The sequence below is a fragment of the Spinacia oleracea genome, chromosome 4 (genome assembly GCF_020520425.1).
Source record: "Spinacia oleracea cultivar Varoflay chromosome 4, BTI_SOV_V1, whole genome shotgun sequence".
Taxonomy (NCBI): domain Eukaryota; kingdom Viridiplantae; phylum Streptophyta; class Magnoliopsida; order Caryophyllales; family Amaranthaceae; genus Spinacia; species Spinacia oleracea.
Window position 1 is genome coordinate 184203650 of NC_079490.1, and position 144179 is coordinate 184347828.

General features: G+C 36.3%; 11 protein-coding genes and 1 long non-coding RNA gene across 20 annotated transcripts; 6 read left to right on the top strand and 6 right to left on the bottom strand.

Annotated features, from left to right (window-relative positions):
- Positions 1-12872: 12872 nt before the first annotated feature.
- Positions 12873-15688, top strand: LOC110779260 (probable glutathione S-transferase). Its single transcript, XM_021983789.2, has 2 exons — positions 12873-13297; positions 15206-15688. The coding sequence occupies exons 1-2, from the start codon at positions 12983-12985 to the stop codon at positions 15545-15547; spliced, it is 657 nt and encodes a 218-aa protein (XP_021839481.2). The 5' UTR covers positions 12873-12982; the 3' UTR covers positions 15548-15688.
- A 7599-nt stretch (positions 15689-23287) lies between these two features.
- Positions 23288-25203, bottom strand: LOC110805594 (serine/threonine-protein kinase WAG1-like). Its single transcript, XM_056843214.1, has one exon. The coding sequence runs from the start codon at positions 25043-25045 to the stop codon at positions 23621-23623; it is 1425 nt and encodes a 474-aa protein (XP_056699192.1). The 5' UTR covers positions 25046-25203; the 3' UTR covers positions 23288-23620.
- Positions 25204-31732: 6529 nt separating this feature from the next.
- Positions 31733-36271, top strand: LOC130459732 (uncharacterized). Of its 5 annotated transcripts, none has more exons than XR_008919320.1 (6): positions 31733-32156; positions 32499-32930; positions 33020-33074; positions 33168-33232; positions 33627-34027; positions 35954-36271. It is a non-coding gene; the product is annotated as an uncharacterized lncRNA (long non-coding RNA). The 5 variants fall into 5 exon arrangements; XR_008919321.1 differs by lacking the exon at positions 32499-32930 and having other exon boundaries at positions 32971-33074; positions 33627-33719; positions 33848-34027; XR_008919318.1 differs by having other exon boundaries at positions 32499-33074.
- A 6059-nt stretch (positions 36272-42330) lies between these two features.
- On the bottom strand, positions 42331-50355 carry LOC130472251 (pentatricopeptide repeat-containing protein At1g18485-like). The gene is made up of 6 exons (XM_056842774.1): positions 50056-50355; positions 45012-45106; positions 44778-44822; positions 43966-44146; positions 43384-43484; positions 42331-42490 (listed from the first exon to the last, which is right to left on the bottom strand). The coding sequence occupies exons 1-6, from the start codon at positions 50353-50355 to the stop codon at positions 42331-42333; spliced, it is 882 nt and encodes a 293-aa protein (XP_056698752.1).
- A 934-nt stretch (positions 50356-51289) lies between these two features.
- LOC110805586 (endoplasmic reticulum oxidoreductin-1) lies at positions 51290-60854 on the top strand. The gene is made up of 10 exons (XM_022011206.2): positions 51290-51738; positions 53781-53912; positions 54873-55128; positions 55591-55701; positions 58913-59031; positions 59469-59573; positions 59650-59852; positions 59928-60051; positions 60373-60560; positions 60646-60854. The coding sequence occupies exons 1-10, from the start codon at positions 51589-51591 to the stop codon at positions 60662-60664; spliced, it is 1407 nt and encodes a 468-aa protein (XP_021866898.1). The 5' UTR covers positions 51290-51588; the 3' UTR covers positions 60665-60854.
- A 762-nt stretch (positions 60855-61616) lies between these two features.
- LOC110805569 (kinesin-like protein KIN-14Q) lies at positions 61617-66380 on the bottom strand. 3 transcript variants are annotated; one of them, XM_022011192.2, is made up of 16 exons: positions 66104-66380; positions 65885-65938; positions 65660-65740; positions 65365-65570; positions 65068-65278; positions 64914-64990; positions 64730-64829; positions 64544-64639; positions 64268-64444; positions 63885-64170; positions 63511-63672; positions 63211-63426; positions 63059-63096; positions 62787-62950; positions 62576-62701; positions 61617-62455 (listed from the first exon to the last, which is right to left on the bottom strand). In XM_022011192.2, exons 1-16 carry the CDS (start codon positions 66183-66185, stop codon positions 61733-61735), a joined length of 2799 nt encoding a protein of 932 aa, XP_021866884.1. In that variant the 5' UTR covers positions 66186-66380; the 3' UTR covers positions 61617-61732. The 3 variants fall into 3 exon arrangements, with proteins under 3 accessions (XP_021866884.1, XP_021866893.1, XP_021866880.1); XM_022011201.2 differs by having other exon boundaries at positions 64544-64642; positions 65675-65740; positions 66104-66379; XM_022011188.2 differs by having other exon boundaries at positions 64544-64642; positions 66104-66379.
- Positions 66381-67428: 1048 nt separating this feature from the next.
- On the bottom strand, positions 67429-78070 carry LOC110805560 (translation initiation factor IF-2, chloroplastic). Its single transcript, XM_022011182.2, has 12 exons — positions 76133-78070; positions 76007-76039; positions 75425-75538; positions 75056-75205; positions 74708-74806; positions 74504-74566; positions 73533-73688; positions 73389-73454; positions 72388-72624; positions 70140-70415; positions 68535-68723; positions 67429-68046 (listed from the first exon to the last, which is right to left on the bottom strand). The coding sequence occupies exons 1-12, from the start codon at positions 77621-77623 to the stop codon at positions 67885-67887; spliced, it is 3036 nt and encodes a 1011-aa protein (XP_021866874.1). The 5' UTR covers positions 77624-78070; the 3' UTR covers positions 67429-67884.
- Positions 78071-78611: 541 nt separating this feature from the next.
- LOC130472252 (secreted RxLR effector protein 161-like) lies at positions 78612-79619 on the bottom strand. The gene is made up of 2 exons (XM_056842775.1): positions 79086-79619; positions 78612-78617 (listed from the first exon to the last, which is right to left on the bottom strand). Exons 1-2 carry the CDS (start codon positions 79617-79619, stop codon positions 78612-78614), a joined length of 540 nt encoding a protein of 179 aa, XP_056698753.1.
- Positions 79620-84163: 4544 nt separating this feature from the next.
- LOC110805554 (uncharacterized) lies at positions 84164-97841 on the top strand. Its single transcript, XM_022011173.2, has 8 exons — positions 84164-84520; positions 86917-87166; positions 89347-89470; positions 92321-92667; positions 92760-94536; positions 95220-95467; positions 95922-96026; positions 97513-97841. The coding sequence occupies exons 1-7, from the start codon at positions 84444-84446 to the stop codon at positions 95997-95999; spliced, it is 2901 nt and encodes a 966-aa protein (XP_021866865.2). The 5' UTR covers positions 84164-84443; the 3' UTR covers positions 96000-96026; positions 97513-97841.
- Positions 97842-113727: 15886 nt separating this feature from the next.
- On the top strand, positions 113728-122292 carry LOC110805544 (eukaryotic peptide chain release factor subunit 1-3). Of its 2 annotated transcripts, XM_056843215.1 has the most exons (6): positions 113728-113986; positions 116210-117695; positions 117783-117980; positions 121108-121188; positions 121758-121876; positions 121998-122292. In XM_056843215.1, the coding sequence occupies exon 2, from the start codon at positions 116235-116237 to the stop codon at positions 117558-117560; it is 1326 nt and encodes a 441-aa protein (XP_056699193.1). In that variant the 5' UTR covers positions 113728-113986; positions 116210-116234; the 3' UTR covers positions 117561-117695; positions 117783-117980; positions 121108-121188; positions 121758-121876; positions 121998-122292. The 2 variants fall into 2 exon arrangements, with proteins under 2 accessions (XP_056699193.1, XP_021866853.1); XM_022011161.2 differs by lacking the exon at positions 121108-121188.
- A 1358-nt stretch (positions 122293-123650) lies between these two features.
- On the top strand, positions 123651-126152 carry LOC110805536 (arabinosyltransferase RRA3). The gene is made up of 2 exons (XM_022011155.2): positions 123651-124155; positions 124688-126152. Exons 1-2 carry the CDS (start codon positions 123952-123954, stop codon positions 125798-125800), a joined length of 1317 nt encoding a protein of 438 aa, XP_021866847.1. The 5' UTR covers positions 123651-123951; the 3' UTR covers positions 125801-126152.
- Positions 126153-127013: 861 nt separating this feature from the next.
- On the bottom strand, positions 127014-135647 carry LOC110805521 (pentatricopeptide repeat-containing protein At4g31850, chloroplastic). Of its 2 annotated transcripts, none has more exons than XM_022011144.2 (4): positions 135416-135647; positions 134016-134098; positions 130727-130824; positions 127014-130606 (listed from the first exon to the last, which is right to left on the bottom strand). In XM_022011144.2, exons 1-4 carry the CDS (start codon positions 135498-135500, stop codon positions 127306-127308), a joined length of 3567 nt encoding a protein of 1188 aa, XP_021866836.1. In that variant the 5' UTR covers positions 135501-135647; the 3' UTR covers positions 127014-127305. The 2 variants fall into 2 exon arrangements, with proteins under 2 accessions (XP_021866836.1, XP_021866839.1); XM_022011147.2 differs by having other exon boundaries at positions 134003-134098; positions 135416-135481.
- Positions 135648-144179: the final 8532 nt, after the last annotated feature.

Below are 144179 nucleotides of genomic sequence, written 5' to 3' on the forward strand. Positions count from 1 at the left end.
GGGTGTATGTCTGCACAAAAGGTCAAGGTATACTTAGTTCTTTCCCTAGCTCTTTCATTTCAATTTTTAGCCCCCAATTGCTATTATGTCTTCCCATTAAGGATGTTATTAGATTTCGATTTTAGATGCCCATGTCATATTCCTGAGTAGGGTGAGCCTTGGTTAAGTGCCAAGTCCTATTGACAATGTACCATTTTTTTATTTTATTTTTTATTTTTTTTTCAAAGGGGATTAGCAAACATTTGAATTACCATGAACGGGTGCCCTGAGTTCGAAGGAACGATGGGGCGATGCCGTAGAACAATCCTCTTTATTGCAAGCTTACTGCCTTTACTACTTGTTGGCGATCATGACTGTGTCTAGTGGTGAAAGAAGGTCTTTAAGCGAACGACTACGTCTAGTGGTGAAAGAAAGTCTTTAAGTGAGTTAGTTCGCTTTAGGGAGGGTCAAGTCGAGTACTTTATAGGTCATGGACGCTTGCGCTAGCCCCCGTTCAATTGAGGCAGAGTGATCTTTTGAGTCTTGGCTAAGTGCCTAGGAGTGTGAGTGCTCCTTCTGGCAAGGGTACGTGCCCTTTATTATTTTTCGATGTGTGCTCATTTTGGCATCTTGACGACTTGGATTCTTCCTTTGATTTAAATTTTTCTTTCGACTTGGATTGCAAGTAATTAAATTTTAATAAGGGACTTCTATTTTTTTATTCTTGTTTTTCTATAGGTTTTAATACTTTTGCAAATTGGTTGGACCGAATCATGGATTGCCTACGTATCCGCCTTAAATAGATTTAATTTGGAATCAGGTCTTGCGTAGTTCTTAGTCTAGAAAATGGTTTCATAGAATGCCGATTTTAAACAAGTATGTTCTGAGGTGGAAACATATTATTTGAAACGGTAGAATAAGTGAAGTTTATTATTATTTAAATCTGCTGCCTTGCCGTAAGCCAAAAATTTGTTTTATATTTTTTGAGTACATGTGTTTTTTTTGGTGGTACGTATTTTGGTACGTATATCTGAATACGTGTTGTACCCCTCCAAGTGTTCGTTATTTTTCCGTGTATGTGCGGATAAAATGACGAGCACTTTTGGACAAAATTTGGCAGGCAGAGAGATTCAGCGCCCAGGCTGGGGCGCTAAAGATTTCGGCGCCCAGCTGTGGGCGCTGAAAATTATTTCTGGGCGGATCTTTTTTTGGTGCGCTAAATGCTTCTTTTCCCCTTTTTAGACGAACTTTAAAGGCGCTTTGCAAAGTATATTTTTTTTATTATTATTATTTTTGTGAAGCGTTAAGTGTAGAATGTACTTTTCAGTTGTCTTCTTTTTTTTATTCGTGACTCAAGACGGCTTGAAAGACGGTTTGAATGAGATAGGATAAGTTGTATAGGTATTAGTCGAGCATGAGGATTACTTCTACCAAGGCCAATGAATAGCATGGGGACGGCTCAAGGGTATATCAACAGGATGTATCCAAACAAGTTATACGGTCGTTGTGCTAATGGTGGTGTAGGAGCAAGTTTTGGGAATAATGGGTATGACGCACGTGTCAATGGCCGTGCGTGGTTTGCGGTTGATAACAAGTTCAAAAACAAGAGTTGAGGTAATGGTTTCTTGGGTTATGGCAATGAGAACATGGATGGGTTAAATGAGCTGAACAAGGACCCTAGAGCGAGGGTGTCTAAGAACATAAGGATTGGAAAGGGTAGACATCGTAGAATTTTATGATTTGGATTGGTTGACTCAATTCTTTTCCTTGGGTAGATTTCGCACTTTGGGAGGTACGGGCTAAGTATTTCATGGCTCTTTTCGCTCTCCCTTTTCTCTTTCTCTTTTTTTCTTTTTGCTTAGGATTTCTCCCCAACATAAATCCTTCAATCAATTTTTTGTTTGGGCTAAAAGGTAGATGGTTGTGGTCTTTGAGTCACGAGGCAAGACTGAGTGAGCCTCGTTTGGTAGGCCTATAGTGGGCCTTTTTAGTAGGCCTAGGGTGGACCTTTAGCTTTAGTGGGCCCAGGGTGGACCTTTTAAATTGTCTTACTTTGCAAGCGTATTTAGTCGTTTCTTAAAATGTGCAAATAGCGTAGATTCAAAATGTTATTTTTACCTTATTGAAATTTAACGAAAGAATTACATCGAAGATAATTTTTGCTTCTTTTCAGATTCTAGTTTCTGGGATTTAATTGGAAGTTGTGATTTAGACTCAAACTTTCATTAATCTTTCTGATTATAACCCGTGTATGGATACAAGGAGGTGGCCTAGACTCAAAATAATGGCGTGGCGTAAGCCTATAATACTTGACCAAGCAACTCTCAGACTTAGGCTAATTGGACCATAACTTTCGTTGGTTGACACTTTAGATTTTAACCCTTGGGTGTTCATTTGTCATGCGCCATTTTGTTTAATTTTGGCAAGGTAGTTAATTGAGGAGATCGAATTTTTATTTTTGCAAGACTAGAATCATTAGTGCGGCTTCTCTCTTAGTGTGTATTGCTTTACCCCAATGGTAGCCCTATTGGTATGCCGATTTGGGTATTTTCATGGTTGGTCATGTTGCATTCATGGAAAATCTTTTAGTCCGTACTTAGGAGTATTTAAAGGAGCGAGTGGCTCGAGAGGACTATGATAGTCGTGACCCAATGTGATTATAAGCCTTGAGGCCATTAATTTTTCTTGCCAATGGTATTGACACCTTAAGTTCACTTTTAGGGGTTGTGCGACTATGGGGGAATGATTTTCAGAATGTGACCGTTTCCATTTTGCAAATACTATAACATATTCTTTTTATTGGTGAGAGAGAGTATTGAGGCGGTAGACTCTTAGCAAGGGATGACAATTACATATGGGTGCTTATTGATTTAAATGTTAGGAGAGGAGACTCAATATGGTTTAACCTTTTAACTTGCAGAACGACACCAAGCATTATGATCGATTCTATGGATAAGACGACTACGACTTAGGATTTAGATTGTACTTTGGCATAGCCTAGTCTAGACTCGGATTTATTTTTTATTCGAACATTATTTTTCTTTGAAAACTTCATTTGAACATTATTTTTTGAATACTTTGCCCATGTGACATTCAAGGTTGTTTAATTAGCATGCTCGGTTTTGGTGCCGAGCATTGTCGTCGTAGGAGGCCTAACAACGACACAAAGAGTTATATTTTTTTTTATAGGTCGCTTTTAGAATCGAGTGCTTTTCATACGCCCTTGTAGCAAAAAAAAATTCACGAAAAGTTTTTTTTTGCTACGTATTTTCTTCATGCGTGGGCACCAAGGCCGCTGTGCCTGACCAAAAGCCCAGGCAGCAACTTCAGCGCCCAGCAGTGGGCGTTAGAAATATTGGCGCCCAGCCAGGGGCGCTGAAAATGCGTCCCTGACTGGTGCTCGATTTCTGTTTGCATATATTTTTTGTTTATGCGACTTCGATTTTGCGTGCTTGCCTAATAACGTCCTTTACGCGTCGTGCAGCGTTTGTGGGATTCGTTACAGGCCATCCCGAGCGTCGCTTATTTTCGTGGCGATCGTTCGGGCTTGCGGAACACGTATTTCGGCATAACTCTTTGGCGAATTCGTTCATGAATGTTTGGGCAATTTTTAAGGTCGTTGGTTTTCTAGGATAGTTTGTCATACACAATCACATATTTCGCTACACATAACTACATTACAAACATGGATTTGAAAATTAAACATGCCACGTAGTTTATGATAGGCTTCTATGGGTAGTTTATTTGCGCCTGGCTTGGTACCGCTTCTATCGTAGATCCAACACATGCCCCGGTCGAGGTAGTGTCTTCAACAGACGAATTTCGTTCAAGAGGCCAACCCGCAAGTGCAAGCCAAGGGGGCATGCAGGCGAGAGGGACCTAATGGACGAGCGATTGGGTTCGGGATAGGTGTACTACCTGCACAAGTACCGAGTGGGAAACATGCGCGGCGTATGCACCCCCCTATTGGCGAAAAAAGGTATCCTTAGTCCCAACTCCCGAGGGAGCCGAGATTCGTTATGCGATTCTGCCCGTTCACATTAATATGCTGATTTTCAGGTCGTCCCAACTTGATGGGGAAATAAACGTGGGGTAGGATCGTTTCGCCCTTCGGCTATTTTGATTACCTACAAGCACGAGTATTTCCTTCACTATCCCCAGTGGAGTCGCCACTGTGAGGGGGTCGAAAAAGCGCGAGGCTAATGCGTGACCTTGTCCCTCGTGGGTGTGACGATTCCTTTTGTTCAATCAAGTGTAATTGGATTTCCTGTGAGTATACACCCAATTGACTAGTAATATAGGAGTCGCCATTCAGTTTTTAACGACAATGAGAAAAACTGACAAAACCTGGTTATCGTGACATAAAGGGAGTGCAATTATGTTTGACCACAACGGCCGTAGGTTCCCTTGTGATCCCTGGTGTGGGGATCTCTGAATATACACCCGCAAGGTAGAGATTGAGGGTTCGGGGGACTGTAACTACCGAGAGGAGTAATTCGCTCGTCGATAACTCCAGAGGCAGGATATCCTTACTAGCTCAGCATAAATAATTGAAGGGACATGCGTTAACTATTAAACTAATCTGAGTTGATTTTAGCAATATGCAACATATAATACTAATTCGATCGTGATTATCTGATTTAAATAACATTAAGGGACCTAGCATGATAATCCGATTTCCCAAAAATATTATATTTGTTAGGCGTGATAGAACAATCATATTAGGTTAGTTTAACAGTTCATAAAAAGGGCGAGGAAAGCAGTTAAATCATCGAAAAGGGACACATTACGACGCACCCTTGAGAGGTGCGTCACGGTTCTCAGAAAACTAGCCACTTTGACTTTGTTATTTCTCCTTTTTATTTAACGAATCTCGATTATGGGACAGGATACGTTCTGTTCGATTTATGGATCAATTTCGACAGAACGCGTGAACAGCTTCGCAGCGAGGGGCTTAGGCTAAGGGGTTTAGAGTCAATACTCAGAATATATTATGTGTTGTTGTGTGTTGTTTCACGTCGAAACTAGGGACCTATTTATAGGGAAGAGTTAGTGGAAAGATAGAATTGCAGAGTTCTAATCATAAAGAATTAGGAAAAAACACGTCCCAGGTAATTTCGGCGCCCAGCTCTGGGCGTCAAATATTTAGGCGCCCAGGGCTGGGCGTTGAAAATAGTGATCCCTGTAATTTCAGCGCCCAGGGCTGGGCGTCAAAGATTTCGGCGCCCAGCTCTAGGCGTTGAAAGTGATGTCTGGGCCGAATTCTTTGTCAGATTCGGATTCCTGAAATCCGTAGAGTTTGAGATTAATTCGAGTCTTTTAGCGCGTATCAATTTTGTGACGGAATGCGTCTTGGCCCGTTACGAACTCTAGGTTCGTTAGGATTTTAATTAATACGTGACTCCTATTTCCGAATCCTATTAGGAATAGGATTCTCGCGGTTTTCTATCTCACTTAGGATTTATGTTGGAGTGCAACACCTAATTCTGACAGGTTTCTATCTTTTATGATTTGCCACTTTTAGAAGCTACCTCTTACGGTAGTTACTATTTTTAGCAGGTTTCCATAAATAGCAGGTTTCGGGTGAAATGAAATGGGGAATCGAGATTCGTTTATTTTATAGGAGATGCGTTGTCAAGTGGAGTTTTTATGCTTTCATCATCGAACCTTTCCCTTGCGGGAATGGGGACAAAAGTAGGTGTCTACATTTTCATAATTAATTAATAATTTAATTAGATACCTATGATTAAAAACCACCATAAAAATTGTAAATTTGTGTTAAATTTTAAATTTTTATGACCTAGATTTGAATCCATGATCGATCGGAAATTAATTGATTAATAAATTTTCGACTTTTCGCCCTAAAATTATGAAATTAATATGTTTTATTAATGTGTCATTAATTTTGAATTAAAAATTTTAAATTTGTATGCGACTCGCTCATAAAACTTGCACGCACAAAGCAATGGACGCTACGTGCTACCCTTAAGGGGTGTTGTATAGTGCGGGCATGCGACGACGAGCAAGAGAGCTCGTCGCCCATGCGGTACGAATGCAGCGAGCAAGGGCATTGTGCACGAGCACAAGGCAGCAGCCCTGCCTTGTGTTGTGGGCTGTGTGCGATGGGCGAATGGGCAAGGGCGAAAGCAAGGCACGAGCAGTCGCGTGTGAGCAGCAAGCGAGCTGCGCCACAACGCGCACTGCCTCGCGCAAGCGTGGCACGAGCGCTACACCCAGCATCGATCGCTCGCGCGCAGCGAACGATTGCTCGCATGCTACTGCCTCGTGCGATGAGCGCAAGCTCGCATGCGACAAGGGCAGGCGCGCAGCGAGCCAGAGGCCAAGCGTGCCTCGGATGCCTTGCGATGGAATGCAGCAGCAGATGCGACGCAGCGCATGGGCTACACGCACATGGCCAGTGATGGCTGCGTGCGTGTGGCCTATGGCTGTGCGTTGTGTGGTGATGTTGCGTCACGATCAGATCGTTCTTAAAATTTTAATTTGAAATTTCCAGTTTACGTAATTTTAATTAATTTTAAAATTAATAATTTAAATTATTTTCTTGGATTTTAATTTTGAATATTGTAATTATAATAAATTTTATTTATTCTAATTATTTTACTAAAATTAAAATCATGAATTAATTTAAATACAACTGAAAATAAATTAAATTTGTGGATTCAATTATAAATTTATATGAGCTTTAAATTTTAATTAAATTTGTATGTTTCCGGTTAGACTAAAAATACATTTTTATGTTTAAAATTAGTAAAGCATATGAATTTATTGGTTTAAGTGGGAGCCCTTTTAGTCATAAACTCTTGATTAGGTCTACAAATCCTTAAGGTTAAAACAACTTGATTAGAATTAATAAGGACTGAATAATTGGTAGATTATTGATGCCCTTGATTAATTGCTGCAAATATTTATGTGATGCATAACGTGTTTTACTAACCAGCTATGTGGGCCATTCATGATAATGAATGGGTGAATGGTATATATTGTATATGTACTGTTTTGCAGGTTATGAAGTGACTAGTATGGCCCAAATAGGATAGAAAATATGGTTTGCGCAACATTAATTTGAATGTAATTGGTCTAATGCACCAAATTAGTTTTTCAATTTAAATATGGTCTGCGTACCATCAAATAGTTGTAATTAGTTTAATTATAGCTTATCCTATTTGAAGAAAATGGCGCCTCCCACGGTGAAATTCAAGACGAAGTTTCCATTTTCGAGACGGACTTTGAAGTTGAAGCTTCAAGATGAAGTCGGGCCATACTAGATCACATTTATCTTATGCATGTTTTAAGTTATTTATTGCTTTTAAATATGTCTTAAATATGCATGAGATCAAAGCTTGATTATGTTGCATGATTAAGGATTTTAGTTCACTTAAAATCTAACCAACATAGTAAGAGCCTGAAGTTCCAAACTTAAAAATTGAGTTAAAAGGTGCCATGCCAAAATATACACTTGCTTGGATATCCTTTACATCAATCTAGTAATAGTTTTCGCTCAGCGAGGTGTTGCTTATTGGTCCTAAAGGGGAAAGGTACACAAATACTTGTGAGTACATGTTAGTTTTGGTGAAACTCAACGATATAAGTAAGGAGTCCTTTTATGTCGTGGAAAAATCGATAGGTTTACCTAATAAGTTCTTAGACGTACCTATCAACCAAGAGTAGTTTCTAGACTATTAGCAAAAGGTTTTTGCTTACCTAAGATGTTTTAGGATTAAGTCGACAAACTGTGCTTAATTCTTCAATGATTTTAGGACCTTGGAATCATTTTTATTCACACCTGCCGGAACACATAACTTGAATAAAATGCTTAATGAACATTGAATTATGCATGTATGCTAGAATTTAAGTTTATTAAGAGAAACTGTGAATGGTTATTTATTTGTTTATTCTTTTCAATTGTAGTTTTAACTATGGCAAACAACAATTCATTCAACATTCGGTCAATTCTCGAAAAGGAGAAGTTGAACGGGAAAAACTTCCTTGACTGGCAAAGAAACTTGCAAATAGTTCTTATGCAGGAAGAAAAGGAGTATGTCCTAGATGAGGCGATGCCCGAAGCCGCAGGCGACGGGGTCACTCAGGCAGCCCTCAATCGTTGGATTGATGCCAACAAGGATGTGAAATGTCTAATGCTCGCCACCATGAGTGCAGATCTGCAGAAAACGTTCATCAACTCAGATGCTTTCACAATCATCAGTGAGTTGAAGAACATGTTCCAAGATCTGGCTCGGGTCGAAAGATTCGAGACTCATAGGCAAATTCTTGAGACCAAGCTTAAGAAAGGCGAGCCCGTAAGTCCACATGTTCTCAAAATGATTGGACTCATTGAGAATATGAGTCGGCTGGATCAGCAATTTTCTCAGGAAATGGCTATAGACACCATCCTCCATTCTCTTCATAGCGGGTATGATCAGTTCAAACTGAACTACATTATGAATAGTCTGGAAAAAACGCTCACTGAGCTTCACGGTATGCTGAAGACCGCTGAAAAGACGCTCAAAAGTGATAAGCAGGATGTGCTTATGGTGCGTGGGGGCAAGTTCAAGAAATCTGGAAAGAAGAGGAATGCTAAGAAAGGTGGCAACAAGGCCAGCCAGACTAAGCAACCAGCTGGCGCCAAATCTGAAAAGAGGAAGGTCAGTCAACCCACTTCTGAATCCGAATGCTTCTACTGCAAGAAGAAGGGGCATTGGAAGAGAGATTGCTTGAAGCTAAAGGAAGATCAGAAGAACGGAACAGTCGTTCCATCTTCAGGTATTTTCGTTATAGACTGTATACTTGCTAATTCAACTTCTTGGGTATTAGATACAGGTTGTGGCTCACACTTATGTTCCAATCCACAGGGACTAAGAAGAAGTAGAAAGTTAAGCAAGGGTGAAGTCGACCTACGAGTGGGAAATGGAGCACAGATTGCTGCATTAGCTGTAGGAACTTATTATTTGTCGTTGCCCTCTGGGCTAGTTTTGGAACTGGAAGAGTGTTTCCATGTTCCAAGTCTTACTAAAAACATCATTTTAGTTTCTTGCTTAGATGCTAAGGGATTTTCCTTTTTAATAAAAGACAATAGTTGTTCGTTTTATTTTAAAGAGATGTTTTATGGATCTGCTAGATTGGTCAATGGACTTTATTTATTAGATCACGACAAACAAGTTTATAACATAAATACCAAAAAGGCCAAAAAGGATGATTCAGATCTCACCTATCTGTGGCATTGTCGATTAGGCCATATTAACTTGAAACGCTTAGAAAGACTTCAAAAGGAAGGAATTCTAGAACCATTTGACTTAGAGGATTATGGTAAATGCGAATCATGTTTACTTGGCAAAATGACAAAGCAACCTTTCTCTAAAGTTGGAGAAAGAGCAAATGAACTATTGGGTTTAATCCATACAGATGTATGTGGACCAATGAGTACAAATGCTAGAGGTGGTTTCAGCTACTTTATCACTTTCACTGATGACTTCAGTAGATATGGTTATGTCTACCTAATGAAGCATAAGTCTGAATCCTTTGACAAATTCAAGGAATTTCAGAGTGAAGTAGAGAATCAATTAGGCAAGAAGATTAAGGCACTGCGGTCTGATAGAGGCGGTGAATATCTGAGCTATGAATTTGATGACCATCTGAAAGAATGTGGAATTCTATCAGAATTGACTCCTCCTGGAACACCACAATGGAACGGTGTGTCGGAACGGAGGAACAAAACCTTGCTAGACATGGTCAGGTCAATGATGGGTCAGGCCGAACTTCCATTAAAATTTTGGGGACATGCACTAAATACAGCCGCACTCACTATAAATAGAGCTCCGTCTAAAGCTGTCGAAAAGACTCCATATGAGTTATGGTTTGGAAAGCCTCCAAATGTGTCTTTTCTTAAGATTTGGGGATGTGAAGTATACGTCAAGCGATTAATTTCAGACAAACTTCATCCAAAATCTGACAAATGTATCCTTGTGGGCTATCCAAAGGAAACAAAGGGGTATTACTTCTACAATACATCTGAGAACAAGGTGTTTGTTACTCGAGATGGTGTCTTTTTGGAGAAAGATCACATTTTCAAAATGACAAGTGGGAGAAAAGTAGACCTCGAAGAAATTCGAGTCGAACAACAAACTCTAGAGAATGCTCAAGATGACATTCAGGATGAAACTCAGAGATCTTTAGAAGTATCTGGTGAGAATCATGGTCAATCTAGAAATGTTACCCCGCGTAGATCGCAAAGATATAGATCTCAACCGGAAAGGTACTTAGGTATTTTGACGAACGAGAGCTATGACGTTCTATTACTTGAAAGTGATGAACCTGCGACTTACAAACAAGCTATGACGAGCCCTAGCTCCAAGCAATGGCAAGAAGCCATGCAATCTGAATTAGACTCCATGTCTGAAAACCAAGTATGGGATTTGGTCGATTTGCCAGATGGCTACCAAGCCATTGGGAGCAAATGGGTTTTCAAACTGAAAAAGGACAAGGATGGGAAACTTGAAGTTTTTAAAGCTAGATTGGTTGCAAAAGGTTACAGGCAAGTCCACGGTGTGGATTACGATGAAACCTTTTCACCAGTTGCAATGCTAAAGTCTATTCGGATAATGTTAGCAATCGCTGCATATTACGATTACGAAATATGGGAGATGGATGTCAAAACTGCTTTCTTAAACGGCGTTTTAATTGAAACTGTGTTTATGACACAGCCTGAAGGTTTGAGGATCCAAAGAATGCTAAAAATGTATGCAAGCTAAAGAAATCAATCTATGGATTGAAGCAGGCATCAAGGAGCTGGAATATACGTTTTGATGAAGCAGTCAGTGACTTTGGTTTCATCAAGAACGCAGACGAATCTTGTGTATACAAGAAGGTCAGTGGGAGAAAAATTGCTTTCCTAGTATTGTATGTCGACAACATATTACTTATCGGAAATGACATTCCTATGTTGAACTCTGTCAAGATTTGGCTTGGGAAATGTTTTTCGATGAAGGATCTAGGAGAAGCACAGTACATATTGGGCATCAAGATTTACAGAGATAGATCTAAAAAGATGATTGGACTTAGTCAAAGCACTTATATCAATAAAGTGCTTGATAGGTTCAAGATGGCAGACTCCAAGCGAGGCTACCTACCCATGTCTCATGGAATAACTCTAAGCAAGACTCAGTGCCCAAAAACACTTGATGAGCGTAGACGAATGAATGGGATTCCATATGCATCATTGATTGGTTCAATAATGTATGCTATGATATGTACACGCCCGGATGTTGCGTACGCACTCTGTGCTACGAGCAGATACCAGTCAGACCCAGGAGAGGCGCATTAGACTACTGCCAAGAATATTCTGAAGTACCTGAAAAGGCACAAAGATGACTTCCTGGTCTATGGTGGAGATGATGAATTAATTGTTAAAGGCTATACGGACGCAAGTTTCCAAACCGACAAAGATGATTTCAGATCACAGTCTGGGTTTGTCTTCTGCCTCAACGGAGGTGCAGTAAGCTGGAAAAGTGCTAAGCAAAGCACCATTGCGGATTCTACAACTGAAGCGGAGTACATTGCTGCACAGAAGAATACCGTAACCAACTATTAAGACACCGATCTAAAGTCGATGATGGTTAATAAGCGTAAAACAACAAAAATAAAAACAAGGACCTAAATTAAGTACTCCAACAATGAAGTACTCCGTATAATTTTTATAAAAAGTTACTTTTAAGATCATTAATATTAATTTTATAAAGGGTAAAAAAATATAGGGGTGTTACAGATAGGGGTGTTCATCGGTCCAAATCCGGAGCGGGCCGAACCGACCCGGATCGGACCGAAGACCGAATTTTAAGAATTCAAGACCCGAAGAACGGATCGATTATGCTTGGACCGAACCCGGACGGGGCCGAAAAAATCAGTCAAAACCCGGACCGGTTCGGACCGGTTGTTGACCTATTTCTATATATTTTTTATTTTTTCTAAAAATTATGTTAAAAAAATAAATAAATAAAAAATATGAAAAGCCAATTATTTAAAGCCTTTTTTGGAAACTAAAATAAAATATATCACAATATAGTAATATTTACAACATATTAAAGGAGATAATTACATTTTTAAATAGATTATATTCTATTTTATTAAGAAAAAATCGGTCCGGTCCAAAATCGGGTTTTTGACCGGACCGGACCGGACCAGACCGAAGACCGGAAATTGATATTTCTCAACCCAAAGACCGGACCGGTTGCCTTCGGTCCGATCCGGTCCAGTCTGGGTCGGTCTGGTCCGGTCTATTTTTCGGTCCGGACTAATTGTTGTACACCCCTAGTTACAGATTAGCTCGAGGAGGTAAAAACATTACTCCCTCCGTCCCGGAATACTTGACCTGTTTTCCTTATCGGGCCGTCCCTTAATACTTTACCTGTTTCTAAAAATGGAAATATTCTAACAATATTATATTATTTCTCACTCCACCCCTATTAACCTACCTACCCCTACTCCATACAAAAAATAATTAAAAATTCAACCCCTACTCTCCCCCAACCCCACCTCTTAACCCACCTCCCACTAACTACATTAAAATAATACCCCACTATCAATTACTACCTATTAAATTAAATAAGTCAATTCAAATCCCTTAAACTTTGTGCCGGTCAAACCGGGTCGAGTATTGCGGGACGGAGGGAGTAAATGAGGACACATTTGTCATTTCTACATCACGAAGAGGAGGGGCACTGCCGCACTAACACCTAAACCTCTGAAACTTATTGAAATGAATTTTGCTTTCTTAAAATCTAACAAAATGTTGACATCACCCCTGACGTCAGCTTAAAACACATCTACCAATCAATTAGCATGCATAATCTCGATATTTCCACACATTTCTGATTTCTCCACATTCATATCAGCCACTCTATAAATACCCTCCTCCCCCACCATAACTCAAAGTATAACTCCACCCTTTTAATAAACCCTTTTCTTCGTTACTTACAAAGAAGCTTAAAAAATGGCAAATGAATTAGTGTTGTTGGATTTCTGGCCAAGCCCATTTGGGATGAGAGTGAGGATAGCATTGGCTGAGAAGGAGGTAGAATATGAGTACAGAGATGAAGATTTGAAGAACAAGAGTGAATTTCTTCTTAAGATGAACCCGGTTCATAAGAAAATCCCGGTTCTCGTCCACAATAACAAACCGATTAACGAGTCTTTAATTATTGTGCAGTACATTGATGAGGTTTGGAGTGACAAGAAGCCTCTTTTGCCGTCTGATCCTCATCAGAGGGCTGTGGCTCGTTTCTGGGCTGATTTTGTTGACAAAAAGGTATTTTTATTTTCCTTTTTTCTTATTCATTTCATACACTTAATTTATTTATTTCCCTTTTATTTCTGTTATATTTATATAATTACGTTTTATCTATTTCTGTTTTAAAAGTTGACATTTATACAATAAATTTGAATCTAACAAATACAATCGTGTTATGAATATTACGTGGATGCCCATTATACCCCTAGTATATTTCCAGAATATTCTAGATCTTAAGGTTTATTGTTACTCAAGCAAACCCTATTTTATTGTATGTATATATACCCTATTGTTTATGGAATAAAACACAGTTATCCTCTCCCAGTTTCTCCTCTCCTCCTTTTTATTTCACAACAAATCGCTAATTCTTTTTTTTTTGCTCATTTGCTCTCCAATTGAGCAAAAGAAATAGCCTTGGTCGTACGGAGTACCCAACATCATGCATAAATCTAAACAAGTTTAGTAATGACTTTAAATAAGGGCTACCTAAGTTAAATTCACAACAAAAATTAGTTACAACAAGTTGAATAAATTATTAAATTGCTCATACAAAGTGTACAATTTGCGGGGTTGGTGATAGTTTACAAGTCTTTCTCGTGTGAAGATATTTTTGTGATGAGTGTAGAGCTCATACATGATACATATACATCGTGTGCTCTACACTATATCAAGTTGTTGAAATTTTGTCGCATTATTTTCAGTGGTCCTAGACTCCTAGTCTCATACTTCCTCTGTTTTTATTTACATGATACGATGTGGTTTTAGACACTATTCACACAAACACCTTTGACTAAAAAACAAAGTCGTGTGGGGTCTTATTAGATTCGTATCAGTAAATATTATTTAAATATCAACTTTTTATAATTTTTTCAGATATATACAATTAGATATATTAATGTTTAAAAGAGTGCATTGGCAAACGTGCCTAAATAATTGTGTCATTTAAAAAAGAACGGAGGGAGTAGATTGCAATTTCCAAGTAAACATCTTTTTACTCTACCCTAAAATTTTGCATTATTCTTTTTACTTCGTCCTATCAAGTACGGAGTTTATTTTAGTTGCGACAACATTTAGTTGTCGCAATCATACGTATAGGGTTTTAAATGGTATATACAGGCGCCACGTAGATCATACGTCATCAAAATATTTTTACTATGCAATATTTTTACTATAAAAATATGTAAATACGTAGTCGATACAAAAAAAAAGAAAACAAATACGATTATATTTACAATAAATTAGAATATTATGATTTCCTACCTATTATGTAACATGTATAATATGTTAGATAAGTTAAATACTTCCTCCGTCTTTTATTACTCGCAACGTTTGTTAGTTTCACGCATGCCGATGCACAACTTTGATCATTTATATCTTAAATTCTCTTTATGCAAAAATTATAAAAAGTTGATATTTTGAAAATACACATTGAGACGAATCTAACAAGATCCCACATGTCTATGTTTTATCTTATATAAAAAACACTACGAATAGTCAAAGTAGATTATATGAATAGTGGCAAAAGTCCAAACGTTGCGAGTATTAAAAGACGGAGGAAGTATTTTAGTAACCAACATAAGTTGGTGGAGAACTCGCCTTGTGACTTGGAGCTTACAAGTTCAAGCCCTATCAACTGCGAAATGTTTGGGAGTGGCTCAAGCGATGACCTGCGGAGCTGGGCTGGTTCACCTGTGCTAGGTTAGGTGCTGGTTCAGTTAGGGTCTCTTCTTCTTACCAATTAAAAAAAAAGTTAAATATTTTAGTTTTTAATTAAGTTCATGATTCATGACATATAAGCATGTCATGTCATGTCAATCATTATGACACGACTTAAATGTTGTATAGACGGAGTGTGGATGTCGTTTTGAATTGCTAGAATTAATCTGGTAAGTAATATAACCCTGATTTGACGCTATACTTGTACAGATATATGACAGTGGAAGAAAAGTTTGGACTAGCAAAGACGCAGAACAAGAAGCAGCGAAGAAAGAATTCATAGAAAACTTGAAGGTGTTGGAGGCTGAGCTGGGTGATAAAGCTTACTTTGGAGGAGATACATTTGGATATGTTGATGTTGCTTTCATTCCATTTTACAGTTGGTTTTATGCGTACGAGAAGTTGGGAAACTTCAGCATTGAGGAGTCTTGCCCAAAGATCATTGAATGGGCAAAGAGATGTTTGCAGAGAGAGACTGTTGCCAAAGCACTCCCTGATCAGAACAAAGTTTACGACTTTATTCTCATGCTTAAGAAGGCGTATGGCATTTAAATGTAGAAACCCATCAACGTACTCTTGCTAAATGTTGTTGGATCTAGTTGTGTTAGGCTGTTAGCCTGGGATCAGATCATGTATGTTCTTTTAATAAATCCAACATTGTCTATGTTTTTTATCAAGGAATTTGTTTGTCAATTTGATAAAAATCTCACAAGTTTATTAACGTGGATCGATTATTGGCCAACTCAGGATCACATGGAACCGGGATGGAAGCTCTAACCAACTGAGCTATCCATCACTCTCTGCTCTGTTTTGCTATATGCTTGTGTGATTTACTGATTTGGCTTTGGATATCTGTTATTCACTTACTCCCCTGTCTTTCAATATCTGTTGTTTTCGTTTCTCGAGTTCCAACTTTTTCAATTTAACTTTAATTTTTAAATGGATATTCCCTCCGTTCCTTAATACTCGACCTGTTTTAACCGGACACGCTTGTCAATGTACAACTTTGACCACCAATTGTTTCAACTACATATGATAAAAACTTATAAAAATATTAATATTTTGAAAATATATTAAGATGAAATCAACAATATATTGTATACAAACATTTGTTTTCATATACTAGAAATAAAATAGAGTCAAAGTAAATTATGTGAAGGGACGAAGGGAGTAACAACTATTCCCTCCGTATTCTGTGCAGCCATATTATCAACAAAACGGTTTTGAATGAAAAATCAATGGTTCATATATTATCTTTCCGAAATTCCCCCTATTTTTTCTCATTAATATCAACCTCCTGACTCTCCCTTCTCATTAATATGAGCCATTAATTTTAAAATGTATGATTTAGATACAACTCTACCTTATAGAGTTTTATTAAAACTCTAGAGGATCCGAGCTCACAAAACTCACTATTGTTGATCCTAAAAGCAAACAAATACATATGAAGTATCATCTTATCTTCAGGGTGATCAAGGTGACTTAGGGGATGTGCTTAATATAGGGAATGTCTTTTCTAAAGTCTCGCTCATGTTCGAGTAATTTAAGAGAAACTACCAAATGAATCAACATTTAAGAAAAGCGTACAATGAAACACTTCACTATAACATGAAATAGAGAGCAAATTATTTCATTAATTAAGAGATATAATTCAAGTCCATAAAACATAAATCACGATGGTAGTACCTTCACAGGTCTACGCTTGAAACAACTGGCGCCAACCGGTAATGCTTCAATACAGGAAGATGTTGATTGTCGATTGACCTATACTTCGCTACTTCCACGCTATTAAGCCTAGCTAGGGGAAAGCTAAGTACTAAGGACTAAGGAGAAATAAAGCTAAGACTAATTTGTAATCTTTCTGTTTGAATTATAACACTAGCCTTTGATTCCTGAGATATGGGCCTTCCTTATTTGGGCTTTGGTTGCTGGATCTTTTCATATATTGTGTTGGGCCCTTGTCCCTTATTTATGGACTTATTGAAAGGCTCTTTGTATCTTGCTTATAAAAGAAGGATTGAAAATGTGTATGACAAGTTTGATAAGAAAACTCTTATGTACTCATCCAAAACTATCAAGTGGAGGAGTAAATCATTAAACAACAATAAATTACTTGATTCATCAAACATTATTGAAATAGTTATAATGTTGACTTTTAGGGATGAGTATTGAGTAACTTAGTAATTGCAGGGAGCTTTTAGTCCCCTCTTAAGAAGAGAGAAAATATAATAGGTAACTCTTAATAGTTAATAAATAAGACCTAACTCTTAACTCCCTCTTATTTAGAGGTTGATTAAGACATCCTCTACATAAGAGGTAACTCTTAAAAATAAGAGGGGGGTTTGAGGTGTAGATTTACGCATACTTTTAGACTATTTTTCTATATTAAAAAAAAAACATGTAAAAAAGTATTTAAGAGTTAGTGTATAAGAATTAGCTTATTTCTTGGGTTTGTTGATAGAGAACTCTTAATAAGAGATGGTGATAAGGGCCCTATCCTTTTGGACTTTATTGCAGTTCTATTCAGTTCAGATCCATTCAGTTCAATTTAGTTCAGAAGAACAGAGCCAAGGTGAGAAATTAAGAGTGGGCTTATTATTGATGCTCTTAACAATTCTCAGATGAATTGAATGAAGGAAGTGTGAAAATATCAGTAATGTGTTGTTGTCATGTGACATGTTGTAATAATTTTCAACTTGATCGAGTTATCATCTGCGATTCTAGCACTGCATATTTATGGACTGTCAGGCATTAGGTCTGAATCTGATCTTCCATCCAAGAGTATTCCAAAGTTTGTTATCCTAATGGCCGGCTTTGTAATACGTGTCTGGTCTGATTTCGTCGATTTCCTTTTAACTATTATTGATTAGCCCTCATGATATATTTTTTTTACGCATAGCACACCCGGTTCACCGGAGCTTAGCTACGACTACATCCGGATCCGACCCGTGTCGCACACCTTGTTTATGGTGGGTGAGTCTCCCAACAAGAGTTTCTGCATACGGCGAGGCTCGAACTCGAGACCTCCCTTAAACGGCATCAAACTGCTTACCACTTGAGCCAACTCTATGTTGGTTAGCCCCCATGATATTAGCTCATTTGGCTGACATGCATCGACCCCATTAATATCATATCTCACAAGCAAAATCATACTTACTTCCATTTGAACCAAGGCATTAATGTTGTTCAAATTTACAGCACAAGTACAATGTACCCACCCTCAAAATGAGTAACCAATTTTTGTAGATGCAATGGGTTGGTTGGTAGGGAGCTGAGGTCAATAAATTTGTAGTTTATTATTATGTTGGCTAAGGTGGTAACCATTTCTATTGATTGGAATCTAAGTTACAGAGAAATGCACCCTTTTAATTTACATCATCTTATGTTATGGAGCCACATTCCTTGAACGACATAGACATGCCTTCACATTCAGATCATCTGTTGCAGATAAAATATCTCATCTTCTTACATACGAAATCAATTATATACATGCTGGGTGGCAAATATTTCGTATGGTAGCTTCCTTTGTGCGAAATGAGACCTTTTTAAGTTATTGTGATTAGACCTGGTTATTGGACAGGGTAGTCCAATGGATATAGGGTTAGGGTCAAGTTAATAGGGCTTTTATTGGTCAGGGCTCTTATTGGACAGGGCCTTTATTGGACAGGGTCATTATAGGGTCAAACTTATACTACAATTATTTTAAAAATTAAAATAGTAATGATACAAAAAATTACGTGTATAGCTTCGTATTCACTTGTACTTGCACATGGCTCTTTTGTTTTTCATTTTTCATTGCTCGTTTATTGACCCGCCCACTAATGACCCGCTATTGACCCGCAACCCGCTTTTGACCCGTCCATTATCGACCCGTTAAAAATGACCCTTTTAATACCCGACCCTCTTTTGACCCGCCCCGACCCTGACCCGACCCGCCCGATAACCAGGTCTAATTGTGATTCAGCCATATATATGGAGTAGTATTTGTTGAACGCTCTTAGTGCATGTTTAGCATGAATCTAGAGGAAAAGAAATGGATTGGAAACATGCACTTAACAAGGAGAAATGGTAACGTCGTTAACTATTATTATTATTTGTTGTTTGATATATCTAAGCAAAGCAATCCCTTGTACTACGTATCAAATTAGGGATTGATGATGGTAACATGCACCTTGTTATCACAAGGTTAGGGAGGTAACAAAAGTGGTGGTAAATTGGTAATGGTTACCCTTACTCCAAGGAAAAAAATGTTATTTCGCTACATGTCGCTCCTATATAACGATGACGTGACATATCATCATCTTTGAAATGACAACTCATAAAATTTTCTTGATCATGAAAAAATGTTAGTTATAATTCTTGAACGTCCGACCTCTCATTTGTTAATCACACATTTTAACCACTATGCTACAACTCATTTTGTTGTTTATTATACGTTTAAAATTATATTAAATCAATATAATTAGAAAGTGATTTAAATCCTTTCTTAATAGTCTTGCACACTAATTAGTCATTTTTTACGAGTTACTAATCCTTATATGACAGTAAAATTTATAAAAGTATACTCAAAGCAAGATACATTGTAATCTAACAAATTAAATTAGACTCAAAATAAGTTACTCCGTATATAATAATCTAATTAATTCATTTTTATAATATACGGGGTATCGCCCGAGACACTAACTAGTTATTATACCAAACATGCTCTTAGTTCCTTAATCCATATACATATAACCCCATACTAAATAATAACAATCTAGCTAGTCTTCTTATCATTCGTTGAATTTGTGATTGACATCTTAGCAAAATATGGTCGCTATTTACCTCAATGCCTCATTAACATGAGTTGTGCACTTGTAGGTACTAATTGCCCATTTCATTTGAGAGTGACCGATTGTTGTAACGTTTTCTAGACCGACCAACCGGCTTTAGCATTGGATGATTGTTCTTCAATTCCATGGTGGTAGTGTGGTACGTACTTTTCCCGGTAATTGACATACTCTCCCGTCTCAAAATTATATTCTTGTTTTTTAATTTGGGCGTTCTAAAATTATAGTGTTGTTTCTAATTTTAGCTATTAAGATCCCCACTTTTATGTACTATACTACGTACTTCGTATTAATTAAAAATGCATTGAAAATCTCACACATGTACTATATTATCTTTTCTGTGTACTTTATTCTACTTTTCCATCAAACTCAATCATCATTTGTACTTTATTCTACTTTTTCATGTACTATATTCCATTTTTCTTAAAACCCGTACTTTTTGTCATACTTAACTATGAATATGGGACGGAGTGAGTAGTAATTACATTGTTGTCGTTGAAAACTAGTGGTTGCAATTAATGTATCCTTTAGTACTTCACTTTGTCCCCTTAAAACAAAAGTACTTCAATTTGTTGTCACACGACTAGCCAAAGTATTTTTCTTCATTACTAATGGGCTGAATTAAAATAGCTCTTAATATCTATTTAATTTCCATGAATTAGAAGATGGTCATCCCGTTGTCGTCCCGTTATCGATTTTGGGTCAATTGAAAACAACCTCTCTGTAATGACATGGGTAAGGTTGCGTACGTCCGACCCCCCTTACCCTGCTTCTTGCGGGAGCCTCTTTGAGACAGTGCGGTAATGATAATGATGACTAGTCAAATAACGTGATTCACAAAACGACCACTTAATTAAACTTAATCGGATTTTTTAAACTTGATGTAGCATCATATCTTTCTCTAAATGGCACTTAAATTTTCTGAAATCATCAATTATATCAAGTCTCAACTTGAGAAAAAAACTCCAACTGCAAAACTTCTTCGCATAATTGAAGTTGGTAATTATAATAAAAAGTCAACTAAATTATTCATCATTGAAAGAATCCAGATTATTGTTCTTTGTTCATCATTGCCCATTTTGTAGCAAATTATCATGATATATTTGAATAATTAATGTGGCACAATATTAGAACATATATTGCCAAATAAAAAGATGATGGTGATCGATGAACAAATGCTGTTAGATTTAGAAGAGCTGGTTCTAAATGCCAATCGTGGTTGTCCAACTTGACTTCCGATGACAGGCGAACCCAACTCTTAGTCTTAAACAACAATTGTTCAATCCAACTTTAAAATACCAACTTGAACTCTTGAAGATATCATTATGTTTACCATGTTGTGTAGGTGTACGTTAGTGGTGGATCTAGAAATACTCCTTCCGTCCCAAAAATATTGTCATATATTCTAAATCACGTCCATAATTATAGTCATGTTTCCTTATTTGAACATAAAATATTTATCATATTACCCTCATTTTAGACCACAAAAGAAAAATAAAATGCATTAAAAACCTCATCATATACTATATTCTCATTTCTCATGTACTTTATTCATTTTTATATGTACTATATTTTACTTTTTCATACAAAATTAGTCATCAATGTACTACTCTTAAAATCCGTGTTGTTTTTTCAAATAGAACTAGTATAATTTTGGGACGGATGAAATAATAATTAGTGGTGCCAAAATCAAATTAATGTTCAAATAGTCATTTATATACGATATTATGAAAAAAATACATAATACTAAAAAAAGAAAATTTCCTTAATTTTCAAATTCAAGTGGGGTCAATTAACTCTACAGTTAACCTACCTATGTATATTCATCATGCTAGATGTGATAGACATTGGCCGGCCCATTGGTGCCTTGGTGACTCTATCCTGTGATGAACATTTACTATTCCGGAAATGAACATTTATTTATTTATTTGGAATGAACATTTACTATTTTGAAAATGAACATTTATTTATTTATTTGGAAATAAACTACAAAAATGAACATTTACTATTTCGGAAATGAACATTTATTTATTTATTTGGAATGAACATTTACTATTTTGGAAATGAACATCTATTTATTTATTTGGAAATAAACAATATAGGCGCTTGTAAAAACATAAAAAGACCAATGAAGTGAACAATTTCATTATGAACATTAACCATATATTTATTGTGAACAAACAAATAAACAAGAAAAAACAAATAATTCAACAAAAAAGAACAAACAATATAAAAAAGAACATAAAATTTCAGAAAAAAGAACAACCAATACAACAATTATGAACACTTTTATGATGAATTTTAAAGCCAACATGAAAGAACAAACAATACAACAAGAAAGAACAAATAATGGTACGTACAAAAATGAACATTTACTATTTCGGAAATGAACATTTATTTATTTATTTGGAATGAACATTTACTATTTTGGAAATGAACATTTATTTATTTATTTGGAAATAAACTACAAAAATGAACATTTACTATTTCTGAAATGAACATTTACTATTTCGGAAATGAACATTTATTTGGAATGAACATTTACTATTTTGGAAATGAACATTTATTTGGAAATAAACAATATAGGCGCTTGTAAAAACATAAAAGACCAATGAAGTGAACAATTTCATTATGAACATTAACCATATATTTATTGTGAACAAACAAATAAACAAAAAAGAACAAATAATTCAACAAAAAAGAACAAACAATATAAAAAAGAACATAAAATTCCAGAAAAAAGAACAAACAATACAACAATTATGAACAATTTTATGATGAATTTTAAAGCCAACCTGAAAGAACAAACAATACAACAATAACTTTGATGAATGAATTTAAAAAACAACAAGAAAGAACAAACAGTACAACAAGAAAGAACAAGCAATACAAAAAGAAAGAATAAAAAGATTAATGAAGAGTTTAATTATGAACATTAACCATATGATTATTATAAACAAACAAATAAACAAGAAAGAACAAACAATATAAAAAAGAACATAAAATTCCAGAAGAAAGAACAAAAATTACAACAATTATGAAAATTTGATGATGAATTTAAAGAACAAGAAGAAAGAACAAACAGTACAACAAGAAAGAACAAACAGTACAATAAGAATGAACAAACGGTACAATAAAAAAGAACAAACTGTCGACAAGAATGAACAAACAATATGAGCGCGTCGTTTTAGGGGGTACAGCCAGAGCTGGCTGTACCCGGGTACAGCAGTTAACGATTGTAATACTTGAAAGAATTACATCTGATTGATACTCGTACAAGGTTATCCACAGATCATATTTATAATTATGTAAAACAAAAGATAACAACTTGCATATTGACCCATTAATCATTATAGAGTACTTTAGATCCAAAATTTTCTAACATATTTAATTTCTAAATGATGCTCAAATTACAAATCGATCTACTTGATCATTTGATAATCATCAAGTAAAAGAATAGATATATGAAATTAGTGTTTTTTTTTTTTTCTCCAAATACTCTTCAAAATTTCTGTATTGTTCTCATGTACAAGAACATATACGAAAGTATAATATTTTTTACCTATCTTTTTTTTTCAATAGGTAAGAAGAAGGGACCCTAACTGAACCAGCACCTAGCACAGGTTAACCAGCCCAGCTCCGCAATGTTTTTTACCTATCAAAACCCACAAATTTGATCAAACGTATCACTTGTGTTTCTTTATACAAATCTCTTCTCCTAAAATCTAACAAAACAAGAAAAAAAAGAGTGTGGAAAAATACAAAATAAGACTACTAATGATGCATGTTACTAGTACTAATTAATATTATTAACAATACCACAATTGATACTACTATTATTATGTGAAACTTTAGACCCTTTATTTTTCCTCAACAATTGATTCAAACTCCGCCACCACCACTTCCTCCTCTTGTGGACCCCGGTGATGTAACTCTTACTCTTCCTAACGAGCCCACCACGCACTTCCGGCGGCCGGTAACTCCGGATCAACGCCCACTTAACACCGTAAAAAAACGGATGCTTCTTAATCTCCGCCGCTCCTCTAATGGCCCCCATCCTTTTACGTGGGTCCTTGACCAACAACTTCTCAATAAGATCCTTTGCAGCCACCATATCCTTATCATCCTCAACCTCTCTCTCCTCCACATACCCAAATTTCATGTCCCTAGACGACGCTATATTTCTTAGCGTCGCCTCCTTGTTAACCCCCTTGAACGGCGTCGTCCCATATAGTAACTCATACAGCAACACCCCAAACCCCCACCAATCAACGCCGTTACCGTGACCGTTACCGCTAACTAATTCTGGAGCTAGATACTCGTGGGTTCCAACGCAGGACTTGGAGAATGCTCCGGTAGGCTCCGCCACAAACTCATCCCTCCCCGTCGTCTTATCTGATCTTCTCCTCCTCCTTGATTTAACTCTACCCGTCTGATTAGAGTCATGATCACACCTCTCAATCTTCGCCGTCACGTCAGATTTAAAGCAAAGATCAAAATCAGACAACATGATATGCCCATCTTCTTTAAGAAGAATATTCTCCGGTTTAAGATCCCGATAAACTACCCCTAACGAGTGGAGATATTCCAACGCCACCAAAACCTCAGCGGCGTAAAATTTCACCGCGGAGGCCGGTAGCCGGTAATTCGGCTGTTTACGAAGAAGAGAATGAAGGTCCCCACCAGAACAGTAATCAATCAAAAGACACGTGTAATGCGAGACCTCAACATGAGCGTAGAGTGTAGGGAGAAAAGGGTGGTCTAGCAAGGAGAGGATCTCCGCCTCAGTTTGTACATGGGAGAGTTTTTTAGGAGAGAGAGAATCTTTATCAACAACTTTAAGGGCAAAATGGGAATTAGGGCTAGAATGGTGGTAATCTCTAATACGGCAAAGGAAAACACGGCCGAGATTCCCCGTACCGAGGATGCGGAGGAGTTTAAGGTGGCGGAGGTGAAGACGACCGTCAGGGGAGAGATTAGTGGCGGCATGGATAGCAGACCAGTGTGGATCCTCCCGCCTGTGAGGGCGGATGATGTTCTGGTGGTGGTGGTGTGTTGGGCCCGCGGTGGTGGAGATTCGCTCGTTAAAGCTGAGAGTTAAGCTGCTTCGAGCAAGGCTGCTGCGCGCGCTAGAAGAGCCGAAGGTTCTGTCAGTAGTGGTGGACGTGAAACTCAAATCAAGATCGGTGTCTTGAGAATAATAAAATGTATCGTCGTCCATTTTTATTATTATTTTTGATATTTTCTTTGGGTTTTGGGTTTGAGGTTGTTTGTGTGAAAATGATGGTAATGCAATGGAAGGGGGATGTGTTTGGGTTGGTTTATATAGGAAAGAGAATTAGAAAAAGGGTTAGAGAGAGTAAATGAGTATTAAATGAGAGTTGACTAAAAAGTGATGGAGAGAAAAAGATTGGGGATCCTAAGGTAAAAAGATAAAATTAAGTAAAATTAAATGGAGGGGTTTGACTAATAAATGAAGTAGAAGTGAGGAAGAAGAGAGTAAATTACTAATTTAAGTGGGTGGTTCAGGGAATTGAAGGCTCCTGCTGACAATGAGGGCTTCTTAGGCGACAATGCAGCGTCACTGTTGGGTGTTTTGTCAAGTTGAAATACCCTCTAGGTTTAAGTTTATTTACTAAATATTCTCTTTATTTCAGTAATTCAACAAATAATCTTGATGTTTTATTTTCTCGCATGACTTACCTCTGCCGTTAAGTGGCAGTTAGAAACTTTATTTCACTAGATGCCCCTGTAAACTTTATTTCCCCAGATACCCGTGTGGTTTCATATGTTTTCCAGATATTTCATGAAATACCCCCGAGTTTTGCCTTAATTCACCAAATGCCCATCAAGTTTCAATAATTCACCAAATACCCCTCACAAATGACTTAATACCCGAAATACCTCTTCATGACATCATCATCCTTATAATCAACCAATTACGATCTAATTACCCGCCTAATCCCTAATTAACCCCTAATTCCTAATTACCCACCCAATTCCCCCATTAACCCACCCATTTCTTTTTCTTTTCTCTCTCCCTTCCCTTCTTCCATTAACCCACCTTCCTTCTTCCCTGACCTTTCTCTCTCCCCCGTCTTTCTTCCATTAAATGGTTATGATACAACTACGAAAGAGTATGCACAGAAATGGAGGCGGCGGCTGCTCTCACTGTTCCCACTATTGCCGGTTTCTCTTCGTCATCATCCACATCCTCATTTTCCGGCAACAGTGGGCTCTTCCTCCACCGTTGTTTCCACCTACCGAAGAACAATATCAAAGTCAAGTCACCGGCGACATACTCTATTCGTGCCACCCCTTTCTCTTCCTCACCACCATCACACACAACCACCGACATCGAGGAATAAGGGAAGGGTTAACATCGACAACGTGCGTGGGTAAGTCTGGGCCGGGCAAGCGCCGGCGGTGCGTGGCCGGCTAACCCGGATCTACATTAGGTGGGCGAGTCGACGCCCTCTCTCCTCCTTCCTTCCTTCTCCCTCTGCTCGCCGCCCTCCTTCTCTTTCTGTCACTCTCCCCTTCCCCTGAGTATTATGGCCTGAAAATTGAAGTTTGGGTCCGATGATAGTGCTGGCAACTAAGGTTTTACTTTGATTTGAAACTTCAATTTGATTTCTGCAATGGCGACTAAGGCCTGATTTTAAGGGCTGTTGAAACTTCAATTTGATTTTTCCTTTGAATTGAAGAACTTGCGATGTATCGGACTAGTAGAATGAATTTCTGGGAATGTTTTAGGGGTTTTGATTTCTGTAATGGCGAGGGTTTGGCGGTGGTTGCGGAGGAAAGGGAAAGAATTTGAAGGAAAATTCAGGGAAGAAAGAAGGGGGAGAGAGGAAAGAAAAGGAAAAAGGAAAATATGGGTTAATGGGAAATAGGCATGGGTGGGTTAATGGGTTAATTGAGTTGATTAAGAGTTGATGATGTCATGGGAAATACCCCCTATGTTTTCTGATCATTTCACCAGACACCCCTGCTCACTAACGGCTATTTTTTAAAAAAAAACTAGTCGTTGTACTATCTCAATATAAAGGAGGAGGGGCAGCAGCACCTTATATGTTCGATTTTGTTTTGTGGTTATATGTTCTGTTGCATGCAACTAAAACTTAAATCTCTGGGGTATTTCGTGAAAAATCCGTATTAAAAAAAAATTGGAGTGAAATTCAAAAGAAAGAATAGAATTCAATAGGTAAATTTGCGTAAAAAGACTTTTATAGTTCAATATTTGCGAGAAAGCACTTTATAAATTTTTTGAGTGAAGTCATATCTTAAACTAAAATTTCTTTGCGAGAGACAACCTGTTCCTACTTTCCGACTTGGACTTCAATTTTCCGGCCTTTAACCTCTCATTATTAAAGTAAATGCAAATAAAATGAGAACTGAGTAGTTATGAAAAGAACATGGACCGGGAATAGAGGGTGGGGAGATGCAGATAGAACGGTTAGTCGGCGGGAAAGTCACGTGGTGACGTGTTGGTGGTGAAGTTATATGCATGGGGCGGAGTAAAACGAGTTATGGCCGATGTTTGATGCCTTTCTTTATATGGAGTACGGAGTATATTTCCAAAATGACTCATCATTTATCAATTATCCTTTCATACAAGACGCGTATTTTAAGCTTAAAGTCACGACTCAAGGTTTACCTACTTTTTAACCATCCATTTACTTTTGATTATGGATGACAACGGGTTTAGGAACTTACCATAATCCTGTTAGATCTTACTTTAAATTATTAGGATATGGGTCTTAATTTTAGACTTTATAATTAAGGTAAGGCTAGGTTGTGGATATATGATTTATTGGGTAGCGTAGGATAATGGATTAATTTTTCAGATTCGGACTCTATCCATAGACCCTTAAAACTCATATCCTACACAGACCCGTTCCATACCCTAAACCCTACTCATACCATACTAGACCCATAGGTTCGGATAAGAGTCTTGTAATTTTAGACCTTATATGGTAAGGGTAGGGTATGGGTATAGGTTTAGGGTCTGAGTATTGTTAAACCTTATCCACACCTTATAGGGTAAGGGTAGGGTCTGATTTGACTAAAATATTACCAACAAAATATTTAGCAAAGTTATTACTGTGTGGTATCCATTATTGCCATAATTTATAAAGTAATATTTTTCCATATATAAATTGTTTATAAAAAAAGGGTTTTGGATCCTCTAGAGTTCTAAAATAACTCTACGAGGTAGAGTTTTAGCATATCAACCATTGAATGAAAAATCAATGGTTTATATATTATCTTTTCAAAATTTCCCTTATTTTTTCTCATCTATATGATCCATTGATTTTAAAATGTATGGTTTAGATATAATTCTACCTTGTAGAGTTTTATTAAAACTCTAGAGGATCCGGACTCTTATAAAAGAGGGTAGAGAATAAATAACATAAAACTGATACACTTTTTGGAAATTGAATTTTGGCGGGAAATTTTTGCACGAGGAAGTGACACGCCCCATTCCTGATGTATGTTTTAGTATAAAGTAATAGATATGTTAACTTATAATTGTTCAGGTATTATTAATTATGTGCTTGATAATTCAGAACAAAATGATGCTAATGATGATCCGAATCGTATGTTGTTGTGGGCCAAGGTACTTGACTTGTTCTTTTAGTCTATCTATTTGTTTTTTGTTTTTTTTATAATATTCAGCTAAAAGAACAAAATAAAAACACGTGCATTGTTCTCATTATGCACTCTTTAAGAATTTTTCATTTCTCTTTCTTTGTTATTCTTTCATTATAATTCCTATTTTTTCATTTTCCATATAGATATAATATTTGTACTTATGAATCATAACCATTAGTCATTTTAGAATTTTAGAAATACATTTTAGAGAGAGAAATAAGAGATGATTTATATCCAGCTCTCAACAAATGAGAGATCTTTTGAGAGAGAAAGAGTGAGATAGTGAGTGAAAGCTTCGTCTCTCTCTCAATTTCCTTCAGAATTATTTATTCTTAGTTGAAAATGAGTGAATGTAGTTTTCGTAAAAAATATGATCAACATCAAGAGAATCGCAAGAGTGCATGATATTTTTCGAGGATTTTTCAGATTGAGATCAGTTTTTGAAGATTTTAATATACTCATGTTGCTGATGAGTTTTGATCGAGTGTTTCGGGTACACTTTTTTGTGCTTTCATATAATGTTCTTTTCAAATTGTTATGTGCTTTTTTCATAACTTGATTTTTTTTGTCTCACTCTACATAATTTATTCATAAAATGTTTTTTTAAATCTATAGATAGTTCTTATTTATACAGGTAATAATAATAATAATAATAACTTATTAAAACTTAAATAATAATAATAATAATAATAACAATATTTTTAATAAATCTATGTGTAACTGAATTATTAACATAATTAAGGTTTAAAAAGAATAAATACGGAGTATACGTTTTAAAAGAACATAATTAAAGTTTTTTTTTATTATTAAATTAGAACACACTTTCAAATTAAAAGAATAAATTATTCTAAAAAAACAAACACAACGTTTAAAATGAACATAGATCTCATTTTAACTCTTAATACAATTATCGTATATATTTCTTTTTAAAAAATAACAAATTACTATTTTAAACCATTAATGAATTTATTTAAAAAATAGACCGACTTAAATTGAGATACTATTTGCGTATGTTACGGAGTACTATCTTAATTTAAGTTCATTAAATTTTTGTTTAACTTATCTTTATTTTTTTTTGAGGTATATTTATCTGTAATTGACTTATTACTCAAATTTGAAACAATTACTTAATTGAAATATTTCAGCTCCAAGAATTGATTTCCGCAGATTAACTCATTTAATCGAGGAAAATGCTACATGTACACCTAGTGTACAAGATTTTCATGTACACCACCATTAATTTGTTGGCCATCATCAAACCCACTAAAAAATGAGAATGAAAGACAATAAATATGACATTTAAACCAATAGAAAAGCATGGTGTATAAGATGTCTTGTACACTAGGTGTACATGTAGTAGGATCCTTCAATCAAATTCCTTATGTTCATCGGTGTGAGTGTTAGAATCCAACCTTCATTACTTGTATTTTGCTTTTCTATTTCTTTCTAGGACCTCTCTAATAATTTTCTAAGCTTTAATTAGATAGAATTATTATATTTCTGTCAATCAAACGTTCATTAGAAGTTTAAAGCTAATTCAAAATAAACCCGAGGGATATGGACCAATACCCCTCGTCAGACGTTGTCTTTGCTTAATCACTTGCGTTGTTGGTAACCTTTATAGACATTATGTTGTCGCATGTTTTTAAACTTTTCAAGACTCAATAAATTAGGCTTTCCAAAAAAGATACATTCTTGTCATCGGTTCCGCTTATGCCTGTTGTGCGCACGCAAGCGTCTCGATCGACCCTCGACTCTCGCTCTTGTCGCCAATAGGCAAGATTACACATTGTAAACCAAAGCACCCGCTCGATCCCTTCGAGCATTGAGAGATACACTTTCGCATAAGGCTAACGTCATTATCGGACAATAGACAAGAGCGCGTCGTACGATCCGATTTCAAAACTCTCGGATTACGACAGTGAGGGTATATGACTTGCATTGGCAGTCGTCCAAAATGGGACCCAGTGAAAATATCAAACTAAAATGTCTGTCACGTGGTGAACAATGAGCCTACATTGTCGCTTCGAAACATTAATGGAGTTGCTGATTTAACAGTTTTCAAGCCATTTCTCCATAATGAGAAAAGTGTACTTAAAAAGAATACTTCTGGATCGCCAGATCAAGTAACTAAGTTTTCCCTGTTACCAAATAATTAACCAATAACAATCCCTTAAACTATGCACTTAATAATGCTAAACACCACCTTCTCAATTATTTAATTAATTATTTCATTAAGCATCAATATCTCAGCCTTGGATCATATGCCCCCTTTTCCCACTATTTTGAATGATTAGTTCGTTAATTGGATTTGAAGAGAAAATGTGGGAGCAGAATCCTATTATTCGAGTATAAAAGATACTCTCTTCAGAGACGTGCATGGCATTGTTAAATGGAAAGTAATTTACCAATGAAGTCTTGCCTTATTAGTAAAAACTAAGATATATATTTTGATGTGTAGGATACTAGGAGATATATAATATCGAGGATTTCTAAACCTATACAGAAGTGAGTATCAATACAGAAAATTGAGTACCAATACTAGTATTTTAGTATTAATATCTCCACTTCCATATCTACTCTATAATTTATAACATCCTATATTCCCATAGAGAAGATCTCATTATTGGACTTTTTTTTATTAAAGTGGGGGAAAAACATGGATATTTTCAAATTGAAAGAAGTGCATATCTTTGTTACATTGGAAAATTTAAACTATTATTAAAATCGTAGGGAAAGATGTGCATCTGGCTAAGTATCACTTTCTACCTTTATGCTATAACTCATTTTGTTGTTTTAAGTGAATATATTTAGAGATGTGATCTCAATCATTCGCTAATAATCTCGCATCACATTTTACGGGTTACTAATCCTTACATAATAAACTTTATTAAAGCACAAAACAAGTTATTATTATAAACTAATAAATTTTCATGGATATTGTAGACGCACATCGTCTCTCTATTTTCCGATTGATTGAATCAAATTCATCTATTGTTTTGTACTCCCATATATGTAGTAGTAACAAGTATGGCCTAGGTCTAACACAATAACTTTGTAACACTACTACAAAAATCTCCAAAGAGACCCAAGAAAACAGATCCATTAGTGTGTATAACGGGTCTCTTTAGTTAATAAGACCTCATATTATAAATAAGAGGTCTCTTATGTAATCATGGGCCCACTTACTAAACAATAGAAGATATAAAAGAGACCCGTTAGCGCAAAAAAAGGTCTCTCGTTCACCAAGTGAAAAAGAAGAGACCTGTTATCTGCTATATGAGGTCTGCTCAAACCATAACCCCTATTTCTTTCTCCCTTCCATGTACCAGCGCAAAAAAAAAAACGAATCCTTTAATTTCAGATCTAATTGTATTCCCAGCGCTCATTCATCTCAAACTTCTCACTCCTTTATTCTCAATCAAAACCCCTAATTTATATTATTGCAGATCACCATTTTCAGAAGCTCATCGAAATTCAATAAAAGAACCCTAATTTTTGAAATATGAATCTCAATTTCTCACTTTAATTGATGCAAAAGTTTCCAATTTTTCCATTTAAAAGTGTATCAGCCTTGGAGGTTTCATATGGGGAGTCAATTCGCGGAGCTCAAACAATAGCTAACAGAGCAAGAGATGAATCGCAAGCTAAAAGAAAAGTTCAATAAATTTTCGGTAACGACTCTGTAAAGCTAATTTTCTATCTCTACATTATTATTATTTTTTGTTAATTTGGTGTTTTACTTGTAATTGAATTTTTGAGTATTTGCAAAGATTTTTTTTGTGAGAATACCTTGCGAAGCTTTTGCCTTTAGAAAATTTCTTCCATAATATTAGTATGTTTTCCCCTTTTAGCTTTAAGCTTTTTAAAAGTTTGAATACTCCTCTTTCTCTCCCTCTATGTCCTTCAAAAATATAAGCTAACCCTGGATTTATTAGTGAAATGTTATCACTATTGTATATGTTCTGTAGAACGTGCTAAGATTATCTGAATATATATATGTTTTTTTTTTGTAGCCTCTTGAGTTTCCTGACATATGAAGTTGCAAGGAAACATTTGTCACTGGCCTGTCTTCATTTACTAGCTAGACTGGTTGCCTGCAGAAATTGACTCAATTTTAGGTTTCTTCAAGAGATGTTTTTACTTTTTGTTTCAAAAAATAATATGTACTTCATCATTTGCTCTGTTCCTTATCCTGGTTGCAGGCCAGTTTTGGCCTTGCTTGTAGTTTGCAGAGGCTATCTAAATTGCAATAAGAAAGACTTATCGTTTGCATAGTTATATGTTTTGGTCTTCTTGACCATGAGAGATGAGTTTGAGTAAGGATAAGGAGTACTCGAGGATTTTGCCAAAGTTGATGAACTTGTGTCAATATCAGATGAACATTCGGGGATGTAGTGTGTGGTAGTTTAGCAAATTCTTTATGGCGGAAACACATACATTTTAATGTATTAGCCTCTAAACTCATACTGTTAATTTCAACTTCAGATTGTTCCTGCTGCTAGCCATCGACTTTGCTTGATCTTTTATGATGCAGGTCCTAAGAAAAACTCTCTAAATTTATATCTTCAGATAGTTTTCCATAGCAATAGGTTGGTTCTTCTATTCTCTCCTTGACATTGATTTTAATCAAATAATAACTCTTATATAATTTGTTAATTTGATTGTCTTTTCATGATGATTAGAGTGCTTGGTTCTTGAGCTCGGAAGATGGATATTGGGTTTTTCTATGGCCATTGCAGACTACATAGTAAGCATAAACTTTTGCATGTCATCTCAACTTTGAACATACTTTAAACATGGTAAACTTAGTAACATAATGATCACTACAGGCACTACAAACTCCTATTAGTGTGAGTGCGTGACAGTGCTAATTCCTAGTCAAAATATCCTATATGGCTTGACCTAAATGGAATATATGTTTATAAATCATGTATACCTCTGCTTGGTTTGTCTATCAAGCTGAAATAGCTGAATTGATCAGTTTCAGTAATAATAACACTCACAAGTAGACATTCTCATAGAGTGGCCATAACTTAGAGCCTTAGAGCCCTAGGAATTTGTTTTTTCATGACTTTTTATCAGTATTTTTTTAACCATTGTTTGGAAATTACATTATTCTAGAGTACCTCGCAACTGTGTAGGTTAATGTCACCATTATTAATGGCGTACTTGAATGCTAAAATGCTGTTAGAGAAGGAGCTGCCCTTAACATCAGAAATTGTGTGGTGTGAATGGTAGGACACTTTGATTTGATAGAATAATAAATATTACAAAGGATAATCCCTTTTGTACTACACTAACTAAATGTATTAATGCTTGTCGTGCTACATGTACAATGTGGATTGCTGAGGAGCTTTTACAGCGATAACAAAGGGAATTTTGGTGTCCTGCTCTGCTAGAAATACTGGACCCGACTCTAGCAGCTTGTCAAATGTTGCTCCATGGATAACCACTGTGGGTGTTGGTGAAATCGATCGTGATTCCCCAACCTATGTTATCCTAGGAGATGGCAGGAATTTTACCGGTGCATAACTTTCCAGTGGTAAGCCTGTTTCCAGCAAGTTATTATCCCTTACTAATGAGAATGTGTTTGGATAAACTGTAGCTGAGAATTTTATGATTTGTGATCATCCATTGCTACTCTATAATATGTTTGATGTGTTTTTGAATGCTGGTAGAAATGTTGTCTATTGCCTTGTGGCCTCTTTTGGGATCAATTGCCTGCAAGCCATCAATTTTTTTGTTTCATGTTTGATTTTGCATGCTATAATAAGTTTCTTTCATGAGTACTTTATTTGTTCAGTAATTCTTACGAGGTGTTGCATTTCTGCACATTTCTGAAATTATACTTTTCTATTCTTGTTCATTTGCTATGGTCTGAATTGATTATGATTTTCCCTCTTGATGATACTGCGTCAGTGCTCTAATAATGCATGGTTCACTCGGGTCTATAATAACCAATCTTTAATCCATTGTTGACCGCTGATGTTCGGGGCATTTCTTGCTTGCCGAATTTCAGTTGGTTGGTGTTGTTGGATGTACTGGTAACAAACTGTCAGATTTTTTCTGTAATATCCCTGTTTTCTTCGTTGCATTGTTGGGTTTAGGCGTATTGTTTGTGATATACTGTGGTGTACATGGGTTCTAAATACTAAGTCACTACTCCTGGTGGTGATTGCTAAATGATGTCTTCTATAGTGTTGGTTTTGTATTATCTCCTGCTGTTTTTTTTGGAGTTTTCTTGGTGCCTTAATACTCAGTAATTCAGAAGGAGTGTAGTCTAGGAATGAGATATTAGTTGATTGCGCGACTCCTTGATTAGCTAGCCAATCCGCCGTGCGTTTTCCTTCCCTGTAAACATGAGTGAATTTGATAGTCCAGTGTGTATCATTGATTAAAGCAAGGCACCTGTTAATTAGATGCGTGAACTCCCCTCTGTCAACCATATTTGATTGCAGCGTTTGAACGCAAGATAAGTTATCAACTTGGACTAGTAGCTTAGTGATACCCAACCTACTTGCTAATTCCAAACGTCATATTAGAGCCTTTCATTCTGCCTTAATAGCATTACAGTGGACAAGGTTCACACTTAGTGCAGAAACAAAGTTCCCCCCCTGCATCTCGAATAATCGCCCCTCCACCTGTCGGGCCTGGAGAGCCTTTGGCCGCACCGTTAGTGCTGAGAATATGCCACCCTGCTGTTGGGTGGGTCCAACGAACATGAATCTCTTCCTTTGTTTTGTGGTGGTTGCCCTCCCTTTCCTGACTTTCTATGCTGGCAACTTCCTGGCGAATATATTTTGCATATTTCCGTGATGTTGGTCGCTCCAATTCTGTTTCTTTGATTGTTTGTTGTCCTGAAATTGACATCCTATAATTAATATTATTGGATTAGCTATAAATTAAGTCAAAGCAAAGTGATCTCATAGTCAAGCTTTGAAAATTAGATAATAGTTCAACTGCATTTTAACATTGGAAAGAATTTGATATCATGTTTTTTTTCTTCTTCTGCTAAATACCGGTAATATTATCGTAGTAGTTGAGGAGTTGAACTATGTACAACCTATTCCACCTAAATCCATCTGACTAACCATTGATTCTGTACATGTTTGATCCCATGAGATCAAAACATGGGTTGTCGCTTGTTTCCTCTTAGAATGCTGCTCGTCTCATTGTAACAAACCATAATGAATGCTCCAATCTCTGCTGGGATTTCATTCGCTCTTACTTTCTATACTGGCTACTTGCTGTTTTGTTTTTGGAGTTTTCAACCTGCCTTAATGCTGATGCCCTTTAGTTTAGGCAACCAAATAAATTACCCTTAATATATTGCTGGTTGTATTCGAAGTTTCATTCAGATGTTTATGTCTTTCTCATCATTCATGTTATCGTTAATCGGTAAATGAGTCGATTTTTTTAAATTATTCTTTGTTTAACTACTAATTAATAATTATGCTACTTATTACAGTTTTCTGAAGAAAGTTATTCATCGGAAAATGTGGATGAGGTTAGACACATGTGGGTCGAGTATTTTCTCAAGCAAAAAGCGGACCAAGAAAACAAAGTTGATGGTATGGAAATAACTCCATGAGTTTTGGTTTCAATTGTTGGTAAATTGGTGTGAATGATTATATTTTGGAATTGATTTTTGTTTTACGGTTTTGGGAATCGCGATGTAAAGTTTGACGCTTATGCAAATCACAGTTTATGTAAAGCTTGCGTTTTGAGCATTACTTGTTGGAAATATTTTTTTTGGTAATATATGGATTATGGAGTTGTTCTCGAATTATTACAAATTATTTATTGTAGCAGGTGTGGTTTTGTGCGTTTGATGCCGGCTGGCCGGTATTTATAGAGGTGTAAACGAAGGTGTAATGTGTATATTAATGCGGTGCATGCTGGCCGGTATTTTAGAGGTGTAAACGCAGGTTCAATATGCATATTAATTAGTTCTGAATATATCGCTGATCGACCAGTGCTATTATCGTTTTTTTTTTGTTTTTTTTTTAAAAAAAAAAGGTTGCAAAGAGATCCGTCAGGTGCAATAAAGGCTCTCTAGTTATAATAATAAAAAATTCAAAGAGACCCCATGTCTAAGATATTAGGTCTTAGTTTGTAAAAAAAATAATAATAAAAATAACAAAGAGACCCCCTATCTATATATGAGGTCTTAACTGCTTTAATAAACAAAAATAAAAATATTCAAAGAGACCTCCTATCCTACTTATGGGGTCTAAACAATTTAAAAAACAGATCTCCCATCTCTAAAAAGGGGTCTTTTTCCCTTCTAAATGATTTTCACCAGCTTTTACATAAGAGACCCTCTTTCTTACGTGGGGGGTCTCTAGATTTTAACAAATAGACCCCCTCTCGATGAGGGGGTCTCTTTATCAAAGAGACCTGTGAGATAGAGACCCCTTGAGAGGAGATCTCTTAAGCCATTTTGGAAGGGTCTCTTTGCCCTTTTTTGTAGTAGTGTAAGTTAGTTCTTTCTACGTAATATTATGTATGTATTACCTCCATTCCTGAATGTTTTTTACATTTTGGAATACGTGTAAAGTATGAAAATTTTAACCGTAAATTCTCACTATTACATACATCAAAATGTTATCATGTAAGATCTTGTTAGATCGACTCAGTATGTATTTTCGGAATATCATTTTTTTTAAAATATTTTTTTCACATACGAAATTAGATATATTATTGGTTAAATATTACATTGGAGTCCGTGCAAATAGTAAGGGCGAAGAACTTTAAGAAACGGAGAAATTATGAATTAAACCCTATGGAAAAGTGGCCACGGGCTACATATTAGATGCACACTCTCACATTTTTTCCTTACATTTGAAGAGAAAATGTGAGAGATATCACTTACAGACATAAAAATACTCTTTGGTACACCATGCATCCGGATACAACTAATAATTTTAGGTGGCTAAGGATGTGTTGTACAATGTTTGTTGAAGGAGTTCCGACATCAGTGGATCTATGAGGAAGTACAAGCGCATATCAGATATGTATGGGCAAATACATATCAGAACAAAAGACAAAATAGGAAAAATGACAAAAAAGAAATTAAATGGTACTTTTTAAAACAAAAATGATACTTTTTTTTTTTTACAGAATGATACTTTTTTTTTTTTACAGAATGATACTTCTTTTTTTGTCTTTTAGCTATTTGTCTTTTAGTTGATATGTGTGTTTCCACACATATCTGATATGCGAAAAAACAACCTCGTGGATCTATACCCCAAAGACTTGAAGTTGCGTTCTTATAGATCATCAAGATATATAAATGTTAAATGAAGTGACGAAACTACCATTGATAATTCCAGTTAAGTTTCGACACTTCAATACATGACAAATTTAGCAAATAATTAATTAAAACTGCATTGTAATACAATAAGTTATTGTAACCCTAACTCAATATATCATGCTTCGTACAAAACTTAACCATATTACAGCTCTATAGTTATTTGACAAAAAAAAAAAAAAAAAAAAAAAAAAAAAAAAAAAAAACCGAGGCAGGGCCATGTGATGACAAGCTGCTTATGTTTAAAGTCTTATTAATTTAAGTGGGCATAGATTATTATTCGATTACAAGAAATAATTTCAAACTCCTAAACATTACATTATTCTATAATTAATAAAAGGAACATCGGGGTCAGTCATATAAGTAGGTCCTGAAATCACATGACCATTAGAATTGTTCTGTTTTGCCTGACTAATCAGTTAACATCATATATACATGATATACATTAAGGTTCTATGATTACCATTTTCCTATTTTTAACATGTTATGTGTTGCTTAGGTCAACAACAATCATGACCCAATAATACCAAGTCAAGCCCTTGCTAATATCCCACTTTAAGTCCTTTTTTTGGACACGAAAGGCTCACTTCTATCCTCAATCTCACCATAATTTTATTCATGTTATTCAAATTTTCAACACACCTAGTAGCTATTAATTCCTTCGTTTATACATAAATTCAGGTAAAAGATTGTCTTAAAGTTTATTAATAGTCATACCACATACCATGTCTTCTAACTCTTATCAAACTCTTATCAAACTAAAATACTACTCCGTATGAATTACTGCGTATAAGATATGGTATGAACGTGAATTAATTAAGTATTAGATGGTCTAAAGGAGACTAGTTGCTTCGTATACTATGGAAAATACCAATGTTTAGAAGTAAAGAATAATAAGAGTGTTGTTAATTAGAAGTAAAGAGGATCAAAAGAATGATGCTAGAACATTAGACCATCCTCAATAGAGAGCATAAGAATGGGCTGAAAAGGAATAAGGGTGTGTTCTCTTCAACTTATAGAACCTGAACTTATCTGAACTTATCTGCACTTATAGGACCATATTTAACTTATAAGACCTTATAGGACCATATTTAACTTATAAGAACTTATTGGACCTTAAAGCAGCAACGCAAAGAGGAAAGTGAGCTATAGGACCTTATAAGACCTTATAGACCGTATAGGACTTTATAGGACCTTATAAGACCTTATAGGAACTTTTAACACCTTATAAGACCTTATTTACAGGTTATTAGATTATTACTAAATTTTAACCATTAAAATAATGATAATAGTTGATTGTAAATATTAATAAAATATAAATTAATAAAGCAATTATTATTTAGTTCTTATATTAATAATTATGTTTTTTATGTTATTTAATAATATAAATTATTAATCTGTAATAATTATCCAAAATTTATAAAATCCAAGTACGAATTCGACCAATTTGTAAAAAAAATATTTGTAACTAACTATTTAATATAACATCCTTACACTCTGTAATGTAAATTTATCAGGGGAAAAAAGAACACTTTGATACTCCGTACGATAATTTCACTCGATGCTTTGATGTAAAGAAGTAATATTATGATTATTTGCGTCTCAAAAAAAAACGTCCATTGATTTGTGAAGTACACATAATTTTAAAAGTGTTTATTAAGTTTTTCCCTTATAATTATATTGATAGTAATTAATAATAACATATGAAAACATATTTACGTACCATTGATAATTCTTATCGTCAATTAGTAACCACAAATTATTTTAATATAATAATATAAATATGATTTATTGAATATAACAACACAAATAATCATGCACGGTTTATTTAAGATCTTACTGGAACTTATACGACCTTATTGGAACTTATAAGTACTCATAAGACCTTATAGGACTTTATTGGAATTTATATTACCTTATTGGAACTTATAGGACCTTGTATATACAACTTATAGAAACTTATACTTCCTCCGATTTTTAATTCTCGCAACGTTTTTGATTTCTACACTATTCACATATTATACTTTGATCATTGTTGGTGATTTATACGTAAGGTAAAATATAATCATGTGGGATCTTGTTAGATTCGTCTTAATATGTATTTTCAAAATATTAACTTTTTATAATTTTTGCTTAAAGAGAATTAAATTTATTAATGATCAAAGTTGTGCATTGGCATGCGTGAACGTGACAACCGTTGCGAGTAAAAATGAACGGAGGAAGTATGAACTTATAGGACTTCAAAATAAGGTCCTATAAGTTAAAGAGAACAAGACCTAAGACTGTCATTTTTATAACTTATCTTAGAAGGTTTTTCTTTTTCCCACAAAGGAAAATAGTTTCAAGTGAATATCTCAAAAATAAAACATTTAGATATTATGACTCACTATCTATCTATCTATCTATCTATACTATATATTAAGGGGTTGTTTGGTTGACAATTAAAAATGAGGGAAGTGGAAATTCATGGGAATTTATAGATGGTGTAGTTGTTTGGTTGACATAAAACAGTAAAAATGGAGGAAGTTGGAATTCCTACAAAACATGGGAAGTTAATTACCTAGCTCACCCTTGGTCAATCAAAATTCAGGGGAAATTCTAATTCTCATGTTGTCAACCAAACACATTAAGGAAATTCCCATGAATTTAACAAGGGAAGTAATTTCCCTTGAATTATAACTTCCTATAGGAATTAAATTCCCCAAAAGGTCTTACGCGCACAAGATGTACAATAAACTTATTGTACACCAAGATAACTTTTATGCAGTTTTTTGTAGCTTTAACATATTTTTCTATAAATTTTATATTATAAAATTAAAAAGTTGATAAATTTTATATTATAAAATTAAAAAGTTAATAATTTTTATTCAAATGAAAAAATTTATCATTAAAAAATAGATAACTTTTACATATATAAATGTAACTTTTGAGCATTTTGAGTCAACTTTTACTCCGGTGTACCATATTTATTGTACACCCATTATAAATAAGAATTTGTGTAAATTCCCATGTCAACCAAACAAGCCCTAAAAGGCGTTTTCAAAGAAGTTTATGTGACATGTGGCGCGCTCTGCTTGTGATTATTTCATTTCACGTAATCTTAATATATTTAAAAATGTAGCATGTATAAGACTCGAACCCGCGACCTCATGTTTAAACACTGAAGTGTTTACCATCGAGCTATAACACATTGCATGGTAAATTAGTGTATTATTTAATTAGATAGTGGAGTTGATAAATTACTGAAAATGACAAGTGTATTTCTTAAATAAATACGGCCGAAAAAGGCAAGTGTATCCCTTAAATAAATACGAAGTGAGTAATAAGAATACTTATGAATCATATTGAGCCTCAATTTAATTGAGCCTCAATTTAATTAGTTAATTAAATTAAGGGTCGTGATAATGATGGTCCAATAACTTCTTCATAAGACGCACTCCAAATATTTAGAAAATGAGAGTTGTCGAGTTAATGGTTCGTTAGGAAGCAATAAACAAACAAGTTGCTTTAATCGACGGATGTGACTTCAGATTCTTGGAGTGACATAATATTGGCACAATCTAAGTTTTAAGGCCATGATGATATGGTCTATATAGAGTTGATTGGTTACATGGAAAAAGACATGGGGAGATAAAAGGTGGCATTCTCATTTGTTTTTTTAGAGAAGTCTGGGTCATCGGACATGGGATCGACGTTACGTAACGAGGTTGTTTTTTCGGATATCAGATATGTGTGGCAACACACATATCAGCTAAAAGACAAATAGCTAAAAGACAAAAAAGGAAGTGCCATTTGTGTTAAAAAAGTATCATTCTGTAAAAAAAAGTACCATTCAGTTAAAAAAAAGTATCATTTTTGTTTAAAAAAGTACCATTTAATTTCTTTTTTGTCATTTTTCTTATTTTGTCTTTTGCTATGATATGCATTTGCCCACACATATCTGATATCCGAAAATACTTCTTCGTTACGTAACTCCTCTAAAAATGTCATATTTTGCAACCCGTCACGCGTCAGATAAAGGACATGGAAAAAAAAAATCAAAAATCCTTTTACCATAAAAGAACTTTGATTTATAAGGTATGGACTATGGAGTATGCCATAAATGTGTCTCTTGTAATTTTCAATATTTCAGTGAATTAACTTGATCTTGATTTTATTGTTGTAGTGAAAGATACGAGCCATGAGAAAGGATAGCATTCGAAACTTGAATGTCGTAAACAGGATTGCAGGAAGAAGCTAGTCTGGGGAAAGAATAGTGGAATTGAAGCTAGAATATTCGTATAGGTGTATTACTTGTAGTATTGTATACTAGTCTTATATGCACGCGATGCGTGCGAGATAATATTAGAACTTTAAATTCTTTTATTACAACTAATGATCAAAAATAATATGCCACAAAATTTGTTCACAAAGTTCATCTAAAGAAAAATTATACATAATCCCTATTTAAATAGCAACTCACAAAAGAAAATTATACATCATCCCTATTTAAATAGCAACCGACAAAAGTGATATCATTAGGTTTCTGTTTGCTAATTGCATATAAATATATCGAGAGCCTCACTCGTGTACCCAATTTGAGCATAAGAAGATATCATTGCAGTCCGAGCAATAAGACCCTTTGGATAAAGGTGGTCAAATAGTAGCCGAGATGGGTCCGCTTCACCAAACTTTGCATACATTTGCAAAGAGCTGTCCCAACAGAAACAGATACTGCGTTAACATCCACATTTCCACAACATACAACAGTAATACTTATAGTTCAATTTGCTTTCCCTAAAAAAAAACATTTCAGTTTGCTAAACTGTTACCTGTGCAAGAATAAGCCCCGAGTCTCGAACAGGTTAGGACTGAGGTCACAGGAAATGCATCATACGTACATGATTTACCACTTTGAGGCGAGTGACCACAATCATTTGATAATAATTGTGTCCTTTCTCACTTACTAATAAGCGTGCTGAGTCTTGAACTGTTATTCGGATTTTAAGTTGAGAAGCTCACTAATGGTATCAGTTAGCAGTCATAACAGACCTGCTGCAAGGCGGACATTGAAAGAAACATGTCCTGCAGTTTATCACAAATTCACATTAGCTTATTCTTCATCTATGGGAATGAAATCAGGAGGGAGATTAGACAACTAATGTAAAATCTGATTTAAAAGATCCAGACGATCCCCAAGACATCAGAACATCAAACACATTCACGTAGAATTCACGAAGGGAAATTGATGGGTCGACCTAAGAATCCTAATCACATTCTCATCACTAACCAAAACTTGCCTCTGAGTTTGAATTATAAGATTCAAGCAAATGCATAAGAATGCAGGACACGCCGATATAACGCTAGATATATCAAACCCAGAAAGTCTTATGCCCTAAAGAAGCTCAATTTGGGTTTTAGGGTTTTATCGACATTCGACAATAGAAGTTTGCATTCAATTTGGATGACCCTTCTAATATGGGATTCATCAAGTCCAATTAAGCTTCTGACTTCATTATCACATTAAAATAGAGAAAACAAAAACCGAGAAATTAAAATTGAAGCACAAAAGTATGAATTTACAGGGCGGAGTAAAAGAAGAATACCACTTCACCAAGCAGAAAAGCTCTTTATCTGAACGGTCGAATAAAACACCTGAAACATCAAAATTGAGAGAAAGAGTCTTCTCTGAGTTTACACATTGATTCTGCATCATTCAAGCACGGAAAAAGCTTATATATCTTGAAATGAAGAACGAAATTCACATAAGAACAAAATAGCGCCGAGCCATCTAATGAGTGATGCACATTTAAGAGTGTATCTCAGGGGTATTTTTAGGCAGTTTGGAGAAGACAGGGGTGTACTTCTCATCCAACAGTACAAATTTCCTTAATTTGGCAGGATTCTGAAACCTTGCAATATTTGTTGTCACAATAAAACGGAACTGGATTTGGACTTAGCACGGACTTTGTTGTAATCAAAAGCTTTGGGCTACCAATCAAGGAAAGAAACAACAACCAACAAAGAAGGGTGCACAGACCGCACCTAACAAAAACAAAACAATGTAGGAAAAACAAAACAACCTAGCAACAGTAATGCTAAGACAGCAGTAGATCACAACAGCTGCTGCTGGGAAAAACAGAAGAAAAACAACACTTATTTCTATAGAAGAAAAATGGAACACTTACAACGCGGAGTTCCTCATTCAGAATAGAGACAGGATTGGAACCGGGTTGACTCAGAAAATACTCAACATCAAGTTTCCGATAGTTCCAGGCAGTGTAGAATTCTGGATTATAATTCTGGAGTTCCAGGCAGTGTAGTTTCTCAAGCAGCTTTGCGCTGATTTCTACAGCTTCTTTGTCGTAACTGAAACCCAGATTTAAAAAAGATATATACATTAGATATCATAATTGCGTGTGTCAAAGAGAGGGAGACACACACAGAGAAAGAAAAGTACTTTAGATTGTAATGATAGTTGATAAACTGGGATTGAAGAGTGCGTAACTGAGCATAATAAACCCCCCACAAAACAAACAGAATAATAGTTTACAAAGTCAAATGGAGCTATCTGCTTCATCAGAAGCTCAGACCAATCAAATTAGCACATCAAAAATGATAAATAAAAAACACTGAACCATTTAATTCAACAAAATCACCTCAAAAAATATATAATATCCCAAACTAATTAAGTTTCCTTAACCTCAAATCAACACAAATAAAGGATCAAACTATCCTTCGTTCACAGAATTCACAATTTAGCAAACTTATATGAGCAACTTAGTAATATATAACATGTGTTTAAATATTAGGATAACATGCTATCAAGTTGCTCAATTTTGAATTATTTCTCAAATTGCTCAATTATAACTACAGTGAAAATTCAGCAATTTATTTCACCATGTTATATACTACCATCATTTCATCCTAAATAATTCCATCCTAATTTAACGCACAATTTTAAACCAAAATGCAAGATGGGGCAAGTGGATTGACATACAATTTGATTTCGTCAATTGCTCTCCTTCTACGTGCTTGTCTTATACTGGACAATGAAACCAAATTGCTCAATTTAATTCAGAAAATGTAGCCGAAAAATTAACGAAATTGGAGCAATTACAGCTATTGAAATTGTTAATATTGAAATTAACGAACGGTTACCTGAATAGAAGGAGAGACAAAAATTAGATCTCGAAGAAGAGAGGGAGCAAGACGAAGCAACAATCAAAATGACGACTTTTGCAGAATATCGACTGCATCATCAAACCCATAAAATGGGGTAAATGGAGATCTTTCCCCTTCCCATTTTCTATTTATCAATTTTTCAACCTATATGAATGGAAAATCAACAAACAACAATCAACAAACAACAACAATTAATTGAAAGATCTAATTAAGAAAGTTATTCAAAGTGAAAAAAGATCTCGGCTGCTCACCATTTCCGGCAGAGATTGATTGGAGACGATGGAAGGCCGACGGTGGGAAGCTATTGATGATGGGGCGATTGGGCGAGGAACGACGACGAGGAAGTGAAACCTAGGAACTCTAACCCTAGAATTCTAGAAACGAAAGCGAGAGGAGAGACAAAAGTGAGAGAGGAGAGACAAAAGTGAGGGGCTCAGCAAGCAAGCACCCGAAAATAACGAAAGGGGGTATGTTGGTCATTTCGCTTGGGGACACGAAAAGTTAATTTACTATAAAGCCCTCAGGAGCTGGCTTATATAATAGAGATTTATCTTAAATTACTCGTTGATATAGATGGAACACATTTATTGAGTAGTAGAAAACAATAATAAAAATGAATTATTTAGTACCATTAATATTGGATACTATTAATGGTAATCATTCTACAAAACTCTAGAGATTTGTGTTTACGTGTTGTGATTTGCCGTGCCAATTATTTTATGAGGTATATAATGCTATACATTGTAATTTTAATTACGGAGTACTAATTAAGAATTTGTAAAGAAAATCAAGGTTGATTTCTATAGCAATGGTACTAAATTCTCCTTAAGTTGTCTTTTATACTGTATTATCAATTTACCGTAGATATTACAATGTTACTTTTCTTGTCAAATCACACCTAAATTTATTCTTATTTCCACCATTTATCATCGATTAATAAATCTATCGCGTGTGAACCTTTACAATAGCTTTTGAATTCTTGAAGAGGCAATATTATTTTGTATTTATTTAGCATAAGTAAACATGCATGAATGTAACAAAGAAATAGTTTTATGTATAGTAGAAACTAAGAGTTGAGTAGCAGACATCCTCCTCCTTGTTGGCAACATACTCAAATGCAATGTATCTAACCATCTTCTAATCATTATATCCGTTAGTTATACAATCAATTTCTATACTTTTATTTCGGAACTCATTATTATATTTATTTTTAAATTAACACAAGACTATTATTTTCAATCAAGTCCTTGGGTCACGTCGTCACATGCTATAGCTTTTGTTAAATTGCTATTGTTCTTTGGAATTGTCTAATCTAATCATTAAACTCAGATCCTAATTACTAAATTATTTATAATTCAGTCATTTTATGAAGAATTTGTATCATTATTCAAGTTTTTAATTAACGATATAAACACCTTTAGAAGCGATTAGTTATTCAAAAATATCTTATACTACCTCCATTTCAAAAAATCTTTACACTTACTATGCACGGACTCCGGTGCAATGTTTGACCGTTAATAAATTCAGTTCTGCATGGCAAAAATTTATAAAAAGTTAGATATTTATAAAATACATTTGAGACAAATCTAACAAGATATCTCATGATAATATTTGATAAATATACTAGTGAAAATTTATGGTCAAAGTTTAATTGTTGAACATATTTTTCAAAACGTAAAGAACTTAATAAACGGAGGTAGTACGAAGTATGTAAGAGGGAATCTACCAATTAGTAAATTGCCAGACCACATGTCAGGTCTCTCCTTCTACCTAATTGGATCTATTGAATATGATACGTCTAACAGTTAAATAAAATTTGGACTATTTGATAGGAGACTAGCCGAAGATCATTGATGTTTTCTATCAATGTTTCCAATTGAGAGATAATTTACAGTATACTCTCTATGTTCCTGAATACTTGCAACATGTTGACCCGCACACTTTTCAAATCGCTAGTTTGACCGTAATTATATGCAATTACATATTACCAAAACTTAAAAAATGATATTTGAAAAATATACATTAATAAGCCTAATCCAACAACATATTACACAATAACATTTGCTTTTAATTTTGGTCAAATTAATGTATAAATAGTACAACAGTCAAAATGTTATAAGTATTATGTGGAAGGAGTATGAAATGGGATAATTTATGTTATCAACATGATAAGAAACAAAGGGAGTAATACAACGATAATTTTGAAATTAGCGGGGTTGGTTAAGGGATCATTTATTTAGTTATTAGAATTTGTATATTGTCAAGTAATATAAACTTATACCAATTGCTTGTTCAGTGGTGATTGAGACTGAATTTGGTAGGGAGAACTCGTGTTCGATCCCCCACAACAACAATTGGGAGGGGACTGGAACCTAACCACCCAAAACTCATCCCGAATCCGGATTAACTCTAAGGGTGAACCGGATGCTAACACAAAAAAATATAGTAATATAGACTTATTATAGTCCTAATTACCATCAAGTCATCAACTAATAATATGTCCTCTTTGTAAAAGAAACAAAAAAACATTAAGAATATTTCTTGTTGACGTTACATGTAACTGAATTAGTAGCACAAATTATTGCAAAATTAACAATGTAGGTAGAGTTATGTTAGACTAGTGTTTTAATTTATTAAACCAACTAAAAATACAGTTGGCGATGGTTTAAGTTTGTCGGGTGCAAACTACCAATAACTCAATTAGGGTTTACAACAAATTAATGATTATTAGGAGAGGAGGCCAATAGGCCCAATATGCCATAATAAGACAATCTTCTATATATATCAAAAAAAGAGGAAATCAATGTGGTGATGACAAATGTCAGTTATTGATTCGCCTCTCTTTTAATATAAATAATTAAAATTGTTCTTTTTTAACTATTCTATTAAATTATTTCAAAAAAAAAAAAAACTATTCTATTAAATAAAAATCTATTATGGACTACATAATATTAGATTTTCTAAATGAAAGGAAACTATACATATAAAGATTAATTAAATATACTATTGACTTTACTCACATATAACATGGATATCTTTACATTTTACCGAGTATATAATTATTTTTCTAATATATTGTATTCAATATGTACATTATTGGATCTTCAATTTATATCTGATATCTATATGTTATACTAAAAGAGAAAAAACCAATTTGGTGATGACAAATTAATGTCACACATTGATTCACATCTCTTTCAATACAAATAATTAATTTTTTTTTCTTCTAACTATCTCTATTAAATAAAAATCTTTTATGGACTACATAATATTAGATTTTCTAAATGAAAGAAAACTATGCATATACAAATTAACTAAATATACTATTAGTATTATTTATAAATAACATTAACATAGATATCCTTATACTTTACAGGTCGAATACTACCTCTGTTCCATAATGTTCCTCGTGTTTACTATTCATATGGTCAAATTTTAAAAAATTGACCGTGATTAATATTATAATTAAGATTAAAAATATTAACTCGTGAGATATCATTGGATTCGTTTCAATATAAATTTTCTAAATATTATTTTTTTAATTTTTTTTACTAAGGCTAAATTAAAACTATTAGTAGTCAAATTAATGCATTGGAGACCGTGCATAATGGAAAAGTGAAGAACATTATGGAATGGAGGGAGTATATAACTATTTTTCTGTTGTATTTATTCTATATATAGTTTTACTTGTACATTTGTAGGTATTATGGATTTAGATATTGATGAATTTTTATCGGACTCATATGAGGAGGATTTTTCAACAATGTATAAGAATCTATATTAACTTCCAAAGTAATGGATTTCTTAAAAAGAAACCCCGTCCACAAAGGATTTTAAAGTGCCGTGACCAGCTGTCATCATTTGTCATTAGTAGTTGCTCGTCGGGTTAGTCATAGTTTTCTACGTCAGCTTTAATAAGACAACCTGCCAAGAAGTCTGAGACCGCAGAGCCCTTGATGGATTTTTGAGGATACTTCAAGTCAAATTCGGCTAGCATAACCAAACATCTAGACAGTCGACCATTGAGAGCTGGTTTCTCAAATAGGAATTTGAGAGGATCTGCTTTACATATCACATGCACTCTATGGGAGAGCATGACAAATGTCACTCTATATAATATACTAAAAGAGAGAAAATCAATGTGGCCATGACAAATTTCACTCATTGATATGCCTCTCTCTTTTAATATAAATAATTAAAATTATTCTTTATTAACTATCTCTATTAAATAATAGTCTATTATGGACTACATAATATTGGATTTTCTAAATGAAAGAAAACTATACATATACAGACTAACTAAATATACTATTGACTTTACTTACATATAACATGGATATCTTTACATTTTACAAAGTATATGATAATTTTTCTAACATATTTTAGTCAATCTATATGTACGTACATTATTGGATTTTCAATCTATATCCAATATCTATATATTATACTAAAATAGAAAAAATCAATTTGGTGATGACAAATTAATGTCACTCATTGATTCACATCTCTTTTAATATAAATAATTAAAATAATTTTTTTTCTAATTATCTCTATTAAATAAAAATCTTATCTAACCTACATAATATTAGATTTTCTAAATGAAAAGAAACTATGCATATACGGATTAACTAACTATACTATTGATTTTATTTTTATATAACATCAACCCGGATATCTTTATATTTTACAGATTATATACTCCCTCCGTATTTATTTAAGGGATACACTTGACCGGACACGGGTATTAAGAAGAAGACTTGAATGAAATAAAGTAATAAAACAAGTGGGGGTTGGGGTATATATTTTAATAAGTAAAACAAGTGGGGATCATGTCATTTTAGAGGGGTACGTGGGGGTGTAGTTCTGAAATTATTTGTTTAATAGGGTGGTGGGACATAGGATATATTAGATAGATTATTTAATTAATTAGATGGTGGGATTGATAAGTTACTTAAAATGACAAGTGTATCTCTTAAAATGATAAGTTCCTTCTACTCATTTAATTTTCACCGATAATTCCATGGATTTTCTTGATGTGTAAAATTTGTTGAAATCATCAAGTTCCACACGACACGGTCCTTTTCAGGCATTACCTTGAACATCAAACTCGCATTCTTTAAGCTACCTAGTTTGGAGTACATAGTCAACAATGCAGTTCTTACAACTAAATTTGGAATAAGGCCGCTAATAACAATTATACCATGAACCAACACCCCTAATGTCAAGGATTTCACTTTTGTGCTAGCTCTCAAAAGATTTATCAAAGAGACCAAATTTTGCCAAATATTCTCCTCCATCATTTTCTTAAACATCCCAAAACAATTCCTAGGGTTCCTATTATGTAAACTCTCAATTATCAGAGAATTCCAGTTATCCAATTCTCTGTTAGGCATTGTATATATCAAACAGTTTACGTGCATTTTCAAACTCACTAAATTCACAATAAAACACAGCTAAACCCTCTTTCACTTGCTCAACCCAAGTTTCAACAAACGCCCATGTACCTTCCTACCACAACGAACATCGATTACACACTTACAAGACCTCAGAACAGAATTGTATGAAAATTTATCTGGGTACATCAAATTTGACACCATCTTTCCATATAGCAAAAGGGTTTGTGTAAATTCACCAGATTTTGCAAGAATTTGAAGAACCCTGTTGTAAATTTCCGAATTTGGGTTGGAAATTGAATTGAAAACGTGCAAAGAGGGGCTATGGAGGCAAAGATTATCATAGGATTTAACACTTGCGATATGGTTTACGCAAATCCCGGAGAATTTCTCACTTTATCACTCTTTGCTTTAGGGATTCAAGGTCACTCTAATGGTGTAAGAGAACAGAGAAATGTTGAGGAAGGAAGTTGGGAAATTAGATTTTGATTTTTTTTTTATGGGGCCAGAATGGGAAAGTAAGGGCAAAAAGGTAAAAACTGACTAACAAAGAGTTAACGTCCGTTAGACAAAAAGACATTTTCAGATATTATTACATACATCAGAAATATTTATTGTATACTGAAAAATTTATATTTGGTGCACTAAACCAAACCCTCACGAATATTTCATGAAAAATCCGTTAATACAATTTTGACATGAGAGTAGTTGCAGTCGACAAATATGACAAAGGTAAAGTCAAAACTTTTTCTTTTGTGTATTACTTGTAGAAAGAAGAAAAAACCTTCCTCTTGTGTGTAATACGTATATCAGCCAAATCTCGGGTTCTGATTGGTCGAAGCACGTCACCTTCTTAATTTTGACCGGACCCACAAAAATATTAGTCTCCAAAAGTTAATGCAATAACCAAAACCAAACCTTCTTCTCTCACTCGACACCACTCGTCAACTTTCCAACGCAACATACACGTCACTCTCTCCGAAAGCCACGTCATATAAAATCTAACGCGTCACCCCAACGCGCTACTTCTCTTCGTTTATTATGGCGTCCTTCTTCGAAATATCATTAGTTCATCGCACACAAAAATTAAATCCAATTGCGCATTAAATCCATGTGCGCGATTACATTACTACGTGCATAATTTGTGAGTATAAAGTTTGAATTTTCTGAATTGTAAGGGATTTTATTTCTGGGTTTTGATTGAAAGTTTTGAAGCAAGATTTTGGGGTTTTAATGGATGAGAAGAAGAAGAGTGAGAGTGGCATTAGATGGAGATGGGTGGCAATGGTAGCTGTAATTGCTTTATTACTTGCGATTAATACGAAAGCTAGTTGGAATTATTTTCTTTGGAATGATAATCAGAATCCCAATCGATGTAAACAAGTATGTACTCTCTCTCTCTCTTCTTTGAATTTCTTGTAATTTTTTAAAATAAATTTCGCTTTGAATGCATGTTTTGATGCTGGGTTTTGATTAAAATGAAATGGGGTTTGTTTATTTGGGGTTTTCTTATGTTAATTTGATGAATATGTTGTTATGAGAAGAAATGGGGAATGATAAATGCTATAATATGGGTAATTCGAGATGTAAGAGTGGCGGAATGATCAATTTTACATGATTACTGTTGAGTTGAGGGTGATTTTGCTGGAATTATGTAATTGTTCATACCTGAACTAAGATGATTGTAACTTCTAAATACACTGTCAAAGCCGCCTGTATTATTGGTTCTTGAGAAATTTTATGAATTAAGAGTAGCTTATCTCTCTCTTACGTTGGTGATGGAAACCCTATTATGACTAATGGTGTTTAGCTGCTTAAGGATAGCCGGATAGGTAGGTCAGGGGTTGAATTTTTGAACCCGGAGGAGAGATGGTATTGAGAGGAAACGGAAGTTAATGAAGCAAAACACATATTCGGTGATGGAGTTCAATTACCATTGTAAATTTGTTGTGAACATGAATTTTCCGTACAAAATTACATACAAAATCATCACCAATCTTAAATTTTGTGACTGCTTTCCAAACAGGTTGTTGGGTTTTTCGAAAGGTTATACTTTGTTCAGTCAGTACTTCGAGAATAGCAGGAATGAATGAAAATGCATTGTTGGAATATAAGGAGTAGTTGAAGGAAACAATTCATTCATTTTGTTGCCATTTCTTTGTGTTTAAGTTCTCTTTCTGTTTGCAAATAGAATGAAACATTTAGGGAGTACAATTCTTTCTCTGAAGTATGGATGTATCTGAAAGTTATGGCATTTGAAATTATGCTCCACACACTGTGTTTGGTGAACAAATGCTGATCGAAAATGGCGAATATGAACTATGGAAAGGGTGCTTTGTCAAATAACGTGATTGTGAAATTGTGAGTGTTAGGGAAGGAGGGTTTACTGTGATCCGTAGCTTGTAAGAAGCTGGTGTGTTCCTGTGCTGCTCAAAAGAGACTGGCATCAGACTGGCAGAGAGAGATGAAGGTGGATGAGGAACGAGTAGGCATACTATATAAATTTTTCTGCGACAAATTATTAGGATATAAAATTAGCTCCGCTTCTAGCGGTATATGAACCTTTATTTAGGCTTCATAAAGATAAATTGCTACTTGTCCTTGATAACTATTAAGCAGTGCTGTAGAGGTTAAGCAGTTGTGCTGCCCAGTAAGAGAGGGGAATTTAAGGAGAGCGTTCTGCTTAATGGATGAATGAAAATGTGTATCTCATGCACTGTATGCTAGTATAAGATTGGGTACGGGTTCTCAATTCGCTACCTATTTTGCTAAATTAGACCAAATTATACCATTCTCATCTTATAATTCGCCTTTTTGGTTCGCGGTTCATGGGGGTGATTAGAGAATTAGGTAGCGCTGATGCACAAGTTATACTGTAACCTTTCTCTTCGCATCACTCTTTCATATTTCGGGTTACAGTTTGCTTCCACTAATTCCCTCCATACTATGATTTGTTCCTTCCCATTACAATTTCTCTTTGGTACGCCGTTACCCCTGATATTTTATTTATGGCCTTTTGATGATCACTATGGTCCTTTTTCAGTCATTCATGTTAACCAAAAACTTTGAGCCGAGTATTTCGCATGTTTGCTTGAAGAGGGATGAACCTTCTTCTGGTAAATGTTTTACATAGTCCACACAGGTCTTATAGAATAGTCACTGTAGTAGGATTCGTAGTGGGTTGCTTCTTCTGTTTTTGATAAATCTTAGAAAATTAGAGAGAGACACGGAAACTATATAAGTAATAAGTTAAGGAATCCCCTTTGCTGAAGAAGTGAAGATTGTTCAAAGCTTGAAGAAAATCCTTGTAGTTTGTCACTGCTCTATTTAATACTCCATATGTGATTTTCGATTATGATTTGGGGAATAATAATAATTTAATATCACAAAAATAATGGTTTTAACATGTGACAGTCTCCTTCCAGGAGTCGTGTAAATATACAGGAATGGTGGAGGATTGTTGTTGTGATTATGAAACAGTAAACGTCCTAAATGAAGAAGTTTTGAATCCTTTGCTGCAAGAGCTTGTTACAACACCATTTTTCAGATATTTCAAGGTATGATTCAGTTTTGTGGTTTAATACGAGCTAGGGATACTGGTACTCTAATACTTCGTATAACATTACTTTCCCCGTTTTCCTTTATTGTTTCTCGCTAGTTGCAATATTATAGTAGCAAATACAGTTCTGAACGTTGTATGAAAATTTAATTATCAAGTAATTGTGCATGGTAAGGAGTAGACTTCCTTCCTGCTGTTCCATTACGATAATTATTAGTCATTGCAACTATTGCTAGAATGTAATGTCCATGTTTTCTGAACTATGACCAGCAAGGCAGCAACCAAGCAGAAATTCAAAATTTATTTGCACAAGGGTTAATGGATGTTGTTAGAACTTACCTTCTAACTAAAATAGATTTTTTACTCTTTTTTTCCAGTTTCTTTTTAAAACATAGAGCGCTTTGGATAATCCAATATCTCTTTTTCATTTGAGACCTTCACAAGAAGTGGAGAATATTCTTTGAAATTTGTAAACACAATTTTCTATATCTTCTGGTTGAGATTTTAATAGGTCAAAACAGGACGGTGTTTTCAAGTAGGATCAGAAGAAAGGTCTTTAGAAGTATGATGGATGTAATCCTTTGTTAATAGATGTATTGCTTATGCTCCGACTGTTTATTCACCTCAAGTACCTGTGTTGGATACTCGACCTCTGACACGGGTATATATGATGCTTAAACATTTCATGTTAAACCAAAATCATGCAGAAGTAAAATGGTTTAGTCTGATTCTTGGACACGTACTCGTGTTCTACACTTCTGGCCTCGTCCGAGTAACATGGCTCATAGTTAATCTTCACCCAGCCAAATCTGAAGTCCTTGAAGGATGAAACGGGAACCTCACTTAGTCACTTCATAGCTAGTATGCAACCTCTAGATTTTAGAAGTTATTCTTGGTATTTTCCTTAGTGGCTGGTAATTAACGAATTTGCTAATTTTAAACAATTTTACTGTGATAGGCTAAACTGTGGTGCGACTGTCCGTTCTGGCCTGACGATGGGATGTGCCGATTACGTGATTGCAGCGTCTGTGAATGTCCAGAAAACGAGTTTCCAGAAACTTTTAGAAAGCCATCTAATGTCCTCAGGAAAGAAGATTTGATGTGCCAAGAGGGGAAACCCGAAGCTGCAGTTGACAGAACATTAGACAAAAAGGTGTTCAGAGGCTGGGCAGAGGTTGATAATCCCTGGACAAGTGATGATGAGACCGATAACAGTAAGCTCCTTCTCTTTCTTGATTGCATTAAGGTGTTGAAATTCCACATTGCTGATTACCTTTCTCACTGCATGTGCCAAGCCTCTAGAAGCACTGTGAGACTGAGTCCATGATTTAATTTTGTTTAGTTGTTTACTGTTCATGTGATTGTGTTGAATACATTTCCCGATCATCAATGGCGGAGCTAAGTATATTATTTGCTGGTTGCTAATATCATTAAGTTGGTTCATTTCCCACATTTATTAAATCATTAAGGCATGGCTTTTATTGGAAAAAGTGAATTTTATCCAAGTAAGTGGGTTCAACATTAATGTTGCTTGGCCCCTGCTGATAATAATCATTGCTTTACGTGTTGTCATGTTCTAAGTATAAGATATTTCAGCTGAAGTTTATTTTCCGTACGGAAGCTACTGTGATCTCCTTTTTTCTGCTGTTTAAGCTACCAATATTCTTTGGTTTCAGGTGAGATGACCTATGTAAACCTTCTTCTCAATCCAGAACGTTATACGGGATATACAGGTCCTTCAGCCAGGAGGATATGGGATGCGATATATTCAGAAAATTGCCCAAGATGTAAGTGACGACATTATTTGCATTTATAAGTTTCAAGCATTATATGTGTATAAAGTGACTTTATTCCTAATTGGAAATTGGAAGTGCTCGATTTTATTAAAATAGGCCACTTTTACTTTGAAATATACCGATGCGAGTTAGTAATAATGGCAACATTCCTATTTCGTGCACTTTCTTCGTTATGGTGGATACTTAGATACCATTAAGCTTGTTCATCATTTGGTCTTCAGCTTTTTCACTTAGCAAGGTCATTTGAGTCTTATCATTTCATGAAAGCACCAGAAGTGATTCTATTTGGCATTTAGTCATAAACTCATAATTTGCATTTGGTGTCACTGGATTTTATTGAGTTCCAGACATTTTTCGAGTTTTAATAACTATGTAAATATCAACTAAAATTGTATTTTTTTTTTCTTGTTTATTGATTGATGTTGTCAGGCTATGCTTATTTGATCTATTGTGAGATAAAGCTGTAGTATAGTAGAAGCAGTAACACTCCTACAACAGGCTAGAAAATTTTCAGTTTTGGTAGAGCTTCACTTGAAACATCAAGTAACTGGATCTTTGTATTTTGCCGAGATCTTGGAGTAGGATAGTAGGATCCACAAGTAGCTAATTGTGGCAGTTCTTCAATTACTCAATTTTGCCTCTTTCCCCCTGCCATGTTCAAAACAGAAACTGCAGGGATACATTTAGTAACATCTCAGTAGTCAATACTCAATATCCCTCTGATGCCAAGATAGAAGATAACATAGCAGTGGCAATGAAGTAAGGTGGTGTCAAGAAGGGAATCAAAATCGACATTTAAAAAAAGAAACGAATTCTATTTTATTTTTGATTTGAGTTAGCTATATCCTTCGTATCTTTGTTATTTCGACTCCTCATTTTGACCCCAAGTATCAATGTTGGACGTTGAATACTGTGATATGGGTATAAAATCTACTTCCCGCCCCCCGTCCCTCTTTTTTTTTTGCTGGAAGTTATCTTGAACCACATTTTGGTGGAGAAGAAAGATAAATAGAAATGAAGATATAAATAAGAACTAGGAAACGTGTGTACCTGAAAGGCTGAAATGTGCATATATGAATTTGTAACATCAAAGGAAGATGAAAAAGTCATTCAAAAGTAGGAAATGTTTCCTGAATGTTGTCCTCGTACTCTTGTCAGATACTCAGAGTTGTCTTTGTGTGTATGTAACATAGTTTCTTACTGAATTTCATCATGTGGAGTCAACAGTCAAGCATGTGAACTGATTACATTTGTTGTTCTTTTTTTTTTTTTTTTGGTGCACATGAGGATGTACTTCGAATTTTTTTCCCACGTTCATTGTTCACTATAAAAAAAGAACATTGATGAATTATGTAAAGGAGGAAAAGGAGAAAGCGATCCTGAAATACTATTAATGTACAGTGCATAGACCCCTTTTTCTTTATTTCTTCCGGTACACATAGGGTTGAAGCTTGTGTATTGGTAATTCAGGAAGTTTGGGTTACAAGACTTACAACGTGATTACTGGTTTATTTATGCTGTTGTAAGTGCTTTAAGTTCTGAATTTCCAAAACATGTGAGAAATGGATGTGGACCGTAGCTCCCTGCTAAATTGCATATCAAAGATTTCTGTCTAGTTGATTGGACGTGTAGTTCCTAAGATTTGGTGGAAAGCCAATTGACATGATAGTCATTGCTCAACAAGGTGTAATATGCTGGCTAAACATATCTGCCCGATCTTGTTTTGAGTGTTAATTGGTGAAGTTTATATGCTAGAAACAAAAGTTTAAAAATACATGTAAACTGTTTTTACCTAGTTGTAGTAGTCGGAAATAGACTCATTGGAATTTCAAACTGCAGCTCTAGTTGCTTGTTAGAAAGTGGGATTTTTGTCTTGTTTAAAACTACGTATTTATTAAATAGTTTCACTGATTGTAGTCGTTTAGTGGTGCCCTGCCCTTTTCCACTATTTCTAGTGTGTAGGATATTTGCTTATACCAATCCAAAATTTATGCATTTCACCTTTTATATCTCTCTGTTGATTCGCAATTGATGAACATAGAGATCAGTTTGTCTATATCTTTTATTTATGTACAGTGTATTGTGATGCAAATAACTTGTTTCTCTGGCATGTTTGAAATTGCCTGTAGGCAGCCCTTTCTTTTATGAATATAAACTCTAAAGTAATGTTGCCTAAAAAATTCTTGTAAAAGAGGAGCATATTCTTTAATTCTTAATGTGTGCAAAACATTTCTGGTTTGTGCATGTCATCTACTGTTATAAAGACAGGCTAGTCTTTAGCTTGGTTTGAGGTTATAGGAAGATATGAAAAAGACTCCAGATCTTATTGCCATTGTTAATATACGAAGTAGTTAATTAGTTTTGGTGTTGAAGATATTCATATTTATCATAGGTTCTTAGGTGTATACATGGCAGTAGAAACATCCATGATGAAATGTAATCCTCTATATTTCTGGCTTGGCATGTCACAAATAATTCATGCTTTAGATGCTGCATTCCAATTCATCTGGAAGTGTGTCCTTTTCGTTTATTATTTTTTGTTTCCGTGGTAATAAGCTTGGACACGTATGGTTCTTTCAACCTGAATTCCATGATCGAGCTTTTTATCATATTGCAGTTGGCCTATTTGTTTCCTTTTTAGGTCAAGAATTCACGGGTCTATTTTTTAACATCCTTTTTGCAACTGTGGGGTAAGGCTGAAAAATCTTTTTGTATAGTACAGTGAGGCTGCAAAAATCTGACATTCCCAACAATGCCTTAGTCGAGCCTCATCGAAGGGATGTCATGCTGCTTGGCTGAGTAGATTATTCTTTAAAGATAAAGTTTTCTCCATATTTGTTTAGTTTGCACGTATAACAGTGCACCATAGTTAAGAGAGGATGTTTTGCACTTCAAAATTCTAATCATTATCATTTATGTTATGTGAATCTTGTTAAGTTGCACCTTTCTAGTGGATGAAGTTTGAATACTGTCGAACACTAGGTATTTTGGTATAGGAAGAAGACAAATGTTTGGTATTTAAGACACTGAAATTGGTACTTACCAGTTACTACCATGATGGTCGTAGTTTAATGATTCACTCGTGCAAGCTGTCCCTATAAGTTTTATGCTTCTTTACAAGTTACCTTTCTGCAACTTTTTTTGTTGTGTGTTAAATATAAGCTTTAGTTGATAGTTCATTGATTACTCCTTTCGTGTGCAGATGCATCTGGAGAGATGTGCCAAGAGAAAAAGGTTCTCTACAAATTGATATCTGGTCTGCATGCCTCTATTTCAGTTCATATTGCTGCAGATTATCTCCTTGATGAAGCCACAAACACGGTATCATAATTTCTGCCAACCTGAAATTTAGTTTTATATTATTAATTGTTGTTATAGGATTAGAGAAACCAACCAGCCCTGGTTCTCAAAACATTATTCAACCATTTTAACCCATTGAATCCAGTAGCAAGTTTTGACCTCGGCCTAGTTGCGCACTTTTCAGTATCTGCTCCCTCCTTTCCATGTTAACTTAGCCAATTTTTCTTATTTCTTGGTATGAATCACTTAAAGATGCCAATACGATATTATTATCTGTCCATTACACAGTACTAATGATATATTACCAGCCAGTTAAAATTTCAATACAATAACTAAGAAGTCGTTGACCTCAGAAAACTCTTACTACGTATCTCCTATAGAATTTGGCCGACAGTTGCGTCATTTATCAAGTATAATCCGTAGTAGTTTGGTAACCTGACATCTTTTTTTTTCCACAGTGGGGTCAGAATTTTGATGTGATGCATGATCGGGTCTTGAGACATCCAGAACGTGTTAGAAATTTGTATTTTACTTTCCTTTTTGTGCTCAGGGCTGTAACAAAGGTATGTCTTATCTTGTAGAAATTTATTAAAGGGAAGATGAGCATCGTAAAAGCTTGACCGTTATAAATGTTAATAGGCATCAGACTATTTGGAACAAGCTGAATATGACACTGGTAATCATGAAGATGACTTGAAGACTCAGTCGTTGCTGAAACAACTGCTTTACAATCAGAAGCTTCGGGCTGCATGTCCACTTCCGTTCGATGAAGCTAAGCTGTGGCAAGGGCAAAGTGGTCCTGAATTGAAGCAGCAGATTCAAAAGCAGTTTAGAAATATAAGGTACGTCCCGTTACTACTTGTTCATGTCTATTTCTAAGTAACAAAATTTGACCACCAACACGAAACGTTTTGCAGTGCGCTAATGGATTGCGTAGGGTGTGAAAAGTGTAGATTGTGGGGTAAACTACAAGTTCTTGGTCTTGGCACAGCATTGAAGACCCTACTTTCAGTTGAGGGTGACAATCACTTGAATCAACCTGTGAGTCACAGTCACAACTCACAACAATGTCTATTCGATTCATTTTTCTGTTATTTGGATATAGATTTGAGATGAGAAGGGGGAGGGTAATAGAAGATCAACTTCAACTTCCTTACGTTTTTAATAAACCAAATCCTTACAAAATTAGAAAGATTTGGAGGGGATAACACAAAGCCTATTTCTCCCTCCTTTCATCTTCATTACACTTCCCTCTCTCTTTGATAAATTTACTCCCACCATTTCTGTCCAAACATACCGTAAAAATTGGTTTGACACTTACTGTATAATATTGTTTACGCTTGTGCTCCTCTTATATTGCAGTTGCAGTTGCAGTTGCAAAGGAATGAAGTAATTGCACTGTTAAACCTGCTTAACCGACTCTCGGAATCAGTGAAACTGGTTCATGAAATGGCACCTTCTGTTGACAAGATAGTCGGCCAAGTTTCAGGACCTCCCTCACAAAAAGTCGGCACATTACAGAGAATATGGCAATCAGTGAACGATCTTAGGTAACAGGAATTGACCATAGTATTATCCCATGTATTTTCAGTGGAAGTCGATAATACTAACACCAGATAAATGGTTTGTTTTCAGGTCAAGGAAATCGTCATGATATATCATTTTCAGACGGCAAATTTTGGTACCATATATGGCACTATGCGGAGTTTATAGATGTCTAGTTAGTAGTTATACAAACACATATATATCATATATGTACTGTAGACTGTAGTGAGCTTCTAAATTTTTGTACATTCAGATCAAATATTTAGTGAACGTGTACATTTTTGGACTTCTTAGCTTAATCTTTCTCATTGATTAACAGCAGTTTATAACGTAGAGTCTATTTATATATATTGCCAGGTTCTCATTACTAACTAACTAACTAACTATGTGGAGATACAAAGTCCACCCAGATCAACCAGGATTGTGATATCAAGCTTTGTTTTTTTTTGCTATCCTACTTGGGTATTTACTATTATTAGTGTTTATGCCTCACCTTTTATATAAACCATTACTCCATCCGTTCCGGAATACTTGACTTGTTTTCTTTATCGGTCGTCCTTTAATACTTGACCTGTTTTCCTTATCGGCCGTCCTTTAATACTTGACATGTTTCTAAAAATGGAAATATTTTAACAATAATATATTATTTCTCACTCCACCCCTGTTAACCCACCTACCCCCTACTCCATACAAAAAATAATTAAAAATTCAATCCCTACTCTCCCTCAACCCCCACCCCTTTACACATTTCCCACTAACTACATTAAAATAATACCCCACTATCAACTACTACCTATTAAATTAAATAAGTCAATTCAAGTCCCTTAAACTTTGTGCCGGTCAAACCGGGTCGAGTATTCCGGGACGGATGGAGTATAATTTATTTTATACCCGTTTACACTAACAACTTTGTTGTTGATAATAAGTGACTATGACTTGCAATTTCTTTTAGTAACCTTCTAACTTCCGTCACAGATGATATATTGTTTCTTTTGGCTCTTGTATTTTTTAAAGTCCCTCGATATGATTAGAAAACATTTTAAGTTTTTGAGTGAAGCAGATGAGATGAAAAGCTTGGAGTGAACTCAAATGAATACCATGTTTTTATATACACAAAATCAACTTAAGATGACAAGCATCATCAACAAACAAATTTAATGAATAAAGATTAAAGCATTCAGAAGTTCCATCCCCTCTCCTTGTCCTTTTGAGTCTGCTTCTTAGCTTCCCTTGTAACCACTCTTCTAGCATTCCCCAATAACACCCTTTGCCCCATTCTACCTCGACTTCCAATCGATACTCTAACCTTGTCAACTCCTACATTCACTCCTCCTTTCTTAAGTTGTTGCTGAAAGGGGGATTTTGTCTTTTTCTGAACACTTCGCCTCACTACACTATTTAACTTCTTCTTTGAAGATATAGGACTGCATATAGCTGCCTCTAATGAATTCTCTACCTCATCCCTCTCGTCTTCTAAAGGTGGAAATGGCAACATTGGAACATGGTGGACCGTCATTGGTAGTGGAATCAGAGAGTTTCGCCTTGGATTTGATGCTATAGGAATCCTCTGTGTTGTCGGGCAAAGGGAAGCTCTGCCCGTTCTCTTTGGCAGTTGAACAAGTAACTCAGCTGTTTCAGGATAATTTTCTTTCTCCGATGATAAAAGAAAAGATGATGGGCAAATCTGGTTGTTGTGATCAGAAATTATACGTGGTAAATCGCTTGTAAGGTCATTCAGAGTTCCCAGTGTTTTAGCTGCCAATGGATGCCTTGTTGGTGCACTATTTTGGTCTTCTAATTGTTGCCGCATTTGTTGTTGCTGCTGCTCAGCTATTTTTGTGTCTACATGTTGCCGTGCCAACTTTCTCTCTACCAAAAGTTGTGCCTCAAGTTCCTTCACCTGGAATATAGTTTCAAATTGTCAGATAAACATAAACTTATTTACTCCTACATCAGGTTAATAATATATACTTCCTGCCACTTTCTATTTACATTTAGTTACACGAACCAAAACATATACCTTCTCTTGCAGGTTCTTGTTTTTCTGGTCCTTGTCTTTTACCTTCGACTCCAAATTGTGAACAGTTTCCTCCATCTTCTTAATTTGCAGATCCTTCAACTTTGCCTCTTGTTTGGTCTTCTCAACCTACAACCAATGTAAACTTTGTTAAATTACAAGTTGAAGATAAAAGTTGTCCAGAAAGCTGATGAGTGGAATTGTTATTTATTACCAATTGCTTGTATCTCATAAACTCGGTGTTATCCAATTGCTTCTTTGCTGGACCTAGCTCTACTCCCTTTACCCTGCTAGCAAAGTTAAGAGAGCAAATAGTCTCACTTAAATCATTTTCATTGGGACTGATTTGTAAAAACATAAGTGCCTTAGAGTCTCCTCCTGCAGATAATAAAAATGAAGCAAAATGTGAATCAAACTCCATTGCAGGTCAGGGGATTCATGTTTTCTCCAAAGCTCAGAAATAAGTTCAAAAGAATCTCAAATTACCTAGAGAATCCTGAAGTAGGTGGGTCAGCTTAGAGTTCCTGCAGATCGATATGGATGTTAAAGCAGGAACACATTGAAATTAACATTAACATTAACATGAAGTATATTCCATCTGAAAGGACCGAATTCACATAAATGATGACAATTATCACCTAAATGGTATGTATGCACTTTTGTTTGCCAGAGCAGATATGACATCCCCAAGAGCTGAAAGAGATCTATTAATATTTTGTGCTTCCTTCAGTCGTTCTCCTTGGGCTTCAGTCTTAGCTATCCGTTCACTACCCGCTAGATCAACCAACCACAACTTGCTTCTAGTAAATTCCCCATTCAGCAAATTCTCCCCCTTTACCATCACACAGTGAATGCTGCAATAAATGTAATAAGTATGATATAACCTAGTTGTTTTATAATGTCAAAACCTAGAAACAAGTGTGAACTCGAAAGCGAACCAATGAGACCGGCTACTGTGCTCATTTGCATTAGTAGAGCCAACTGCCCTCGCATTACTTCCAGTTTGTAGAACATCCCAAGCCTCACTAATGTTGCTTACATGTGCTTCAATCAATCCAGGAACATGAAGCACTCCTTCGCTGGCCTGCCTTATCTCAAGCCTAAAAGAACAATACATATACACTCTGAGCATCACATTGGACCTTTATCATAAACAAGATAATCAAAAAGTAACAAGCTCATCAACAGTTTTATAATCAGTAATCCCAATGGTGATTCTGGCCAACAAAAAAGTCTTAGCTAGTGTTTGATGAACCTTAAATCCTGCATCAACGTTCTTTTGTCTTATATCTAATGAAACTTCAAAACCTACCTCTTTGAAGCTACAGTAGGCTGAGTTCCAGAGGCTAACAGGTCTCTTATTTGCTCATTATAAACTTCCAAGACACTGACACATATTTCATACCGAAATATCTTCTGTCTCTCGCTCATAATATGAAACAACTCAGAAAGAGTCCTGTAATTGACACCACGATCATCCTTCGTGCCCTCCATTGTAAATGTCTTCCCAGTTCCAGTCTGCCCGTAAGCAAAAATACAAACATTGTATCCATCTAAAACTGAGGTTGCAAATGGTGCAGTATCCTCAAATACATCAGCTGGTAGAGGAAAACAATAGTGAATGGAAGAGGATTAGATTCAGTAAAAATCCACAATTGATAAGAAAAAAAAGGTGATAATTAAAGATCAAACTACCTTGGTCAGCTTGCGGACCAAATACAGCATCAAACTTGAATGTCTTTCGTGGAAAACCATTTGACCTGATGGTGAGTTCTCCATCTCTAGCAGATTCAAAATCAATGGCTGCCTTGTCTCCCGTGGCTATTTCCTCCAGGTTCAAAGGTCTGCAGCGACAGAAAACACGTATATTACCTGAAAGTAAAACACAAACTAGGGTTAAGTTTTCTGCAACTTAATGTTAAATAATGGAGCTTCTGAATATAACTCCAGATTTTCAGCACAATGTTAGACCTTTCAACTCCAGAACTTTGTTATAAAGTTCTTTTCTTTTCTTTTCGCCCTCACTGACTTTCATCTTCAGCTCATCATGATATGAAACCTGTTCAGCTACTATCAATAAAGAAGGCAAAAGTAGAGCACAAAACCATTAGTAAATGAAATTTTAAAAGTAAGTCTATAGAGTATTAGTATTGTTACATGAAGCTTGCATTATAGATCTTAAACCATCCATATCTCCAAGGCAATCCTTATACTTCAAGGCCTCCTCTGATAGTTTGATTTGATCCAATTTCAAAATCTGAAATTCAAGCAAATATAAACTAAGATTTCAGTAGACAATACTAGCATGTTGGTCAAGAATATCAGTGTCTTGTATCAGTACCTTTAATTGTCTCTTTAAGCCACTCAAGGAGGAGAGCCATTTGCTCTTTTCTTTTACTTGTCCCTCAACCGCAAACGCTGCAGTACAATGAAAGTTGTTTAATGTGCAAACAAGTGAATTCAGGAGATAGACAGCATACTGAACAATCCACTACCTAATGAACCAACATGCATTGACTTGCGCATGAGCTCGCTTTGGAGTTCATGTAGGGAATTTAAGGCTTTTTGGCACTCATTACTCTTGAATTCATTCTCTTTTTTAAGCTCTTCTATAACTATCCTTGCTTCAAGTAGTTGCTTCTTTTGATCATCATGGTCTCCTTGCAAATTCTTGAAACCTCCCGTCACCTCAGACCCGTATATATCCTGTGTACAATCATTATGTCAAACCACACACCAAGTTTTTGCAGCATATTTAACTAGTAAAGCCATTCTATGAGTGAAATGATTACATCAGCTGAGTGCCAAAACGACGAAAAGTTTGAAGAGTCAGGACTACCACGGGAAGCATCTGCTTCAAGTCCATTTATGCCTTCCTCTAGAGATAGCACAATGGAGGCAGCCCTCTCCGCAGCAGAACTCTGTTTCGGAATATCAGGTGAACTACCACATACAACCAAATCAGGCGCAATTAGAGAAAACCCCAACATTGACCGACCTGCAATCACTACCAAAAGTTAGAATCCCGATGCAAGTCTCGTTATTTCAGGTACATTGTAAAACAGACAACGAAAACTCCTTCAGTACCATTGCTAGTATCACCTGTGCTTGGACCGGTGAAGAGCTGTGGACTAACAATTTCCAAGCTTTGATGCAATCCAGAGGTTCCTAGGACATCAAAATTCACATCTAATTTATAATCACCATTTCAGTCAAGCCGAAATCTCAGCCAGGCAAATCAACAAATACATGGGGGTCATGACATTAATCAAACATTTACTTTAAATCCTGAGAAGCTAGTTTAGTTGTTACCTTCTGAATTTCTCATCTCTATTGATTGAGAATCTGAATTAGTTGATGAAATGTCTGCAAAATTGAAAAACCCAGATGAAGATTTCAGCAGAATTAGGGTTTAACTGGGAGAATACGCAATTCTAAATACCTTTTAATTTGAGAAAACCTAGATTGAGAACATTCAGCAAACAAATAATAGGGTTTAATTGGGAGAAACAATTAAAGGGAGTTTCATACCATGAGATAAAATTAGGGTTTGTTGTTGTCGAGAAACGTCAGTGAGAAGGAGTGGATCATGCCATTGACTGTGGTCCTCCATTGTTGTTCAAGTAATGGAAGTTGAAATTGGGAAATTGAGAAGAATGTGGATCCAAAAAGACGAAAAGATAGAAATGATTTGAAGTTTAAATTTGATTGAGGGGGAAAGAAGAAGGGAAATTTTTGGCAATGATTATTCCGTTAAAGATGAATTTTGGATTTCGGTTGTTTTGGTGATACAAGACCGTTGATGATGTTTAAAATTCAAACTCGTATAACCGGGCTGCAACTGGAGTATTGTAAAGTACGGAGTATTCCATAAACAACAACCCACGGGCCGCGACCCACACCCTTATTCCTAAACCGTAATTTTTTTTTTTTTTGGTGTTAGCACCCGGTTCACCCGTAAGGCTAATTCGGATTCGGGGCGAGTTTTGGGTGGATAGGTTCCAATCCCCTCCCAATTGTTGTTGCGGAGGATCGAACACGAGTTCTCCCTACCAAGTTCAGCCCCCATCACCACTGAACCAACAGACAATTGGTACCGTAAATATTTAATCCCGTTAATTGATCCGCGGTAATACGATATACGGATTACGGAGTAAGTAAAATTACATGGAGGACAAGGATAAAGGGTGGTCCAATATCATCGTCAATTTGGACTCCATACAGAAAGGTTAACAGATTGACTAATGCGCACTGCTAAAAAATGTTACTGTGTATAAGAATTTTTGTGTTTAATTTATTATAGTTAACTATATGCACAATAAAGATCACTGTGAGTGTAAAAAAGTGCTAGAGAAAACTACTGATTTTGGGTCCACACTAATATTAATGTGGATCAAGTCCACACATGAATAATAATCCTTTATATTATTTGGTTCCGACAAAAACTAGAAAAATAAGATTTGTTTTAAAATATAATCTAGAAAACCTAAATTCATGTGCTTTCCACTACAATTGATGTATCACACTTTTGAGGTTGCATATTTTGGCAATTAACTCATTAAATTAGGTTAATTTCATATTTCATGCAAAATTAATTAACATTTGTATTAGGTACCCTGAAAACAGGCTCATTCTCAACATGTTTTATGTTGATAATTTTCTTCCTTGGTAGCTTTACATTATAAAGTAGGTAGTAGGAAGTTAATTGAAGCAGATCGAGCTTAAAGTATGAATTCCCCAGAAATATAGTTCCTAGTAGCAGCAAGCTCTGACACAGAACAATGGTGGTATAATTGGATTGGTTTCAGACGAAGCAGATCGACAGTAATGGGGGGAAGAACGTAAAATATACAAAATGGAGGAAATGTTTGACCTTCTTCCCTTTCAGACTTGGAAGATGTTTGACTTTACAAGGTGGTCAACTATAGCAGCTGTTACAAAATGCCGTCAGCAAAAGAATATAGAGGTATTTTGACTGTCTACTACATTAGGGAGAATTGAAGCCATACTTTTTTTTTTTTAACAGGTAAGAAGAAGGGACCCTAACTGAACCAGCACCTAGCACAGGTTAACCAGCCCAGCTCCGCAGGTCATCACTTGAGCCACATATGATCGTGACACTTACTATGTACAGCATTATCTCATACAAAAGAACCAACTACAGATCGTTGCACATCCACGGAGAACCTGATGCTCCAAACAAATTGATCATATATAGCCAGTATAAACCATTTCTGAAATTATTATCGTGCTTCAATTCGTGTCTGGCCTTGATGTTGTACATGAACACTGTCTTCATTTATTTTATTTTATTATCGAGCAACACTGCTTCCTTCCAGTGCAGCTGCTACCTGAGCTGAAGCCTCCTCAAGGGTTCGTTTCTTTTGCACTGTATTATAAGCCTCGAGTCTATCACCAACCTCAAATTCATCATAGTCCTCCAATCCTATTCCACACTCAAGTCCATTGTTTACCTGAAAACAACATCACCCAAGTAGATTCAATCAAAATAACAACCTTTCCACTTTGAATTGCAAGGGAAAACTTGTTCTCTAAACTAAAATTTGGAACAAAGCAACTAGTATTCTACAGACACGACACTACGCTTTTACAACGTGAGATTCAACATCAACATCAACATTACTACCAATGCCTCTAACATGGATCCCCGGTTGTATGGTAGAAGGGGGTGGGGGAGAATATGAGCAACTTTGTCCCTGCAACACACAAAGAGGCTGTTTCGAATTGAGTCTTGATCCATTGCACACCCATGTGTGCTACTTTACAACAATAACCAAGATATGCAAATGGTTCATTCTAATCCTGAGCTAGAGAAACGCACTGTTCAAGTTGACCTGATTTTTTGTTTAATGCCAAGAGGAGAGAAAAATGACAAACCCCCACTCTAAATACCAACATCATGATCCTTAAAAATGAAAAGAAAACGAATTCTGGTATTTACCTCTTCTACATTTTCCTTCACTCGACGCAAAGAATCAAGGGGTCCAGCATGGACAGTTTTCCCCTTCCGTACAACTCGAATCCCACAGCCTTTTGTAATTTTTCCCTCAGTAACCATGCATCCAGCAACACGACCACTGCCGCTGCTAAACGTGGCCCGCACTTCTGCTGCACCGATCGTTATTTGTTCCTACATTCATAAATTCCATTAGTATTAAGTGTTGAATATTGAATAAGAGGGGAAAAGTATTCTGAAGACATTAACATTCTTCAAGAGCAAACAATAGAGGCTTGTCAAAAGGCACATTTATTATATTCCTAGACTTGAGCACAAAAGTTCATCTATATTATACTTCAGTTCGCATAACAAAAGTTTATCAATATGCATGCTAACTCTTTTTTTTTTCTTTGACGAGCATGTACATGCTAACTTGAAACATGGTAACCATTCAATGTAAGCAATGCAGCTCTGGACAGTTATCCTTGACAACACTTCATTCTCCTTATAGCACTTTCCAGTGACTTTTTGGGAGGACCAAACCCTCAAATAACAGAATTTTGTCATCCATGAAGATTTAAAAGAAAAATAAAAGAGGTCCGAATTTAGGCTCTATTATGTTCACCTTTTCCCACTTATTTCAGGTCAAAAAAGTTCAGATAAGATAAGTTCAGGAAAAACAAGGGTTGAACAAGTACAATTTACAACTAAAATAAGTTTTGGTTGGTTCTAATAAGTTCAGTTAGGTTCAGAAAACTAAGTGAAAATCAGGTGAATAGAACGCACCCTTAGTATTGTTGTAACACCATAAACAACAATAAAGCTGATATGAGGAAGATGCAATGTAGACGGGGAATTGCAGAGATCAAATTAAAAGGTGACCTGATATTTTGTCCAATGCAATAGAACTTCATAACCATAAGTATTTTCCGTAAACGTCATATACCCATACTTCATGTTCAAGATAATGTCTGAGTATGATATTTTGACCACAACCTGTGTCTAACACTCATAGATTTACAATAAGTATTTAAAGTTTCTAATATTATTATTTATATGTCACATCAAACAATATTTAATTAGTTTAGCATCATAAGAACTGAATAAAGTTTAGCACGTAAAGATTAAATCATATTTAAATTTTAATAATTTTTTAAAAAAATTATATATATGGGTCGGATCTAGACCGGATCTGAATCTTTAATTCTTGGACCCAGACCCAGACCCGCCCCATTGAACAAAGACCCAGATCCGCCCCAGATCCACAGGGTCTAATTTTTTTGGACCCAGACCCTTATAATTTGATCGGGTCCAACCGGATCTGGGTCGGGTCTTGGACCCATTGCCATCCCTACTCATATCCAATTAAGGATAGCTTAGGTGTGCCCATATAACAGTTGAAACCCATAATTATATCGATAAACCAGACACCAATAATATCTAGTTATCTATGACTATCATGAAGAGCTTAGTGTGTTCAATACTATAATATCACAACATTTCCTGGCATCACGAGGGCAACCAATAAAATTTATCACAAGCATAGAAGCTCCTACCCCATGAAAATACGAAGTGCATGTATCCAAAACTAGCAGAGTGTAGAATTACCTCAACAGGTTCTAACAATCCTTCCATCGCAAGCCGCATGTCATCAATTAGATCATAAATGACTTTATATAGCCGAATTTCAACACCTTTGTTGTCTGCATATTTTTCAACAGAACCTGGTGCCTTGATATTGAACCCCAGTATTATAGCTTTACTAGCTACTGCAAGATCAACATCACTAGTATTAATATCCCCTGTCGCTTGTAAGAGGAACTTCAAAGTGACATTATCTTGAGGAAGAACATCCAGAGCCTGTCTTAGTGCTTCAATTGATCCCTGGAATTGACAGTGCGCAAACAGACAATGAATCAGATAAGCCTACCTCGGTCAGTTAAAAGACAAGAAATCAAACAGCAGAGCTTCAATTAGAAAACAAAGGGCCAAAAAAGGAACACCAGCCCCTGGTTCTGAAGTACAACATTAACAGCTCCGCATCCTAAAGTGCATAAAGTCATTCATCATTATCATTATCATTACCCCATTGCCTCTCAGAGGCTCCCGCAAGAAGCGGGGTAGGGGGGGTCGGACGTAAGCAACCTTACCCCTGCCATTGCAGAGAGGTTGTTTCCAATTGACCCAAAAGCGATAAAGGGACGACAATGGGACGACCATCTTCTACTTCATGGAAAGGAAGCGAAGAGGTTTTAAGAGCCATTTTGATTTAGTCCTTTACATCCCATAGCCAAAAGAACAAATGATTCTTTGGCTCCATCAGAAATGGACCGAAAAGTGCATAAAGTCAACCAATATAATTTTGAATTCTCCATCCAAATCATCGCTTTTACTACAACAAGACAGATATTTTATAAAACCCCTTGGTGCCATTCTCAAAATAATTCCAGACAACACGGAAAAGGGTAGATTCAACATATTTCTCCTTCACAATGTTAGAATAATGACATTAGAGACTTATACTCTTCCAATCGCTCAAATCTCTGATCTAGATTTATTTGTAAACTAAAAGCTTTTCCTAAAGGTGAAAGAATGCGTTGGCAGCTGCATGCGATATAACTGGAACTCCAGCATGGAACTTTTCTCTTTAGACTAGTGAAACTGCCAAAGTGCAAGGAAATCAGTGAAACAAAAAATGATAATAACCTCCTACGTTTTGACTTAGCTAGCTACTAATGGAGGATGTTCCTTGTCATCAATTAATCTAAGCCCCAACTAGTTTCTACCTACACTAGACGCGACAAGAAGGGTAATTTGGGAAGCTCCAGATAATTCTGATAAGGGAAGCACGACGAAGGAGGTCAGTGCAAAAGGGGGAGAGATTTTAACAAAAAGGAGCAGAGGAGTAGAGAGAATATTCATTCAGGCAATGTTGTTTGTATATTTTCCTTTTGGGAGGTGGCACCAGGCCACTGGAATTCATTGGTTGATGTAATGAAATCCCAATTAAATATCTGTCACATTCCTGTCTTTCTCTCTTTGAATCCTTTTCTTCTTAATTGTTATGCAAATATCCAATTCAGTACGCTCATCTGGTTAATAGAGGATGGTCCCTAAAAATGGATTTGGACCAAATACTTTTAGTTCTTTAGAAGAAAATTTAATATGGTCAAACAGCTTGAGTCCTCTCGGATGTTTATTCTACCTAAGAAGACGGTCATTGAAACTCGAGGAGCTCTAGGCACACCTACATCACTTCTTTATTTTTCAAAAATCAAAATTAATTACAAAAATTTTAAAAACCACATATAATGTTTGTTTTTTTCACATCATGGGGCATTATGTTTCACAATAATGAAAATGTAGTTATGTAGTTATACTTAGGGAATTGAAGCTGGTTTAATAGGGTGTCCATTGCACAAACAAATAACAGAATGGACAGGGATGATAATAGGGGAGAAGGGTTTGAGAGAAATGCATGTAAAGACGAATACAACAACAACAACAAAGCCTTAGTCCCAAAAAAATGCATGTAAAGAAGAATGCTTAAAAAAAAGGTAGAATGCTTAAATAAAGTTAAAATACTCTATTGTAGCAAGAAGTTTCAAAAAAAAAAATATCCAAGGCAGGTCTCAATACTAACCTGGTAATTTAGCCAATTAGCCCGCATTGTTTTAATATGCGAATCAAGTTAAAATTATCTTTATATGAATGAGATTCTCATTATGAAAATGCCATTTCTATACGATTTACAATATTTTCAGATTCTCAAACCTGCAACCAGCCATGCCACTAAAAAGCATAAAATAAATATCATTAACATCTTGTACCCCCAAGCAAATCAGTGACCCCTTACCTGAACATCAACCTTCAAAATTATATTTAGCTGGTGCATGTCCAAACCAGCCATCTTCCCGGATGAAACTGCTGAAGCCAAAGACGAGAGGGTAACCTTCCCATCTCCAGCCTTAGCAGCTATCCGCTCATTTCTTATAGACTCTTCACGAGTTTCTGCCCTTTCACGAGCTTCGTCAAGGGAACTCACTACCTCAAACTCATCACCAGCTAAAGGAACATTATTTAATCCAATAACCTGTAAGCATACACTCATGGAGGTAAGAAAACACTGCTGGACAAGTAGTCCATCCAAAAAATGACAAATGCATATTAGAAAAAGCACGGTTCAAAAAGATGTTTAAGTTTCTCATTTCCTGTACTTAAACCCTGTTCGAAAAGGTGGTGATGTATGATACCAATGGTAATAACTTTATTACAAAATTTCTATGCTAAGCTCCTTCCAAACCCTCGTGGTAAGGAAACTCTGTGCCCACTCGGTTTCCTTCATAATTATATTTTCATTACCACATTATAGGTCATAAAATCTCATGTTGATTCGTAATGAAAATTCATGAAGAAAGATAGATACTTGGGGGTAGACAAGCATTGACGTAAACTTTGACATGGAACTTGCCTTTCAAAATTACATATAAACGCATTACTATTACCGTAATTTATTATCGCTTGCAAGAGGAACATTAATCTTTCACTCAGCATATATGTAAGTTACATCTCTTACAAATCAATGCTTATGTTCATCTAATACGATAAGAGATTCATGCACTAAGAATTTATAATGGGAGGAATACTCAGAAGTCAAACAGTTACAACCACAAGCCATTTAAAAGCACACACTTCAGAAAAGCTTTCTATTATATTCTGAGGTGCATGGATATATTTGCCTATGATGCTCAATTTCACTTGCCTTTGATGTTACCAGGACTGTGCAACATCTACATCTAACCACAATACAAGGAAAACCAAACCGTGCAAAAAAAAATAGCTAGGAAGAAATCAAACCTGCACAGGGCTAGAAGGACCAGCTTCATCAACACGACTCCCTGCATGATCAAATAAGGCGCGCACCTTCATGCAGAAGACCAAGTCAGTAGAAAATAGAACAGTAATTCTCCAAGATCATAAGAGCATAGCTATTGTACCAACCTTCCCAAATGCTTCTCCGCAAACTAATGTGTCCCCTTTTCTGAGGGTACCTTTCTGCACAATAAAAGTGGCAATGGGTCCTTTTGATTTATCAAGACCAGCCTCAATTACAGTGCCCTTTGCACTTCTATGAGGATTTGCCTTTAATTCTTGCAACTACAACAGAACAAAGAGAGAAAAAAGGAACTGAGTAAGACAGAGAGATAAATTTATAAATTGATAAGAGGATAGATAAGGGTGTAAGGATCGGTACAAACATAACAACATATTAACAAGCCAAGAAGTCTTACAAACTAAAAAGTCAGCACAAGGATATTCCTTTACTTAAGAAGATATTCTGGGTAACTTATGGAGACAAACTTCATCTAGGGTGAAGGCCAGTAATATAGTTATGCACTATGTAAGAAGACAGGACCGGAGACCCCCATCGGTCTTAGAGTTACATACACAGGACATGTATACAGGATAAGGATGCGGCCCTTAGGAAATTACCTAAAGAGACATCTTACATCTTCATTTATTCCACGAAACAATATCATGTGCAATATGGACTAAAAAAACCTTCAGTATCAGGAAAAAAAATATTACTGATAAAATTTTATGAAAAGAAGAGTATAAATAACTCTAACTTGCCCAGAATAAGAAATAGGAATTGGTTTATGACATTGTTGTCTAGAACAACGTATAACGAAGAGTTCCTCAACCTAATTCCAATGCAAAGTTACAAAGAACTTATGAAGAAATCAGAGCTTCTACTGATTTAAAATGTATATATATTAGCAGTGAAGGAATAATTTGCCCGAACTGAAATCCATTTTCTGCAAAATTTGATCTTCTGAGGAAGCAGAGAAAAGAATAAGCCAGAAACAAACGAAGTCTTTTAGATGTATGTGGCAATTCATTGATAGAACTCATTGACATTGCACCCCAAAATGGCATTTAAAATAACAACCATAGCTCTTTATTTTTACCTCTGCAACAAGCATGGCTGTCTCTAGTAATTCATCCACATTTTCGCCTTTGAGTGCGCTGATCTGTAATATGGAGATTCATGAATGATTATCCACTTATCAATACCCCTCCACCAAAACAAAAACAAAGATTGGAAAATGAAATAAAGAAGAAAATAAAACTGGTTGTGTAGGAAAGCTTTTTTTCATATTTAAAATATTTACCTTGACCATTGGGGTATCACCACCCCAATCCTCTGCCATCAGACCAATTGATGAAAGCTCTTGCATGACACGATCTGGGTTAGCCCCATCTTTATCGATCTGTAACAACGGATGAAATAAATTAAGACACGTAATACAAAATTTAAAATGAACATTAAAATGCAAGCCCAAGAACTCAACTAAATCAATCCAACCAATACCAATTCCAATCTACATGGATTCATAACCATCAAGATAGAGTCCGATATCCATGCTCAGATGGTCCAACAGAAATTTAGGCTACGCTATAATTGATAGCTATAAAACGACCTTCTCTAGCAGAGTAAGACACGTGTGTGATGAAGTTACCTTATTAATTGCAACCACAATAGGTACACCAGCTGCTTTTGCATGTGCTATGGCTTCGTTTGTTTGAGGACGGATCCCATCATCAGCAGCTACAACGATAATAGCAATATCCGTCACTCTTGCTCCACGAGCCCTCATTGCCCCAAAAGCCTACAGAAGACACACATAAAACAAATCAATGAACACGGAAGATACAAGTCATACAACCAAATTATTGAAAAAATCAATTATTCATAGACACATGTGCCACGAGATGAAATTCTCATAAAATTGTATTTGTGAAAAGAGCAGGTTCAGGGCATATAGAAAAATATCATGTATTACCAAAATGACACAAGAATTAAAATAAGAATTGAGTCTTCAGTTAACCTCGTGACCAGGAGTGTCAAGAAAGACACAAGGAAGCAACTTGCCATCCGCTGGTACTTCCACTTTATAAGCTCCAATGCCTTGTGTAATCCCTCCTGCTTCAGAAGCAGCAACCTGCAGAATAAAGTAAAGTCCAAATCATATCTCAGCAGTTCTGCAACTTGAAACCAATAAATTGATAGAGTCCAGCATGGAAGTTTTCTCTAAGTTATTTTAAATCCACTAAACCCAGCCTTCATTACAAACTTGCATTGAAAACCCAGTTATGCAATACAAAACTCATAATCAGGTGAAGTACTGACATATTAATAAATAATTGTTGTACAAGAGTGATTTAACCAAATTTGCATACTATAGAACACTTAATGCATAGTTCTACTTGAATAATTATTATAGGACATATCATAACAACAAACAGAATCATACTTTTCCACAGTCAAGTGTATGCAGCTGATAAGGGTAGGATAGAAGTGAAATACTAATCTACTAGGACCAAATTCTCTTTTTTGAGGCATTATGAACACAGCTACAGAGAATGAAAATTGGCACACAACCATCAAGTCATTTAAGTTAAATGTTTACCTTGCTTTTCCGTATATAATCCAGAAGGGTTGTCTGCCAACATAAACCAGCTATGTTAGAAGGTTGCTTGCAAGTAACGAGCAACCTTAATTACAAATAATTCACAAAATAATGCCATTTACTCACCTTTCCATGATCTACATGGCCCATGATAGTAAGCACAGGAGGCCTATCTTCAAGCTTGTCGAGGTCATCATCATCAAAAACTTCCCTATTCCGAGCTATGTCTCCCAATTCATCAGAAACCCCATCCAAAACTTCCACATCATAATGTTCGCAGATCATCTTTACCATTGCTCTGTCGATAGTTTGCACTCCATCAGGCTTAATCCCCTTAGAATATAGGTAACCAAGAATTTCACCTTCACTTGTAGCCAAGTTGTAAGCCAATTCTTCAGTGGACATGCCCTTTTCTCCAACCTCTAAAATTTCCACTTTGACAGGAGCAGCGTCTCTTGCTGCTTGACGTCTGGCAGCCTTGCGGCTCGCCTTACTCCATTTTCTCCCTTTTCGACCTGCAGCGCCAGCGATGGATACACCAAGTTCCGAAGTTTGTTCATGCATATCATCATCTTTAACCATACGCCTCTTTGCTCCACCAGCAGTAACACCCTTCCTCTTGTAATCGTCTTTAAACTTTCCAGAAGGCATTTTTGCAGGTTTAGGTGGGGATATTACTGCTTGAGCAACCGTTGAATCAGTTGCTGCTTTCTTTGAGGCAAATTTGTCAACCAGAATAGGTCCTTTCGCTTTCACAGCCTGGTCTTTCCCATCAACTGCGGAGGACATTCCCACGTCCTTGAGTACCGGCTTCTTCGGCACTGACGGAGGAGCCACAGAAGGCCTGGCCTGCAATTTGATGTCAGGCCTCTGCAGTGGCATTGGAGGTCTCGAAGTCTCAGGGGATTGATAATTTAACTTTTCTTCTGGCTTAGTCCTATTTTCCACTCTCTGAACCTTTTCATTCTTAGGAGGGTCTTGTACTACTTTTTGCACTGCGGAAACCGGACTTCCCTTCCGCCAAACACTCTTCCCTGTGTTAGGCTTCCCTTTGGCTGAATTATTTACAGGTTTACCATTTGTCGAATTACTTACACTGGGAGATGGTCTACTTACAGGTTTCCTCTCGTTTTTACTCTCTACTTGTGAGCTTCCGGTTTCTAGCCTCTCGGCTTTCTCTAATACCTCATCTAGTGATTCAATAACCTTCTTCCTGTCCTCCACATTACCTAATTTCCCATTACTAGAGCCTGCATCAGATTTTGATGCCTCCCAGGGCCCCAAACTTTCTCCTAAATTACGATTCCCATTCGACCCCGGCCTATTTAATACTGGCTTAGGAGAAGCTTTCAAGACGAGATCCTCGTCCTTACTCCCTTTATATGTATTCTCAAGAGAAACAGCATTTCCTTGGTCAGAAATGTAATCAGTGGTGATAGAAAGCCTACACAACGATACGTACCGCCATCTCCTCCCCCCTCCGAAATGCTGAAAATTACAATTACAAACCCTCCTTGGAACTGAAACTTTCTTAACTAATGAAAAGGACACCTCCAAGTTCCCTGAACAACTTGCTCCAGAACTTCCCAAACTCACTAGGGAAGCCATTGTCGCCATAATTAAACTCAACTCTTAAAGATTAAGGGTTGTAATCATCAGCATATGAATTCAAACCCAAGCGTAAAATATCCAAAATAGCCCAATTATGCTAAACCCCAACTAAAAACTACTCAACGAAGTGGCATTCTAAGGAACAATAGTCCCAAACTAGCATAAATTACTCAGTGATTAAACAACTAAATATGCAAAATTGCAGGATAAAATGAAAAACCCGGAAAAGAAAGTGCTGAATTGAATGGATAATCAAGTTATTGAATTGAGATATTGCGAGAATTTATATAAAAATCGTACCTTTGGATATTATGGCTAGAGTTTTGAAGGCAGGAAAATATTTGAGGTCAGAAAAATAAGAAGAAGAAATAAGCGGATGGTAAGAAAGAAAGGTGAGGGAATTTAGAGGTTTGGCTAAGTAGAGGTCTACAAGCTTGTGTGGCTGCTTCTCTGCCTGTCGAATTCGTTTTTTGTGATAAGGCTTTTTATTTTCATCTTCCATTTCTTTTGTTTTTTCTCTCAACCCAAATTATTTTCCCATATCCGGAATTATAGAGATTTTATTTTATACTCCCTCCGTATTTATTAAAGAGATACACTTGGTTGGGCACGGGTATTAAGAAGAACAAATTGAATGAAATAAAATAATTAAGCAAGTGGGGTTGTGTAGATATTTTAATAAGTAAATAAGTGGGGACCATGTCATTTTTGGGATGGAACGTGAGGTGGGTTTCAAAAATTATTTGTTTAATAGGATGGTGGGTCATATGGTAAATTAGACGTATTATTTAATTAGATAGTGGGGTTGATAAGTTACTAAATATGGCAAGTGTGTATCTCTTAAATAAATACGGCCGAAAAAGGCAGTGTATCTCTTAAATAAATACGGAGGGAGTATATCATTCCATATGGAATTTAGTTTATAAACTATATTAGATCCCGTGCACGCACGGATTTCGATCATTTTTTCACAAAATATTTAACTGAATATCTCTCAAACCTGCATAGTTATAATATTTTTAACACTAGTCTTATATACACGCGATGCGTGCGCGAGTATATGAAAACTAAAAAGTGTGTTGTTACATCTAATCACCTAAAATAATAGGCAAGATGACAGATAATACTCAATGTCGTAATTTGTCATTAATTCTCAAGCGTATATATATATTACATTAGGAAGGCTAACTAGGTAATTCCGTATATCTAGGATATTACAATATTCACATAATAAACTCCGTATACACCGTATATATCGTAACATCCCCCCTCAAGGTGGAGCATGAAGATCTCGAATGCCCATCTTGTTTAGAAAGAACTCAAACTGCGCCTTCCCCAACGCTTTGGTGAAAATATCCGCCAATTGAACCTTCGTCGACACATACGACGGGCAAATAATTCCCTCCTTGATTGCATCACGAATAAAATGACAATCCAACTCAATGTGTTTCGTTCGCTCATGAAATACCAGATTATGTGCAATATGCAATGCAGACTGGCTATCACAAAGGATGTGCATACCTTGTTTATGAGAGACTCCCAAATCCGAAAGTAATTGCTTCAACCACTTTAATTCACATGTCAATGCGGCCATGGAACGATATTCTGCTTCCGCCGACGAACGCGAGACGGTATGTTGTTTCTTGGTTTTCCAAGACACCGGAGACAAACCAAGCAACACAAACCAACCTGTCAAGGTGCGACAAGTCAACGGACAACTTGCCCAATCCGAATCACACCACCCTTCCAACTGTAAAACACTATCTGAGCGAAGTAGAATACCTTGTCCGGGGCACTTTTTCAAGTAACGCACCACTCGCAACGCCGCTTCCCAATGTTCCACTTTCGGTGGCTGCATGAACTGGGAGAGAATATGAACAGAATATGCCAAATCTGGTCTCGTGACTACCAGATAGATCAGATGCCCAATCAAACATCTATACTTCTCACCATCTGCAAAGTCTGGCCCATCTGCCACTGCCAGTTTATGATTTTGCTCCATCGGAAACTCAGCGGGCTTTGCACCCAACAGACCATGCAGTCTCAGAAATTATATCCAAAGCATATTTTCTCTAACAAACGTAGAACCCCATACTACTACGGGCCACCTCAAGCCCCAACAAATATTTCAGAGCACCCAGATCCTTCATCTTAAAGCATTCACTCAAATAAGCCTTAAAACTTTCCAGCGCAAATGTGCTATTGCTTGCAATAATCATGTCATCTACATAAATAAGCACACTTAACTGCAACGTACATTTGGAAAGTGTAAACAAAGAATAGTCTGAGTATGACTGTTGAAAACCATAGTGCTTCAAAGCCGTAAACAATTTCTCGAACCAACAACGAGGCGCCTGTTTCAATCCATACAGTGATTTCCTCATTCTACAAACTTTGTCCGAATTATGTTTCTGAAAGCCTGGCGGTATTTTCATATAAATTTCTTCCTCCAAGTCTCCATGAAGAAAAGCATTATGTACATCCATCTGATGTACCTCCCACTTCTTAACAGCTGCGACAGCAAGGAAAGTACGAACTGTAGCCATTTTTGCTACGGGCGCAAAAGTTTCATTATAATCCAGACCTTCCTCCTGATGATTGCCTAGACAGACTAAGCGTGCCTTTAAACGCAATACATTCCCATCTTCGTCTCTCTTCTCAGTATACACCCATTTACTTCTGAGTGTTTTCTTCCCTTCCGGCAAACTTTCCAGTGTCCAAGTACCCTGATCCTCTAAAGCAGCAATTTCAGCTGCCATTGCATCTCGCCACCCCTCATGTTGCATTGCCTGTTTAAATGTTTTAGGTGCTTTTCCTTCCTGCAATGCTGCAATAAAATTTCTGTGTTTCGACGAAAAACGTTCATAATTAACAAAATAGGTGATAGGATAAGGTGTACCTGAAGACGGTGACATTGGTGGATTTTCGGATGAACTATATTTTTTCCGGATTCTGTGTGTCGTGTAGTCACGCAACTTCGAAGACGGAAACTTCTCTCGCTTCCCCCTACCCAACTCCGTATCTTCTCTACTCGACTCCACACCATCACTCCTCGCACCCGCATCACATAACAAGGACTGCTGCTCCCTTACTCCCTCATTCAAATCCACTCGCTGCCCACACTGCACGTCCTGCAGGCTCGCATGGCACAACTCATCTTGCTGCCCATCTTGCAGCGCATCATGCTGTGCACCACGCAGCGCCTCGGCCTGCGCATCATGCAGCGCCTCAGCCTGCGCATCCTGCAGCGCCTCAGCTTCTCGCCCCATTGCCTCGCCTCGTGCCTCAGGCGCCTCACACATAGGCAGCAGCTGCCCACCCTGCAGAACGGCTTCTGCTTCACTCACAGGAAGCCGACCATCAGTAGGCCTTCCACCTGCTGTCCCAACTCCCTCATCCTCACGCAGCAAGTCCCATTGCTCAAACCCATTTGCACCCTCAATTGAAATACGATCAACACCAACATTACCATTTGGAGCATCTACAAACGGAAAGACATCTTCATGAAACTGATTATTTCTTTCCGTTTGAAGAATTTCTCCCCTCTAAATATTTAGGGATATCAAAAACTGAATTATGCTGCTCATTCTTCATTGCTCAATAGCTGGTTATTTTGTCTTGTTTGTTTTCATGTGTTTAGTGCTCTAATTAAAGTAGACCAACGAAATTCGTTTTTGGTAAATGTCGTATGTCAACGGCTGTAGTATCTGAACAAGAAGTTTTTGTCATAATTAAGTTTTGAATTTGATAGATTTAATTTTTTGATAACTTGTTTATGTCTTTGAATAAGCGATTTTGGGTTTATTCAATGTTTTTCAAGGACCTGCTCACCAATTAAAGTACGATTTGTCATTTGAATCAAACTTTTTTATGATCTTTAGCGATTTTTCATGTTTTAATTTTAACTGATAAAAAATTATTTTCATACAGTGTCGCCAAGACGCCAAGCCACACACAATAACCAATGGCAAAGAAGTTGTGAATTTTGCATCATTTAAATTATTTGGGATTGATTAGGCATGAATAATGATTTGTGAGAAAATCATATGTTTGTTATTCATATTCTTCTTGCCAGTTGTATTCTTACCAGTTGCAAAATTCCCTAGAGCCTAGGCGCGCCTTTCGTACTCATGACACACAATTTTTTAATTTTTTGTGGTACTTATTTTTTAAAAGAAAAAATCAAAATCGTAATACTTGTTGTCACAAGGGGTAAAATAATAATTACAATAAAATCAAAAGCCTTTTTAGGATAAAACCAAACAAAAGGTGGAATAAGGAAAGTTCAAGTAACTTTTAGTTAGTCGCTATTCATTTAGATTCTCAAAATAAGTGCGACACACCTTACATAAAACAGTATAGAAAATGAGTAGTTTGCATGACATGTCATTGAAAGAGACAAGGAAATGATGGAAAATTTAGGATTTTCTCTCTCCTCTATTCAATATAGTAAATTTTAACTATTAGGGAACCATTAAAGTCACGTGGTTTTGGCCTTTTAAAAAAAAAATTACTTGTCAATAATCGGAGCCTTAAACCATAAGGCTCATAAGGCGCTGCATCTTGAGCATGGGAAAAAGGAGCAAAGGCGCGCGCCTTTTGGAGGGTGCTTGAGCCTATCATGGCTAAGCGCCAGACCTTGTGCTTTAAGTCTAGGCGCGCTTTTTAAAACTAAGGTTGTATTATCAATTATGACTTGCTTTGGTTCTTATGTCAAAGTTAATTTCTATGGATATATTGGGAGTATGGAGATAAAGATGGTTGTGGGTCGGGCTTCGGGCCGAGACCAGGGGCCGTGAGCCTGAATGGGCCCAACCCACTACACACCGTGTCGTGTTGGGCCAGTCAGAAAGTTTCAAAACAGGGCCCAGACTCGGCCCAGGCCCACAAGTCATAGTGCCTAAGCCTAGTTGTACTAAATTAAGCATGCTTTGTCGTGCCAGGCCGAGTCATGCCGTGCCTTGCCGTGTTTTTCCAAAAAATGCGGCCCAAGCCCGACCCATTCTCGTGCTCGTGTCAGACCATGCTTTTTTCGTGCAGGGCCTCGGGCCGGCCTGTCCCACAACCATCTTTAGATGGAGAGGGCGGCACACGATGATGTGTTTATAAACACATCACAGGGGTGGTAATTTTGCAGGGGTATGGTACCATTGTTCTTATTTATATACCATTGTTCTTTTTTGGATTTTTTGGTATTTACTACCTTAAAAATACACCACTTTTGTATTTACTACCTTATGAAATTTTTATTTTAAATTACTACCTTAAAGTTCAAAGTTTTTTGTATTTACTACTACTTTACAGTTTTCTCATTTTAAAATTGAGATATCTCTTTCGTTTCTTAATAATTTTGAGTGATTCAAAACCCATTCTTCTCATGTATGTGTAATGATTCCATAAGGATTTTTCTTTTAACATTTTATAAAAGGAAAACTAATTAAATATTATTTGTAAATTTTAAAATATTTAATGAATTATCAAACGAATTGTTTTGAAATGTCGTTCACAATGAAATCCCTATAGAAAAAGGAAAATAATGAACTTTGAATCACTTTAAACGATTAAAAAACAGAAGAGATATCTTATTTTTAAAATGAGAAAACTGCAAAATGGTAGTAAATAATTCTTTTTTTGGAAGTTTAAGGTAGTAAGTTAAAATAAAAATTTCATAAGGTAATAAATACAAAAGTGGTGTATTTTTAAGGTAGTAAATACAAAAATTTACTTCTTTTTTTATACCATTGTTCTTACAAAATTTCCATGTTACGTATTTGGCAATACATAACAGTTATGGGAATTTACTTCCTCGATCTATTGGTGAGAGATAATTATTCCTCATAGTGGAATTCACTCATGTGAAGTACGAGTTGGATTTTGTATGTTATTTTCACGCTGGAAACAAATAATAGGGGCATTGAGTTGGGGGGAAGCATAAAAATTAAGTTAAGAGTAGGTTAATAATTAACCCCATAAACCATCATTAAAGTCGTTGTAATTAGTAAATTAGAAACACATGGCCATTTTTAAACCTATAATTAGAGGTCAACACCTAGCATTTCCCAAAAAAACAAACTTTAAGATAAACATTACTCCATCCGTTTCTTTTTGTTTGTTACGTATTTATTTTAGGGTGTTTCACAATGTTTGTTACGTTGGAAAATCTTTCCTTTTATAAACTTATTATACTATCATTTTTTGTGCCATCTTTTAATTTTAATTGGTCTAATTTTTTCAAAATTTCTTTACAATTTCTCAAGTATGTTAAGTTATCAATCTTTGTGATTTTCCATTATTGGTTCATTTTGATAAATAAAACAATCTTATTGGTTGTTGTAATGATTAGTGGATTGAGGTTTTACTTGAGTTACCTTTTTAATAAAAAAGAAAAAGATGCTTTATTATACGCTAATAAACGTGCAAAAGTCAAACATAACAAACAAAAAAAACGGAAGAGATTACCTGACCTATTTCATTTTATACCCGAACCTATTACAACATGTTTCGACTTCTCATATATCGAGTACGAACTAGAAAGGGGACCACGGGGAGCCCATCGGATCCGATTCCGAAATGTAGTCTCACCCTCTCTCTCACTCACTGGCTCACTGCCTGCAGACCTCCACCTTCATTGTCAATCCTCATATCTCTAAATTCCGATATTCAGAAACCTTTCTCTCTAAGGAGATCTAAAACCTTCCTTACCTCCCATAAACTCTCACGATCTCAAACCTTAAAAGCTCCCTTCTTTCCTCCCTTCAATTCGCAAGATCTGAACCCTCACCGCGAAACAACCGGTGACACGGTGCCGTGCAACTGCCACTAAGCGATGAGAGGCCGGCGGCCGGCGAGGAGTGGACTTGACGCTAGCCACGCTGCAGCAGCTATCAGTGGGCCATCGGCTAAGTCAGTTTCTCTCTCTATCTATCTATCTATCTATCTTTTTTTTGTTTGTTTGTTTTAATTTATACCCTCTTTCAATTAGGCAATTAATATGTAATTTGTTACTCGTTTTGGATAAGAAAAACTCAATTTTTATCAATTGATGAGAAGAATATTTGAAAATAGGGTCAGCTGAAAGAGAAATGATTACGGGAGCTTTTCAATTAGGTTGTATTCACCGTTTAGTACGAACTCACCACTGCAAACTGATACGGAGTAGTAACATTAATTACTAATAATTGAAATGTTTTAATAGGGAATAACAGTTAAGTGGCCGATTGTGTTGTGGCAGAGGGTTTTGTGTACATGTTCACAATAAATGTTTAATTAGTCGATTCGGGGGGAGGTAAAATGTTTTTGCTTTTGATCATGTTAGTTAATACTTAATTAGTAATTCCTATGAATCGAAGTTGTCTTTGATTTAAGAGTTGAGATTCCCCCCCTAAGTGGAGATAGGGCTGATGTTTGATTTGAGATGAGAGTGAGTTAGAAACTTAGAATTGTGTTTGCAAAATTAGATGTCCTTAATGAGTGATGGACGTCATCTTCGTTAAGAGAAACCCTTAGTTACATTACTCCCCACCTTTTCTTTTTTTTTTTCCCATCTCCCTGGCGAGCTCCATGGTTTCCATTTCACTATCTCTTAGACGAATTCTGATTTTTTGTTTTATTCATCCACATTAACACAAATCATCAAGGAATCATACATCATCCTCTTCTTAAGGTAAGAACTCTCCCCTAAACCAAAATTTTAAAATCCAGATTTGAGATTTCACATTCTTCTTTAAAAGTTCCTTTCTTAAATACCCACTTTGTTTTTGTCTAAGATTCCGTTTGGTTTGGTGTAAAACATTTTCATTATAAAATTGATTTTACATGAAAAACATTTTTCAAGAGAAAATACAATTTCAAACTATTTTTCCTTTGTTTGGTACCTTGAAAGAAAATGAGAGAAGATGGTGAACATTGAGGGGAAGAAAGGAGAAGAAGGTACGGAGGAAAGAAGGAAAAGTGGCTTCCCTCCCTTTCAAATGAAAAATGGTTTTCCACCTTTGAGGGAGTTATGGAAAATTATTATCCATCTCTTTTCCAACCAAACAACGTAAAATGATTGAAAAGCGGAAAATCCTTTTCCAGGAAAACGTTTTATATCCTACCAAACGGAGCCTAAATGAAAAATCATTCCAATTCCTTGAAGAAGCAATCTCCTTTACTAGGAAAACGAACTTAAATTGGTTGATTGTTTGGTTGAAATGTCCTCCACTTACCAGATTGGAGCTTCCAACATTTTCCAAATTGTTATTGTTCTTTTGTTATTCTTTTTGTTGAATAATAGATATTGAAAATATTAGGGGAGAAGAAGAGAAGGATAATGGGAAAGAGAGAGATCAATTGGGTGGTTTAGGAGCTCATTAGCGGATTTGGGATGTTTATTTAGCACAAAATTGAGTCGGTTGGTCATTAAGTGCATATGGTACATTTTGCAATCTTTAGGGGTACTGAAAACCTGGAGTGAGTCTTGCATCTTTAAAATTCAAGTGTCCCTCATGATAAAACCGCAATAGCAATATAAACCAAAGAGAACTATAGAAGGGACCATTCATGTGGGCGCTTTTGCATTTAGGAGGAGAGAGATAGACAATAATGGAATTATTGAATATAATTGGGTTTACAAAGTGGGATGGAAGATGATAAATTATGAATATAAAGTTGATATAAGTTGAATAAAGTAAAAGCACATCTTAGAAAACATATAAAAACGAAAAGTGAGTAGAACTTAGGAAAAATGAGATAGTATGTATTAGGTTGTGTATAATATTGTAATAATTATTTGAATGCTATGAATTAGATTTTGATTTAAAATTCATTAGTTGCTAATTATTGGTTTGTGCTATCACAGTGAAGTTTCAGGTCCTTGATGATGGCACACAACCCAATTGTTGTCCCCCGCCTTCCCCATCATGGGAAACAGCCATAAACTTCCTTTCTTCATAATTCATAGACGACCAATATGTAATATTGCAGTATCCAATGCAAAACATAGAGGAAAGAGTGATTCTTATCACGTAGCAGAGTTGGTTACTGAAATTGGAAATTTGGAATGTCTGATGTCTTTCCATTCTGAAAAAATTTAATCTATTCAAGTATTGCATCTGATAGCCTGATAAAGATGGACGAAAAAGTTACTATAGATTGAATTGGTTGATGGTCTGAAGCACAAATTCTTCCTTTTAGCAGACCTGTAGCTTTGAACTTATCTTCATTTGTGTCAGAATTTTATTGTGATGTAGGCCTTGTAGTTTGTTAGAGCCTTAGAGGTGAAGTTATCTTATGTGTCCTGAATGCTTTATTTTTTTCAGTTCCGCAGCAGCATCATCACCAGCTGTTCCTCCAAATTTCAGCGGAGCAGATTGGTCAGGTCATGGCCCAGGTTCTAAGACAGGTTCCCTATCAGGGGTTGGTACGCAACCACCTCTGCCTTCCTTGAGCACGAACGCTGGTGGCTCTGCACTTGGATCGTCACAGCCTTCATGCAGACCTTGGGAAAGAGGAGATCTACTCAGGCGCCTCGCAACATTTGACCCAGGGAATTGGTTTGGGAAACCAAAGGTTCGGAACTTGTGTTACTAAGAATTTTCTTTTGATGGTAGTTATCTTTCTCTTATCATGCAGTGTTATGTGATGTTTAATGTGTCATACTTTCTATCTGGACTATGATTGACCTATTTGACCATAGCCTTTAGGCCTACGTTCCTTGACAAGTTGATGCCAAACAGCTTGGGGGATTTGATATTGTGGGACTGATTCTCGTTCAATATGGCTTTTAGTGTGGCTTTGGGTTCTCTAATACTCCCTTCATCCCACATTAGTTTGATCAATTATCATAAACATAGTTTGAGACCTTTAGGTCAATTGTTGTTTGGTTATCAATTCTTATTGAATAAAAGGTACATTTTATGGAAGATAGTGGGGTATTTTTTATTCAAAGTAGTTGTTATGGGAGATAGTGGTGGGCCAAAGCAGTGTTACCTAATTCTCTAATCACCCACGAACCGCGAACCGAAAAGGCGAATTATAACATGAAAACGGTAAATTTTGGTGTAACCTAGCAACGTAGGTAGCGAATTGCGATCCCGTACCCAGTCTCAGACTAGCGAATCAGGTAACAGTGGGCCAAAGTATAGAGAAAAGAAGTAATGTAGAAAAGGAAGGACCTTGCCAAAACAAGCACGAATTGTATTCTTTGGTGGTAAAAAAGGTACAAATATGAAATTGGAATTGATACTAATTTTTTTTGTTGTTTCTACAAGAGGGTAAGGAAATTATAAAATTGATTAGTTATGCTAACTTAATAGTCCATAATAATACCAAAACAATGATAACGCTAGTCTCAACAGTAAGAAGAATGGTATGAGTAATAGTAGTAGTAGTGGCAGTGGTGGCATACCAAAGTAATAGCTCTAAAATTATACTCCATACTTCTCATCTACCCACTCTCTATTTTGGAAGCGACATCACTAAATTTAGCAATGGTTCTCTCTATGGAGAGAGAGAGAGAGAGGTACGGTACGGTTGGAGATATTGGGTACTTTTAGATATTAAGGTGAGGACTGAGGAATAAGAAAAAGTAGATGTAAGGAAAATTGTAACATTGGAACTCCTAATAATCATTATCATCCTTAAAATTTTTGAAATTCAATTTACAAAAGGAAAATAACAAAATAATTAACTACTCCAATAATTTCTTCAGATCTAGAGCCAATAAACCTTTCCCACCATAGTGAAATGGGCCACAACGTTTTGAGATGCAAACAAAAAAGGATGATGCGTCAGCGAAAGTCAGATCCTATTGTTGATTTGTTGGCCTGTTGTATTGTGCTTGTTGAGTGCTATGGTTTATTTAAAGTTTGTGGAGTAGGATGGAGAAATCGTTGATGGAAAATTAAGAGAAGGAAGGTTACAAATTTTGGACTCAAAAGATTTTAATATGAGAATTGGGTTTGGGCAGAGGAAGAGGACTACCTAAGTAGTGTTTAGGAGAGCAAAGTAGGAGAGTAGTGTTTAGGAGTTGAAGGGGAAAGCAACGTGAGAAGCGGCAGGATAGTAAAATAAGGTTTTCTTTTATATCATAAACATTTACATAGCGGAAAGGGAATAGTCCAATAACATAGTTTGCGGGTCGGATTCGAGTCAAACGGGTCAGGCGCTGTGATCTGACTCCTATTCGGACTCTGAGTTTTTTTTATTGAACTCGGACTCGGGTTTTCTTCTACAGGACTTAGATCAGAATTTCTTTTTCTCGTATCGAATCAGATTCAGATAGAATTTCCATCTCTAGTGATGAGCGGGCTTTGTCGGAATGCTATTGCATCAAATATGCTCTCAAGGTAATCCTATGACAATCTAAGTTTGCTTTCTGTTCAGGAGATTGGAATGGTTGAGACAGGAGAGCTTATTGATTACTTTAATCCTAACCCTTGCTTTTGAAGTGCTTGGAAAAGGTTTTATGCTAAAGAGGAGAGAGGTTTAGGTGTTGGGTGCATATTTGTATTCTCTGCGGGTACTTTGTTATACTGTTCTGATAAAAACTTTCATGTTGGAATTCCTTGCTGTAGAGACTTCCTGTTTCTATAAGAATGCTTTAGATTCTTATTATTAATAGATGTTTTTTCTGTAGAGAAAGATGCAGATAGACTGTTGTCTTTCTGAACTGACTGTGTTTCTGTGCTTGTTTTTATTGTAATTCTTTGATATTTTGTAAATTGTAAGTCTTTCACTTGTAACTGCAGGCTGCTAGCTCATTAGCTTGTGCCCGTAGAGGGTGGGTAAATATTGGTATTGATAAGATAGAGTGTGAGACATGCGGTGCAAGTATTAAATATTTTACGACTGCTGGCAGGATGTCTTCTGAAGGTGATTTCTTGTTTTTAGCTCTGATTTTGCTTTTCCGTTCATATAGGAAGTGCTTTTTACTATGTTACATATTCAGTATTTGAGGAAGAGATAAAAAATTGGAATTTATGTTTAACAATATATTTGAATATTTAGAGGCAGTTTGAAAAGACGTGTGAGTAGTCTGAGAACCAAATTGCAATTTTTCAGTATGTTCCTTATGCTTGCTTTTGATGAATTAAAATCCGTAAAACTATGGAGGACCGCTGGAATCTGAATGATGATGGTTTATAAACCTGTTTACTGTTCCAGAACTTTTAATGTTTTCTTATTTGTATACCAAATTCTGTGTAGTTTTACTTATAAGAAAATTTCCCTCATGATTTCTTGTTGTTTTTACTTCACTGATGGAATAACATGTGTCTTTTGATGTTGCCTTGAACTTTGTGCTATACCTACTACTTCGTATTTAATAGGGAAACAAGTGGTATTCTGTTTAATATTTGGTTATCACTATGCTATATGTGTAGATGGATTCGTCTTAGTTCATTAAAATAATAACCTACTTTTTTTGTTTCACGCCAGCTATTTTTCATCTTTTCCTTACATTGAGGCATAGGTAACATGACCGAGGCCTCTAGAAGGCCTTTATTAGTATGTAGAACTTAATTGACCTTAGAAGGTGATGATATAACACGCATTTTTGGACACCTAAAATCCAGCAGAAGGTTTTTCCTGTTTTGAGATTTGGGCTAATTGTTTATTCCTACAGTCTTTCCACTTTCGAATCTCGCTCTTTGTTTTGAAATCTAAGATCTAGAAGTAAAGCCTTTTTCTTTGTTGGCTTTTTGTTTTGGGAAGGTTCAATAAGTTTGATGTGTGTGCATTGTGCAAGAGGTACCAATGTGGTTCAACATTACAAACTTGAGTTACCCAAGTTATGATACTAAGTACCTAAACCAGTGGGGCCCAAATAGTAATATTTTGCCAAACCTCAAGCACCCAAAATAAAATTTCCCTTTTATTTTTCCTCCAAGTTTCTGCAAGTACATATTAACTGTTGTGCTTTATCTACCAAACACCTACCCTATTGCTATTGGTAGGTTAATCTGAGAAGTTAAATTTCGGACGAGGCACCGCGCTCTGAAAAGAATGACCCTGGTAAATCAAGATCTTTCCCTTACTATATATGAAATGTTTTGAAATGACATTGGAGATGCATAATTTACCTTAGGACTTGAAATGAATTAATTAGACAGAAATATAATGGATAGACCCTGAGACGCCTGTATTGGTTTCCAATGGACCAATCTTGTCTATTGCTAATAACTTGGAATTGCAAGAGTGAAATTCATACACTTTCTACTAGAGCCTAATTAAAATATTGAAGGATGAACTACAAAATGCAAACGTTGAGGGGGGGGGGGGGGGGGGGGGGGGATGTGATAAGGTTTTAAGGAAATAGTTACTCAGGGACCTTAAGAGAATAAGTGATTATCAGTTTATCACTTTGGAAGAACTTTGTTCTTTTGGATATGATTTATCTAGAAGTCCATTTCCTGGTGATAATGCATTAGTTACCTGGAGCCTAGTCAATTTAGAGCTACACTTGACCGTGGAGTAGACCTGTTAAAAATCCACCTGACCCGTAAACCCAATTCGAATTCCGACCCGTTTTTTGGGTTTTGAGCACAAATTTCCAACCGGGATCCTACATAAACCCGAACCCGTACAACCCATATAATTGCGGGTCTTAGTGGGTCATTAGGGTTGACCCCATGGGTGAAGGAAAAAAAGTGTAGTTATAAAATGAAGAAACCCTATATTTCATGACAGTTCCTTGACAAAAATTAATGATTTAATATTAAGGTTATGGCCTAAAGGACGACACTGACGTTGAGTAATCCTATTATAATAGTAATCCTATTATAATTGTCACCTTGCTTAAGTATGCTTTGTTAATTAAATTCAGTGACTCAATATTAGTTAAATTAATAATTAATGGTGTTAAGTAAACGGCTAATTTCACTTGCCATGTCCATGAAAATTAGCCAACTCAACTATATGAATCTATGATCTCTATATTTTTGGGGATATAGAAAATATTAGAAAGCATTTTTATCAAGCGAGACTGTTTTGTTATATTATTGAACATTGAAAAATGATACTTCATTGTATCTTTTTGTTGATTTAAGTCATACATAAGTTACTAATATGATTGATATATCAATATAAATATTAAAATATGAAATACTAGTTAGATAAACAAAAAATACTCATTTATTATGAAAAATAGAAAAACAAAAAATTTGATGAAAAGGCGTAAGCGACCCATATTTGAACCCTAACTCAACCTGAAACCCGAACACGTTCAACCCGTATTTATCCGACCCAAAATACACCCGACCCGTTTTAACCCGAACCCGTGTTTACATGACTCGAACCTGACCCACCTGACCCGCTTGACAGGTACTTTGGAGTCATTCATACGATCATTGTTATCAAGAAAACCTATTGTTCTTTTTGGTAGGAACCGTAGGATATATTGCTATGGAGTAATTCAATGATATTCAGATTCTGTAGGAATATAATGGTGTAGTTTATTCCACTAGATTTGATTCCTATTCTTGGTACCTTAGGGAATGACCCATTGTTGTGCTTTTTGTGTCTTTGTAGTTTGTATATTAATAATACGTATGTGTTACTACTTGCCACTTGCTAGATATCTGTTCTTTTTCGGTTTCATATCTCTTATTGTACCTCATTAGTCATTACTCTTTATTATCTGGATTTTTGTTTGAGAGACGCACAACTGTGTTTTGGGTTGTCAAATTTCATAATAATATGCTTTGTTCTATATTTGCAATGAAGCTGATGGTGCAGCTGAAGAGTTTTCCAAACAGCTTGATTCAGGGCACAAGGGAACATGTCCTTGGAGAGGAAATAGCTGTCCAGAGAGCCTGGTGCAGTTTCCTCCAACTCCTCCATCAGCGTTGATTGGAGGATACAAAGATCGCTGTGATGGACTTTTACAATTTGCTGCACTACCAGTGGTGGCTGCATCTGCAATTGAGCAGATGCGCATTTCTCGTGGGCCACAAATCGATCGGTTTCTTGCGAACTCCATCAACTTCTTAACTGGGGAGCCAAGCATGAAGTCCGAGAATTTCTCAGGAATGGAATCCTCTAGAGAAGAGACATTCTCTTTGTATTCTCGTGTATGATATCTGCGAAACAGTTTTGTTTGTTAGACGGTATATTATCAACTACTTGTTTCCTTACAGTTTTTTCTTGGCTTATTATCTTGTAGGCACAAAAGCTGATAGCTTTGTGTGGATGGGAACCTAGATGGCTTCCAGATATCCAAGATTGTGAAGATCATTCTGCTCAATCTGCTAGAAATGGGTATTCTGGTGGACCTTCTACGAAATATGTTCATCCTAATGATGCTGGTCCGAGCAAGAAGGCTTTCTCAAGTACAACTAAAAGGGATTCTTGCAAGAATGAACTAATGTGTCCTGAATCTAAGTGTGAATCTAGGTCACCGTTGCTAGACTGCAGCTTATGTGGTGCTACTGTGAGAATTTGGGACTTCATAACTGTTTCTCGCCCTGTTTGTGTAATGCCCAATGGCATTGAGATTCCAGAAACAAGTAAAAAAATGGTTTTAACTCGTGGTGTGAGTGCAGCCAGTGGAATCAGTGGATGGGTGGGTACTGATTGCATGGAGAAAGAGCAGGCTGAATACCATGATGAAGCTGCTACTATAGATGAGGGAAAGCTCACGTCAAATGTAGCTGTGGATTTAAATTTGACTATGGCTGGTGGCTTGTCATCAGGACATGTTCATTTGCCCGATGTCTCTCAGCAATATCGTGATGCTGACTTAGGGAAAGATCTAATGATTGGACAACCTGCTAACAGTGAGGTTGGTGATCGTGCTGCTTCCTATGAATCAAGAGGGCCAAGTACCCGTAAACGGAGCTTGGATGAGGGTGGAAGCACAGTAGACAGACCCGTTTTAAGGATGCAACAGGCTGACAGTGTTGAGGGATCTGTTATTGATCGTGATGTTGATGAGGTTGATGACGGTAAGCAGTATTTAGCTGGGCCGTCAAAGCGTGTTCGTGAGTCTGATGTTATTGAAAGGTGTGGGTCTTCATTTCGAAGAGATTCATCTGGTGCAGGCCCTAGCAACTCACAAGGCATTGATATTGAAGTAGATGAAAGAAGAAATGATATTTCACATGGAAATGATCAAGTTCATCGCTTTCCTGCCACTAGAGATTCAACACATGCATCATCTGTTATCGCAATGGATACTATTTGTCACAGTGGAGATGATGATTCCATGGAAAGTGTTGAAAATTATCCTGGAGATGTTGATGATATTAATTTTACTTCAGAAGCAATGCCTAAGAATGCTGATGTAATTGATACTTCGGACCTGAATTTTAGTAATCAGGCACAACAAAGTGCCTGTTTTCAACCAGCGGCTGCCCGAAATGGTGGAGAAATGGGTTTAAGTAGCACAAATGATGACGACGAAGTCCTGAACACAGATACAGTAACTGCACCGGCTAGAGATGGCCCTAGTATAGGTATCAGTGGTGGAAGTGTTGGAATGGGTGCGAGTCATGAAGCTGAGATTCATGGGACTGATGTTTTTGCTAATAGATCTGACAGCGGTGTTGGTGATGTGGAGCCTATAGCTGAGGTTGTTGAAAATCAGGGACAAACAGGTGAGTTTGCCCCAGAACATGGATCCAGAGAGGCGTTGATTGAAGAGATCGATAAAGAGGATCCTCATGGAGATAGTCAAGATGTGTTCTGCTCAGTCGGGAGGGCAGATAGTGGGTCAAAAGTTGTTGGTTCAAGGAAAGAAGAATCTGTAGAAAGTGATGAGAAGAACAGTGAGATGCAAGCTTTAGCCCAAGAAGCTAGTGTTCATCCTTCCCTATCTTGCAACGCTATTGTGTATTCAGGCATTGAGGCATCCAAGGAAGAAGTATCTCAAGGACGCAAGCAGTCACCTGCTGACGAGGGTGCATGTCCGGAATCAGATTATATGATGACCAATGTGACAGGTAAGCTGATGTGTTGTTTGAATTTCTGTTCTTCATGCTTTTGCTTCTGGAACTATTATTTGGAATTGAACTATTATTTAGAATGGAACTATTTAATATCTGTCAAACATGTGGTGTTATTGCTTTCTGTAAACCTAATTTGTTAATTCAGCAGACTCATATCTTTTTTGGTGTAGATAGAGCCACAAAGGGAAAATGATGTAGACGGGATTCGATCCTAGGTCATGGATACCGCCCCCATGACTTTAACTAACTTTAGTTGGAATCCACAAGCAGACTCATATATGCATGCTAGTTGAATCAATGGTTCATTGCTTCCTTTACACTTCAGGACCTAATTCAGATTTGAGTTTCTCAAAGGTGTCTCTACACAAGATTTTGATATTGTACTGGTAGTAAATCACAGATCGTGTGTATGTCAGTTACCTATTCGTGTTAATGTGCCCGTGTTGTAGTTGCCCGATTTCCCCATTCTACCCTCATTTTCAGATTTTCTTCACGTCGACCATTTAAATAGATGATCTTGGTTCTGAAATGTATCCTGGAGATGAAAGAAAAGACATTGATGATAGAGAGAAAAGGGTTTTTGGAGTTGTAATGACAGTTATCTGGTCAATTAAGTTACTTCGGGAGTTTTAGGCCTTCAACTAACAAAGCCCTTTTAATCTGGTCATTGCATGCAGGGCCTCCAAATGGGGGAAGCAACTTCGAAGGTGTTGAATTTGATCCAATTAAGCATCACAATAGTTTCTGTCCTTGGGTGAACGGCAATGTTGCAGCAGCTGGCTGCAGCACTGGTGCCAGTTCCTCAGCAGGTGCTGTAGCTCTTTGTGGCTGGCAGCTCACCCTTGATGCTCTGGACATTTTTCAATCCCTTGGGCATATTCCAGTTCAGGCCGTGGAATCTGAGTCGGCAGCGTCATTGTATAAGGTATGTCTCCTGCAGTTTACCATTGCTAATTATCTGACTCATAGTACTGAATAATGATGTTGCTAGGGAGACTACATGCTAAGATCTATTTTATAATTTTCTTGTCCATCCGGTTGATGCTTCTCTACTTCATTCTCTATAAATATGTCCTCAATCTGCTGCTTCGTTTATGTTATGGTATTTGGGGTCGCTATAATCAATAATATGCTCAAGTCCTTGATTCTGCTCAAAATGTTCTCTGTTTGGTGTTTGAGATACGTTAGTAGATCTTTCTCTCTTTTATATCAAAAGGAAGCCTTACTAGTTGTGTGCCCTCATGCTTGTCGGATTCTGCTGCATACTAAATTGTTATATTGCTGCTGTTGTTACGCACTTGGAACTTGGAAGTCCTATCAAATGTGTTGCTTTTCTATTTATAACTTTATGGTGACATGAGCTGAATTACTTTCTCTAGGATGATCACCTAACTTCAAGCCATAAACTTTTAACACACCATTCCTTCAGCAAAAGCCGTGGGCAAAGTGGAACTTGAATCGTAAGCACAGCATGACTATGACAGGTAAGCTCACTGTGATACAGAATAGTAGAACACTGGTATATTGTGATATTGCAAACTCTATTCCATGATTTAGTATTCAGGGTTCTTGTACTAGTGATTCTCCTGTAAATCTCCTTCAGTCCATCCTCCTCCTCTCCCAAGTTCCATCAAAGTGAAAAAAGCCCACAGCTACTTAAGTAGCAATAGACTCAAGAGCTTGCACATAGTTCACATGCCATTGATGGATAAGATACGATCAAAGAGGGCTATTATAGCTCTCTTATATCACATTTGGACTTGACACTATCAAACTTGATGCTGACCAAGATTGTTCATACGGGGGAATGTTTCACGCACTCAAAGCCCAGCTCATGTTTTGCAGCTTACCTCCTGTCTTGGTTAGCAGTGAACTAAAGTACCCAGTTTCGTAACACAAAAAAAAAACAGGGCCAGATTTTCATTGTGGATTATGAAATCAAAAGGTGCTATTTTCCAATGTTTATAATTTTGTTCGACCACATTAAGACAGATTTTTGGGACTGGGAGGTGTAATCACAATTTCTGGTGTTGCTTGCATTAAGAGTTTAAGGAAATATAATATTATATATTTTTCATATGGGGTCTCTAGCAGCGAACTTCTCCCCTGCGGTGATGTCTACTTTATGTTGTAGATACTAGATAGACATAAGAACCCCAGGGTAAGCTTCTGTTGCGTACAGTAAATATCTAGTTTAAATTTTGTGGTTTCTTGAGTAATTTAGATGTCAATGGCATGGGTTAAACTAAGTGGGAAGGTGTAGATGGAAATTACTAGCATATTCTTTAAAGATAAGAAGTCATAAAGGGATACCTAAATATGCTTTTACAGCCATTTTTTTGGCTCAAGGACCACACTTTTTTACTCCAGGTTGGTTATTGTGCTATCGATTGACCACAGTTTTTGCTCCATGTCAGTTTGTGAACTGGTAGAAGAAGAGTACTTTTATTAGAGTTTTTTGTGATCACAAACTCAGGAAACTCCAATTACCCCGCTTCAATTGAAAACAACCTCTCTGCAATTGCAGGGGTAAGGTTGCGTAAGTCCGACCCCCCTTTACCCCGCTTCTTGCGGGAGCCTCTTTGAGGCAATGGGTAATGATAATGATAATGATGAAACTCAGGAAACTCCATAGGTCACTTCATGGGATCAGAACCTCGGATGGTGTGTCTAGCTTTTTCTTGGACTCGCATCAGATATTGATTTTGATGAATGGCATTAGAATATTAGATATTTTAGGCTCGCATCAAATCCCCTGGAGCGTCCCTTTTTTATGAATGGCGTTAGATATTGATGAATTGGATTCCCTTTCTGTGTAATTCTTCATCATTTTATTAATTTAATCTCTTTCTAGTCAAAAGAATATTTTTGGCTAAATAAAACATCTCAATAAAACTATCCCATGTTTGGTTTTTTTTTTTGGGGGTCTGATTATTGACGGAGTTCTTATTTCTTTTTGTGGTAATACAGTGCTGCGATGGCGTAGTTTGCCGCCCTATGTTTTATCCTGGATGCTACTGCTGTGAGTATGTGATAGGGAAGAAGAATCTTACCAGTAGCACAAACTTTATGTAATTTTCCCGTTATTATTTCCATATTGGTGAGTTTTCTGGTTATCGTTTCTTTACAGGGATTGGCAATAAAAAATAGACACTCCTCAAGTATACAGGAGGTTTTCAGTCTACCCTTGTTTGATTGATCGAAATTTTATGTAGTTCTAATATGTACGAGTAGTAATTTATTCTTGGTCGGATTTATAGCATAATTAATAATGATATTACATCAGGAATCTCCCCGCACTTCCAATTGCCATTGCTCTGTGGCTAGCTTCCTGTTATTCGTTGCTGCACTATGTTCTGCTGTCTTACTAGGTCATTTGATCATCTGGCTTTTTGAGATGGCTGAAATGGGTTTTTAGTTTTAACGTTTGCCAATCCACATTTTATATTATCATTTTTATCTCTAGTTACTTGTTATTAAATATTATAAATTTTTAAATTCCAAGTATTCATTGAGACGAATCAAACAAGATCTTGTATGAATATGTTTTTTTCTTATATATATTGGAAAGAATTTAAAGATTTTCTTTGATGGTGCATGGTGTTAAAATTCTGATTTGAAACATCGTTGTGGAATGGAGGAAGTAAGCCATACAATAATGTGGTGTGTAATGCACTTGTAAAAAATGCATAGCACGAACCACCAATTTACCATTGATTACCTGTTTTTATTAATGATTTTTTTTATTAATATGCGAGAGGAGAGAGAACATTCTTTAAATTTGCAATCAACCATGAGAGAGGAGAGACAAAATCGATTCAGTTTCTCTAATTGTGAAACCCTAATACATGGGTTGTTACAATGGTAGAAGCAAATTCGAGCTCCAACAGTTGTAACAGCCTAATAATTTCTTGCTTTTCTAAAACTATTTTCTTGAATAAATAAAACGAATTATCAAGGCATTACAAGCACCCAGGAAAGAGAATCAATTTGGAAAAAAATCAAAGTTCTAAGATAAAATTGAGGAGATGAATATCTTAGCCACGAGTTTGATTACCATCTGAAAGATGCGGTATTCTTTCTGAAATGACTGCTCTGGGGACACCTCAATGGAATGTAGTGTCGGAACGGAGAAACGTGACCTTACTAGATATGGTCAGGTCAATGATGTGTCAAGCCGAACCTCCTTTACAATTTTGGGGCATGCATTGCAAACATCAGCACTCACACTAAATCGTGCTCCGTCGAAAGTTGTTGAAAAGACTCCATATGAATTATGGACTGGGAAACTGTCAAAGTTGTCTTTTCTCAAGATTTGAGGTTGCGAAGCATATGTCAAGTGATTAATTTCGGGCAAGCTAGAACCAAAATATGACAAATGTTTCTTTGTTGGGTATCCAAAAGAAACTAAGGGGTATTACTTCTACAACAAGTCAGAGAACAAAGTATTCGTTGCTCGTGACGGTGTCTTTTTGGAGAGAAATCACATTTCCAAATTGACAAGTGGGAGAATAATAGACCTCGAAGAGATTCGAGACGAACAATGAATCGAGAACTCTTTAGAAGCAGTTCAAGAGGAAGAACCTCCAAGGCCTTTGGAAGAGCCAGTGGGAGTAGTTCCTCAAGATGTTGTTGCCCCTCGTAGATCACATAGAACTAAGGTTCAGCCGGACGGATGGAATGGTGTCCTCTTGACTGAAAACTTAGAAGTTCTCATATTGTATAGTGATGAACCTATGTCCTACAAGAAAGATATGACGAGCCCAAACTCCGCAAAAATGGTTAGAGGCCATGAAATCTGAAATAGACTCCATGTCTGAAAATCAAGTCTGGGATTTGGTCGATTTGCAGGATGGGTTTACACCTATCGGAAGCAAATGGGTCTTCAAATTGAAGAAAGCCAAATATGGAATTGTGTATGTATACAAAGCTAGATTGGTAGTAAAAAGTTACGGACAAGTACACGACGTTGACTAGGATGAAACCTTTTCTCCAGTTTCAATGCTTACGTATGTTCGGATAACCCTTGCAATTGATGCATTTCATGACTATGAAATATGGAAAATGGATGTCAAAACTGCCTTCTTGAATAGTATTCTTGAAGAGACTGTGTTCATGACATAACCGGAGGTTTTTGTTGATCCAAAGAATGCAGGAAAGGTATGCAAACTTAAGAAATCCTTTTATGGATTGAAGCAAGCATCCAGGAGTTGGAACATACGATTTGATGAAACGTTCAGTGCATTTGGTTTCATCAAGAATCTAGACGAGTCTTGTGTATACAAGAAAGTAAGTGGGAGTAAAATTGCATTCCTAGTCTTGTATGTTGATGACATACTACTTATTAGAAATGACATTCATATGCTGGAGTCTGTAAAGACTTGGCTTAGAAAGTGTTTCTCAATGAAGGACTTAGGAGAGGAACAATACATCTTGGACATCAAGATCTATAGGGATAGATCTAAGAGGATGATTGGACTAAGCCAAAATACTTACATTGATAAAGTGATAGCTCGGTTCAATATGATGGAAGCCAAGAGAGGTCATCTACCCATGTCACATAGCATATATCTAAGCAAGACATAGTGTCCCAAAACATCGGATGAGCGTAGAAAGATGAGTATGATTCCATATGCTTTGGTTATTGGATCTATCGTGTATGCTATGATTTGTACTAGGCCGGATGTTTCGTTCGCACTCAGTGCAACGAGCAGGTACCAGTCAGACCCAGGAGAGGCGCATTGGATTGCTGCCAAGAATATACTTAAGTATCTGAAAAGGACAAAGGATCAATTCCTGGTCTATGGTGGAACTGATGAGTTGATTTTAAGGGCTATACGGACGCAATCTTTCAACCCGACATAGATGATCTCAGATCACAGTATGGTTTTGTGTTCTGCCTCAATGGCGGAGCAGTAAGCTGGAAAAGTGTTAAGCAAAGCACTATTGCGGATTCTACAACTGAAGCCGAGTACTTTTCTGCCTCAGAAGCAGCAAAGGAAGCTGTTTGGATTCGGAAATTCCATCACACTATTGTACGGTGCTCTACCATTTGAGCTAATAACCTTGAAATTAGACACTTGCATAGGTAACACTGCGATATCTTAAACAAATTCACGATGTAATGCCTGCAACATATAGAGTACTAACCTGAATTGAAGGACTACATGTTGTTTATTACAAGAGGAGTGATCTAAAGGAATAGCAGACACCCTTATTTTCTCTTCCAAATAGGTAAGAACACTGACAATGCACATAAAGTGGCTCTGTAGAAAATGAGATGTAATACATCAAGCAGTAGATCTAAACCTAGTAGCCAATGGCTCAAGTATGTACACATATACTTGAGCCATTGGCTCCTAGGTTATTGATTTATTGATATCAATATCCAATTAATACAGTCAAAATCCACAAAATTATATATACAATAATGTCACATTACCACTGACTTTATTAAGGAGGGAATTATGTATAAATTACACCCCTTGTAATATTATGATGTGGATATCATACCCTATAACGATAATCAATATCTATCCACAAGACCGGAACAACTCACACAAATGTTGTGGTAACTCATCAAAGTGCAAACCAGAACTCAAATATTAAACATATTCGTGTAATATATAAATCAATCCGACAATTATGAGATCCAAGACTTGATTGTTTTTATCATGGATTGTAATGTTTCCGAGTCACAAGATGCATCAAAGTTAACAAACAACATTCCAAAACTCAAAGATTAAACATATTCCACTTTTATATTCATTGTTTCATTTGAGTGGGTTGCCCTCTAAGATCTAATGTCGGATACATTTTCCCACTCCTTTACTGAAACACCATTCTGTTCTTGGACTTGAAGAAGGTAATAAGAAATTTTGGTTTATCCTTGGTGAAAATACAGCTGTAATATATAATAGCAACCTAAAGTGGTATTACTGGTACACTGGTAGAAGTTATTACTGTTAGGTTATGATACATATGACAATTCATAAATCATGCGGAAAAACCATAAAGCCAGGAAAACATATTATTTACACATAATCATTTAGCATAGTTTAGATGCATACTCTTTGTTGCGTGCCTTCCCTAGCTGCGCCCGAACCGAACAAGAACAAGTCTTTAGGACTCCAAGTGTCGTCCCTCCGTAGATAGTCCACAGCACGTCCGGATCCGCCTTAAGATTGACCAACTAGAATCGCCCTTAAGGTACTATTATTTTCGGCACTTTTAGGCAATTGTGTGACTGAATTTTTCTCTCAAAAACTCACTTTGAATACTTGAAAACTCGTGTATAAATTTATGACCCTAGGCATATATTTATAGAACCTTGGAAAGGATTTCGAATCCTGTTAGAATACTAATTAATTAATTAATTAGAATCCTATTAGAACTCTAAATAATTAATTTAATCTTTTAAGATTAGGATTTAATCTATGCACGAATTCCAATAGCTTTAGGATTCGTATAGCACGTACACACGCATCGCAAGAGCATCGCACGCCCATGCGCAAGCCTTGCGGCCCACGCTGTGCGCACGGCGCACAGGCCCACTGCCCGCAGCCCATTTGTGCGCGCGCGCCAGCCTTGGCTGGGACTGGCCTTGCGCTGGGCCTGGTCGAGGCATTGGCGTGTTGTTGGATGCGCTTGGCTTGCTGGGCGATGGCCCGGCTTCGTGCTGGGCCTTCGTCTGGCAGGCCTCGTCCGATGCTAATTCGTACGATACGCTTCCGATTAAATTCTCGATTCCGGAATTCATTTCCGATACGAACAATATTTAATATTTCCGATTCCGGAATTAATTTCCGTTTCGAACAAATATTTAATATTTCCGTTTCCGGAACTATTTTCCGATTCCGATAATATTTCCGATTCTGACAATATTTCCGTTTCCGGCAATATTTCCGATTCCGGCAATATTTCCATTTCCGATAATATTTTCCGATACGTACCATGTTTCCGTTTCCGGCAACATCTACGACTTGGATAATATTTATATTTCCGATACGATCCATATTTCCGTTTCCGGCAATATCATCGTTTCCGGAGTATTCATTTCTTGCCTATGACGATCTCAGCTCCCACTGAAACCAAGATCCGTCGATTCCGAATATCCATAGATGGAGTATTTAATGCCATTAAATACTTGATCCGTTTACGTACTATTTGTGTGACCCTACGGGTTCAGTCAAGAGTAAGCTGTGGATTAATATCATTAATTCCACTTGAACTGAAGCGGCCTCTAGCTAGGCATTCAGCTCACTTGATCTCACTGAATTATTAACTTGTTAATTAATACTGAACCGCATTTATTAGACTTAACATTGAATGCATACTTGGACCAAGGGCATTATTTCCTTCAGTCTCCCACTTGTCCTTAGGGACAAGTGTGCATTTCCTAATTCCTTTGTCGCTCGATGCTTGCTCTTGAACATAAGGTAAGAGTTGTCATCCTTATTATGTCCAGAGGTGTTCCTCGGTTTCAGAGTTCAACTGATCAAATAAACAGATAATCATAGCCTATGATTCATCCGAGCACGGCCATGCATTTCACAGTTTCTAGCTCTCCGAGTGGCCTTGTACAACTTTTAAGCATCTCATCCCGATTTATGGGAGGACAATCCCAATCTTGCGATCTTGAGATTAGACTTCGTTTGATAGGTGATTACCTGAGCGTTGCCTTTATAGCCTCATTTTACGGTGCGACGGTTGGTCAACGTCAAAGCAACCAGTTCTCAAACAAGTAATCTCAAATCACTCAGGTATTGAGGATTTAGTGTCTAATAATTTTAATGAAATTTACTTATGACAGATTTTCATCTCTTACAGTAAAGTTTCATAGGTCTTGTCCGATACTAGTCTTCCCAAAGTAAGTATCTATGCAAATGATTATGACATTGCCATGTCCACATAGTTCAAGAAACAGAACTACTAGTCATCTTGCATTCTAGTCGTCTAACGTTTTCTATGCGTCCAATTTTATAGAAAACTCTGACTAGGGACCATTTTCAACCTTTGACATTCAAGTTCACTTGATAGACATTTCTTAGTCACGGGACTGGTCCTGACAGTCTATCTTGAATATATCGTCAAATTGAAGGGACTCATCATTTAATACTAAACCAAGATTAAATGGAATATGAAAATTCATTTCATATATGATAAATGTTCAACCCCAATGTTTTACCACCATGGGCCTCAAACCCATCTTCTAAAACAGTTCATGGAATTCAAAGCTATGATTGATTTCCAGTGCTACAATGTGAGTGTTGTTTCTCACTTGTTGCATAGGTTTAGTTATCATGCTTTGCCAATCTTAATATCCTTTTCATCGAATGTTCTTCGAGATAGATGATAAGATCTTTTGAGTATGTTTATTTTGTGATCTAGTCTTTTCTTGCTTCAAGAGTGGTTCTACGCATTTTTTCAATGAAGAACCATCAAGCCAACAGACATGTGATCTACCCAAGTTCAGTGAAGAACTCTTTAACATAAACAACCCTGTTTTATTGCTTCTTAGGCAATAAGTACTTTTACTTCAACTTTATAGGTTGCTAGTGATGCTTTGTTTGGAATTACTTATCCAAGCAGTTCACAGATATGTGGAATACTTTCCAGCTGTATCTTAGAACATAGAAATTAATATTTTAATATCCCACGCAACAACTCATGGTCTCCAATCCATGTTGCCATTTCAAAACACGATGCTCTATAGCTCGTCCTTATCAATGGTTAACTCCAAAGGGTCTTGCTTGATCCTTTGCCAGTGTTTATGCGTGTAGCATCAATATTTAGCATATCTTTATTTCCTTGAATCAAGAACTATTCCTATGTACCTTTTCAAGTACCATAAGTATTCTTGATCTCAATCTAGTTGATCTTCACTTAGATCAATAGAGATTGGTATATGTTCGTCATGCCTAAAGTCATACGATATGTTTTTGGCGATCCTCATATTATATCATACATGATAAATTCTTTTGCAGAATAATTCCCAATTGAATTCTATTCATGTAACTTTAGCTTATCTAGTTTCAGTAGATACTAAATTCAGCTAAATTCTTTGACATATAATATAGGTTAAGAATCTCATTTAGACTCTTTGATGTTTAACCTAGTAAATGCTTAAACATAGTGCAAACATCCTTTACTTAGATTTATTCACATGGGTCGAATATCTCCAATGGAGACTTTCGTGTTTGATTTAGTAAATGCCATTACTTAATCCAAAACAATATCATAAGATCTTTGTAAATAGATCTTAATACCCAGTATGTACTAAGTTTCGCCATGGTCCATCATTGATGAATAATCTCAAATCTAAGTCATTAGCATTTGAATGTTATTTTACAATAGAGAGATATGTGTGTGATACACATAGGACCAATTAAGTTTTTATGTACTCCCACTAAACTTCTTATATATCTATAAGAATCATGTATATTTTATGAAACTAAAATACTTATTAGCTTCATTAAAATATAATTCCAATTCCCAATTGCTTGCTTAAATCTGTACTTAGATTTTATAAGCTAGTTTTCTCTTTCAAGCATTTATTTGAATCCACAAATCCTATGACATACCATGTACATAGTTTATTCCAACATTTGATTGAGGAATACGTTTTGTCATCCAATTGCTATATGTACCAATATGCAATCATTGCTTGAATTATAGACTTGAGCATTACGATTATGCATGAGGTTTCAACACAATTCACACCATGAATTTGCTTGTAACCTTTAGCAACTAATCTCGCTTTGTGTGTGAACACAATTTCATGTTTGATGGTTTTATCCTTAAAACAAACTTGCAACCAATAGGTGTGAACCTATTCTTGCAAATCAACAAATTTTCAATTTTGTCATCAAAACATTGAGTATGTTTTATGGCCTCTAACCATTTAAAACATTTGAGTCTATATATGGCCTCTAACCATTTTAGGGAATCTGGGTTTCGTCATAGCTTTCTTACAGGTCACAAACTCATTAATAGTTTGACTGCAAGTTGTAGGTTTCTTTACTATCTAATAGAAGAATTGCATAGCTTCAGTGACCCTGAACTCCATGTTTCTTCACTATCTAATAGAAGAATTTCATAGTTTCAGTGACTTGAACTCTATGCCTACTTGGGTATAGAACATCAAACAATAGAATATCAATAGCCACTTGAAAGTCTTTTGAATATTCTGTTCTCCTTGAAGCACTTTGTAAAGTCTTCTAAGAGATGTCTATTCTTTAAAGCCACTTCTAAAGTCCTTAAAGAATACGTGTTCGGATTTTCTAAAGAACTTCGAAAAGCCTCCGGAATGTCCGTCTATGTTTGTTGTTCGCCTCGAAAACTTTCGAGGTCTATTTTCTCCCACTTGTCATTTTGGAAACGAATCTCCAAAAGGACATTATTTCGAGCAAACAAACATTATGTTCTCAAAAATTCGTGGTAGAAACAATACCCTTGTGTCTCATTTGAATAAATCACAATGAAACATATATCTATACTTGGGCCTTAGTTTGTCGAATGACAAACACTAAGCTCCCACTGAGTTTTGCAACTCTCTAGATATATTTTATGAAAAGTTATTCTGAAATTACTTTTCAATAGCTTTGACGAATTTGGTTTAGTTTGGTGGTAGTTGAGCATTTTGTTTTAGAAATTATAGGAAAAATCTTTATGATTCATCATTGATCGAATCAAGTACTAATTGACTTCGATCATTCCAACTAAGATATGCCATATCTTATGGACCTAGATTGTGAAATTACAACACACAATCATTGATGATCATATTTGGTCTTAAGTAATCATCAACATGATCTAACCTAGATCTTTATGATTTCTTGCCAAGTGGATTTTATACTTCTGAATCTTTGAACTAGTCAAACAGATTCAAACTTATATCACTTTGAGTAAATAAACCTATATTCACTCAAATCCATGTGAAATAATAAAGTCATAAAATCTTTCTTTAGCTTTGAACTCTATTGTCTAGGCGTTCTAACAATAGTTCATATCTTTTGTTACTTTCAACAAGTAAGACTAGTCGTCTTAAATTGATCTAGAAATCAATGAACTTTCAAAAGTCCATCAAAATAGAGCTTTTGAATGTTAACTTGTTGATATGGTCTAAGCAACAATGCCAAAGATTAGTGGAACTCAAATCAAGGGGTTGATTTGAACCTAGTAAAGTTTTTATTGTTAAAGAGTTGTTTGTTTTAATCAAGCATATTGACTCAACCCGTAATTGACCATTTCACTCAAATAAACAAACAAACATTGTTTTTGTTTTTCTTGAATGTGAGTCTTTCTGTGTTTGAAAAACAGAAATTTATGTATGCTGATTATGGAACAAAATAGCCATTAAGTTCCAGCCTTTGAAAGGACTTAAAACAAACTAGATGACCCTACAACTAATGTAGCATTGCCATGCTTCATTTCCCACTTGTAGGCCATTAGTGTATCCTAGCTTCCATTGTTTGAGTTATTACCGAAGTAAGAACCTCAAGCGGTATATGATACCAAGGAAGTTTGACTGCTAGGTCACTTCTCTTTAAACATTTACTTTTAGGTAGAAACGGAATTGTAAATTCCTTTCATTTGTTCCTCGTTTTCCTATTTCTTGTACCCTTTCTTATAGTCTTAAGAATTGAATTCTTTAGTGTTGACTTTTATACTTTGTTAGACATGTCCAATGTCACCCCAACAAGGTTCTTACCATTTAATTTATGTTGAATATTAAGTTTCAACTAGATGATCTTACCAGAAGCTTCTAAAGTTCTCTAAGCATCGATCTATTCGAATGTCTAGGGACTAGACTCATTCGAGAATTAAATGGACAAAGATATTAGGTTGTTAACCATTGGTAAAGCTGAGCGTATTAAACTCAATGCTTTATGATCTCAAAACTACAGTGTATTTTGAATTCACAAGCACCAATTGGTTTGCCATTCGACTTTGATGTTCGAAAACAACCATAAAAGTCGCTATAAAAAACGTACATTTTAAATTGCTCACTTTCTCTTATTTCCGTGAATCGTTCTTGGATTCACTACCAATCGAGGAAATTTACTGTTACCTTTCTAAAAGGATTTACTGCAGTGCAAGATATTTAATTATAAACAATAATTAAAACATACATTGAAGCATGCAAAGTCTAAACATTTATCATGAGTAATAACTTGAAAATTAAAGCAATCATGCAATTTCAACAAGTTATTAGCATTTTATTCGAATTTATTGTTCCGGCAGGTGTGAATAAAATGATTCCAAGATCCTAAAATCATTGAAGAACTAAGCACAGTTTGTCGACTTAATCCTAAAACATCTTAGGTAAGCAAAAGCCTTTTGCTAATAGTCTAGAAACTACTCTTGGTTGATAGGTACGTCTAAGAACTTATTAGGTAAACCTATCGATTTTTCCACGACGTAAAAGGACTCCTTACTTATATCGTTGAGTTTCACCAAAACTAACATGTACTCACAATTATTTGTGTACCTTGCCCCTTTAGGACCAATAAGTAACACCTCGCTGAGCGAAAACTATTACTAGATTGATGTAAAGGATATCCAAGCAAGTGCATATTTTGGCATGGCACCTTTTAACTCAATTTTTAAGTTTGGAACTTAAGGCTCTTACTATGTTGGTTAGATTTTAAGTGAACTAAAATCCTTAATCATGCAACATAATCAAGCTTTTGATCTCATGCATTTTAAGACATATTTAAAGGCAATAAATAACTTAAAACATGCATAAGATAAATGTGATCTAGTATGGCCCGACTTCATCTTGAAGCTTTAACTTCAAAGTCCGTCTTGAAAATCTCCGTGGGAGGCACCATTTTCTTCAAATAGGATAAGCTATAATTAAAACTAATTACAACTATTTGATGGTACGCAGACCATATTTGAATTGAAAAACAACTTTGGTACTTTAGACCAATTACATTCAAATTAATGGTACGCAGACCATATTTTCTATCCTATTTGGGCCATACTAGTCACTTCATAACCTGCAAAACAGTACATATACAATATATACCATTCACCCATTCATTATCATGAATGACCCACATAGCTGGTTAGTAAAACACATTATGCATCACGTAAACATTTGCAGCAATTAATCAAGGGCACCAATAATCTACCAATTATTCAGTCCTTATTAATTCTAATCAAGTTGTTTTAACCTTAAGGATTTGTAGACCTAATCAAGAGTTTATGACTAAAAGGGCTCCCACTTAAACCAATAAATTCATATGCTTTACTAATTTTAAACATAAAAATGTATTTCTAGTCTAACCGGAAACATACAAATTTAATTAAAATTTAAAGCTCATATAAATTTATAATTGAATCCAAAAAGTTTAATTTAATTTCAGTCGTATTTAAATTAATTCATGATTTTAATTTTAGTAAAATAATTAGAATAAATAAAATTTATTATAATTACAATATTCAAATTAAAATCCAAGAAAATAATTTAAATTATTAATTTTAAAATTAATTAAAATTACGTAAACTGAAAATTTCAAATTAAAATTTCAAAACGATCTAATCGCAACGCAAACACCTTACGCAACGTACGCCCATGGGCCACACGCACACAGCCATCGCTGGCCATGTGCGCGCAGCCCATGCGCTGCGTCGCATCGCTGCTGCTGCTTTCCTTCGCAAGGCCTCATGCGAGCTGGTGCTCGCTGCGCGCGCGCCAGCGCTCGATGCACGCGAGCCATCGCTCGCTGCACTCGCTCGCCAGCGCTCGCTGTGCGCGCTCGCCAGCGCTCGCTGCGCGCGCTTGCCAGCGCTCGATGCTGCGAGCCATCGCTCGCTATGCGAGGCATCGACGCTGGGCGGAGCACTCGTGGCACGCGAGCTTGCGCTCGCTGCGCGCGAGGCTCCGCACGCTTGCGCGAGGCAGTGCGCGTTGTGGCGCAGCTCGCTTGCTGCCCACACGCGACTGCTGTGCCTTGCATTCGCCCTCGCCCATTCGTCCATTGCTCATAGCCCACGACACAAGGCAGGGCTGCTGCCTTGTGCTCGTGCACCATGGCCTTGCTCATTGCATTCGTGCCGCATGGGCGACGAGCTCCCTTGCTCGTCGTCACATGCCCGCACTATACAACACCCCTTAAGGGTAACACGTAGCGTCCATTGCTTTGTGCGTGCAAGTTATATGAACGAATCGCATAAAATTTAAAAAATTTATATTTAAAATTAATAACAAATTAATAAATAATATTAATTTCATAATTTTAGGGCGAAAAAATCGAAAATTTATTATTCAATTGATTTCCGATTAACATGGATTCAAGTCTAGGTCATAAAAATTTAAAATTTATCATAAATTTACAATTTTTATGGTGGTTTTTAATCATAGGTATCTAATTAAATTATAATTAATTATGAAAATCAAATTAATTCTAAATTATTCTAATTTCAACAAATTAATCATAATTACAAATTAGATTGCATAATTAACAAGGCTAGGCATTCAAACTTGTTAAACATATACAGTAGGTCAATCAAAAATTCAAGATTTATCAACAAGAATCGCAAATATTTAATTTAACATCTTAAATTTACGAAATTTTGCATTCGAAAAACTAAAACCTCCGAAAAGTCATAGTTAGGCTTCGAATTTGAGAATTCTGGGTTCGGCAGAAAAATACTGTTTTTGTCAAAATTTTAGAATGCCTTTTACATGCGGAATTGACACAAAAATCACTCGATTTGGATGAGTAACGAAGAAACTGCCGAAAAACTGCGTACGTATAATTAAATAAACGCAATTTGCAATTAATTAACAATTACGAAAATTAATCACCCCTTTTAATTCTTGCAAATTTGTAATATTTAACCATTTTCATGCAATTTAGATTATGAAAATAATAAGAGGCTCGTGATACCACTGTTAGGTTATGATACATATGACAATTCATAAATCATGCGGAAAAACCATAAAGCCAGGAAAACATATTATTTACACATAATCATTTAGCATAGTTTAGATGCATACTCTTTGTTGCGTGCCTTCCCTAGCTGCGCCCGAACCGAACAAGAACAAGTCTTTAGGACTCCAAGTGTCGTCCCTCCGTAGATAGTCCACAGCACGTCCGGATCCGCCTTAAGATTGACCAACTAGAATCGCCCTTAAGGTACTATTATTTTCGGCACTTTTAGGCAATTGTGTGACTGAATTTTTCTCTCAAAAACTCACTTTGAATACTTGAAAACTCGTGTATAAATTTATGACCCTAGGCATATATTTATAGAACCTTGGAAAGGATTTCGAATCCTGTTAGAATACTAATTAATTAATTAGAATCCTATTAGAACTCTAAATAATTAATTTAATCTTTTAGGATTAGGATTTAATCTATGCACGAATTCCAATAGCTTTAGGATTCGTATAGCACGTACACACGCATCGCACGAGCATCGCACGCCCATGCGCAAGCCTTGCGGCCCACGCTGTGCGCACGGCGCACAGGCCCACTGCCCGCAGCCCATTTGTGCGCGCGCGCCAGCCTTGGCTGGGACTGGCCTTGCGCTGGGCCTGGTCGAGGCATTGGCGTGTTGTTGGATGCGCTTGGCTTGCTGGGCGATGGCCCGGCTTCGTGCTGGGCCTTCGTCTGGCAGGCCTCGTCCGATGCTAATTCGTACGATACGCTTCCGATTAAATTCTCGATTCCGGAATTCATTTCCGATACGAACAATATTTAATATTTCTGATTCCGGAATTAATTTCCGTTTCGAACAAATATTTAATATTTCCGTTTCCGGAACTATTTTCCGATTCCGATAATATTTCCGATTCTGACAATATTTCCGTTTCCGGCAATATTTCCGATTCCGGCAATATTTCCATTTCCGATAATATTTTCCGATACGTACCATGTTTCCGTTTCCGGCAACATCTACGACTTGGATAATATTTATATTTCCGATACGATCCATATTTCCGTTTCCGGCAATATCATCGTTTCCGGAGTATTCATTTCTTGCATGTGACGATCTCAGCTCCCACTGAAACCAAGATCCGTCGATTCCGAATATCCATAGATGGAGTATTTAATGCCATTAAATACTTGATCCGTTTACGTACTATTTGTGTGACCCTACGGGTTCAGTCAAGAGTAAGTTGTGGATTAATATCATTAATTCCACTTGAACTGAAGCGGCCTCTAGCTAGGCATTCAGCTCACTTGATCTCACTGAGTTATTAACTTGTTAATTAATACTGAACCGCATTTATTAGACTTAACATTGAATGCATACTTGGACCAAGGGCATTATTTCCTTCAATTACCGATTTGTTAATAAATCAACTGGTATTATACTATTCTCAAATCCGAGAATGGCTAGTGTAAGGAAACCATTTAGGCACCAAAATGTGTATTGAATGAGAAATGTTACAGAATGATGCTAGGATTAAATCAAATTGTATGAAGAATAATTAACCGTACGGGTTCCCTTCAAGCCTTTTTCTGTGTGAAAAATATTGTGCATGCCTAGTTTTTTTTGCTGGAGTTGCTTCTGGAAGAGAACCGTATAACCCTATGGATTGCAATATAGGTAAATATAATTTCTCAAAATTAGACTTGGACAAGAGGAACCTATGAATGAATCAGAATCTGCAAGATAACCTACACACCAAATCTTTGATCCCTGCTTGCTTAATTTAAATTAACTTGAACCAAATTGTAGTATTAGTATCAAAATCGCACCAAAACTCAAATTAAAAACCCTAAAAAACAACAATTAAGAATAAATATCGACAGAAATTACAAAATTAACTTACAAAAACCTAGAAGTTAACAAATCACAACAACATTGTCGACGTCCATTAGAAAACCCTAGGAAATAAATAAAACGCAATAAAATCGCATAAATATTGAAGTTACCTCCAGTAGATTTATGAAGAGTCTTAATTCGCTTTTTCTTCGATCGCACCATGTCTACCGAAGTGAAGCTTTAAAAAAACAAAACAAAAGAACTGGGAGGGAGAAAAGAGGGCAATATAGGAGAGAGAAATGAAGGAGATAGAAAGGGCTTTGAACAAATGAGGAAATTTTTCTCTATGAAGGAAAGAAGGAATGGAAAAAAAAGAAAAAAAAAGTCACTCATACATGTGAGCCCGAAATCCGAATTTTGTTGGACGGATTAAACTTCCTAACTTGTGCCTTCACACAATAATTATTGTTGATCGACCTTATTGAAAAGTTTGTGTTGGCATTTTTGAATGCACAGTGAAACTAGAATTTCTGGATAATAGTTTAACAGAAACGAAAAATTAAATTTGATTTGTTGAAATCGTTAAAATAACTCATGCATTTATTAAGGAAAATCCATTCTACATAAATCGCATGTATTTTGCTTGTACAATCGTTTCATTCCGGCGAAAATCATGTATTTTCTGATGATATTTGACCAATAAATAAAACATTGGGGTTAATTAAACATTACAAAATACTTATGGGATTAATTTGCTACATTTAAAAATTAAAGGACTAATTTGCACATCTAATATATCTATATAAAGGAGGCATATTTGCTGAAATATTAGAGCGCCACCTAGGATTACTATTGGTTTCGGCCAATGAAAAATAAGATTTCTAATTTATTTTTGAATTAAAAAAATCAAGTGCCACGTAGATAATTAAGTAGGTGTCACGTAGATATTTTAATTAATTAATTACTAATATATACAACTCCATCCAAAATCAAACACTCTAATAATTAAAAAATAAATCTAACTAAATTCATCCAAAATTAAACACTAATCTAAAATAAAATAAAATTCAATCTAAAATCAAACACTAATCCAATATTAGAGCGTCACCTAGGAAATCTAATGCTTTCGGCCAATGAAAAATAATATTTATCTAATATATAAATATAGCAGTTGGTATATATATGAGTTTTATTTTAACTTAACAATTTAATAAAATTCGTGCATCGCACTGGCTAAAATCTATTTTTTTTTTGTTAGCACCCGATTCACCCTTAGGGCTAATTCGGATCCGGGGCGAGTGGGTGGATAAGTTCCATCCCCCTCCCAATTGTTGGTGCGGGGATCAAACACGAGTTCTCCCTACAAAGTTCAGCCTCAATCACCACTCAACCAACATACAATTAATACGGGCTAAAATCTAGTTAAACATAAATAATGGGGCTAATTTGCCACATTCGCCACCATCCAGTCGATACGCGTAGACAAGACGCTTGTCCTCGCCGCATTGAACACCTCTACGGCTCTACCACCGTTGTACATCTCTTACCAAGTCCTCTATAAATACAAAGCCTACCTCCTTCCTCACGAATCATATTTTCCAACTGCGTCACCGCATTTTTAGAGAGAGCCAAAGCCAAATTACGAGCTTGTTCAGTACTTAGGGTTTTTTCGATCGATTCCATTGATCGATCTTCCACGCAATTAATCTTTCAGGTATTTCTCACCATTATTTCGATTTCATATATATTGTTTTTCTTGACGAATTCATCGAAAAAGTTCTGAATTATATTTGATCCATTTTTTTTTAATATTCGGTGTTTAAATTCTGTTTGCGCAACTGTTATGGATGTTTATGATCGGCTATTTTGTAGTCTTATCCCATCGAAGAATTGCCAACATGTTTAGGTTTATTTGATGTGATTTTTTCTTTTAGTTGTGTCCATTAATTGGATTTGGAGATGCTTGTGTTGATTTTATGTATATGGAGTTAGATGATTTTTAGGATATTTCGTTGATTGATAAGTTATTTGTTTCGCCATTATTTTGTGTTTTCGCCATGATCCTAAATTAGAAGAAGGATGATCTGATCGTTCAACTGCGAGTATGGGTGCCAAGAATTTTGTTCTTTATCTGTTTCTGGGGCTAATCATGATATATGAACATATGTAGGGATGAACTTGTAATGTAATTTTTTAATTTTTTTAATCTATCCACATCAAAATTTTGTCCAGAGCCTTTAACTAAATCTTTCCCTAGTCCCCTGACTTCATAACAGAACAATCAAGTTTAAAAATTGGGTTCTCGTTGAAGAAAATAATGATCAGTGAGTTGAGAAAATCAGAGTCGGATCAATGGTTCCATTGTGTTGTTTGTAGCCTATGTATTTTTCTAGTTTTTGGCTATTGTATCTGTTTTCGGCGTGTTATTTTACCAATATCTTTGTGGGAACGCTCTGTGTGTTGGGCTAGGGCGTCCTTGTGAAATGAGTTTGACATTGAAGTTCTTTTGGCTTCCTTCCTGGTGCACATACTTGATGCTATATAAGAGTAGGAATTTTTCTTTCTGAATATGTGAATGTGACACGAGATAATCAACAACAACAAGCCCTATTCCCAATAGGATGGGTTCGGCTGCATGCACCAAAGATATTATTTCCATTGGTCTTCCAACAAGGATATTCGTCCTTTATTTACTTTTATGAACTATCAAGTGCTATATGCTCCTCCTGTAAACCCAATTCTTCATATCCTTCATAACTCCTCCATCCAAGTCTTGATTGGCCTCTCTAGGCTTCTTCTAAATTTTTTATATTCCCGTCTCTCCACTTGCCTCACTGGTGCAAGATGATGCATCTTCTGTCTCACATGCCCAAACTATCCTAATCGGTTCTCCCTTCTCTTATTCCAAAATCCCAATATCTGCAACTCTAACATTCATTTGAATATTGTTATTCTGAATTCTATCCTTTAATGTTTTTCCATATATAAGTCTTAATAATACGATTCTTCCTAAAAGTCTCAAATCTCAATGAATGATAGGATCAGGAACCGCTTATATCATTACTAAAATCCCACAAGGGAAGTATTTTAACAGTTTCAGTTAAGATGTGCTGATTTCAGTTTTGATTGAGTAGTGTGTGTCAGTGTGTTTGAGAGAGAGCCAAAAATCACTGAGAAATGTGACTGACGAGTAGACATAAGTGATGATAGTTGGTGTTATACTAGCTGCAGATGAATGTTGTGACCTCTTTGACAATCCTGTCTTCACAGTTTTCAGCTTTTGTTGGTTGTAGATTGATCACTAGAAGTTGTGTTTCTTTATAAAGGTTCATTTATCAACGGTGTTTTTTGTATGTGTTTTTAAATTATTGTTCTATTGGTCTGATGACTCTAATTATCTTGTGATTAACTTAATTATGTCTATGCCCTTCTTAAAGTGACCTGTGCCTGTTCAGCTGATAGTCTGATACCCAAACCTTTCCAAATCTTTGGTATGTTAGAATTTCGCTAGATACTTCCTCTTTCACAAACAAATTTCTAAATAGTTGTCTATTATGCTGCTAAAGTTGCAATTGATTAGGAAATTTTAGAGGTCAAAGACTGCTAGTCATATTAATATGATGATATGAGTGATGGTTTTTGTTCTGTTTTTTTTAAAAAAATGAATGTGTTCTGCTAAAAAAAATGAATTGACATCGGTGTCATCGTTTCACCTTTATTACCCAGCCTCAATGGAAGTGAAGGAGTACTAATCCAACTGCCTTTGTGATGAATTTTTCCTTATCTGTTTTGCTTATATATTTTTCTTTTTCTGGTGCACTTGTTGCATTACTTGTTTTTATATCTTGTCCAGAGACGATTTTGCTTTTCTTTCCATATCTATTTTGCTTATTCTGGTGCACTTATTTCATTACTTGTTTTTATATCTTGTCCACAGACAACTCTGCTTGAATTTTCACAAAATGACAATGACATTCGGTGATGGTCAAGAAACTGACAAGAATATCGCAATATGGAAGATCAAGAAGCTGATCAAGGCATTGGAAGCTGCAAGAGGAAATGGTACCAGCATGATATCATTGATCATTCCTCCTCGTGATCAAATATCACGAGTTACAAAAATGCTTGGTGATGAATTTGGAACTGCGTCCAATATCAAAAGTAGGGTTAATCGCCAATCTGTACTTGGTGCAATCACATCTGCTCAGCAAAGACTGAAGCTTTACAACAGGGTGCCTGGCAATGGACTTGTTCTTTACACAGGTACAATTATGACTGAAGATGGAAAGGAAAAGAAAGTTACTATTGACTTTGAACCTTTCAAGCCCATTAATGCATCTCTGTACCTTTGTGACAACAAGTTCCATACTGAAGCTCTCAATGAACTGCTTGAATCCGATGACAAATTTGGGTTTATTGTGATGGATGGGAATGGGACTCTTTTTGGGACTCTTAGTGGCAACACTAGAGAAGTACTTCACAAATTCAGTGTTGACTTGCCGAAGAAACACGGACGAGGTGGGCAGTCAGCTCTGCGGTTTGCACGTCTTCGGATGGAGAAGCGGCATAACTATGTGAGGAAGACGGCAGAGCTTGCTACACAATTTTTCATTAATCCACAAACCAGCCAGCCTAATGTTTCTGGGCTTATACTTGCTGGCTCTGCAGATTTCAAGACCGAGCTGAGTCAATCAGACATGTTTGATCCTCGCCTTCAGGCAAAGATACTGAATGTTGTGGATGTTTCTTATGGTGGGGAAAGTGGTTTCAATCAGGCAATCGAGCTGTCTGCTGAGATCCTGGCCAATGTGAAGTTCATCCAAGAGAAGAAGTTGATCGGGAAGTACTTTGAGGAAATTAGTCAGGACACAGGGAAGTATGTTTTTGGAGTGGATGACACACTGAAGGCTTTGGAGATGGGTGCGGTGGAGACACTGATTGTTTGGGAGAATTTGGATATTACAAGGTTTGAGCTGAAAAACAGTTCTACTGGTGAAGTAATCATTAAGCACTTGAATAAGGAACAGGAGGCTGATCAGGACAACTTTCGTGACACTGAAACTGGGGCAGATCTGGAGGTTCAAGAGCAGATGCCATTATTGGAGTGGTTTGCTAATGAATATAAGAAGTTTGGATGCTCTCTTGAATTTGTGACTAACAAATCACAAGAGGGGTCACAATTCTGCCGTGGCTTTGGTGGGATAGGTGGGATCCTTCGCTACCAGTTGGATATGAGGTCCTTTGATGAATTCTCCGATGATGGTGGAGTCTATGAGGATTCTGACTAGCAATTAACCTCTATTTCTTCACTACCGGTGCTGGGGGAAATGAAAATTCCCAGCACTGGTGAGGGAGCTGTCGGGGTCAGTTCGGCAGCTGCTGCTCGGTCAAACCATGGTCATTTTTCAAAACTACAAAATGAGGTATTGATATTTTAAATTTGTCTTTGTACAGCAGGTCTTGTAGTTACCAGGTGGAGCTTGTTGGGCTATAATTACTTTCTCTGACAGGTGGTTCTTGTTGCCCTCACTTGTCTAATGCCTGATGGAGATGCAAGTGGTGTAGATCAGCTTCCAGTTTGTGATGGGAACTTTGCTCCCTCAGTGGTGCAGAGGCACGACCCTTGCACTGGTATGGAAGTTGTTGAGGCCAGTTCGCCAGCTAATGCTCTGTCAAAATATGACCATGTGTTAACGTTACAAAATGAGGTACTCATTCTTTTTAATTTGTCTTTTTTTATTTATTAGTAGTTGTATAGTATAGTGTATAACTTATCACTGATTGGTTCGATATTGACATATTGGCCATTGTCCGAAAAGACTAATAATATAATGAAGCATTGTCCTACTTTGACCATTGTCCACTAAAACTATTGAACACATTAAAAATCTATAACATCTTACAAAGTTTGAGCTTCTAGCCTTCTACATATTTGCCAGTTTGGAGCAGCCTGACATGGCACTTGCTAACTAACCTTGAAAATAAAATAGCATGGTTAGTTGGTTAGGGACTTAAACAAGAAAAACAAACCATGGGAAGTCACTTGAAACTTCTTATCAACAAATTGCCTAAAGTTACAGGAAATATCGAGAAGTCGCATGGGAATCAAAATCACTAATTTCCTTACAAATCTGAACACGTCATAGAAGTAATCTAAGCTCCTTACATCTCTTTGAGTGTACTTGTACTTGAAAACCCGTTATTAGCAAGTATAGGAAAGCTACTAAAAGACTATCATTTATCCAACTTGTTCAAGAAATTGCAAGATATTTGCGCAATTCACCAAATGGGACATGACCCGGGAGATGGAAAAGGACATGCACTGAACTAGATGGTCAAGCCGTCATGGTCGATTAAAGTTAGTCGAAAGGAAAGAGGCCTAGTACCAAACTCATTGAATTAGGAAAAATTGTAGCTGGTAGGGAAAAGGACATACTTTTTGAACTCAATGAATTGAAGACTTGTTTATTTTTTTTCTTTTCAACCTTAGATAGTTAGAAAAGCTTGTTTTCTTAAAACTATTAAGAAATCAAAGTTGTAAACAACAGATTCGGTAGTGGATCTCCAGTCCAAAGATTGACAAAGTTATTATCGGGCAATAAAAGTAATACAGGGTAGAATACCAGAATGTGGAAACGTACAATATAGACCAAGATGAGCCACCAAGTGGAGGCAAGTAAGATAATTGCTATACATGGTTATAGAGCACTGGATGCGTTGAAGTATACAGTCTCGATGAGAAACAAAGAGAAATTGATACTTAGAAATAAGCATGAGGCATGGCTTGAATATATAGTGTTATCTAACTGAAAAGAAAGCATGCTACAAAAGCTTAGTACTATCACCAGGTCAGTATAGGCTTTTAATAGATCAGGCAAGTGAATAATTCTTTAAAAAGATTAGAAAAAAGAAAAAATGCACCAGAATAAGGAACCTGAAACATAGCGCTTGGATATTATACAGAGCTACAGCACTTGATGCTGTAAACTATGCAATATGAAAGCAAATTTCAATGCAATATATCTGGTACAAAAGAAAGAAAATAAATAATATTAATGCTAAAATCTGAAAATCACCGGAGTTAAATTTCTTTTTATATAGACTGTGTAGTGAAGTATTGACATTTACTAATATAAGATAATCTACTAAAACAAGTTCAAAATCATTTTAACTTTTTATTTACTCAATCAAAACAATAAATTTTCGTCAGGGAAAATAAAATAAAAAGAAGTTAGATAAAGCTATTTTAAAATTTTGAAGTGTAGAAATATTGTTGAAGATCTACTATGAAACTAAAAAAAGGAAAAAATAAATCCGGACTTCAAAGAAGAGGGGATAAATTACTTGAAGTGACATGCTACTCTGATTCCAGAGATGGAGAGGTCTAGTATGAACCTAGTTAAGCATCAAGACTCCTGATTGACAGTTCAAATGCCGAATTTTATCAATTTAACATCAATTGCACAAAAAACAGTTTCAGAATACATCGAAATTGATAATTAAAAACATCATATGACAAAATTCTAATAGAATATATCAAAATTGATATTGAAATCTGATGATCCATATTCCTGGAGCCGCCAATTTAGTCAAATAGAAACATAAATCCCAAATTAAACAAATTTAAATCCGGAATATGGAAGAACGGGGAGGAGATAAGGTAGCGAGATGGGTGAGAGTGATGCAAACCGCAAGGGAAAAAAAATTGGGAGGTGAAATGGAAAATTTGTCAATTTTTAACAACCCAACAAACTTAGCATTTTACGAGGTACAACCTCTAGTTTCATTTTTGTTAATTACAACCTGAAACTTAATTCCTCACTCTAAATTACAACCTCGGGTCAAATTCCGGTCAACAATGTCGGAAAGTGATGTCATTCTTATTTATTCTTATTATTTAAATATAAAATAACAATTAAGCAAAATTTTAAAAAGAAATTACTTATCATCAAAAGTCAAAACTCTGGCAATCCATTCCCTTTATTTTGTTCTGAGTTCTCATCATCATCATCATCATCAAATTTGTCAATATCATTCGATATTCACCATCACATCAACCATTAATAAAATCATCAGCAACAAGAAGCAACCTTACCGCCATCGCCTTCTTAACCACCAGCACTACCACCTGCTCCGCCCCCACCTCCTTTCCCATGAAATAGAGAAGTGAACCCATGAAAAATGAATTTATGGAACAACCCGATTTAGCTCAGCACGTTAATGTTTCCGGAGCTTCTCGATCTTATGGAGGCATTTGAACAGCGGCCCACCCACGACCCCGCCTCCTACCAACCATCCTCTTCTCCTCCTTCAACTGCTCCACGGCTCTGCATCCTCTCTCTCCCTCTTGGATCTCCTTCCCTCCTCCTCGCTGGTCCGCCGCGAACCACCTTGATTCGCCACCGCCCAAAATCAAACCATCTCCCCCCAACCTAACTTACCCCTCTTCCTTCTCATCCTCCGGCGTTTCGTGCCCCTGCAACTGCTCTATTATTTGGATTTTTTGCCAAATTTGAGGGATAATTTTTTATTTGATATGATAATGCGTGATGTTTGATGATGATGCACCATTGTTGTGTAATTGGGCCATTGGGGGGAAATTACAGGGAATTTTGTTTTTCAATTTTTTTTATTATTATTAATGTGTGTTTTTTTGTTTTGAAATTATTTAAATTTTTTGGAAATGTATAAATGACATCACTTTCTGATTCTTTACGCTATAAAGTTTTAGGTTGTAATTGAGAAAAACAAAAGTTTGAGGTTGTAATTCGTAAATTGCTAAGTTTGTTAGGTTTCATTTGGCAATTTTTCCTGAAATGGGAGCTATCTTGGCAGAACAGGTGAATGAAGGAGATGAAAGCGTTAACAAGATAAGAAGCAATTTTTCCTGAAATGGGAGCTATCTTGGCAGAACAGGTGAATGAAGGAGATGAAAGCGTTAACAAGATAAGAACTGATTCAATGTTAGGGTTGAGAATTGATTGAGGAGTTAACAAGATAAGAACTGATTCAATGTTAGGGTTGAGAATTGATTGAGGAGTTAACAAGATAAGAACTGATTCAATGTTAGGGTTGAGAATTGATTGAGGAGTTAACAAGATAAGAACTGATTCAATGTTAGGGTTGAGAATTGATTGAGGAGTTAACAAGATAAGAACTGATTCAATGTTAGGGTTGAGAATTGATTGAGGAGTGATGAATGCGTGAGAGAATACTGGGGCGGTTTTCCTTTTTCTTAAAAAATAGAATTAAAGGACAATGCACTAATATTTTCCAAGATCATGTGCTCGACATAAGTGACATCTTACTATCATTCGACGCTTTTCCAAATCTAGAAAATAAATACACTCGGAAATTCTATAAGAAATAACGCGGACATTAGGCCCTTTCTTCACAATGTTGAGATACAGGCATTTTGTAGTAGTGTTGTTACCTGGTGTATCTTGTTGAGGTTAATTTTTTTATGTTTGATTATTTGTTTTAAGGTGGATCTTGTTGAGTTTTGTGGTGAAGTGATGCCCGGTGGAGATGCACAGCTTTCAGCACTTGTTTATTGAGGATGCAGAACTTCCATGTGTTCTGTTGGCAGTAAATTTTCCGTGAGGTTGTTATTGATGCCTATGTTCTGTTTTGTTTGAGCAGCTGTTATTAGGAATTAAAAATCAGAGATTTTGGCTTTTCTCGTGTTTGGTTTGTTGGAAAGTTAATTTAAATTTTTGAATCAGGTGGGAGAATTCGTTTAATTCATTCTTTCTTGATGAGATGGAACACTTCTGCTGGTGGTGGAAAATGTTGCGCATATCTGATATAAGGGGTCTTGATGAAAGCCCTCTGAGATCTTTGTTATCTTGAATTCGTGAATTGTGATGGCTACTATTTTACTAGTATCTGGTATTGTGTTTATTAGCTAGCTTGAACTGCTGTAGTTACGATTGTTGCTCCGCAAACATGTGGCAGAGAGCATGGGTTTATTGCTTCTGTTGTCTTGAATAAAATTTAGTGGTGTACTCATTTGTGATATATTAGGTTTATGCTTGTGTTTTTATGAACTACTCCTAATGTGTTGGCAAATAAGTACAACTGCTCAAACATGGTGAGAGTCTAAACAAATCAAAATGACTTGTCATACAATTAAATACTTTTTAATTATTGAAGAAAGTATAATTAATCATTTCATACAGATTGAACATAACATAACTAAATATTCGCACAAATATTCGCACAAATTGAACAAAATGATGATACTAGTTCTTTCAGTTGCCTATGGTGAAATAACATTCGATTTATGTTATGTTCAATATTTATGAAATTGTTAATTATATTTTGTTCAATCTGTACGAAAAATAGTTGTCCAGTTTGTACAAAATAGAAGTGTTTATTTCATACAAATTGCATGAAAATGTTACGGAAAAAAAATAAAATAAAATAAATTACCTCAATTTCAAGGTCTTCTAAGTCAAGAAATTGTCCGTTGCAATCAAAATATGAATTATAATTTGATTATACACACGTGACACTAAAAAAATCAATTTATTTAAACCAAACTAACATAAAAAAAGATTGGGAGAATATAATATAGTACAAGGGAAGGTTATGCTTTTTTAGAATGAAAAAAAAAACAAAAAAAAGTAAAAAGGATTGCGTAAGTAAAATTAAGTTGCATTTAACGCAAAAATAATTAAACTAGATGAAGTGTATACCAGATAGTTTAAAACTAGATTAGATCCCGTGCACGCACGGATTATGATAATTATTTTTTACAAAATATTTAACTAAATATTTCCAAACTGCATAATTATAATTTTTTTTAACATATTAATTTAAATTTATTCAGCTAATTTGATCGATATATCGAGTGAATATATACTATAGTACCGATTTGACTAAAATATTTTCAAAAAATATTTAGCAAAATTATTATTACGTGATATCTATTATTGTCATAATTTATAAACTTTTTTTTCCATACAAAGATAGTTTACAAAAAGGTAGAGAATAAAGATAAAATAAAAAGATATATGTTTTTGGAAAATATTGTAGGCGGAAAATTTTTACATCAGGAAGTGACATGTGTCATTCCTGGTGTTTGTTTTAGTATATAGTAACATAAGTATTCCCTCTGTATTTATTTAAGGGATACACTTGTCTTTTCCGACCGTATTTTTTTAAGAGATACATTTGACCGGGCACGGGTATTAAGAAAGAATAATTGAATGAAATAAAATTATAAAGCAAGTGGGGTTGGATAGATATTTTAATAATTAAACATGTGGGGACTACGTCATTTTGGTGGGTGGAGGGTGGGGTGGGTTTATGAAATTATTTGTTTAATATGATAGTAATAGTAATAGATGCTTGCGCTAAGCTGTAGGTGCCGTGTTTGTTTCTAAGCATGTTTACTGTAACGGCCTAACAAGACACAAGTTAGGACATAATTACGGAGTATAAGTTTGAGTAAGAACACCTACTCGAGGTGAATTGAGTACTACTCCGTACTTCATTGTTTATTCGCATCAATCACGCTTCCCACTCTCTCACTATCAAACCTTCAATTTCATTTCATCATCCTAATAAACCAATCCAGATTCTATAAACCCTAAAATTGATTCATCGTTTCCTCCAAAATTCGAGCTAGGAAATTACCAAATTCATTCAATTCTGTAAACCAAACCCCGTCAAATGATGGCGGGTCGTCGAGACGGTTTGATGCGAAGCGCCAGCGGCAGTAACAATCAATCGCTTCGTACATCTCGAATCGCCATTGCTATCGCGATCGGTGTTTTGTTGGGCTGTGTTTTCGCCTTTTTTTACCCACATGGTTTCTTCCATCCTCATTATCCTTCCACTTCCGCAATCTCCCGTCTCTCTGAATCCACTTATCAGGTTTTTCATCTTTACTCTTTCTCATTTCTTCTTGTATTTTTAATTTGTTGTACTGTAGTTGAGATGTTTTGATTTGGGGTTGGCGTGTAATTTGGTCGATCCCCTTTTCTTAAAATGGGTTTCTGGGGAATGTATGTTTTTTTTTTTGGTGTATAGGGAATCACAACGGGCAACGATGTAGACAGAATTTGGTTGTGTTGGGTAACTTTAACTACTGAGCTTAGATAGTTGGCATCCAGTTCAAGAAATGATTGTTTATTTAGTGTGTTAAAATGGAAATTGTGGATTATGTGTAAAACTTTTTTGTCCAATGCTAGTCAGCTGTAAGATTGTATACGGACCTTTTGGAAACGCACTTCAATGGGATTTACCCTCATTGTAGTAGTAATTTGTTGGCTGTGTCCCTGAGTGATTTAGTATAAAATACTGGATTCTGGCTTTTGTGGCTATCTGATTTGAATTGTAGTTGATTGAATACATGAAGCTTGAGTGGTATGAATTGTAAGTTGTGTGATTTTTGGCTGGAAAACAGGAGATTTCGTCGGACTGTGAGTCAAACGAGCGGATTGATATACTCAAGGCAGAAATTGTTAGGATGACGGAAAAGAATGCAGAGTTGAGAAAGCAAGTGAGGGAGCTAAATGAGAAGCTAAGGTTGGCTGAACAAGGAACAGACACTGCTCAAAAACAATTTCTGGTATTGGGTGAGCAACCCAAGGCTGGGCCTTTTGGTACCGTAAAGAGTTTAAGGACGAACCCAACTGTGGTGCCGGATGAATCTGTGAACCCCAGATTGGCAAAGATCTTAGAAGAAGTTGCTGTTAGGAAAGAGCTGGTTGTCGTTTTGGCAAATGCTAATGTACAGGAGATGTTAGAGGTGCAGGTATCTACTGTCAAGAAAGCAGGTATACCCAATTATTTGGTTGTGGCTTTGGATGATGAGATTGAGGGTTACTGCAAATCCAATGGAGTTGCTGTATATAAGCGAGACCCTGACGAGGGGGTGGATGAAATTGGAAGGTCAGGTGGTAATCATGCTGTTTCTGGATTGAAATTCCGTATTTTAAGAGAGTTCTTGCAGCTTGGTTACAGTATTCTCCTATCAGATGTTGATATAATCTACTTAAGAAACCCATTTGATCATCTTTACCGTGACTCAGATGTAGAATCAATGACAGATGGCCACAATAATGCGACTGCTTATGGGTATAATGACGTCTTTGATGAACCTGCAATGGGTTGGGCTCGATATGCACACACTATGAGGATTTGGGTTTTTAATTCAGGGTTCTTTTATATAAGGCCTACAGTTCCTTCCATTGAGCTTTTGGATCGTGTTGCTGATAGGCTTTCTAAGGAAAAGGCATGGGACCAGGCAGTTTTCAATGAGGTGCTCTTTTACCCTTCACATACAGGCTATCAAGGACTTCATGCTTCTAAGAGGACTATGGATTTCTATGCTTTCATGAACAGCAAAGTTTTATTTAAGACTGTTAGGAAAGACCCTAATCTGAAGAAGTTTAAACCAGTGATTATCCATATAAATTATCATCCTGACAAACTTCCAAGAATGAGAGCCGTTGTTGAGTATTACTTCAATGGCAAACAGGATGCGTTGGATCCTTTTCCAGATGGCTCTCAATGATGGAAGGAAAGAAATATATAAGCTTGTTCGCATTCAGCATTTTTTCTTAGTGTACAAGGAAGGCATGGCACATACAGAATACGGGCTCATTTCTGCCTATTTTCAGGTCTAACAGAGTTTTTAGAAAGAGATGCAACCCTTTTTTGTTTACATGTTCTGGTTCTGTCATACGTTTTTTTCCCCCCTAGAATTTACCCATTATTTTCTCTTTTAGGACTTCTATTCATGTTGTATTCAAGTGTATCTTATCTAAAAGATGATATAACAAAGAGTACGGTGTGTTGTATACTCATGTCAACTTGTGATTTTGTTAATTGTGAAATTTGACAAGGTATTTTCCCTTGGCTGCCAATTGGAAGATGCTTGCCTTATTTCCATGAAAGTAATCAGCTGTGCTGTTGTTTGGTATCTTTCAGTTACGGTGTGTAGTATATTAGGCTTTTGCTTGAATGTAAATGGAAGGTACTACCTCCGTTCCTAAATATGTGTCAATTATTAAAGTTTGCGCGGTAATTAATAAAATGAAAAGTGTGTAAGAAAAACAATATACTCCCTCCAGCTCTTTTTGTTCTTTACGTTTGGCTTTTTGCACGTTTATTAACGACTATTTAATGTGCATTAAGATTCCTCTATTTTTTTTATTTAAACAAGAAAATTACATTTATTTATAATGTTTTCACTTTTATCAAAATTCTAATGTTGGAAAATGAGAAAATTTTAATGTTCCAATAGAAAAACGTGAGAGATTAAATGGCCAAATGAATTTAATTGGCTAAAATAATCATTGTACACAAATTTTGATAGAATATTAAAACATTTATGTGATAATATAAAATGAAATGTAAAGAACATTTTGAGACACCCAAAAAGGAAAACGTAAAGAACAAAAAGAGACGGAGTGAGTAATTGTTAATTGATAAAGTACAAATAAAAGTGGATGTGGGGATTGAAAATTGGGAAAAGTGTAGAATGTGTAAGAAAAAATAATCATGGTTTATGAAAAAGTGAGAAAAATGTATGAAAAAAAAATGGAAAGTGGACAAAGGGAACACCACTTTAGGAAAAGGTGACACATATTTAGGAAAAGAGGGAGTACCAAACAAACCGCATAGCTGATTACTGATTAATAACAGTAAGAAAACTAGTTCATTGATTCATACTATACCCTATTACAGCTGATAACAAAAAATTAAAGAAAATTATGTTAAACCAGTTATTGTACGAGGATCAAAATGAGAGCCATCAATAAGATAACAGAGTTGTAACTTTAATAGTGTATACAGGCATGTTTTTGTCTAGCTCTACAACCACAACCACTATAACTATAACAGGCGCTATCCTGATAAAAACAAGTCCTACTTTTTATAAACAGTGAGGGGAATATACATTGATACAAGGATCTGCAAAAACTGAGAATACAGTAACCTCTAAACAAGATTTAATGTAAGTGTCCCTTACAAAAGATCTAAATGTACCTGTTAATTTTTCATGTGGAGAGTCAAGAGTCAAGACTGATTAGGAAGCTGTGCAAAGGTTCCCAAGTTGGGGCTACAGCCACCAGTCATCATCGTTTGATAGACAGCATATGCACGGTCATGATCTCCAGATATGCCGTACCCTCGAATAAGAGCATTATATGTGAACACATTAGGCTTTAAGCCTTTAAACAAGAGCTCTTCATAAAGCTTTCCTGCTTCCTCTATCATTCCTGCAATTCCCAGATGTAATATCAACGAATTGTACGTGTACAAGTCTGGAGAAATCCTCCTTGTCTGCAACTCACCAAAAAGAGATAGAGCTTCATTAATTCTACCATATCTCCCAAGACCATTGATCATAAAGTTGTAACATATTAAATCAGGATCAAGTCCCTGCAATTTCAATTCCTCAAAATAATCCCAAGCATCATCCACTTGCCCTAACATCAATAGGCAGTCAATAAGAATTGAGTAAGATTTCACGTCTGGTCGTATTCCTTCTTTAACCATCCTTCTAAACAAAGTGCAAGCAGATTCCATATCACCACATTTGCCGAACCCATTTATCAAGATATTATAAATAGCACAGTTAGGTTTACATCCATAATCGATCATCTCCTCAAATAATCTTTTTGCTTCCTCCAGTCTTCCTGACTTTGCCAGTCCATCTATCAAAGGACCATAAGTACAAGGAGTTGGTGAAAAATCTCGACTAACAAGATTATAAAACATATCAACAGCCTTGTCTATGTTGTTAGATGTCACTAGGCCGGAGATGATGATATTGTGAGTTACTGTGTCGGGAATACAACCATAATGCTGCATTTCTTCAAAAAAATTTAGAAGCCTATCAACTTCCCCAGATTTTCCAAGAGCATCAAGCAACAAATTGTATATGGACACATCTGGGACACAACCTGATTTTTTCATTTCTTCAAAGAGATTCCAAGCCAAATCAACAAGCCTGATATCCAGAAGCCCTCCAATCAATATATAATACACTTCCAAAGTAGCCTCAATTCCACAGCTTCTAGCTCTTACAAAAAGATCATGTGCTTCAAGTCCCCTTTTATGTTTGGACAACACCTTGAAGAGAGGCACTAAAACTGAGTCATCTTGGCAAAGCTCAGAAGATATCAAGCTTTCAGCAAATACCATAGCTTTGTCAACGCTTGTTTGAACAATAACCCCACTAGTCAGATCTTCCCAAAATGACCGTTCTGCACGATGTTGAGCATGACACAAAAAGAACCTGATAATATTTAAAGCATCTTCTGTCTTTGAGTTCTTCACTAAACTAGGAACAAGAGTGCACAATGTTACACAATCAGCGTACAATGATTTCCTCATATGGTGAAACAACAAAAACGCATCATATACTCGGTTTTCTGTAGTTAAACCATATATGAGAGTATTGTAAGTAACCACATCTGGAAAGCAATTCATTTGTCTCATGTCAAAAAATATCTTCACAGCCATATCAACCTCGTCGTTTTTGCAGAGGCAGTCTAGGAGCGTGTTGAAAGTAACTGTGTTTGGATGGCAACCATTTTTTATCATGGTTGTGAACAAAATAATAGCCTCTTGGACTCTACCTTCTTTCCTCAATCCAGATAGTAGTGTGTTGTAGGTCACTACTGTTGGAGTAAGATTCATATGCTTCAATTTTTGATACATTTCCCACGCCTCATCCACTCGATCAACCTTGTAAAGCATGTCGATCAATGAGTTGATGACAGCCACATCCAGATGACATCCATTTTCTGTCATCTCTGTAAGCAACTTGACTGCATCGTCCACTCTCCCTGCCTTACTGTAGCACTTCATCATCATGTTGTATGTTATAGAATCTGGAGCAATTCCACTTTTTTTAAGTTCACTGAAAACATCATTTGCCTCCTTCAGCATCCCAGCCTCAGCAAGACTATACAAGGAAGCATTACAAGCAACAACATTCGGGACAATTCCCCTGCTTTTCATACTCTCAAATGTCTCCAGAGCTCTGTTTGACGCTCCTGATTTCCCATAGTAATCTATAAACAGAATGTAAGTATAGGCAGTTGCTTCAACACCAAGAGAGTCCAACCTCTCAAAAAGACTTACTGCTTCCTCCAGCCTATTTGCTCTCAAAAGGCCGCCAATTAAAGTGTTGTAGGTATGAAGGTTTGGTGCAATACCTTGTTCGCTCATGGTGTTTAATTGAGAGAACGCCTCATCAATTTTTCCGGCTTTGGATAAAGTATTTAAGAGGATAGTAAAGGTAACAACATCAGATCGAAAGCCATCAGTTTCCATTTGACTCCAAAGTTCATGCACACTTTCCAAGTCTCCACAATCACTGAATTTGTCCATAAGTGTGATGTAAGTTACTCGATCAGGTTTATGAGAACTGTCTTTCATCTTTAGAAACAAATTCTTCGCCTCGTCTAGTTTACCAGCAACACAAAGTGAATCAATCAGAACCGTATAAGTAACAACGTCAGCCCCACACCCTTCGTCATCCATTCTTTTCAAGATTCTATACGCTTCATCGATTTTTCCCGCTCTCCCAAGAACTCTAATGCATATAGTGAATGTGTAAACATTAGGCCTCAATCCCAAACTCTCCATCTCTTTCAACAGTTCCATAACAGTTTCAGTATCCCTCCGTTTACCCACTGCAACCATAAGTGCAGAATATGCCTTTAAACTAGGCTTATTTCCTTCTTTAATCATTCTTCTATACACCTCCAAAGCCTCCCTACAATACCCCGACTTAAGAAGCAAATGAATGAATCCATTGTAGGAATAAGCATTCAAAATAAAACCAGCAGGTTTCATCCTATCAAGCGCAAAGGAAGCTTGCCTCATTCCGCCCCTTACATTGAGCACCTTAAAAATGGTCAAGTAAGTGGTTGAGTTCCTGTTAATTATTTGCTTCTGCATCAAGTCAAAAACAAAAACCATATCCCCTACTCTCCTGTGAACCATCAACATTTCAAGCATGTGATTACAAGTTTCAGTGGTATGAACAACATAAGGCATCCCTGCTACAGACTTAAAGTATTCAAAAGCAACGTTTGGGTCTGTAATTGACTGCAACGCCTCCATAACCCCTTCAGTAGGCTTGCCTTTCTTCCTCTCCGCATCAGCAATTAACATGCTATCTGAATTCTCTACCAGAGTCCCACAGAAAGACACTTGTTTCATTCTGTGTTTTCTCCAATTTACAACAGGTCCACTAGTTGAAATCCTGCAATTTTGAGTACTTTTTCCAAGCAACCCGCCATGATTTAAAGGACTGCGTACATTCATGGATGTAACTTCTGCATAATTACCAACTTTTACTCTGCAAGACAATAAAAGACTTTCAAACATGAAGGAAAAAAAAAACAGATTAATGAACTGGTACCCCAATACATCCTAAGAAACAAGCGATGTTCAAATATAATGCAAGATATGTACATACACAGTAAGCCGTTTATGCAATTTTACAGCTCTTGTTTGCAGTATTCGATCTTGTCCGATAGCCTCCATGAGATAAAGCACATTACCTGGTTCTTCAGCCTATACAAATGCCAAAAAGATGAAAGTTAGCAACATAAAAAAGAATGTAAAGGAAAATTACAATGGCCATACTAAACCACCAATATCTAACAAAATCCACAACACCTATCTTATTAGTCCACTATCCTCAGCAGAAAAATATGTGCAACAGTGACTCTTTTTTGCTTTAAAACAGATGGCTGCAGCTAACATCTAAATAGATCAATTTTGTTTGGTAGAGCACTCTAATTTTGTTCCATAATTAAACATCTACAACTTTGTAAATGTTTAATTCACCAAAAATCAAAAATTTAATGGAAAATCGGTTATTAAAATTCTAGCAAACAGTCGTTTAAGAGCAATTAACTAAGAATTGAGGATGAAAAGTTAACTTTTCTTTCAACTCAAAAATATATGCTTGCCATTGATGACCTAACCATTCAAATGGTCATTTTTCTTCTTGGAAAGTAAAAGAGCTTAATCAAGAAAGAAGAGTGTCTAAACCCTAAACCTTTCATTTCAAATAATCCAACCGTTGCAATTTACTTGGTGAGAGAGGAACGACGGCAGCCTCGTCAATTGGATCTGCGCCTGCGACAACCCCAATGACTTGAGGATTAACCGCTTAAGCAGTGCCAAAGAAGAAAGTTGGAGTGATGGTCAATCTGGTTGTTTTGGAGGAGAGAGAAAGATTGGCAGAGGAGGAAGAAAGTGATTTGGTAATGTTAAATTAGTTCGAGAAAGATGATAAGAGGGAGACCGATATAAGGGGAAGAAACTTTTCAGAGACACGTGACTCACAGTCACACACATAGTCACATTGATACAAATCCAAAACTTAACCTGAACAAAATTAGATTTCTTAAGTAGATACCAATACTACTAATCACCCATATAAAATGAAGCTTTTATTACAGAACAAATGTATGTTCTCACTTTCTACAAGTAGCCAGTAAACATGAACTGATACACTAACATCTTTATCTCTGTTCCCCGTTCTATGGAGCAGCTACAATTTGGTTAACATTCTTGCATAAGTGGCAAATGATAACTTCTATTCTTCATTGTGATTTATTACTTTATTCAGTTGTTCACGGTTCTAGTCCTATCCGTTCTAATGGATTAATTTAGAATCTAAATCAAGTGTTCAAATTAGATAAAATGTAGAGAGAATAAATTAGCCAAAAAAATGTAGCAAGTAAAGAAGACAACATAAAAAAGAAATGTAGCAAACACAAAAGAGAAAGGGATTTTGAAGGAAATATTCCTTTCTTATAAAAAAACTAGCTCTTGAGCCCGTTCTAAGAACGGGCAATTAGTTGTTGTTTACATGTTTTAAAGTTCTACTAATTTTTTGAGGGTTTGTGATTTTAGGGGGAATATCTAATTAGATAGAGGTAAAATTTGAAGGTTAAAATAATATATAAAAATCAAATTAAATGGTGAATTAATATTGAGTGTTAAAGAAGTAGATGAAGTGTAAAAAATTGAATGAATATTATTAAATGGTAAATTGATATTGAATGGAGAAGATGAAGTGAAAGATGCATTAAAATTGTAAAACATAGCAAACAACAAAATAAACAATTGAAAGAAAAAAATAATGAGTGAAAGAAGAGGATGCCACATATCATCTAAACATCTATGGTGTTACTTTTTAAATACTAGGTATAGATGTCTTTTGATTTTTGTCTATTTTAATATTTTTCCTAAAAGAAAAGATTGATAATGTGAAGAAACATGTCACATTACAACATATGGTTACATGTCACATTCTAACTTATGGTTTCAGTTTTTAAACACTAGGTATAGATTGGCATAGAAGTGTACACAGAGTTACCTAATACACGAGTATTAGATCCAATACAATATGCAATTCACTACCTAATTTGTTTAACTTGGGCCAAATATTACCACTTGTGTTATAATTCGCCTTTGTTAATATGTGTCACGCAGGGGGATTGAAGTATTAGGTAACACTACACGTACACAATTTCCTAAAAATAGAAAACGAGATTCAAGTACAATAAGCCCAGTTCCATTGAACCTCCTCAATGAGGGAACTTGAAGAAGCCCTTCCTCACAAGACAGGGAAAACTAAAATTCCAAAGAAACTTCTCTATGGATGCATGCATCCGGATGATGGAGTGCATGCGTCCAAAATTCCAAACCAGTATTCAGCATAATCGCTGCAAAGTTCGAATGACATGGGTCAAAAAGTCCAAACTAGAATACAAACTGAGATTTACTAATGTCAACCTATGAGGGACATTCAAGCCTGCTGCAGCAGCAGAAATACAAGCAAGATCAGTGACCAAAAAGCAACATTTGCTGACTAGAAGCCTCATTATCAGGGAATCAGGGATATCAATAACAATCTTCACAAGTTGAATCACAACAATCCAGTTATGATTGTCTATCATGGGTTCTCATTGATGTGTATTTCCTAGGACCCTATATTACTTGACAGTTGCTAAATTAACCTGATCCCCCCCCCCCCCCATATTATCAGAGAACTGTATATCACAATTTTATAATGTAAGGATTATGAGCCACTGGGCCACAAATTCAATACATGTTGACTAATATGACGGTCCTTGCTCTTGATCATAAAGTTAGATATGCATGGGACCTTATCATGTTATCTTGAAATCCGATTAGGAGAATTTGTAAACCAAACATTGAATTTTACCGAAGCATATAAAACATTTCTCGATTTATGAGAAGTACAAGTGGTTTGGCTCCCTAATTCGCTAATCAACATTATTCTCTTCCACAGCAGAATATAGACACTACAGTAAGAGGATACATGCCATTTAAGCTAGTCGCTTACAACAACAACAACAAACAACGTAAAGTTTAAAATAAATAACGGTTGAATCTCTGCGTTCCTACAAAATATTAGGAAATACTCAAGCTGGCCTTAAGTCAACTCTGGAAATATCAAACATGTATTATGCATATAGATGACATTGAAGAGAAATTTGCACACAAAAATGTGCATCAGTGGATCCTACTCAATCTATGTGCTTAGTAAATGCATGACCTACTAGTATAAAAATAAAGTTCACATGGAAATATTAAATGTACTGATAAACTTAGCCACTTAGGCCTCCAAGTAAATTGCACTCATCATCAAGTAATGGTTCATATTAGAACAATACTTAAGCTATGTTATCTGGTAAAGGTAGAAACAAACCGTAAGAACATACTGATCTCAAGCTCTTCTCTGATCTATCCGCCATCCATAGAAAAGGTAGACGTCCAATACAATTATCATGAAGGCTTGACTTAACTGCAAAGCAACATAAGACGATAGGGAAAGAAAAATTAATAGAGAAGTTATCTACACAAATACATTATATTGGAGATGAACATCATGCATATGACAATATTTTAAGCTTATTCCATAAAATAGTCCAGATCAGCTACATTAAAAATTCTCCATGACTCCTAATAGTTCTCAAATTCCAGTTGAAGTTTCAACTTTCACTTTCAAAAACACCCCTACGGTTATACAAATAATAAGTCCTTCACTAATGCATACCAAACACAGTTTACCATTTATCTATACTCATCCCACTCTTGTTTTACAAAAGAGTATCAATCCTATTAAAAATGGCTCAGTTGCATCACAGAAAGCAATCCTTTTAAGTGAATGATAGGAACATATTTATAAAACGAACTTGGAGAATTGCAATAAGCCACTTCTACGTATACAAGGCCACATTTGAAGTGTGAAAAGCAGGTCTGAGCAAGTGGGTGTGTGGTAAGACAGAAGCAACTTTCCATAGGATACATAATAACTTCTGTAAATGAGCTACATCGGGAGAGCCAGCACGGTTACATTTTACATGCTTAAGGCTGTTAAGGGTCACTTGACTGACTTTTCCTGTGTACACAAGTCTTTTATTAGAATTTGCTAAGTTTGAAGGAGATAGAATAACACATGATTAAGACATACTTCGTATATCCTTTTTTTCACACACTTTTTTTTTTGTTCTAGTGACTTTGTTTTTATTTTATTTTAGCCATACTCTTTTACCATCTAACTCCTCCATCCCACAAATAATTACACATTTTCACGCGTTCTCTCTTATTTTATCCATCTTTTCCATACACCAACCCACTGTTTTACAATTTCTTTCTTCAATTATCCTACTTTATCTTACACTCACTCAACTTTATTTTTAATTTTCTTATACTATGTACCTACATTAACCGAGTAGAACATATATTTCATGCCTTCTTCAACCAAAGTCACAACTAGCTAGCAATATTACATAAATAGTGCGTCGATAATATCCTCAAATTTGGAGCAGGGACAAACAACCCAACATCTAAAACTGCTACTAATGTGTGAAAATCCCAAAATTCAATTCAAGCATAAATTTAAAATTGTTTCAATTGCACATATAAAAAGCCATTCAAACACCTAAAGCAAAAGCCACAACCAAATTCCTAAATAATATTATCTGGGGTTAATAGAATTTGTTAGGAATTGAATAGCACCATGAAGCATGGGAAAAGAGTAATTGCAAACAAAAAAAGCTTCATATTAATTAATCAAAAAACATAAAATTGAAAGAGAAAAGGGAGAGGAAGAGCTTACAGGAGACGGTAAGAAAAGGGGGTGAAGGGTATTTGAAAGGGTCGTTCCGGCAAGACCATGTTTGGATATTTGGAGTTGCCAACATCTTTGGAGGACTGAGAAAGTGTGTGAGTGAGAGAAAAGATGGAAATTTCAGTTTGGAGATAGGGAGGCAATACCATGTATCCGACTATCTGGGTATGTATGCCCGTATGGGGTGCAAGATACGGTCCGAAATAGGAGTACTCATTACCTATCGGTCTATGTGTTGTAGTGAAATATGAGAGAGAGAAAGAAACTTAGAGAGAGAAAGAGAAAAAAGAAAAAAAAGCCATATGAGATTCCAAAGAACAAAACAAACCCTAGCCCCCTACACCTCGGTTCATCCGCCTCCTTCCCCTCTCCTTCGCATCCATTGTTGAACCTTGATTTTGTTCGATTTGCTCTCCAAATCCAAAACCAGAAAAGCTCCTCTAGTTTACAGGGTAATTATTACCCTACTTCCTACATTAATGCCTTTTTAATTAAGATTAATGAAGAGATTTTTTCAGTCTCTTTTTCTCCACCTTTGGATCTTAATCTGAGGGTTGAGATTTTCGTCTTGGGCGGCGGCCTTGGTTTCTCCGTCTGTAATTATGAGGGAAATCCACTTTTAATGGATTTAATCTTAATTGAGAATCCTTGCTACTCCATCTTGCCCAATCCTTTGTTTGGTTTGTCTTGGTTGACGAGTTCGGCGGCCTTTGCTTGCTTGAGTTGCTCTAATCCTTCGAAATTCTCAGGGAAGTACCTATTTTTAGCTAATTATTATCTTGGAAATTGTCATATTCGTTTTATCGTTTCTGATCTGGTGTTTTCTTGCTATGTTCGTATTCATGATGCCTTTGGTTTTGGTTTTTGGTTTAATGTGTGTTATTTATCTCACCTTGATGCTCACGTTTCTCTTAATCTCCTGTATAATCGCCCCTTAATTGCCTGTTCTACCCTCAGATCTAATATTGATTATGGATTATTGTTAATTGGTATTAATATTATCTACTTTCTCATTAACTATGTGTTTTTTTGCCATGGGATTCTGATTTTTGTGGTTAATAAGATGTCTCTTAATATGTCTTTCTGTATGGTCTCAGTAATTACCTTGGTTGTTTTTCCCCGCCCTTTTTTAAATCACCACCACTATAAATATGAACCTCAATTGCACTGTTGTGATCACACCATCACACTCTCACATCTCCTTCTCCTACACTCTCACTATAATCACAACTACCTGTTAATTTCATTCATGTCTGATAATCTTTCAACCTCCAACTATGCCTCACTTTTCAAGACAAACAATCCTACAGTTTCCTCTCAACCTCAATCTGCCTGTCTTCTTGGTAGTTCAGTTAACACCATCCCCAACACCTTCTCCCACTCGGACTCAGAGTCTGTGGGAAGTCACAATTATATTGATGCTCCCAATTCCCCACCTTCGCACACTTCACACACTGTCCCTGCAGAGATTCACAGTGAATCTCTCGCTGTAATCTCCCTCAATGCCCCTCGTCTTGCTGATGATGAGGTCTCTCTTATGGAAAAGTCTTGTTTATTTGGGAAAGCTTGGGGGGAGTTCATTCCTCAAGCTGCTATTCTAGCTAGACTTAACAAAGACTGGAATAACACTAAGGGTGAGATTAAATTCAGATATTTGGGCAATGGGTGGTTCTTAATTCAGTTTGATAACCCTCTCACTAAGCTTGATGTTTGGAATGGTCGACCTTGGTTTGTCCAAGGTCTGAACTTTGTGTTGATGCCTTGGTATCCAGGGTTTAGAGCTCAGTTTTGTCGCATTACTAGTGTGGATCAATGGATTAAGATTCCATTTTTACCTACTGAATATTGGGCTTGGAGGTATCTTAACCAAATTGTGTCTTGTATTGGTCACCCCATCAGACTTGACCGCTTTACCCAACAAAATGTTGAAAAAGGGCAATTTGCTCGTGTTTGTGTTAATCTCAATATCACCAAACCTGTTCCACGATCAATCACTCTTAACTTTGGCTCTCATTGTCAAGAGTATTTCTTATCTTACGAGGGAGTGTGGGAAGTGTGTCCGCTTTGCGGAGATCCTAAACACACTATGAACTCATGCCCAAACAAGCCCCCTCCTTGCCTTGAATTAGTTGTTGCAAAGCTGGATTCTGCTTCTCTCTCTGCTCCAACCCACACTGATAAGGCAACCTCATCTGATTGGTGTACTGTCCTTCCTAAGAGGAGAGCCAAACCTCGTATTTTTGTTAAGGGCAACCGCTCTAGGTTTCACCCTTATGTCCCCCCAGTTACTGTCAAACCTACTGATACGAATTTGGTTGTTGCTGGTGAGCCCATTCCTGTTGCCAATCCCTTCACAAAGTTGGCTGATTTTCAAGTCTCCACAGGGGAGACTGTGACTCTCAAACCACCTACTATGACTACTGAATTCTGTGGTGTCATCAATGACATTGATGCTACCAATGTTGCTTCTGCTTCTTTGCCTAATCCGGGCAATGATGACATCCTTCCTGATCTCACCTCTGATGATATTATGCTTGCCCCCGAAAGGCATGATGTTCCTCTTAATATGGTTGATGATGATGAGATGGATAATTGGGAAAATCATGATGATTTTCTCAATCCTGGAACGCCCCCAAGGCTGCCTGATCTTCAAAAGAGGAGAAAGAGAGACTCATCTAGCCTCTCTCCACCCTCTTCTCCTATCAATTAAGTTATGATAGGCCTGCATTGGCTTTTTTGGTCTACTTTTGCTTCCTGGTTCTGCCCAGACTTTTGCAGCTGCTCGCTCCTCAATCCTATTGTTACTATGCAGCCTTTGTATTTCAAATGGTGTAGTTTGTGGGTTACTCTTTTTAACTGGCTATGTAGCATGTTTTCTCTAAATTCTAGACTTCGTTTCCCTTATTGTCTGTATGTTCTAGATTTAGGTTTCTTTAAGGCACGTTCCTCAATCATGTACTGGTTTTCTGGGCTCCAATGCAGGCTTCTTAATAGAATTTTAGTTTGGGTTGTTTTTGTTCGAATTGCCCCTCTGTTACTTCAATCTTCTGCAGTATTACTCCTGGATGATTGTTTTTCTGCTCTCTTGTCTTGTGTTGCTACCTTTATTCAGGTTGCCACTGGGTTTTTTATGTTTGTGGTTGCCTTCCCCTTCGTCCCCTTGGTTACCTGTATGAGGTGGACTCGTCTTGTAGGTTCAGTTCTCCAGACTTGGCTCCCTTCCATGTTGAGGTACCCATGCTTTGGGATGCTGCTTGGAAGGTTGATGCCTAATTCTGTGAGGCAAACCTTCTTTGAGTCCAAGTTCGATGATGCAACTAAGAATGCTCTTCATTCTTGGCCTGAGAACTATTTTAGTCTCCCCCTAACCAGTTTTATTGCAAGCTCTTCCTTGTTATGCCTGGTCATTTGGGTTCTCTATACCTTGTATTACTCTAATTTGTGTTACGGTGTTCTGTTAGCTGCAGAAGGTTCAACTTTTCTCTGGTTCTTGCTGATAGTACAGGGTGGTTGCTGCTGGATTGCTCTTTTTCAGGAGCTCTTCCAAGATTGGACCTTTGCGAATTTCTTTTTATGTTCGCTCTCAAAGTTTGATTTTTCATTCCGCTTGTACAAGGACTCTCTTTGCTTTGAACTTTTTTGGGTTTTTATTTTGTCAACTCAGACTTTAAACTCTGCTACGGACTTGCCTAAGGACTTCAATCCTTATCGGAACCGGATTTTAAAATCCGCCTTGTTTTTGTTTAATATTGTGAACCAGAGCCAAAGCTCTGCTATTGAATTGCCTAAGGATTCTACTCCTTATCGGAACCGGATTTCTAAATCCGCCTTGTATCTTTTCTTTCTTTATTCCTTTGTGCTTCAGGAACAACACTTCACACCTATTAGTACACATTATGTCAAAAACTGTATGTCAACGAACAATTTTCTCATTTCCAAATTATTATGAAAATTTGTGCATGGAATATCCGAGGTGGTAAACGTGATCACGCCATAGCAGAACTAATGAACCTAAAATATCAAGAAAAACCGGACTTATGTTTTGTGATTGAAACACTAACAAATAATATCAACAGCCAAACTATAACTAAAGCGACTCGATTCCAGAAACATCTCATTATCGACCCTGTCAATCATTGTGGGGGTATTTGGGCGCTTTGGAATGAAGATAACATCAAGGTTTTGAATACAACTTTAACACCCAGATGTGCACATTTAACAATTCTATATAAACCAACTCACACCACTCTCCTCGTATCAGGTATCTATTGCCCAACAAAAGAGGAGGAAAAATCGCTCTTTTGGGATGATCTCTCCTCCTTCTATGCAAACACCACTCTCCCATGGCTCCTTATTGGGGACTTTAATGAACTCCTCTCCCCAATTGATAAACTGGGGGGGAACCCCATTCACTCACATCAATGTAAACGCCTCCCGACCTTTCTGTCTAACCACCAAGCTGTCGATGTTCCTTGTGTACAAACGGCGTACTCCTGGAAATCTAATCAAGACTCCTCCCTCCTTGAACGTATTGATCGCGCCATTGTTGATTCTCATTTTTACAACCTTTTTCCTAAGAGCACCGTTAAGTATGGTATTTTTTCGGTATCTGATCACGCTCCTGTCATATTTGACTCAAACTCTGAATACATCCATTCTAATCGCCTTTTCCGCTTTAACAACATGTGGACGCTTGATCAAGACTCTCATGACATTGTTAAAAAAGAATGGAGAGTCCGACAGGAAGGCTCTCGTTTTTACAGGATCCGATCTAAACTTTATAATATTAAGCTTCGCCTTCGGGATTGGGCAAAAACAAAATATGGGAATCATATTACTAAGTTACAAAAAAATAGCGACAAAATCACGGAATTGCAAACAAAATTAATATTTCAACCTTTCAATAATATCCTTCAGGATCACCTCCTTCGAATGATTAAACAACGAGAAAAATTACTTGCTTTCGGTCAATCCACCTGGAAGAGTTTTAGTAAAAAACAATGGCTTACCCAAGGTGATCGAAACACCCGTTTCTTTCACCAAAAAATCAAATCCCAGTCGGCCAGGAACACGATCTATCGTCTACAAAACGATTTAGGACAATGGGAATCCGATCCCACCACGGTCCAAGATTGTCTTCTTAAATCCTTCAAACATCGGTTCGTATCCACTTCAGATCCTAATAGACAACTTGATCTCTCCTTTCTGCCACATTGGATTTCTCAGGAACAACAAAACGATCTCATCCAACCCTACTCTGATGATGAAATTAAAGAAGCTTTCTTCTCAATGGATCCGCTCAAATCTCCGGGATCGGATGGGTTTGGTCCGCAGTTTTTTAAAGCTTACTGGCCAATAATTGCTCCAGAAGTTACTACTGCAATCAAGGGCTTTTTCTACCATGCCAAACTCCCCAAAGCCCTGAATCACACCATAATTGCTCTTATTCCCAAAACGATAACCCAGAAAATCCCAATCATTTTCGACCCATCAGCCTATGTAATACCATCTATAAAGCAATATCGAAATTATTAGTCAACCGACTAAGACCTATTCTCCAACATCACATAAGCCCCTATCAGAATGCCTTTACGGCCGAACGTTCTATCCACGATAATTTACTGATAGCACAAGAAATTTTAAATACCTTCCAAAAATCCACTTCAAAGGTTGGATGGTGTGCGCTTAAACTCGATATGGAAAAAGCTTATGATAGAATCGAATGGGACTTCCTTTGGGCCGCCCTTTACGCCCTTGGATTCCCGGACAAGTGGATTACCTGGATTAAAGCTTGTGTTACAACAGTCTCTTACTCTCTTAAAATCAACGGCTCTACAACGCATCACTTCTTACCTTCGAGAGGTATCCGCCAAGGAGACCCTCTATCCCCGTATCTCTTTCTTATCTGTATGGAAGTTTTCATTTTTATGCTTTCCCAAAGTAGCACACTTCCGAACTCAGGAATTGGAATCCGTATTGCCCCTCTCACTCCGAAAATTCCCTGCCTCCTGTTTGCTGACGACAGTCTTCTGTTTGTTAAAGCTACTTCATCAGCTACAAATCATTTAAAATCTGTGATAACTTCCTTCTGCAACTTATCAGGTCAACTAGTCAATTTTCATAAATCGGCGATCATCTTCTCAAAAAAAATAGAACATTCCCGTAGAGATTTACTTGCTGGGAATTTCTCTATGACTAAATCTGCCTCACTCGAAAGATATCTAGGTGCCCACTTCTCTTCATTTAAACCTTCCAAATCAGACTATAATGCGATAATCCAGAAAAATATCTCTCGGATCAACCTTTGGCATGCAAATTTCATTTCTAAAGCAGGTAGGTCTACCCTCATTCAAAGTAATCTCGAAGCACTACCGGCTTACGTCTGCTCCTCCTTCTTATTACCTCAAAAAACATGCTCGAAATTAGACTCTATCCATCGTAACTTCTTCTGGAAACAATCCGCTTCCTCTAACCATACCCCGCTTATCTCATGGAACAAGATTTGTCAACCTAAAAGTCTAGGGGGTCTAGGGCTCAGGAAAACAAGACCTCTTAACCAAGCCTTCCTTGCGAATCTTGGCTGGAAAATCTTAATGAACGAAGAAAACCTCTGGGTCTCATTAATTAGGAAAAAATATCTCTCCAACTCAACCTTTTTTGAATATATTCCTAAACCAAAAGACTCCTCTATCTGGCGTCATATCCTTTGCCAAAGAGAGATTCTGCGCAAAGGTATTCGTTGGAAACTCGGGAACGGCAAATCTATTAATTTCTGGCTTGACAACTGGGTTATCCAGGATAATCTCCTTAGTCACTTAAAATTGAATATCAATACAGTTAATTCGAATCTACGTGTTGCTGATTTCATCCTCCCTAACCACGAATGGGATAGTGATAAATTAAAATCTATAGTTCCTCCCGCCTTAGCTATGAAAATTAAGGGATTACCTATTCCAACTAGAGACCTTGAGGATTCTCCAATTTGGGGAGCTACTTCGACGGGAGAGTTTTCCGTCAAATCCGCGACTTGGATAGCTCATGGGTTACTTTTCTCTTCCCATACTTGGAACTATAACTGGATCTGGAGCTTAGACGTCCCACCTAAAATTGCTATTTTTATATGGCAAATTTGCCATAATAGCATTCCTGTACGAAGTACACTCCAGAAACGTAATATCCTGCCTTTTGATGGTTGTCCACTTTGTGATACTTATGCTGAAACTATGAATCATCTTTTCATTCAATGCCCTTCCTCTAAACTCTTGTGGGATCTCCAATTAACTAAACACTGGCTGGATTATTTTATCACCTCCCACGACCTTCTTGAAAATCTAACCCTTCTCAGGAAGTACCCCTCTGCTTTATGTAAGTTCACCTTCCTAATTTGGTCCCTTTGGAAGGAAAGAAACGATTGTACCTTCAACAATGCGTCCTTCAACCCATTCCGGGTTTTCTACAAGGCAAACTCTGCTTACCATGAATGGCAATCTCGTCTCCAACTTGACTATCACCAGCTTACGGGCACCCCTATCACTACCCTCAATTCCACCCCTCCACCTCTCCCTTCCCCTCCAATCATGGTTCGCTGGTACCCCCCTCCACTCGGCACCTTCAAACTCAACTTCGACGGCTCCAGTAAATCTTCTTCAGCAGCAGCAGGAATCATCATCCGTAATAATGAAGGAATTTCAATTTCAGCATGTACTTTTAATCTTGGTCAAACTCAAGCCTTCATGGCTGAAGCCATCGCTCTCCACAAAGGTCTACAAGAAGCTAGGCGTCTTCAGATCGATAATCTCCTTATCGAAGGTGATAATCTTCTTATCATTAATGCAGTTAAAGGGGTGTGGTCTACTCCTTGGAAGATCAGTAACATTATTTCTGATATCAAACACCTCCTCACCCTCTTTACCACGTGGGATATCAAGCACATTTTCAGAGAAGCAAATTCGGCTGCAGATTGGATAGCGAATGTCGGTCACCTAATTGTTGGAAATATGTATATAGATCCTACTAATAGCCAGAGATTAGCTACTATCTTGTGTAATGATTACTCAGGAGTGACTCTCGTGCGGAGAGGCTCCTAAGTATATTCTCCTTACCTTTCAAAAAAAAAAAAAAAAAAAAAATAACCTATCGGTCTATCACCATACGATGCCCGCATACGCTAAAATCAACCACATATCTATACTAATATTTTAAAATACAATGTTTTACTTGCCACGTGTCCACTCTTTAAATTTCTATTTTTTTTCTTTATTTGATTTAGACTTGAAATCTTAATTTTTTTTGAAGGAAAAAATAAAATAATTGCATGACTCTCCATATGTTTTTTATTAATATTATTTACATTCATAACATCCTATTTCATCATTTTTTTCAATAAATAGATCAGTTTATCATCCTCTCACGGTGCATAGCACGAGCTAAAAACTAGTTTTATGTAAAAGAACAGTTTTACCTTTATAAATTCTACCTATCTTTAATTCTTTTTATTTTTAGCATATTTCTGAAATTTAATTTATTTGCATATTTCTGGAAAAAAAAATTAATTTTTTTCTTAGTTTTTTTTTTAAAATTTTTTTTATGAATTTCATAATTTTTTGCATATTTCTTTTAAACTTTCTGCGTATATTTGAAATATAATTTACTACTCTATGCGTTTCTTTTTGTTTGTTACGTATTTCTTTTAGGGTGATTCACAATGTTTGTTACGTGGGAGAATCTTTCCTTTTATAAACTTATTATACTA

Bases quoted from the DNA above. Each gene is read 5' to 3' on its own strand.
- LOC110805536 (XM_022011155.2), top strand. From the start codon at position 123,952: ATGATGGCGGGTCGTCGAGACGGTTTGATGCGAAGCGCCAGCGGCAGT. The intron at 124,156-124,687 runs GTTTTTCATCTT...GCTGGAAAACAG, and splicing joins TCTCTGAATCCACTTATCAG to GAGATTTCGTCGGACTGTGA.
- LOC110805521 (XM_022011144.2), bottom strand. From the start codon at position 135,500: ATGTTGGCAACTCCAAATATCCAAACATGGTCTTGCCGGAACGACCCT. The intron at 134,099-135,415 runs GTAAGCTCTTCC...GTTGCTTTGCAG, and splicing joins CCCTTTTCTTACCGTCTCCT to TTAAGTCAAGCCTTCATGAT. The intron at 130,607-130,726 runs GTATGTACATAT...ATTGTCTTGCAG, and splicing joins TTGCATAAACGGCTTACTGT to AGTAAAAGTTGGTAATTATG.
- LOC110805544 (XM_056843215.1), top strand. From the start codon at position 116,235: ATGACAATGACATTCGGTGATGGTCAAGAAACTGACAAGAATATCGCA.
- LOC110805560 (XM_022011182.2), bottom strand. From the start codon at position 77,623: ATGGCGACAATGGCTTCCCTAGTGAGTTTGGGAAGTTCTGGAGCAAGT. The intron at 75,206-75,424 runs GTTAACTGAAGA...TGTCTTCTGTAG, and splicing joins TTGACACTCCTGGTCACGAG to GCTTTTGGGGCAATGAGGGC. The intron at 73,455-73,532 runs GTTGGTACAATA...TTCTGCATGAAG, and splicing joins GCGGAGAAGCATTTGGGAAG to GTGCGCGCCTTATTTGATCA.
- LOC110779260 (XM_021983789.2), top strand. From the start codon at position 12,983: ATGGCAAATGAATTAGTGTTGTTGGATTTCTGGCCAAGCCCATTTGGG. The intron at 13,298-15,205 runs GTATTTTTATTT...ATACTTGTACAG, and splicing joins CTGATTTTGTTGACAAAAAG to ATATATGACAGTGGAAGAAA.
- LOC130472252 (XM_056842775.1), bottom strand. From the start codon at position 79,619: ATGGAGCAAAATCATAAACTGGCAGTGGCAGATGGGCCAGACTTTGCA.
- LOC110805594 (XM_056843214.1), bottom strand. From the start codon at position 25,045: ATGGACGACGATACATTTTATTATTCTCAAGACACCGATCTTGATTTG.
- LOC110805586 (XM_022011206.2), top strand. From the start codon at position 51,589: ATGGATGAGAAGAAGAAGAGTGAGAGTGGCATTAGATGGAGATGGGTG. The intron at 53,913-54,872 runs GTATGATTCAGT...TTACTGTGATAG, and splicing joins CATTTTTCAGATATTTCAAG to GCTAAACTGTGGTGCGACTG. The intron at 55,702-58,912 runs GTAAGTGACGAC...TTTCGTGTGCAG, and splicing joins TTCAGAAAATTGCCCAAGAT to ATGCATCTGGAGAGATGTGC.
- LOC110805554 (XM_022011173.2), top strand. From the start codon at position 84,444: ATGAGAGGCCGGCGGCCGGCGAGGAGTGGACTTGACGCTAGCCACGCT. The intron at 84,521-86,916 runs GTCAGTTTCTCT...TATTTTTTTCAG, and splicing joins ATCAGTGGGCCATCGGCTAA to TTCCGCAGCAGCATCATCAC. The intron at 94,537-95,219 runs GTAAGCTGATGT...CATTGCATGCAG, and splicing joins TATGATGACCAATGTGACAG to GGCCTCCAAATGGGGGAAGC.
- LOC110805569 (XM_022011188.2), bottom strand. From the start codon at position 66,185: ATGGAGGACCACAGTCAATGGCATGATCCACTCCTTCTCACTGACGTT. The intron at 64,991-65,067 runs GTAGTGGATTGT...ATTGTACTGCAG, and splicing joins AATGCATGTTGGTTCATTAG to CGTTTGCGGTTGAGGGACAA. The intron at 62,456-62,575 runs GTATATGTTTTG...ACTATATTCCAG, and splicing joins ACAAGAACCTGCAAGAGAAG to GTGAAGGAACTTGAGGCACA.
- LOC130472251 (XM_056842774.1), bottom strand. From the start codon at position 50,355: ATGCCTAACAGAGAATTGGATAACTGGAATTCTCTGATAATTGAGAGT. The intron at 45,107-50,055 runs GTAATGCCTGAA...CCATTCATATAG, and splicing joins ATGCGAGTTTGATGTTCAAG to GTTGAAAAATTGATAAATAG. The intron at 44,147-44,777 runs GTATGTCAATCC...TCTGGGTTTCAG, and splicing joins GCAATTGACGAAATCAAATT to TTACGACAAAGAAGCTGTAG.